This window comes from Somniosus microcephalus, chromosome 32 (genome assembly GCF_052327205.1).
Source record: "Somniosus microcephalus isolate GS21.2 chromosome 32, FLI_Smic_1.0, whole genome shotgun sequence".
Taxonomy (NCBI): domain Eukaryota; kingdom Metazoa; phylum Chordata; class Chondrichthyes; order Squaliformes; family Somniosidae; genus Somniosus; species Somniosus microcephalus.
Window position 1 is genome coordinate 39,303,399 of NC_141018.1, and position 142,529 is coordinate 39,445,927.

Here is a 142,529-nt window from a genome sequence, read left to right on the forward strand (position 1 = left end):
TCTTAGACACCTTTCTGGATAACATATACACTCACAATAAAGAAGGCGTAAACCGGGCAGTTAGTAAACTAAACAATATTTTTGATAATTTGGCAACAAATGCAAACTTGAAAGCTCGCAAGAACAAACCCAAAACAAAAAACTATGAAAAATGGTTTGACCGAGATTGCCATAACATGAGGAAAAAACTTAGAAAAATATCAAACCAAAAACACAGACATCCAGAAAACGAGGAACTACGCCTTACTTATTGTCAGACACTAACACAATACAGAAACACACTCAGAACCAAAAAAGAGCAATATATTAAGAATACACTCAGCTCCATGGAGGAATCCATAGATTCCAATTGTTTCTGGGAAAACTTGAAAACACTACACAAAAAACAACACGACGATTTGGCCATTCAAAATGGGGACACATGGGTAAACCACTTTGAAAAATTATACCAGAAAAACACACTAAGACCAGAGCAACACCAAATATGCAAAAAACTGGAAAAGCTAGAAATGGCCATAAAAGATAACCAAAACCCGCTGGACGCCATAATAACAGAAAAAGAACTTCTTGAAAAACTCAAGGACCTGCGACCAGGAAAAGCCTGCGGGACAGACGGCATACTAAACGAGATGATTAAACACACAGACAACAAAATGAAACTGGCTATCCTAAAACTCTTCAACTTGGTTCTGAGTGTCGGTTATTTCCCTGATATCTGGAACAAAGGACTCATAACGCCCATATACAAAAGTGGGGACAAAATCGACCCAAACAACTATCGAGGCATCTGTGTAAACAGTAACCTGGGGAAGGTATTCTGTAGCATCATAAACAAAAGACTTATAAACTTCCTTGAGGAGCACAATGTCTTGAGTAAAAGCCAAATTGGATTCCTGCCAAACTATAGAACATCCGATCATATCTTCACCCTACAGACCCTAATTGACAAACACGTTCACCATAACAAAAGCAAAATCTACGCATGCTTTGTAGATTTCCAGAAGGCTTTCGACTCCATCTGGCATGACGGTTTATTCCTGAAACTTATCGAAAGTGGGGTAGGAGGGAAAACATATGATGTAATTAAATCAATGTATACAAACAACAAATGTGCAGTTAAAATTGGAGACAAACAAACAAAATACTTCCCACAGGGGCGGGGGGTGACGCAGGGCTCGCCAATCTCACCGACACTCTTTAATATTTACATAAATGGATTGGCAAAACTACTTGAACAATCTACAGCACCCGGCCTCACCCTATATGAATCCAAGGTTAAATTCCTCCTCTATGCAGACGACCTGGTTCTGCTGTCACCTACTAAAGAGGGGCTACAGCAAAACCTGGACCTGCTGGAGTCGTACTGCCAGACTTGGGCCCTGACAATAAATCCCCAAAAAACCAAAGTCCTTGTGTTCCAGCAAAGATCCAAACATCAGGGACCCAAAATAAATTTCACAGTAGGAACAACCAAAATTGAACAAACCACTAACTACACATACTTGGGCTTAAAAATCAGTTCTACGGGAAACTTCAAACTGGCTGTGAATGAACTGAAAGAGAAAGCAAGAAGGGCTTTCTATGCCATCAAAAAATCAATCCAAATAGAAATCCCAATTAGCATTTGGCTCAAAATTTTCAAATCAGTAATTGAACCAATTGCACTCTATGGCAGTGAGGTATGGGGACCGCTAACTCAACAAGAATTTGCAAAATGGGACAAACACCCAATTGAGATCCTACATGCAGAATTCTGTAAAAGTATCCTCCGGACTCAAAGGAAAACAGTAAACAATGCATGCAGGGCGGAACTAGGCCAATATCCATTAATAATCACTATCCAAAAAAGAGCCACCAAATTTTGGAATCACCTACAAATGAGCAATCCCCAATGCTATCACTACGACGCCCTGAAATGCCAAGAGCTGACCATAAAGAAGAATACCCTCAGTCAACTAGTCCTGGGACTCAGTGAAGTAACTACTAACAATACTAACAATAACCAGCCCCAGGACAGTGACAGGGTAACACAAAGAATTCGACCCAACACAATCGTCGCTAAGCAAAAGGAAAAATATCTGACATATTGGGCAGAAACAACAAAAACCCAAAGCAAACTCAATTGCTACTTGGCCCTAAACAGACAATACAACATAGCTGATTACCTGACCATGGTAAAGGATAACAAACTGAGAAGAACCTTGACAAGGTACAGACTTAGCGAACATAGCCTAGCGATCGAAAAAGGCAGACACAGGCAGACCAGGCTGCCAAGAGAGGACAGGATATGCTCGCACTGCAGTCAGGGAGTGGTGGAGACAGAGATGCACTTCCTCACAGCTTGTGGAAAATATCAGGGCATCAGGGAGAATTTCTACCAAAAATTCTCACAAATATGCCCTGATTTCAGAAATCTGAATGACAACCAAAAACTCCCATTCCTACTGGGAGAGGAGAGAAGCTGTATAACACTGGCGGCACGCTATGTTACAGCTTGCCATGAACAGAAAGCCAACCAGTAAACTAAGAAAAGAATATATATAAACAATGCGAATGTATATTTATACACTCAGGGATATACCTGTTTATACACTGTATGAATAGAACTGCGTTTATGTGGTAAACCATAAATGTATTTTGATGCTTTGGCAACATTAGATGTAACTTATCATGCCAATAAAGCGATTTGAATTGTGAATTGTGAGACCAGACACTTCAGAACACATTTCTCAAGTTAAAAACTATAGAAATGATCCATAAAAGTACAGTCTTACTTAACACTACCCACCACACCGCTCCCCACCCTCAGCAAACCCCCTTTAACAGAGGCTGAGTTCCCACCCGCTTCGCGCCCATTCACAGCGGTCAGTGCGGAATCCACTATATATACAATATGCAAATCACCCTTTGTAAATATAATTATAATTGTGTGAAAAAGAAATACAGTTTCTGTCATTCTGCCATTACCCAGCAGGCAGGTGATTTGCATATATTAGCAGCCTGTCTCCAGCGACTGTCCTGCTCATTGATTCACTCAGTGGGTGGAAGCCCCGCTCTGAGAGATTTAAACAGCAACTCGCCCTCCCCCGCATGGATGGGTTCAGCGGGTTAGATAAAGAGAGAAAAAGATTTAAAATCAGCTTTGGAAACTGCAAACTAAGAATTATAGAGCCGGAGGAGCAGAGCAACATCTGACGGGAATGCTTTTAACTTCCTCCAGATGAACTTGGGAAGATTGAATCCGACATCTTCGGCCCTGACCACGAACTCCATTCCCTCATCACCAACCAGAACCATAGAAGGCTTTCGATAACGTCCTGCATAAGAGATTAGCATGTAAAGTTAAAGCACATGGGATTGGGGGCAAGGTACTGACTTGGATAGAGAACTGGTTGGCAGACAGGAAGCAAAGAGTTGGAATAAACGGGTCTTTTTCCGAGTGGCAGGCAGTGACTAATGGGGTACCGCAGGGATCGGTGCTAGGACCCCGGTTATTCACAATATATATTAATGATCTAGACGAGGGAACTAGATGTAATATCACCAAGTTTGCAGATGACACAAAGCTGGGTGGGCATGTGTGCTGTGTGGAGGATGCAGAGAAACTCCGGTATGATTTGGACAGGTTGGGTGATTGGGCAGATGCATGGCAGATGCAGTATAATGTGGATAAATGTGAGGTTATCCACTTTGGTGGCAAAAACAGGAAGGCAGATTATTATCTGAACGGCAATAGATTGGGAAAAGGGGAAGTGCAACGAGACCTGGGTGTCCTTGTGCACCAGTCGCTGAAGGTAAGCATGCAGATGCAGCAGGCGGTTAGGAAGGCAAATGGTATGTTGGCCTTCATAGCGAGAGGATTTGAGTACAGGAACAAGGATGTCTTGCTGCAGTTGTATAGGGCCATGGTGAGACCACACCTTGAGTATTGAGTTTTATGTCATCTTATCTGAGGAAGGATGTTCTTGCCATGGAGGGAGTGCAGCGAAGATTCACCAGACTGATACCTGGGATGGCAGGAATGATGTATGAAGAGAGATTGGGTCGATTGGGCTTCTATTCACTAGAGTTTAGAAGAATGAGAGGGGATCTCATCGAAACTTATAAAATTCTAACAGGACTAGACAGACTAGATGCTGGAAGGATGTTCCCGATGGCGGGGGAGTCCAAAACCAGAGGTCACAGTCTAAGGATAAGGGGTAAGCCATTTAGGACAGAGATGAGGAGGAATTTCTTCACCCAGAGAGTGGTGAACCAGTGGAATTCTCTACCACAGAAGGCAGTAGAGGCCAATTCATTAAATATATTCAAGAAGGAGTTGGATATATTTCTTAAGGCTAAAGGGATCAAGGGATATGGGGAGAAGGCAGGGACAGGGTACTGAATTTGGATGATCAGCCATGATCTCATTAAATGGCGGAACAGTCTCGAGGGGCCGAATGGCCTACTCCTGCTCCTATCTTCTATGTTTCTATGCTTGGAGAGGCAGAGCATTACATATTTCCAGCAGATCTGGTCCCACAGAACCGAGTATAACCCGATACTGGAGTGAAGCTGACAGAAAGGTCTTCCAGCCCTGTTATGTAAAAAGCAGAGACTTGCATTTCTATAGCGCCTTTCATAACCACAGGACGTCCCAAAGTGCTTTACAGCCAATTGAAGTTTTGAACTTTTCTTACTGATTTATTGTAGGAAATGTGGCAGCCAATGTGTGCACAGCAAGATCCCACAATGTGATAATGAGCAGATAATCTTATTTTAGTGATGCTAGTTGAGGGATAAATATGGACCAAGACACCGGGGAGCACTCCCCTGCTCTTCTTCAATTAGTGTCAGTGGAATCTTCTACATCCACCTAAGAAAGCAGACGGGGCCTCAGTTTAACATCTTATCTGAAAGAGGCCACCCTCCGACAGTGCAGCGCTCCCTCAGTACTGCCCCTCCGACAGTGCAGCGCTCCCTCAGTACTGCCCCTCCGACAGTGCAGCGCTCCCTCAGTACTGCCCCTCCGACAGTGCAGCGCTCCCTCAGTACTGCCCCACCGACAGTGCGGCGTTCCCTCAGTACTGCCCCTCCGACAGTGCGGCGCTCCCTCAGTACTGCCTCTCCGACAGTGTGGCGCTCCCTCAGTACTGCCCCTCCAACAGTGCAGCGCAAGCTGGGTGGGAGGGTAAGCTATGAGGAGGATGTCGTGAAACTCCAGTACGATTTGGACAGGTTGGGTGATTGGGCAGAAACATGGCAAATGCACTATAATGTGGATAAATGTGAGGTTATCCGCTTTGGTGGCAAAAACAGGAAGGCAGATTATTATTTGAATGGCAATAGATTGGGAGAAGGGGAAGTGCAAAGAGACCTGGGTGTTCTTGTGCACCAGTCGCTGAAGGTAAGCATGCAGGTGCAGCAGGCGGTTAAGAAGGCAAATGGTATTTTGGCCTTCGTAGGCAGAGGGTTCGAGTACAGGAACAAGGATGTCTTGCTACAGTTCTACAGGGCCTTGGTGAGACCGCACCTTGAGTATTGTGTGCAGTTTTGGTCGCCTTACCTGAGGAAGGACGTTCTTGTCATGGAAGGAGTGCAGCGAAGATTCACCAGGCTGATACCTGGGATGGCAGGAATGACGTATGAGGAGAGATTGTGTCGATTGGGCTTATACTCACTGGAGTTTAGAAGATTGAGAGGGGATCTCATCGAAACCTATAAATTCTGTCAGGCCTGGACAGACTAGATGCAGGAAGGATGTTTATGATGGCCGGGGAGTCCAGAACCAGGGGTCATAGTCTAAGGATAAGGGGTAAGCCATTTAGGACTGAAATGAGGAGGAATTTCTTTACCCAGAGAGTGGTGAACCTGTGGAATTCTCTGCCACAGAGGGCGGTGGAGGCCAGTTCATTAAATATATTCAACAAAGAGTTGGATATATTTCTTAAGGCTAAAGGGATCAAGGGATATGGGGAGAAGGCAGGGACAGGGTACTGAATTTGAATGATCAGCCATGATCTCATTGAATGGCGGAGCAGGCTCGAAGGGCCGAATGGCCTACTCCTGCTTCTATCTTCTATGTTTCTATGTTTCCCTCAGTACTGACCTCCTGACAGTGTGGCGCTCCCTCAGTACTGCCCCTCCGACAGTGCAGCGCTCCCTCAGTACTGCCCCTCCAACAGTGCAGCGCAAGCTGGGTGGGGGGGTAAGCTGTGAGGAGGATGTCGTGAAACTCCAGTACGATTTGGACAGGTTGGGTGATTGGGCAGAAACATGGCAAATGCACTATAATGTGGATAAATGTGAGGTTATCCACTTTGGTGGCAAAAACAGGAAGGCAGATTATTATTTGAATGGCAATAGATTGGGAGAAGGGGAAGTGCAAAGAGACCTGGGTGTTCTTGTGCACCAGTCGCTGGAGGTAAGCATGCAGGTGCAGCAGGCGGTTAAGAAGGCAAATGGTATGTTGGCCTTCGTAGCGAGAGGATTCGAGTACAGGAACAAGGATGTCTTGCTACAGTTGTACAGGGCCTTGGTGAGACCGCACCTTGAGTAATGGCCCAGAACTTGGTGTCGGGGGCTTGCCGCGCGTGCAAGCCCCCGATGTGCACTTACCCGACGCGCCGACATCTGAAACCTGGCCCGCAGTGGATTTCCTGTCAGTGGCCCAGTTCTGATGTCGGCGCGCTGTGCTAACCTGACCCAGCGGCGTAGTTAGTGCGATGTGCCGGCTGGGATCAGGTGAGCACTGTTCAGCCAATCAGGGGAGGGGAAACTTCATTCATAAGTTTGAGAGTAAGAACTGTCAAACTCATGAGAAGTACTGCACCCCAAAGCACTACTTAAACTTTAAATAAAATTTTTTAAAACATCCCAATCGTTAAATTAAGTATAAATAAGTTTTAAAAAATAATTTAAATAATAATTTTTTTTTTTGAAAAAATAAATTTTTAATAAAAAGGGTCTAAAACTAAACTTACCTTATTGTAGATGCTTTAAAACAATAAACCTGTGGGGAAAAGAATTCTAAATTGCACTAAAACACCACTTACCTGTAAAAATAAATACTTACGTGTGCTTTTTACAAGCGTAAAGACCGGAGGCCTTTACACATGCGCAAATCCCCCAAAACAAAGGAAATCCAAGACGCACGCGCTGCCCCCTACAGCGCACGCGCTAGCCTCTTCAATTCTTGGGTTAGAGGAGAGGAAATGCCGGTTTTCAGCGCATGCGCTGTGCATGCTGAAAACCGGCATTTCCTCCGGCCAGACGCGTGAGTACCCCTTCCGTACTCACGCGTTTGGGGAGGAATTACTGCCCCATTGTGTGCAGTTTTGGTCGCCTTACCTGAGGAAGGACGTTCTTGTCATGGAAGGAGTGCAGCGAAGATTCACCAGGCTGATACCTGGGATGGCAGGAATGACGTATGAGGAGAGATTGTGTCGATTGGGCTTATACTCACTGGAGTTTAGAAGATTGAGAGGGGATCTCATCGAAACCTATAAAATTCTGTCAGGCCTGGACAGACTAGATGCAGGAAGGATGTTTATGATGGCCGGGGAGTCCAGAACCAGGGGTCATAGTCTAAGGATAAGGGGTAAGCCATTTAGGACTGAAATGAGGAGGAATTTCTTCACCCAGAGAATGGTGAACCTGTGGAATTCTCTGCCACAGAGGGCGGTGGAGGCCAGTTCATTAAATATATTCAACAAAGAGTTGGATATATTTCTTAAGGCTAAAGGGATCAAGGGATATGGGGAGAAGGCAGGGACAGGGTACTGAATTTGAATGATCAGCCATGATCTCATTGAATGGCGGAGCAGGCTCGAAGGGCCGAATGGCCTACTCCTGCTTCTATCTTCTATGTTTCTATGTTTCCCTCAGTACTGACCCTCTGACAGTGTGGCGCTCCCTCAGTACTGCCCCTCCGACAGTGCAGCGCTCCCTCAATACTGCCCCTCCGACAGTGCAGCGCAAGCTGGGTGGGGGGGTAAGCTGTGAGGAGGATGTCATGAAACTCCAGTACGATTTGGACAGGTTGGGTGATTGGGCAGAAACATGGCAAATGCACTATAATGTGGATAAATGTGAGGTTATCCACTTTGGTGGCAAAAACAGGAAGGCAGATTATTATTTGAATGGCAATAGATTGGGAGAAGGGGAAGTGCAAAGAGACCTGGGTGTTCTTGCGCACCAGTCGCTGAAGGTAAGCATGCAGGTGCAGCAGGCGGTTAAGAAGGCAAATGGTATGTTGGCCTTCGTAGCAAGAGGGTTCGAGTACAGGAACAAGGATGTCTTGCTACAGTTGTACAGGGCCTTGGTGAGACCGCACCTTGAGTAATGGCCCAGAACTTGGTGTCGGGGGCTTGCCGCGCGTGCAAGCCCCCGATGTGCACTTACCCGGCGCGCCGACATCTGAAACCTGGCCCGCAGTGGATTTCCTGTCAGTGGCCCAGTTCTGATGTCGGCGCGCTGTGCTAACCTGACCCAGCGGCGTAGTTAGTGCGATGTGCCGGCTGGGATCAGGTGAGCACTGTTCAGCCAATCAGGGGAGGGGAAACTTCATTCATAAGTTTGAGAGTAAGAACTGTCAAACTCATGAGAAGTACTGCACCCCAAAGCACTACTTAAACTTTAAATAAAATTTTTAAAAACATCCCAATTGTTAAATTAAGTATAAATAAGTTTTTAAAAATAATTTAAACAATAATTTTTTTTTTTTAAAAATAAATTTTTAATAAAAAGGGTCTAAAACTAAACTTACCTTATTGTAGATTCTTTAAAATATTAAACCTGTGGGGAAAAAAATTCTAAATTGCACTAAAACACCACTTACCTGTAAAAATAAATACTTACGTGTGCTTTTTACAAGCGTAAAGACCGGAGGCCTTTACACATGCGCAAATCCCCCAAAACAGAGGAAATCCAAGACGCACGCGCTGCCCCCTACAGCGCACGCGCTAGCCTCTTCAACTCTTGGGTTAGAGGAGAGGAAATGCCGGTTTTCAGTGCATGCGCTGTGCATGCTGAAAACCGGCATTTCCTCCGGCCAGACGCGTGAGTACCCCTTCCGTACTCAAGCGTTTGGGGAGGAATTACTGCCCCATTGTGTGCAGTTTTGGTCGCCTTACCTGAGGAAGGACGTTCTTGTCATGGAAGGAGTGCAGCGAAGATTCACCAGGCTGATACCTGGGATGGCAGGAATGACGTATGAGGAGAGATTGTGTCGATTGGGCTTATACTCACTGGAGTTTAGAAGATTGAGAGGGGATCTCATCGAAACGTATAAAATTCTGTCAGGCCTGGACAGACTAGATGCATGAAGGATGTTTATGATGGCCGGGGAGTCCAGAACCAGGGGTCATAGTATAAGGATAAGGGGTAAGCCATTTAGGACTGAAATGAGGAGGAATTTCTTCACCCAGAGAATGGTGAACCTGTGGAATTCTCTGCCACAGAGGGCGGTGGAGGCCAGTTCATTAAATATATTCAAAAAAGAGTTGGATATATTTCTTAAGGCTAAAGGGATCAACGGATATGGGGAGAAGGCAGGGACAGGGTACTGAATTTGGATGATCAGCCATGATCTCATTGAATGGCAGAGCAGGCTCGAAGGGCCGAATGGCCTACTCCTGCTTCTATCTTCTATGTTTCCCTCAGTACTGCCCCTCCGACAGTGCAGCGCTCCCTCAGTACTGCCCCTCCGACAGTGCAGCGCTCCCTCAGTACTGCCCCTCCAACAGTGCGGCGCTCCCTCAGTACTGCCCCTCCGACAGTGCAGCGCTCCCTCAGTACTGCCCCTCCAACAGTGCGGCTCTCCCTCAGTACTGCCCCTCCGACAGTGCGGCGCTCCCTCAGTACTGCCCCTCCAACAGTGCAGCGCTCCCTCAGTACTACCCCTCCGACAGTGCAGCTCTCCCTCAGTACTGCCCCTCCAACAGTGCGGTGCTCCCTCAGTACTGCACTGGAGTGTGAACCTGGATTTTGTGCTCAAGTTTCACTGAGTGGGCTTTGACCCACAGCCTTCTGTCTCAGTGGCGAGAGTGCTACCCACTGAGCCACGGCTGACTTATAACACTTAAATAGCAACGGTACCTGATGAGGTAAACACAGAGAAAACCTGAGGCAGCGATGGAAGAGAGGAAGTGTCAGATCGGGGGATATTCAGGAAGATTTTCACTTTGCACTTCAAAATAACATGGGGAATAATAAAGGTGCAAGTTGATAAATGAATCGATACAGGAAGCGGAATACGTCAAACTATCACGTTACTGACATGAATACAAAAGCAAAATACTGCGGATGCTGCAATCTTAAATAAAAACAAAAAATGCAGGAAACACTCAGCAGGTCAGGCAGCATCTGTGGAGAGAGAAACAGAGTTAACGTTTTGATATACCTATCAATTCATTCCATGAAAAGCGACGAGTTAAGATAGTAACTATAGGTTTTTATTGGCTAAATAACAGAGCCCACCCTCGTGGGTGATCGGTTCCAACAAGGAAGAATACTAGCCAAGCGTTCACCTTTATACCTGGGCAAGCAGGCGGAGCCATGGGCGGAGTCAGCTGAGGTATGCCTAGGTATAACAGCGTGCGTGGCAAGAGGTAACCTTGTGTAGTGATAACAACAGTGTAAACAGTGATAACAACAGTGTAACAATAGTGAACGGTTGTGAACGATAACAGTGGTTTACCACACGTTTCAGGCCAGTGACCCTTCGGCAGAAGAAGAAGTCCTGGTTAGTTGCTGCCAATCACGGGTTTTCGACATTGATAGATTGTAAGAAGCCTGAGGGAAGGAATTTCTCAGTTGTGAGGTCCATTTGTGCTGCTGATGTACAGCAATAAATTTCGGACTTGTTGTAGTTTGTCTTTCTCTCAACATTTAGGTCTTGTACTCACAACAGCAGAGTGGCTTCCATAGCAGTCGCAGTTGCCTATGAACTGAAGCCCGCGCCTTGATAAATGCCGAGTATGAGTTAGCAAGCATATTAATCTCTTATTGCAGTATTTTACTGCCGGTGAGTATATGAGATGTCCACTGCAATCTCCTGTCACTCCTGATAGGCAGAATATGACAAACCATGAGACCGATGCCGACACTGAAGATGCTAAGGTAGCAGTATTTAAAATTGAGGCAAATAGGTGCAGTGCGTCCAGCTTAGCGTACCCTTTTTAGAACAGGAATCTTATGCAATAAATACTGAAAATGCTGGAAAGACTGAGAAGGTCAGGCAGCATCTGTGGAGAGAGAATCAGAGTCAACGTTTCAGGTCGGCAGATGACAATGTCAGGTGGGCAAAAATCAAAAACGAAAGTAAGACAATAAGAAAAAATTGTCTTATTTTTAGGCTTGAAAGATCCGGTGTTTGCGAACCGAGGCCTTTGCACAGCTTGATGCAGCCGGACACTGTCTTTACACGAGGGCCCTCTGTTGGAATAGAGCTCGAATTACAGCCACAGCAAACCAAGAGTTGGTTTTCACAAAAGAAATCTTGATCTTATTTTTCAGTTTGAAAAAAACTAACCACTCAGAATGCGTTTCCTCCTTCCACAACTCTCACACAGAGAGAAGGAAACGGTCATCAATGGCCACAAGCTCTTGCACAAAGCAACACTCGCAGCCCGCTTCACGCTCAGGAGGAAACACTTTAACTCCTCCTCGTGGTTAGTGAGACCAGACACTTCAGAACACATTTCTCAAGTTAAAAACTATAGAAATGATCCCTAAAAGTATAGCCTTACCTAGCATTGGCCGCCACACCGCTCTCCACACTCAGCACACCCCCTTTAACAGAGGCTGAGCTCCCACCCGCTTCGCGCCCATTCACAGCGGTCAGTGCGGAATCCACTATATATACAATATACAAATCACCCTTTGTAAATCTATATATATAAACGGATACTTCTGTCTGTCTATCTGTCTGTCTATCTGTCTGTCTGTCCTCATGTGTGCGTCTGTCCGGCTATGCGCTCGAAAGTTATAGAGCGTACCTACGCGTGCGTTACGTCGAAAGAAAGCTTACTGTTCCAAAACGGTCGTAAGCGTATTTACGTTTCGGCCGGACGAAATTCGCGCCCGCGGTATCCGAAAAACGTTCAACATTCCGCTCATTAGCATCTCATTATCCGCTCATTAGCGACAGAGTGACCTCGAGGTCGACCAATCGTACGCCGGGTTGCTGGCGCGTGCGGCCGGGCCCTCCTACGGTCGAGTGATGGGACGATTGACCAATCCTACGCTTCGGTCACCTGACGGTCGACCAATCGGTGCGTGTGTGGGCGGGCCTTATCGTTCTGAACCGAGGTGAGTCGTCGCCATCTTGATTCCAAACCTTTCCTTTCTTTTTCCCGCTTTCTGCGTCTTTAAAAAAAAAGTTGCTTTTAAAACACATATTCTTTTAAAAAAAAGTTAATTACTTTCTAAATCTTTTATCTAATCTCATTAATTTTCCTACCTTTCCCTGTTTTTCCAGGTAGGCCTCGAAGCCTGGGCATCTGTTGCCAGCCATGCTGGACCCTAGGCAATTGTTTTGTGGCAAGCTCCTCCCACCCCTCACCCCCCCGAACCAGCGGCCAGCCATCTTGGTAAAGGCTGGCTGGGCTCACTGCAAGCTCCTGGCGGTTCATTCGGGGGGGGGCGGGGCTCGGGAGGGGAGGGGGAGCGGAGATGGTTACCCCGGCAACCGGCCTCGCCAGCCGCAATCGGCCGCTCAGCCCAGGCCCGGAGATCGGGAGGCGGAGAGGGGAGGAGGGTTACCAAGGCAACCGGGCCCGGCCAGCCGCAATCGGCCGTCTCAGGCCCCCCTTCCCACTCCCCCCCCTCTCCCTCCCCCCCGTCCCCCTCTCCCTCCCCCTCCTCCCCCCTCCCCTGCCCCCTCCCTCCCACCCCCTCCCCTTCCCCTCTCCCTCCCCCTCCCTCCCACCCCACTCTCCCTCCCCCTCTCCCTCCCCCTCCCTCCCTCCCCCTCCCTCCCACCCCACTCTCCCTCCCCCTCTCCCTCCCCCTCCCTCCCCCCTCCTCCTCCCCCCCTCCCTCCCCTCCCTCCCTCACACCCCACTCTCCCTCCCCCCTCCCTCCCCCTCCCTCCCCCTCCTCCTCCCCCTCCCTCCCCCTCCCTCCCCTCCTCCTCCCCTCCTCCATCCCCCCTCCCCCTCCCCCCTCCCCCTCCCCCCTCCCTCCCCCCTCCCCCTCCACCCTCCCCCCTCCCCCTCCCCGCCCCCTCTCCTTCCCCTCCCCCTCCCTCCCCCCTCCCTCCCCCTCCCTCTCTCCCCCTCTTTCTCGCTCTCTCTCTTCCCCCCAGTCACTCTCTCTCTTCCCCCCCAGTCGCTCTCACTCTTCCCCCCCAGTCGCTCTCACTCTTCCCCCCCTGTCGCTCTATCTCTTCCCCCCAGTCGCTCTCTCTCTTCCCCCCCAGTCGCTCTCTCTCTTCCCCCAGTCGCTCTCTCTCTTCCCCCCAGTCGCTCTCTCTCTTCCCTCCAGTCGCTCTCTCTCTTCCCCCCCAGTTGCACGCTCTCTTCCCCCCCAGTCACGCATTCTCTTCACCCCCCCAGTCGCGCGCTCTCTTCCCCCCCGGTCACTCGCTCTCTTCCCCCCCAGTCGCTCGCTCTCTTCCCCCCCAGTCGTGCGCTCTCTTCCTCCCCAGTCGCTCTCTCTCTCTCTCTTCCAACAACAACATGCCCTCGAAAAAGCCTCGGCACCGCCGGGCACTCCAGCTAGTATAATTATAATTGTGTGAAAAATAAATACAGTTTCTGTCATTCTGCTATTACCCAGCAGGCAGGTGATTTGCATATATTAGCAGCCTGTCTCCAGCGACTGTCCTGCTCATTGATTCACTCAGTGGGTGGAAGCCCCCGCTCTGTGAGATTTAAACAGCAACTCACCCTCCCCCGCACGGATGGGTTCAGCGGGTTAGATAAAGGGAGAAAAAGATTAAAATCAACTTTGAAAACGGCAAATTAAGAATTATAGAGCCGGAGGAGCAGAGCAACATCTTACGAGGATAACAACAGAAAATGCTGGAAAAACTCAGCAGGCCAGGCAACATCCATGGAGAGAGAAATAGAGTCAGCGTTTCAGGTCGAAACCCTTCGTCAGGACTGAAAAAACACAGGAAATGAAACAGATTAAAAGGCTCACTGCCACACCTCCTCTAGGAATGCCTACCTTGAAGAAGTTCTGCTCTTCTCTTCGACGGGATCTCCGTTTGGCTCTTCAACCTTGTTCATCTTCATTGCTTTCAGTTTCCCTTCTCGTGTTTGATCAGACTCAGTTTCACAGCCACTCTTTACTAGTCCTATCACCATCTCGTCTGGTTTTGAATACCTCTTAATGTCTCTTCACTTCTCTTTTGTTCTCTCATCACCATTTCCCAGCCCCCAAACTGGCCTTTTAATCTGTTTCATTTCCTGTGTTTTTTCAGTCCTGACGAAGGGTTTCGATCTGAAACGTTGACTCTATTTCTCTCTCCACGGATGTTGCCTGGCCTGCTGAGTTTTTCCAGCATTTTCTGTTGTAATTTCGGATTTCCAGCATCTGTAGTATTTTTCTATCTGACGGGGATGCTTTAACCTCCTCCAGATGAACTTCGGAAGATTGAATCCGACATCTTCGGCCCTGACCACGAACTCCATTCCCTCATCACCAACCAGAATCATAGAATCATAGAATAGTGCAGCACAGAAGGAGGCCATTCAGCCATTCGGCCCATTGAGTCTATGCCGGCTCTTTCGAAGAGCAATCCAGTCAGTCCCACTCCCCCGCTCTTTCCCCATACCCCTGCAATTTTTTCTCCTTCAAGTATTTATCCAATTCCTTTTTGAAGGCTACAATTGAATCTGTATCCACCGCCCTATCAGGCAGTGCATTCCAAAGCCTAACCACTCATTATGTAAAAAAGTATTTCCTCATGTCACTTTTTTATGGTTGGTTGGGTTTTTTTTCGTTCCTGGGATGTGGGCGTTGCTGGCAAGGTTGGTATTTATTGCCCATCCCTAATTGCCCTTGAGAAGGTGGTGGTGAGCCGCCTTGAACCACAGAGGGCAGTTAAGAGTCAACCACGTTGCTGTGGGTCTGGAGTCACATATAGGCCAGACCGGGTAAGGACGACAGATTTCCTTTCCTAAAGGCCATTAGTGAACCAGATGGGTTTTTACGACATTCCAGTAGTTACATGGTCACCATTACTGACACTAGCTTTTTATTCCAGATTTATTTAATTAACTGAATTAAAATTCCCCAGCTGCCGTGGTGGGATTTGAACTCACGTCTCTTAAATGAATCCAGTAATATCACCTCCATCACTCTGTTCAGAGTCCATTCCAAGTGCTGATCACTGTATGTGTCAAGGAGAATGTCTCGATATCAGTCCTAAAATTACCGTTTAATAGTTTGAACTTGTGTCCTAATTCAGTTTAAAATAATACACCATTACTGACACTAGCTTTTAATTCCAGATTTATTTAATTAACTGAATTTAAATTCCCCAGCTGCCTGTGGTGGTGATTTGAACTCCCATCTGCCAGATCATGAGATCCCGGTCTCTGGAATACAAGTCCAGTATCATAACCACTGCGCTACCGTACCCGTGTCCAGCACGCTGGGCCTTGCCTATTCCCCTTTAGCTACCCTGCTAATTACATCCTCAAAATACTCTAATAAATTTGATAAACACGATTTCCCTTTCATAAAACCATGTTGACTCTGCCTAATCATTCTATGATTTTCTACAAGTTCAATATTCGTACAAGTTCCTTAATTATCTGAAACCCCTTTCCGGCCACTTCTCAAACTGAACCAGACTATTTGCAACCTTAACGTCCAGTTAATCCCCGAATTCAGTTCCCACATCCTCACCATCACAACGACCTCCTACTTCCACTTCTGTAACATTGCCCCTGCCTCTACCTCAGCTATGCCGAGACCAATTCCAGATTTGACTATTCCAATGCTCTCCAGGCCAGCCTCCCATCCTCCATAAACTTCAGTTAATCCAATCCTCTGCTATTCTCCATACAAAGGCACGTTCTATCTCTTTCTTTACCCATATCCTTTCCTGTAAAAAGTTCCACTCACGCATCTCTCTGACCTCACTGATCTATGTTGGCTCATAATCTACAAAAGCCTTAAATTTAAAATTCTCATCCCCTTATTTAAATCACTCCACGGTCGCAGCCTACCCTATCTGTAACCTCCTCCTTCCCTGTAACCTCCTCCTGCCCTACAACCTCCTTCATCCCAAACTCTGACTGGAAGCTTACTGGGAGATAAAAGTGGGAAAGGTGTCCCACTGACCTGTGCCACGTACACAGGCACCAAGAACACACCACAACTGACCATCAGGCTTTTCCAGAGAATGTGCTGCACCCGCATAGACAGCTGTTTCTTTACAATGTTGATTTGACCTCCCAGTTCCTGGTGTACACCCCAGCCCCTCCAAACCCGATCCCCAGGAGTGGAGCAATTTGATCAAATTGTGGGTTCTCTTCCGAGCCCCAATTTGGAGAACACATCCAATATGTAAATGTGCGATATCCTATCAAAGACCTTCCCCTGAGTTCCACCTGTCTGTCACCTACCAGGGTGCACATATCCCTCAGTAGCGTGATAACAGGCGCAGGTCTGTTCCAGTAGATCACCAGCTCCAGACCACACTTGACCTGGTTAGGATTTTTTAGTTGACATTAAGCAGTCATATAGGTTGCCAATTCCTGCTGTTGTCTCTCTCCCCCTGATGCTTGGAGAGGCAGAGAACTGCATATTTCCAGCAGATCTGGTCCCACAGAACCGAGTATAACCCGAATACTGGAGTGAAGCTGATAGAAAGGTCTTCCAGCCCTCAGATAGGTAAAAAGCAAAGAGACTTGCATTTCTATAGCGCCTTTCACAACCACAGGACGTTGTCCCAAAGTGCTTTACAACCAATTGAAGTTTTGAGGTGTAGTTACTGTTGTAATGTAGGAAACGTGGCAGATAATTTGCGCACAGCAAAATCCCACAAGCAGCGATGTGATAATGACCAGATAATCCTATTTTAGTGATGTTGGTTGAGGGATAAATATCGGCCAGGACACCGGGGAGAACTCCCCTGCTCTTCTTCGAATAGTGTCAGTGGAATCTTCTACATCCACCTGAGAAAGCAGACGGGGCCTCGGTTTAACATCTTATCCGAAAGAGGCCACCATCCGACAGTGCAGCGCTCACTCAGTACTGCCCCGCCAACAGTGCAGTGCTCCCTCAGTTCTGCCCCTCCAACAGTGCAGCGCTCCCTCAGTACTGCCCCTCCGACAGTGCGGTGCTCCCTCAGTACTGCCCCTCCGACAGTGCGGCGCTCCCTCAGTACCGCCCCTCCGACAGTGCAGCGTTCCCTCAGTACTGCCCCTCCGACAGTGCGGCCCTCCCTCAGTACAGCCCCTCCGACAGTGCAGCGCTCCCTCAGTACTGCCCCTCCGACAGTGCGGCCCTCCCTCAGTACTGCCCCTCCGACAGTGCAACACTCCCTCAGTACTGCCCCTCCGACAGTGCGGCGCTCCCTCAGTACTGCCCCTCCGACAGTGCAGCTCTCCCTCAGTACTGCACTGGAGTGTGACCCTGGATTTTATGCTCAACTTTCACTGAGTGGGCTTTGACCCACAGCCTTCTGTCTCAGTGGTGAGAGTGCTACCCGCTGAGCCATGGCTGACTTATAACACTTATAAATAGCAACGGTACCTGATGAGTTAAACACAGAGAAAACCTGAGGCAGTGATGGAAGAGAGGAAGTGTCAGATCGGGGGATATTGAGAAAGATTTTCACTTTGCACTTCGAAATAACATGGGGAATAATAATGGTGCAAGTTGATCAGTGAATCGATACAGGAAGCAGAATATGAGAAACTATCACGTTACTGACATGAATACAAAAGCAAAATACTGCGGATGCTGCAATCTTAAATAAAAACAAAAAGTGCTGGAAACACTCAGCAGGTCAGGCAGCATCTGTGGAGAGAGAAACAGAGTTAACGTTTCAGGTCGGTGACCCTTCGGCAGAATAAGAAGTCCTGGTGTAAGAGCCATAAAAGCTTAAGAAAATACTTTAAAATATTGGTTAAATAGCATAATACAGTTAATTTACCTGATTGACTTATTGTATTAAGAAACCCCCTATTTTCTTGCTCCAGTAGTATAGTCCGAGACACCCCCTTCATTCTTGCCACAATGGTACAGTCCCTAAGCCACACATGGTATGCAGCCATTTTACAGTTTAAACTCCACGTGGCTGAAGGAGGCAGAAGTTGTGAGGTTTGGAGCAATACAGTTTTTGACCGTGTTCGTTTATACGTGTTTGCTTTGTAATTCCGTTTGTGAAGTGTTATAGTAAACAGTTTAAAAGACAAAGCTACGTTTGGGAATGTTTTATTTCGACACGCGTCTACTCGTTGTTAACAGCCCCACAGCTCAGTGGCTGCCTGTTTGGAAACTAAGAAGCGCCACTACACCTGGTTAGTTGCTGCCAATCACGGGTTTTCGACATTGATAGATTGTAAGAAGCCTGAGGGAAGGAATTTCTCGGTTGTGAGGTCCATTTGTGCTGCTGATGTACAGCAATAAATTTCGGACTTGTTGTAGTTTGTCTTTCTCTCAACATTTAGGTCTTGTACTCACAACAGCAGAGTGGCTTCCATAGCAGTCGCAGTTGCCTATGAACTGAAGCCCGCGCCTTGATAAATGCCGAGTATGAGTTAGCAAGCACATTAATCTCTTTTTGCAGTATTTTACTACCGGTGAGTATATGGGATGTCCACTGCAATCTCCTGTCACTCCTGTTGGGAAAATATGACAAACCATGAGACCGATGCCTACAAGATGCTAAGTTAGCAGTATTTAAAACCAAGGCAAATAGGTGTAGTGCGTCCAGCTTAGCGTACCCTTTTTAGAACAGAAATCTTATGCAATAAATACTGAAAATGCTGGAAAGAATGAGAAGGTCAGGCAGCATCTGTGCTCTACTCGGAACTCCGACACGGCAAGAGAGCCCCAGGGCGCTTCAAGGACACCCTCAAAGCATCCTTGAAAAAGTGTAACATCCCCACCGACACCTGGGAATCCCTGGCCCAAGACCGCACAAAGTGGAGGAGAAGCATCCGGGAAGGCGCCGAACACCTTGATTCTCTTTGCCGGGAGCAAGCGGAAGCCAAGCGCAGGCAGCGCAATGAGCGCACGTCAACCCAAGCACCTCACCCACCCGCCCCTTTAACCACCGTCTGCCCCACCTGTGACAGAGACTGTAGGTCCCACATTGGACTCATCAGTCCCCCGAGAACTAATTTTTAATGTGGAAGCAAGTCATCCTCGGTCTCGAGGGACTGCCTAAGAAGATCTGTGGAGAGAGAAACAGAGTTATCGTTTCAGGTCGGCAGGTGACAATGTCAGGTGGGCAAAAATCAAAAACGAAAGTAAGACAATAATGAAAAATGGTCTTATTTTCAGGCTTTAAAGAGACTTCGGAACATTCGGTGCTTGCGAACCGAGGGCCTTTGCACAGCTTGATTCAGCCGCACACTGTCTTTACACAATAGCCCTCTGTTGGAGTAGAGCTAGAATTGCAACCAGAACAAACTCAGAAAAGGAAATTTGATCTTGTTTTTCAGCGTTAAAAAAACTAACCACTCAGAATGCGTTTCCTCCTTCCACAACTCCCACACAGAGAGAAGGGAACGGTCATCAATGGCCACAAGCTCTTGCACAAAGCAACACTCGTAACCCGCTTCACGCTCAGGAGGAAACGCTGTAACTCCTCCTCGTGGTTAGTGAGACCAGACACTTCAGAACACATTTCTCAAGTTAAAAACTATAGAAATGATCCATAAAAGTATAGTCTTACCTAACATTGGCCGCCACACCGCTCCCCACCCTCAGCAAACCCCCTTTAACAGAGGCTGAGCTCCCACCCGCTTCTCGCCCATTCACAGCGGTCAGTGCGGAATCCACTATATATACAATATATACAAGTCACCCTTTGTAAATATAATTATAATTGTGTGAAAAAGAAATACAGTTTCTGTCATTCTGCCATTACCCAGCAGGCAGGTGACTTGCATATATTAGCAGCCTGTCTCCAGCGACTGTCCTGCTCATTGATTCACTCAGTGGGTGGAAGCCCCGCTCTGTGATATTTAAACAGCAACTCGCCCTCCCCCGCACGGATGGGTTCAGCGGGTTAGATAAAGAGAGAAAAAGATTTAAAATCAGCTTTGGAAACTGCAAACTAAGAATTATAGAGCCGGAGGAGCAGAGCAACATCTGACGGGGATACTTTAACTTCCTCCAGATGAACTTGGGAAGATTGAATCCGACATCTTCGGCCCTGACCACGAACTCCATTCCCTCATCACCAACCAGAATCATAGAATCATAGAATAGTGCAGCACAGAAGGAGGCCATTCGGCCATTCGGCCCATCGAGTCTATGCCGGCTCTTTCGAAGAGCAATCCAGTTAGTCTCACTCCCCCGTTCTTTCCCATTTCCCTGCAATTTTTTCTCCTTTTGAAGGCTACAATTGAATCTGTATCCACCGCCCTATCAGGCAGTGCATTCCAAAGCCTAATCACTCATTATGTAAAAAAGTATTTCCTCATGTCACCTTTTTAAGGTTGGTTGGGTTTTTTTTCGTTCCTGGGATGTGGGCGTTGCTGGCAAGGTTGGTATTTATTACCCATCCCTAATTGCCCTTGAGAAGGTGGTGGTGAGCCGCCTTCTCGAACCACAGAGGGCAGTTAAGAGTCAACCACGTTGCTGTGGGTCTGGAGTCACTGAAGGCTTTCAATAAGGTCCTGCATAAGAGATTAGCATGCAAAGTTAAAGCACATGGGATTGGGGGCAAGGTACTGACTTGGATAGAAAACTGGTTGGCAGACAGGAAGCAAAGAGTTGGAATAAACGGGTCTTTTTCCGAGTGGCAGGCAGTGACTAATGGGGTACCGCAGGGATCGGTGCTAGGAACCCGGTTATTCACAATATATATTAATGATCTAGATGAGGGAACTAGATGTAATATCTCCAAGTTTGCAGACGACACAAAGCTGGGTGGGCATGTGTGCTGTGTGGAGGATGCAGAGAAACTCCGCTATGATTTGGACAGGTTGGGTGATTGGGCAGATGCATGGCAGATGCAGTATAATGTGGATAAATGCAAGGTTATCCACTTTGGTGGCAAAAACAGGAAGGCAGATTATTATCTGAACGGCAATAGATTGGGAAAAGGGGAAGTGCAACGAGACCTGGGTGTCCTTGTGCACCAGTCGCTGAAGGTAAGCATGCAGGTGCAGCAGGCGGTTAAGAAGGCAAATGGTATGTTGGCCTTCATAGCGAGAGGATTTGAGTACAGGAGCAAGGATGTCTTGCTGCAGTTGTACAGGGCCTTGGTGAGACCACACCTTGAGTATTGTGTGCAGTTTTGGTCACCTTATCTGAGGAAGGATGTTCTTGCCATGGAGGGAGTGCAGCGAAGATTCACCAGACTGATACCTGGGATGGCAGGAATGATGTATGAAGAGAGATTGGGTCGATTGGGCTTCTATTCACTAGAGTTTAGAAGAATGAGAGGGGATCTCATCAAAACTTATAAAATTCTAACAGGACTAGATGCTGGAAGGATGTTCCCGATGGTCGGGGAGTCCAAAACCAGAGGTCACAGTCTAAGGATAAGGGGTAAGCCATTTAGGACTGAGATGAGGAGGAATTTCTTCAACCAGAGAGTGGTGAACCTGTGGAATTCTCTACCACACAGGGCAGTTGAGGCCAATTCATTAAATATATTCAAGAAGGAGTTGGATATATTTCTGAAGGCTAAAGGGATCAAGGGATATGGGGAGAAGGCAGGGACAGGGTACTGAATTTGGATGATCAGCCATGATCTCATTAAATGGCGGAACAGGCTCGAGGGGCCGAATGGCCTACTCCTGCTCCTATCTTCTATGTTTCTATGCTTGGAGAGACAGAGCATTACATATTTCCAGCAGATCTGGTCCCACAGAACCGAGTATAACCCAACACTGGAGTGAAGCTGATAGAAAGGTCTTCCAGCCCTGTTATGTAAAAAGCAGAGACTTGCATTTCTATAGCGCCTTTCATAACCACAGGACGTCCCAAAGTGCTTTACAGCCAATTGAAGTTTTGAAGTTTTGTTACTGATTTAATGTAGGAAATGTGTCAGCCAATGTGTGCACAGCAAGATCCCACAATGTGATAATGAGCAGATAATCTTATTTTAGTGATGCTAGTTGAGGGATAAATATGGACCAAGACACCGGGGAGAACTCCCCTGCTCTTCTTCAATTAGTGTCAGTGGAATCTTCTACACCCACCTAAGAAAGCAGATGGGGCCTCAGTTTAACATCTTATCTGAAAGAGGCCACCCTCCGACAGTGCAGCGCTCCCTCAGTACTGCCCCTCCGACAGTGCGGCGCTCCCTCAGTACTGCCCCTCCGACAGTGCGGCGCTCCCTCAGTACTGCCCCTCCGACAGTGCGGCGCTCCCTCAGTACTGCCCCTCCGACAGTGCGGCGCTCCCTCAGTACTGCCCCTCCGACAGTGCGGCGCTCCCTCAGTACTGCCCCTCCGACAGTGCGGCGCTCCCTCAGTACTGCCCCTCCGACAGTGCGGCGCTCCCTCAGTACTGCACTGGAGTGTGACCCTGGATTTTGTGCTCAAGTTTCACTGAGTGGGCTTTGACCCACAGCCTTCTGTCTCAGTGGTGAGAGTGCTACCCGCTGAGCCACGGCTGACTTATAACACTTAAATAACAACGGTACCTGATGAGTTAAACACGGAGAAAACCTAAGGCAGCGATGGAAGAGAGGAAGTGTCAGATCGGGGATATTCAGGAAGATTTTCACTTTGCACTTTGAAATAACATGGGGAATAATAAGGTGCAAGTTGATAAATGAATCGATACAGGAAGCGGAATACGTCAAACTATCACGTTACTGACATGAATACAAAAGCAAAATACTGCGGATGCTGCAATCTTTAATAAAAACATAAAATGCTGGAAACACTCAGCAGGTCAGGCAGCACCTGTGGAGAGAGAAACAGAGTTAACGTTTCAGGCCGGTGACCCTTCGGCAGAACAAGAAGTCCTGGTTAGTTGCTGCCAATCACGGGTTTTCGACATTGATAGATTGTAAGAAGCCCGAGGGAAGGAATTTCTCAGTTGTGAGGTCCATTTGTGCTGCTGATGTACAGCAATAAATTTCGGACTTGTTGTAGTTTGTCTTTCTCTCAACATTTAGGTCTTGTATTCACAACAGCAGAGTGGCTTCCATAGCAGTCGCAGTTGCCTATGAACTGAAGCCCGCGCCTTGATAAATGCCGAGTATGAGTTAGCAAGCATATTAATCTCTTATTGCAGTATTTTACTGCCGGTGAGTATATGGGATGTCCACTGCAATCTCCTGTCACTCCTGATAGGCAGAATATGACAAACCCATAAGACCGATGCCTACACTGAAGATGCTAAGGTAGCAGTATTTAAAATTGAGGCAAATAGGTGCAGTGCGTCCAGCTTAGCGTACCCTTTTTAGAACAGGAATCTTATGCAATAAATACTGAAAATGCTGGAAAGACTGAGAAGGTCAGGCAGCATCTGTGGAGAGAGAATCAGAGTTAACGTTTCAGGTCGGCAGATGACAATGTCAGGTGGGCAAAAATCAAAAACGAAAGTAAGACAATAAGAAAAAATTGTCTTATTTTTAGGCTTTAAAGATCCGGTGTTTGCGAACCGAGGCCTTTGCACAGCTTGATGCAGCCGGACACTGTCTTTACACGAGGGCCCTCTGTTGGAATAGAGCTCGAATTACAGCCACAGCAAACCAAGAGTTGGTTTTCAGAAATCTTGATCTTATTTTTCAGTTTGAAAAAAACTAACCACTCAGAATGCGTTTCCTCCTTCCACAACTCTCACACAGAAAGAAGGGAACGGTCATCAATAGCCACAAGCTCTTGCACAAAGCAACACTCGCAGCTCGCTTCACGCTCAGGAGGAAACACTTTAACTCCTCCTCGTGGTTAGTGAGACCAGACACTTCAGAACACATTTCTCAAGTTAAAAACTATAGAAATGATCCCTAAAAGTATAATCTTACCTAGGATTGGCCGCCACACCGCTCTCCACACTCAGCATACCCCCTTTAACAGAGGCTGAGCTCCCACCCGCTTCGCGCCCATTCACAGCGGTCAGTGCGGAATCCACTATATATACAATATACAAATCACCCTTTGTAAATATAATTATAATTGTGTGAGAAAGAAATATAGTTGCTGTCATTCTGCCATTACCCAGCAGGCAGGTGATTTGCATATATTAGCAGCCTGTCTCCAGCGACTGTCCTGCGGGGTCGTCCGGCCGGATTGCCTCCCTCTCTTCCGCGGCCATGTTCGCGGCCGGGTGGCCCTGGAGATGGAGCACGCGGTGTCCGCCGGCGAGCTCGAGCTCTTTCGAGACCGGTGGGCGCCGCGGGGACTGGAGTGCGTAGTTGGTTTAAACAACCAAACTTTAATTTAAGCGGTTAAGTTTTGTTTCGGGGTTTATTGGACTGGGTGTATTTGTTTAATGTTTTTGTTTTATTGGTTTAAACAAAAGAGGAGCGACTGTCCTGCTCATTGATTCACTCAGTGGGTGGAAGCCCCGCTCTGAGAGATTTAAACAGCAACTCGCCCTCCACCGCACGGATGGGTTCAGCGGGTTAGATAAAGAGGGAAAAAGATTTAAAATCAGCTTTGGAAACTGCAAATGAAGAATTATAGAGCCGGAGGAGCAGAGCAACATCTTACGCGGATAACAACAGAAAATGCTGGAAAAACTCAGCAGGCCAGGCAACATCCGTGGAGAGAGAAACAGAGTCAACGTTTCAGGTCGAAACCCTTTGTCAGGACTGAGAAAAAAGCAGGAAATGAAACAGATTAAAAGGCTCACTGCCACACCCCCTCTAGGAATGCCTACCTTGAAGAAGTTCTGCTCTTCTCTTCGACGGGATCTCCGTTTGGCTCTTCAACCTTGTTCATCTTCATTGCTTTCAGTTTCCCTTCTCATGTTTGATCAGACTCAGTTTCACAGCCACTCTCCACCAGTCCTATCACCATCTCGTCTGGTTTTGAATACCTCTTAATGTCTCTTCACTTCTCTTTTGTTCTCTCATCACCATTTCCCGGCCCCCAAACTGGCCTTTTAATCTGTTTCATTTCCTGTGTTTTTTCAGTCCTGACGAAGGGTTTCGATCTGAAACGTTGACTCTATTTCTCTCTCCACGGATGTTGCCTGGCCTGCTGAGTTTTTCCAGCATTTTCTGTTGTAATTTCGGATTCCCAGCACCTGTAGTATTTTTCTATCTGACGGGGATGCTTTAACTTCCTCCAGATGAACTTGGGAAGATTGAATCTGACATCTTCGGCCCTGACCACGAACTCCATTCCCTCATCACCAACCAGAATCATAGAATCATAGAATAGTGCAGCACAGAAGGAGGCCATTCGGCCCATCGAGTCTATGCCGGCTCTTTCAAAGAGCAATCCAGTCAGTCCCACTCCCCCCGCTCTTTCCCCATATCCCTGCAATTTTTTCTCCTTCAAGTATTTATCCAATTCCTTTTTGAAGGCTGCAATTGAATCTGTATCCACCGCCCTATCAGGCAGTGCATTCCAAAGCCTAATCACTCATTATGTAAAAAAGTATTTCCTCATGTCACTTTTTTAAGGTTGGTTGGGTTTTTCTTCGTTCCTGGGATGTGGGCGTTGCTGGCAAGGTTGGTATTTATTGCCCATCCCTAATTGCCCTTGAGAAGGTGGTGGTGAGCCGCCTTGAACCACAGAGGGCAGTTAAGAGTCAACCACGTTGCGGTGGGTCTGGAGTCACATATAGGCCAGACCGGGTAAGGACGACAGATTTCCTTCCCTAAAGGACATTAGTGAACCAGATGGGTTTTTACGACATTCCAGTAGTTACATGGTCACCATTACTGACACTAGCTTTTTATTCCAGATTTATTTAATTAACTGAATTAAAATTCCCCAGCTGCCGTGGTGGGATTTGAACTCACGTCTCTTAAATGAATCCAGTAATATCACCTCCATCACTCTGTTCAGAGTCCATTCCAAGTGCTGATCACTGTATGTGTCAAGGAGAATGTCTCGATATCAGTCCTAAAATTACCGTTTAATAGTTTGAACTTGTGTCCTAATTCAGTTTAAAATAATACACCATTACTGACACTAGTTTTTAATTCCAGATTTATTTAATTAATTGAATTTAAATTCCCCAGCTGCCTGTGGTGGTGATTTACATAGATACATAGATACATAGAAGATAGGAGCAGGAGTAGGCCATTCGGCCCTTCGTGCCTGCTCCGCCATTTAATGAGATCATGGCTGATCCTTTAATTCAGTATCCCGTCCCCGCCTTCTCTCCGTAACCCTTAACCCCTTTTGCCCGTAGAAATATATCTAATTCCCTCTTAAATATATTTAATGAGCTGGCGTACACTGCCCTCTGTGGCAATGAGTTCCATAGGTTCACCACTCTCTGAGTGAAGAAATTCCCCCTCATCTCTGTCCTAAATGGTTTAGCCCTTATCCTTAAATTATGTCCTCTAGTTCTGTTCTCACCCGCCAAGGGAAACATTCCTTCTGCATCCAGTCTGTCTAGACCTGTCAGAATTTTATACACTTCTATGAGGTCCCCTCTCAAACTTCTAAACTCCAGTGTGTACATCCCTAAACTACATAGTCTCTCCTCATAGGTCATTCCCGCCATTCCTGGTATCAGCCTGGTGAATCGCCGCTGCACCCCCTCCATGGCAAGAACATCCTTCCTCAGATGAGGCGACCAAAACTGTACACAGTACTCGAGGTGTGGTCTCACCAGTGCCCTGTACAGCTGCAGCAAGGTATCCCTGTTCCTGTATTCTAACCCTTTTGCTATGAAGGCCAGCATACCGTTTGCCTTCTTGACCGCCTGTTGCACCTGCATGCTCGCCTTCAGTGACTGGTGTACAAGAACACCCAGGTCTCTCTGTACTTCCCCCTCTCCCAATCTATTGCCATTTAAATAATAATTTGCCCTCCCGTTCCTGCACCCAAGGTGGATAACTTCGCACTTGTCCACATTATAGTGCATCTGCCATTTATCCGCCCAATCGCCCAGTCTGTCCAAATCGCTCTGGAGCTTCCTGGTCTCTTCCTCTGAGCCCACCCCACCTCCTAGTTTAGTGTCGTCTGCAAATTTGGAAATGCTGCATCCGACTCCCTGATCCAGGTCATTAATGTAAATTGTGAACAGCTGGGGGCCCAGGACAGATCCCTGTGGTACCCCACTTGTTACTGCCTGCCATTCAGAAAATGAGCCGTTTATTCCAACTCTCTGTTTTCTATCTGACAGCCAGTTCCCTATCCACGCCAAAACTTTCCCCTTTATCCCATGAGCCTCAATTTTCCATGCTAATCTTTTATGTGGGACCTTATCGAAGGCCTTTTGGAAGTCCAGGTACACCACATCTACTGGCTCTCCCCCATCTATTCTACCAGTTACTCCCTCAAAAAATTCCAATAGATTAGTCAAGCACGATTTACCCTTTGTAAATCCATGTTGACTCTGTCCTATCCTGTCCCCATTTGCTAAGTGCTCCGCTATTTCATCCTTAATGATGGACTCCAGCATTTTGCCCACAACTGATGTAAGGCTTACAGGTCTGTAATTACCTGCTTTTTCCCTACCCCCCTTTTTGAATAGTGGGGTAACGTTAGCTACCCTCCAATCCATCGGCACTGTTCCCGAGTCTAATGAATTCTGAAAAATCATCCTTAGTGCATCCGCTATCTCTAGGGCCACCTCCTTCAGTACCCTAGGATGCATGTTATCAGGCCCTGGGGATTTGTCCACCTTCAATCCCTTTAGCTTCCTTAACACCATATCCTTAGAGATATTGATTTGCGTCAGTTCCTCCTTTGCCAATGTCCCTATTTTTCCCGATATCCCAGGGAGGTTTTTTGTGTCTTCCTTCGTAAAGACTGACCCAAAGTATGCATTTAGTTGATCTGCCATTTCCTTATTTCCCATTATATATTCCCCCATCTGCCAGATCATGAGATCCCGGTCTCTGGAATACAAGTCCAGTATCATAACCACTGCGCTACCGTACCCGTGTCCAGCACGCTGGGCCTTGCCTATTCCCCTTTAGCTACCCTGCTAATTACATCCTCAAAATACTCTAATAAATTTGATAAACACGATTTCCCTTTCATAAAACCATGTTGACTCTGCCTAATCATTCTATGATTTTCTACAAGTTCAATATTCGTACAAGTTCCTTAATTATCTGAAACCCCTTTCCGGCCACTTCTCAAACTGAACCAGACTATTTGCAACCTTAACGTCCAGTTAATCCCCGAATTCAGTTCCCACATCCTCACCATCACAACGACCTCCTACTTCCACTTCTGTAACATTGCCCCTGCCTCTACCTCAGCCATGCCGAGACCAATTCCAGATTTGACTATTCCAATGCTCTCCAGGCCAGCCTCCCATCCTCCATAAACTTCAGTTAATCCAATCCTCTGCTATTCTCCATACAAAGGCACGTTCTATCTCTTTCTTTACCCATATCCTATCCTGTAGAAAGTTCCACTCACGCACCTCTCTGACCTCACTGATCTATGTTGGCTCATAATCTACAAAAGCCTTAAATTTAAAATTCTCATCCCCTTATTTAAATCACTCCACGGTCGCAGCCTACCCTATCTGTAACCTCCTCCTTCCCTGTAACCTCCTCCTGCCCTACAACCTCCTTCATCCCAAACTCTGACTGGAAGCTTACTGGGAGATAAAAGTGGGAAAGGTGTCCCACTGACCTGTGCCACGTACACAGGCACCAAGAACACACCACAACTGACCATCAGGCTTTTCCAGAGAATGTGCTGCACCCGCATAGACAGCTGTTTCTTTACAATGTTGATTTGACCTCCCAGTTCCTGGTGTACACCCCAGCCCCTCCAAACCCGATCCCCAGGAGTGGAGCAATTTGATCAAATTGTGGATTCTCTTCCGAGCCCCAATTTGGAGAACACATCCAATATGTACATGTGCGATATCCTATCAAAGACCTTCCCCTGAGGTCCACCTGTCTGTCACCTACCAGGGTGCACATATCCCTCAGTAACGTGATAACAGGCGCAGGTCTGTTCCAGTAGATCACCAGCTCCAGACCACACTTGACCTGGTTAGGATTTTTTAGTTGACATTAAGCAGTCATATAGGTTGCCAATTCCTGCTGTTGTCTCTCTCCCCCTGATGCTTGGAGAGGCAGAGAACTGCATATTTCCAGCAGATCTGGTCCCACAGAACCGAGTATAACCCGAATACTGGAGTGAAGCTGATAGAAAGCTCTTCCAGCCCTCAGATAGGTAAAAAGCAAAGAGACTTGCATTTCTATAGCGCCTTTCACAACCACAGGACGTTGTCCCAAAGTGCTTTACAACCAATCGAAGTTTTGAGGTGTAGTTACTGTTGTAATGTAGGAAATGTGGCAGATAATTTGCGCACAGCAAAATCCCACAAGCAGCGATGTGATAATGACCAGATAATCTTATTTTAGTGATGTTGGTTGAGGGATAAATATCGGCCAGGACACCGGGGAGAACTCCCCTGCTCTTCTTCGAATAGTGTCAGTGGAATCTTCTACATCCACCTGAGAAAGCAGACGGGGCCTCGGTTTAACATCTTATCCGAAAGAGGCCACCATCCGACAGTGCAGCGCTCCCTCAGTACTGCCCCGCCAACAGCGCAGTGCTCCCTCAGTTCTGCCCCTCCAACAGTGCGGCGCTCCCTCAGTACTGCCCCTCCGACAGTGCGGCGCTCCCTCAGTACTGCCCCTACGACAGTGCAGCGCTCCCTCAGTACTGCCCCTACGACAGTGCAGCGCTCCCTCAGTACTGCCCCTCCGACAGTGCGGCGCTCCCTCAGTACTGCCCCTACGACAGTGCGGCGCTCCCTCAGTACTGCCCCTCCGACAGTGCAGTGCTCCCTCAGTACTGCCCCTCCGACAGTGCGGCGCTCCCTCAGTACTGCCCTTGCGAAAGTGCGGCGCTCCCTCAGTACTGCCCCTCCGACAGTGCGGCGCTCCCTCAGTACTGCACTGGAGTGTGACCCTGGATTTTGTGCTCAAGTTTCACTGAGTGGGCTTTGACCCACAGCCTTCTGTCTCAGTGGCGAGAGTGCTACCCGCTGAGCCACGGCTGACTTATAACACTTAAATAGCAACGGTACCTGATGAGTCAAACACGGAGAAAACCTGAGGCAGCGATGGAAGAGAGGAAGTGTCAGATCGGGGGATATTCAGGAAGATTTTCACTTTGCACTTTGAAATAACATGGGGAATAATAAGGTGCAAGTTGATAAATGAATCGATACAGGAAGCGGAATACGTCAAACTATCACGTTACTGACATGAATACAAAAGCAAAATACTGCGGATGCTGCAATCTTTAATAAAAACATAAAATGCTGGAAACACTCAGCAGGTCAGGCAGCATCTGTGGAGAGAGAAACAGAGTTAACGTTTCAGGCCGGTGACCCTTCGGCAGAACAAGAAGTCCTGGTTAGTTGCTGCCAATCACGGGTTTTCGACATTGATAGATTGTAAGAAGCCTGAGGGAAGGAATTTCTCAGTTGTGAGGTCCATTTGTGCTGCTGATGTACAGCAATAAATTTCGGACTTGTTGTAGTTTGTCTTTCTCTCAACATTTAGGTCTTGTATTCACAACAGCAGAGTGGCTTCCATAGCAGTCGCAGTTGCCTATGAACTGAAGCCCGCGCCTTGATAAATGCCGAGTATGAGTTAGCAAGCATATTAATCTCTTATTGCAGTATTTTACTGCCGGTGAGTATATGGGATGTCCACTGCAATCTCCTGTCACTCCTGATAGGCAGAATATGACAAACCCATAAGACCGATGCCTACACTGAAGATGCTAAGGTAGCAGTATTTAAAATTGAGGCAAATAGGTGCAGTGCGTCCAGCTTAGCGTACCGTTTTTAGAACAGGAATCTTATGCAATAAATACTGAAAATGCTGGAAAGACTGAGAAGGTCAGGCAGCATCTGTGGAGAGAGAATCAGAGTTAACGTTTCAGGTCGGCAGATGACAATGTCAGGTGGGCAAAAATCAAAAACGAAAGTAAGACAATAAGAAAAAATGGTCTTATTTTTAGGTTTTAAAGATCCGGTGTTTGCGAACCGAGGCCTCTGCACAGCTTGATGCAGCCGGACACTGTCTTTACACGAGGGCCCTCTGTTGGAATAGAGCTCGAATTACAGCCACAGCAAACCAAGAGTTGGTTTTCACAAAAGAAATCTTGATCTTATTTTTCAGTATGAAAAAAACTAACCACTCAGAATGCGTTTCCTCCTTCCACAACTCTCACACAGAAAGAAGGGAACGGTCATCAATGGCCACAAGCTCTTGCACAAAGTAACACTCGCAGCCCGCTTCACGCTCAGGAGGAAACGCTTTAACTCCTCCTCGTGGTTAGTGAGACCAGACACTTCAGAACACATTTCTCAAGTTAAAAACTATAGAAATGATCCCTAAAAGTATAGTCTTACCTAACATTGGCCGCCACACCGCTCTCCACACTCAGCACACCCCCTTTAACAGAGGCTGAGCTCCCACCCGCTTCGCGCCCATTCACAGCGGTCAGTGCGGATCCACTATATATACAATATACAAATCACCCTTTGTAAATATAATTATAATTGTGTGAGAAAGAAATATAGTTGCTGTCATTCTGCCATTACCCAGCAGGCAGGTGATTTGCATATATTAGCAGCCTGTCTCCAGCGACTGTCCTGCTCATTGATTCACTCAGTGGGTGGAAGCCCCGCTCTGAGAGATTTAAACAGCAACTCGCCCTCCACCGCACGGATGGGTTCAGCGGGTTAGATAAAGAGGGAAAAAGATTTAAAATCAGCTTTGGAAACTGCAAATGAAGAATTATAGAGCCGGAGGAGCAGAGCAACATCTTACGCGGATAACAACAGAAAATGCTGGAAAAACTCAGCAGGCCAGGCAACATCCGTGGAGAGAGAAACAGAGTCAACGTTTCAGGTCGAAACCCTTTGTCAGGACTGAGAAAAAAGCAGGAAATGAAACAGATTAAAAGGCTCACTGCCACACCCCCTCTAGGAATGCCTACCTTGAAGAAGTTCTGCTCTTCTCTTCGACGGGATCTCCGTTTGGCTCTTCAACCTTGTTCATCTTCATTGCTTTCAGTTTCCCTTCTCATGTTTGATCAGACTCAGTTTCACAGCCACTCTCCACCAGTCCTATCACCATCTCGTCTGGTTTTGAATACCTCTTAATGTCTCTTCACTTCTCTTTTGTTCTCTCATCACCATTTCCCGGCCCCCAAACTGGCCTTTTAATCTGTTTCATTTCCTGTGTTTTTTCAGTCCTGACGAAGGGTTTCGATCTGAAACGTTGACTCTATTTCTCTCTCCACGGATGTTGCCTGGCCTGCTGAGTTTTTCCAGCATTTTCTGTTGTAATTTCGGATTCCCAGCACCTGTAGTATTTTTCTATCTGACGGGGATGCTTTAACTTCCTCCAGATGAACTTGGGAAGATTGAATCTGACATCTTCGGCCCTGACCACGAACTCCATTCCCTCATCACCAACCAGAATCATAGAATCATAGAATAGTGCAGCACAGAAGGAGGCCATTCGGCCCATCGAGTCTATGCCGGCTCTTTCAAAGAGCAATCCAGTCAGTCCCACTCCCCCCGCTCTTTCCCCATATCCCTGCAATTTTTTCTCCTTCAAGTATTTATCCAATTCCTTTTTGAAGGCTGCAATTGAATCTGTATCCACCGCCCTATCAGGCAGTGCATTCCAAAGCCTAATCACTCATTATGTAAAAAAGTATTTCCTCATGTCACTTTTTTAAGGTTGGTTGGGTTTTTCTTCGTTCCTGGGATGTGGGCGTTGCTGGCAAGGTTGGTATTTATTGCCCATCCCTAATTGCCCTTGAGAAGGTGGTGGTGAGCCGCCTTGAACCACAGAGGGCAGTTAAGAGTCAACCACGTTGCTGTGGGTCTGGAGTCACATATAGGCCAGACCGGGTAAGGACGACAGATTTCCTTCCCTAAAGGACATTAGTGAACCAGATGGGTTTTTACGACATTCCAGTAGTTACATGGTCACCATTACTGACACTAGCTTTTTATTCCAGATTTATTTAATTAACTGAATTAAAATTCCCCAGCTGCCGTGGTGGGATTTGAACTCACGTCTCTTAAATGAATCCAGTAATATCACCTCCATCACTCTGTTCAGAGTCCATTCCAAGTGCTGATCACTGTATGTGTCAAGGAGAATGTCTCGATATCAGTCCTAAAATTACCGTTTAATAGTTTGAACTTGTGTCCTAATTCAGTTTAAAATAATACACCATTACTGACACTAGTTTTTAATTCCAGATTTATTTAATTAACTGAATTTAAATTCCCCAGCTGCCTGTGGTGGTGATTTGAACTCCCATCTGCCAGATCATGAGATCCCGGTCTCTGGAATACAAGTCCAGTATCATAACCACTGCGCTACCGTACCCGTGTCCAGCACGCTGGGCCTTGCCTATTCCCCTTTAGCTACCCTGCTAATTACATCCTCAAAATACTCTAATAAATTTGATAAACACGATTTCCCTTTCATAAAACCATGTTGACTCTGCCTAATCATTCTATGATTTTCTACAAGTTCAATATTCGTACAAGTTCCTTAATTATCTGAAACCCCTTTCCGGCCACTTCTCAAACTGAACCAGACTATTTGCAACCTTAACGTCCAGTTAATCCCCGAATTCAGTTCCCACATCCTCACCATCACAACGACCTCCTACTTCCACTTCTGTAACATTGCCCCTGCCTCTACCTCAGCCATGCCGAGACCAATTCCAGATTTGACTATTCCAATGCTCTCCAGGCCAGCCTCTCATCCTCCATAAACTTCAGTTTATCCAATCCTCTGCTATTCTCCATACAAAGGCACGTTCTATCTCTTTCTTTACCCATATCCTATCCTGTAGAATGTTCCACTCACGCACCTCTCTGACCTCACTGATCTATGTTGGCTCATAATCTACAAAAGCCTTAAATTTAAAATTCTCATCCCCTTATTTAAATCACTCCACGGTCGCAGCCTACCCTATCTGTAACCTCCTCCTTCCCTGTAACCTCCTCCTGCCCTACAACCTCCTTCATCCCAAACTCTGACTGGAAGCTTACTGGGAGATAAAAGTGGGAAAGGTGTCCCACTGACCTGTGCCACGTACACAGGCACCAAGAACACACCACAACTGACCATCAGGCTTTTCCAGAGAATGTGCTGCACCCGCATAGACAGCTGTTTCTTTACAATGTTGATTTGACCTCCCAGTTCCTGGTGTACACCCCAGCCCCTCCAAACCCGATCCCCAGGAGTGGAGCAATTTGATCAAATTGTGGATTCTCTTCCGAGCCCCAATTTGGAGAACACATCCAATATGTACATGTGCGATATCCTATCAAAGACCTTCCCCTGAGGTCCACCTGTCTGTCACCTACCAGGGTGCACATATCCCTCAGTAACGTGATAACAGGCGCAGGTCTGTTCCAGTAGATCACCAGCTCCAGACCACACTTGACCTGGTTAGGATTTTTTAGTTGACATTAAGCAGTCATATAGGTTGCCAATTCCTGCTGTTGTCTCTCTCCCCCTGATGCTTGGAGAGGCAGAGAACTGCATATTTCCAGCAGATCTGGTCCCACAGAACCGAGTATAACCCGAATACTGGAGTGAAGCTGATAGAAAGCTCTTCCAGCCCTCAGATAGGTAAAAAGCAAAGAGACTTGCATTTCTATAGCGCCTTTCACAACCACAGGACATTGTCCCAAAGTGCTTTACAGCCAATCGAAGTTTTGAGGTGTAGTTACTGTTGTAATGTAGGAAATGTGGCAGATAATTTGCGCACAGCAAAATCCCACAAGCAGCGATGTGATAATGACCAGATAATCTTATTTTAGTGATGTTGGTTGAGGGATAAATATCGGCCAGGACACCGGGGAGAACTCCCCTGCTCTTCTTCGAATAGTGTCAGTGGAATCTTCTACATCCACCTGAGAAAGCAGACGGGGCCTCGGTTTAACATCTTATCCGAAAGAGGCCACCATCCGACAGTGCAGCGCTCCCTCAGTACTGCCCCGCCAACAGCGCAGTGCTCCCTCAGTACTGCCCCTCCAACAGTGCGGCGCTCCCTCAGTACTGCCCCTCCGACAGTGCGGCGCTCCCTCAGTACTGCCCTTGCGAAAGTGCGGCGCTCCCTCAGTACTGCCCCTCCGACAGTGCGGCGCTCCCTCAGTACTGCACTGGAGTGTGACCCTGGATTTTGTGCTCAAGTTTCACTGAGTGGGCTTTGACCCACAGCCTTCTGTCTCAGTGGCGAGAGTGCTACCCGCTGAGCCACGGCTGACTTATAACACTTAAATAGCAACGGTACCTGATGAGTCAAACACGGAGAAAACCTGAGGCAGCGATGGAAGAGAGGAAGTGTCAGATCGGGGGATATTCAGGAAGATTTTCACTTTGCACTTTGAAATAACATGGGGAATAATAAGGTGCAAGTTGATAAATGAATCGATACAGGAAGTGGAATACGTCAAACTATCACGTTACTGACATGAATACAAAAGCAAAATACTGCGGATGCTGCAATCTTTAATAAAAACATAAAATGCTGGAAACACTCAGCAGGCCAGGCAGCATCTGTGGAGAGAGAAACAGAGTTAACGTTTCAGGCCGGTGACCCTTCGGCAGAACAAGAAGTCCTGGTTAGTTGCTGCCAATCACGGGTTTTCGACATTGATAGATTGTAAGAAGCCTGAGGGAAGGAATTTCTCAGTTGTGAGGTCCATTTGTGCTGCTGATGTACAGCAATAAATTTCGGACTTGTTGTAGTTTGTCTTTCTCTCAACATTTAGGTCTTGTACTCACAGCAGCAGAGTGGCTTCCATAGCAGTCGCAGTTGTCTATGAACTGAAGCCCGCGTCTTGATAAATGCCGAGTATGAGTTAGCAAGCACATTAATCTCTTATTGCAGTATTTTACTGCCGGTGAGTATATGGGATGTCCACTGCAATCTCCTGTCACTCCTGATAGGCAGAATATGACAAACCATGAGACCGATGCCGACACTGAAGATGCTAAGGTAGCAGTATTTAAAATTGAGGCAAATAGGTGAAGTGCGTCCAGCTTAGCGTACCCTTTTTAGAACAGGAATCTTATGCAATAAATACTGAAAATGCTGGAAAGACTGAGAAGGTCAGGCAGCATCTGTGGAGAGAGAATCAGAGTTAACGTTTCAGGTCGGCAGATGACAATGTCAGGTGGGCAAAAATCAAAAACGAAAGTAAGACAATAAGAAAAAATTGTCTTATTTTTAGGCTTTAAAGATCCGGTGTTTGCGAACCGAGGCCTTTGCACAGCTTGATGCAGCCGGACACTGTCTTTACACGAGGGCCCTCTGTTGGAATAGAGCTCGAATTACAGCCACAGCAAACCAAGAGTTGGTTTTCACAAAAGAAATCTTGATCTTATTTTTCAGTTTGAAAAAAACTAACCACTCAGAATGCGTTTCCTCCTTCCACAACTCTCACACAGAAAGAAGAGAACGGTCATCAATGGCCACAAGCTCTTGCACAAAGCAACACTCGCAGCCCGCTTCACGCTCAGAAGGAAACACTTTAACTCCTCCTCATGGTTAGTGAGACCAGACACTTCAGAACACATTTCTCAAGTTAAAAACTATAGAAATGATCCCTAAAAGTATAGTCTTACCTAACATTGGCCGCCACACCGCTCTCCACACTCAGCACACCCCCTTTAACAGAGGCTGAGCTCCCACCCGCTTCGCGCCCATTCACAGCGGTCAGTGCGGAATCCACTATATATACAATATACAAATCACCCTTTGTAAATCTATATATATAAACGGATACTTCTGTCTGTCTATCTGTCTGTCTATCTGTCTGTCTGTCCTCACGTGTGCGTCTGTCTGGCTATGCGCTCGAAAGTTATAGAGTGTACCTACGCGTGCATTACGTCGAAAGAAAGCTTACTGTTCCGAAACGGTCGTAAGCGTATTTACGTTACGGCCGGACGAAAATCGCGCCCGCGGTATCCGAAAAACGTTCAACATTCCGCTCATTAGCATCTCATTATCCACTCATTAGCGATAGAGTGACCTCGAGGTCGACCAATCGGTGCGTGTGTCGGCGGGCCTTATCGTTCTGAACCGAGGTGAGTCGCCGCCATCTTGATTCCAAACTTTTCCTTTCTTTTTCCCGCTTTCTGTGTCTTTAAAAAAAAAGTTGCTTTTAAAACACATATTCTTTCAAAAAAAATTAATTACTTTCTAAATCTTTTATCTAATCTCATTAATTTTCCTACCTTTCCCTGTTTTTCCAGGTAGGCCTCGAAGCCTGGGCATCTGTTGCCAGCCATGCTGGACCCTAGGCAATTGTTTTGTGGCAAGCTCCTCCCACCCCTCACCTCCCCCGAACCAGCGGCCAGCCATCTTGGTAAAGGCTGGCTGGGCTCACTGCAAGCTCCTGGCGGTTCATTCGGGGGGGGCGGGGCTCGGGAGGGGAGGGGGAGCGGAGATGGTTACCCCGGCAACCGGCCTCGCCAGCCGCAATCGGCCGCTCAGCCCAGGCCTGGAGATCGGGAGGCGGAGAGGGGAGGAGGGTTACCAAGGCAACCGGGCCCGGCCAGCCGCAATCGGCCATCTCAGGCCTCCCTTCCCCCTCCCCCCCTCTCCCTCCCCCCCGTCCCCCTCTCCCTCCCCCTCCTCCCCCTCCCCTGCCCCCTCCCTCCCACCCCCCTCCCTCTTCCCCTCTCCCTCCCCCTCCCTCCCACCCCACTCCCCCTCCCCCTCTCCCTCCCCCCTCCTCCTCCCCCCTTCCTCCCCTCCCTCCCTCCCCCTCCCTCCCACCCCACTCTCCCTACCCCTCCCTCCCCCTCCCTCCCCCCTCCTCCTCCCCCCTCCCTCCCCCTCCCTTCCCTCCTCCTCCCCTCCTCCAACCCCCCTCCCCCTCCCTCCCGCCCCTCTCCCCTCCCCCTCACCCCCTCCCCCTCCCCCCTCCCTCCCTCCCCCACCCCCCTCCCCCTCCCTCCCTCCCCCTCCCCGCCCCCTCCACCTCCCTCCCTCCCCCTCTCCCTCCCCCTCCCCCTCCCCCCTTTCTCACTCTCTCTCTTCCCCCCAGTCGCTCTCACTCTTCCCCCCCAGTCGCTCTCACTCTTCCCCCCCAGTCGCTCTCTCTCTTCCCCCAGTCGCTCTCTCTCTTCCCCCCAGTCGCTCTCTCTCTTCCCTCCAGTCGCACGTTCTCTTCACCCCCCCAGTCGCGCGCTCTCTTCCCCCCCAGTCACTCGCTCTCTTCCCCCCCAGTCGCTCGCTCCCTTCCCCCCCAGTCGTGCACTCTCTTCCCCCGCAGTCGCTCTCTCTCTCTAACTCTTCCAACAACAACATGCCCTCGAAAAAGCCTCGGCACCGCCAGGCACTCCAGCTAGTATAATTATAATTGTGTGAAAAATAAATACAGTTTCTGTCATTCTGCTATTACCCAGCAGGCAGGTGATTTGCATATATTAGCAGCCTGTCTCCAGCGACTGTCCTGCTCATTGATTCACTCAGTGGGTGGAAGCCCCCGCTCTGTGAGATTTAAACAGCAACTCGCCCTCCCCCGCACGGATGGGTTCAGCGGGTAAGATAAAGGGAGAAAAAGATTTAAAATCAACTTTGAAAATGGCAAATTAAGAATTATAGAGCTGGAGGAGCAGAGCAACATCTTACGAGGATAACAACAGAAAATGCTGGAAAAACTCAACAGGCCAGGCAGCATCCGTGGAGAGAGAAACAGAGTCAACGTTTCAGGCCGGTGACCCTTCGGCAGAACAAGAAGTCCTGGTTAGTTGCTGCCAATCACGGGTTTTCGACATTGATAGATTGTAAGAAGCCTGAGGGAAGGAATTTCTCAGTTGTGAGGTCCATTTGTGCTGCTGATGTACAGCAATAAATTTCGGACTTGTTGTAGTTTGTCTTTCTCTCAACATTTAGGTCTTGTACTCACAGCAGCAGAGTGGCTTCCATAGCAGTCGCAGTTGTCTATGAACTGAAGCCCGCGCCTTGATAAATGCCGAGTATGAGTTAGCAAGCACATTAATCTCTTATTGCAGTATTTTACTGCCGGTGAGTATATGGGATGTCCACTGCAATCTCCTGTCACTCCTGATAGGCAGAATATGACAAACCCATAAGACCGATGCCTACACTGAAGATGCGAAGATAGCAGTATTTAAAATTGAGGCAAATAGGTGCAGTGCGTCCAGCTTAGCGTACCCTTTTTAGAACAGGAATCTTATGCAATAAATACTGAAAATGCTGGAAAGACTGAGAAGGTCAGGCAGCATCTGTGGAGAGAGAATCAGAGTTAACGTTTCAGGTCGGCAGATGACAATGTCAGGTGGGCAAAAATCAAAAACGAAAGTAAGACAATAAGAAAAAATTGTCTTATTTTTAGGCTTTAAAGATCCGGTGTTTGCGAACCGAGGCCTTTGCACAGCTTGATGCAGCCGGACACTGTCTTTACACGAGGGCCCTCTGTTGGAATAGAGCTCGAATTACAGCCACAGCAAACCAAGAGTTGGTTTTCACAAAAGAAATCTTGATCTTATTTTTCAGTTTGAAAAAAACTAACCACTCAGAATGCGTTTCCTCCTTCCACAACTCTCACACAGAGAGAAGGGAACGGTCATCAATGACCACAAGCTCTTGCACAAAGCAACACTCGCAGCCCGCTTCACGCTCAGAAGGAAACGCTTTAACTCCTCCTCGTGGTTAGTGAGACCAGACACTTCAGAACACATTTCTCAAGTTAAAAACTATAGAAATGATCCCTAAAAGTATAGTCTTACCTAGCATTGGCCGCCACACCGCTCTCCACACTCAGCACACCCCCTTTAACAGAGGCTGAGCTCCCACCCGCTTCGCGCCCATTCACAGCGGTCAGTGCGGAATCCACTATATATACAATATACAAATCACCCTTTGTAAATCTATATATATAAATGGATACTTCTGTCTGTCTATCTGTCTGTCTATCTGTCTGTCTGTCCTCACGTGTGCGTCTGTCCGGCTATGCGCTCGAAAGTTATAGAGTGTACCTACGCGTGCGTTACGTCGAAAGAAAGCTTACTGTTCCGAAACGGTCGTAAGCGTATTTACGTTACGGCCGGACGAAAATCGCGCCCCGCGGTATCCGAAAAACGTTCAACATTCCGCTCATTAGCATCTCATTATCCACTCATTAGCGATAGAGTGACCTCGAGGTCAACCAATCGTACGCCGGGTTGCTGGCACATGCGGCCGGGCCCTCCTACGGTTGAGTGATGGGACGATTGACCAATCCTACGCTTCGGTCACCTGACGGTTGACCAATCGGTGCATGTGTCGGCGGGCCTTATCGTTCTGAACCGAGGTGAGTCGCCGCCATCTTGATTCCAAACTTTTCCTTTCTTTTTCCTGCTTTCTGCGTCTTTAAAAAAAAAGTTGCTTTTAAAACACATATTCTTTTAAAAAAAAGTTAATTACTTTCTAAATCTTTTATCTAATCTCATTAATTTTCCTACCTTTCCCTGTTTTTCCAGGTAGGCCTCGAAGCCTGGGCATCTGTTGCCAGCCATGCTGGACCCTAGGCAATTGTTTTGTGGCAAGCTCCTCCCACCCCTCACCCCCCCGAACCAGCGGCCAGCCATCTTGGTAAAGGCTGGCTGGGCTCACTGCAAGCTCCTGGCGGTTCATTCAGGGGGGGGCGGGGCTCGGGAGGGGAGGGGGAGCGGAGATGGTTACCCCGGCAACCGGCCTCGCCAGCCGCAATCGGCCGCTCAGCCCAGGCCCGGAGATCGGGAGGCGGAGAGGGGAGGAGGGTTACCAAGGCAACCGGGGCTCGGGAGGGGAGGGGGAGTGGAGAGGGTTAACCCGGCAACCGGGCTCGCCAGCCGCAATCGGCCGCTCAGGCCCAGGCCCGGAGATCGGGAGGCGGAGAGGGGAGGAGGGTTACCAAGGCAACCAGGGCTCAGGAGGGGCGGGGGAGCGGAGAGGGTTACCCCGGCAACCGGGCTCGCCAGCCGCAATCGGCCGCTCAGGCCCAGGCCTGGAGATCGGGAGGCGGAGAGGGGAGGAGGGTTACCAAGGCAACCGGGCCCGGCCAGCCGCAATCGGCCGTCTCAGGCCCCCCTTCCCCCTCCCCCCCTCTCCCTCCCCCCCGTCCCCCTCTCCCTCCCCCTCCTCCCCCTCCCATGCCCCCTCCCTCCCACCCCCCTCCCCCTTCCCCTCTCCCTCCCCCTCCCTCCCACCCCACTCCCCCTCCCCCTCTCCCTCCCCCTCCCTCCCCCCTCCTCCTCCCCCCTTCCTCCCCTCCCTCCCTCCCCCTCCCTCCCACCCCACTCTCCCTCCCCCTCCCTCCCCCTCCCTCCCCCCTCCTCCTCCCCCCCCTCCCCCCTCCTCCTCCCCCCCTCCCTCCCCCTCCCTTCCCTCCTCCTCCCCTCCTCCATCCCCCCTCTCCCCTCCCCCTCCCCCCTCCCTCCCTCCCCCTCCCCGCCCCCTCCACCTCCCTCCCTCCCCCTCCCCCTCCCTCCCCCTCCCCCCTCCCTCCCTCCCCCTCCCCCCTCTTTCTCGCTCTCTCTCTTCCCCCCCAGTCGCTCTCACTCTTCCCCCCCAGTCGCTCTCACTCTTCCCCCCCAGTCGCTCTCTCTCTTCCCCCCAGTCGCTCTCTCTCTTCCCCCCCAGTCGCTCTCTCTCTTCCCCCCCAGTCGCTCTCTCTCTTCCCCCCAGTCGCTCTCTCTCTTCCCCCAGTCGCTCTCTCTCTTCCCCCAGTCGCTCTCTCTCTTCCCTCCAGTCGCTCTCTCTCTTCCCCCCCAGTCGCGCGCTCTCTTCCCCCCCAGTCGCACGTTCTCTTCACCCCCCCAGTCGCGCGCTCTCTTCCCCCCCAGTCACTCGCTCTCTTCCCCCCCAGTCGCTCGCTCTCTTCCCCCCCAGTCGTGCACTCTCTTCCCCCCCAGTCGCTCTCTCTCTCTCTCTTCCAACAACAACATGCCCTCGAAAAAGCCTCGGCACCGCCAGGCACTCCAGCTAGTATAATTATAATTGTGTGAAAAATAAATACAGTTTCTGTCATTCTGCTATTACCCAGCAGGCAGGTGATTTGCATATATTAGCAGCCTGTCTCCAGCGACTGTCCTGCTCATTGATTCACTCAGTGGGTGGAAGCCCCCGCTCTGTGAGATTTAAACAGCAACTCGCCCTCCCCCACACGGATGGGTTCAGCGGGTAAGATAAAGGGAGAAAAAGATTTAAAATCAACTTTGAAAATGGCAAATTAAGAATTATAGAGCTGGAGGAGCAGAGCAACATCTTACGAGGATAACAACAGAAAATGCTGGAAAAACTCAGCAGGCCAGGCAACATCCGTGGAGAGAGAAATAGAGTCAATGTTTCAGGTCGAAACCCTTCGTCAGGACTGAAAAAACAGAGGAAATGAAACAGATTAAAAGGCTCACTGCCACACCCCCTCTAGGAATGCCTACCTTGAAGAAGTTCTGCTCTTCTCTTCGACGGGATCTCCGTTTGGCTCTTCAACCTTGTTCATCTCCATTGATTTCAGTTTCCCTTCTCGTGTTTGATCAGACTCAGTTTCACAGCCACTCTCCACCAGTCCTATCACCATCTCGTCTGGTTTTGAATACCTCTTAATGTCTCTTCACTTCTCTTTTGTTCTCTCATCACCATTTCCCAGCCCCCAAACTGGCCTTTTAATCTGTTTCATTTCCTGTGTTTTTTCAGTCCTGACGAAGGGTTTCGATCTGAAACGTTGACTCTATTTCTCTCTCCACGGATGTTGCCTGGCCTGCTGAATTTTTCCAGCATTTTCTGTTGTAATTTCGGATTTCCAGCATCTGTCGCATTTTTCTATCTGACGGGGATGCTTTAACCTCCTCCAGATGAACTTGGGAAGATTGAATCCGACATCTTCGGCCCTGACCACGAACTCCATTCCCTCATCACCAACCAGAATCATAGAATCACAGAATAGTGCAGCACAGAAGGAGGCCATTCGGCCATTCGGCCCATTGAGTCTATGCCGGCTCTTTCGAAGAGCAATCCAGTCAGTCCCACTCCCCCGCTCTTTCCCATTTCCCTGCAATTTTTTCTCCTTCAAGTATTTATCCAATTCCTTTTTGAAGGTTACAATTGAATCTGTATCCACCGCCCTATCAGGCAGTGCATTCCAAAGGCTAACCACTCATTATGTAAAAAAGTATTTCCTCATGTCACCTTTTTAAGGTTGGTTGGGTTTTTTTTCATTCCTGGGATGTGGGCATTGCTGGCAAGGTTGGCATTTATTGCCCATCCCTAATTGCCCTTGAGAAGGTGGTGGTGAGCCGCCTTCTTGAACCACAGAGGGCAGTTAAGAGTCAACCACGTTGCTGTGGGTCTGGAGTCACAGAAGGCTTTCGATAAGGTCCTGCATAAGAGATTAGCATGCAAAGTTAAAGCACATGGGATTGGGGGCAAGGTACTGACTTGGATAGAGAACTGGTTGGCAGACAGGAAGCAAAGAGTTGGAATAAACGGGTCTTTTTCCGAGTGGCAGGCAGTGACTAGTGGGGTACCGCAGGGATCGGTGCTAGGACCCCGGTTATTCACAATATATATTAATGATCTAGACGAGGGAACTAGATGTAATATCTCCAAGTTTGCAGACGACACAAAGCTGGGTGGGCATGTGTGCTGTGTGGAGGATGCAGAGAAACTCCGCTATGATTTGGACAGGTTGGGTGATTGGGCAGATGCATGGCAGATGCAGTATAATGTGGATAAATGCGAGGTTATCCACTTTGGTGGCAAAAACAGGAAGGCAGATTATTATCTGAACAGCAATAGATTGGGAAAAGGGGAAGTGCAACGAGACCTGGGTGTCCTTGTGCACCAGTCGCTGAAGGTAAGCATGCAGGTGCAGCAGGCGGTTAAGAAGGCAAATGGTATGTTGGCCTCCATAGCGAGAGGATTTGAGTACAGGAGCAAGGATGTCTTGCTGCAGTTGTACAGGGCCTTGGTGAGGCCACATCTGGAGTATTGTGTGCAGCTTTGGTCGCCTTACCTGAGGAAGGATGTTCTTGCCATGGAAGGAGTGCAGCGAAGATTCACCAGGCTGATACCTGGGATGGCAGGAATGACGTATGAGGAGAGATTGGGTCGATTGGGCTTGTACTCGCTGGCATTTAGAAGAATGAGAGTGGATCTCATCGAAACTTATAAAATTCGAACAGGACTAGACTGACTAGATGCTGGAAGGATGTTCCCGATGGTCGGGGAGTCCAAAACCAGAGGTCACAGTCTAAGGATAAGGGGTAAGCCATTTAGGACTGAGATGAGGAGGAATTTCTTCACCCAGAGAGTGGTGAACCTGTGGAATTCTCTACCACAGAAGGCAGTAGAGGCCAATTCATTAAATATATTCAAGAAGGAGTTGGATATATTTCTTAAGGCTAAAGGGATCAAGGGATATGGGGAGAAGGCAGGGACAGGGTACTGAATTTGGATGATCAGCCATGATCTCATTAAATGGCGGAACAGGCTCGAGGGGCCGAATGGCCTACTCCTGCTCCTATCTTCTATGTTTCTATGCTTGGAGAGGCAGAGCATTACATATTTCCAGCAGATCTGGTGCCACAGAACCGAGTATAACCCAACACTGGAGTGAAGCTGATAGAAAGGTCTTCCAGCCCTGTTATGTAAAAAGCAGAGACTTGCATTTCTATAGCGCCTTTCATAACCACAGGACGTCCCAAAGTGCTTTACAGCCAATTGAAGTTTTGAAGTTTTCTTACTGATTTATTGTAGGAAATGTGGCAGCCAATGTGTGCACAGCAAGATCCCACAATGTGATAATGAGCAGATAATCTTATTTTAGTGATGCTAGTTGAGGGATAAATATGGACCAAGACACCGGGGAGAACTCCCCTGCTCTTCTTCAATTAGTGTCAGTGGAATCTTCTACATCCACCTAAGAAAGCAGACGGGGCCTCAGTTTAACATCTTATCTGAAAGAGGCCACCCTCCGACAGTGCAGCGCTCCCTTAGTACTGCCCCTCCGACAGTGCAGCGCTCCCTCAGTACTGCCCCTCCGACAGTGCAGCGCTCCCTCAGTACTGCCCCTCCGACAGTGCAGCGCTCCCTCAGTACTGCCCCTCCGACAGTGCGGCGCTCCCTCAGTACTGCCCCTCCGACAGTGCGGCGCTCCCTCAGTACTGCCCCTCCGACAGTGCGGCGCTCCCTCAGTACTGCCCCTCCGACAGTGCGGCGCTCCCTCAGTACTGCCCCTCCGACAGTGCGGTGCTCCCTCAGTACTGCCCCTCCGACAGTGCAGCACAAGCTGGGTGGGAGGGTAAGCTGTGAGGAGGATGTCGTGAAACTCCAGTACGATTTGGACAGGTTGGGTGATTGGGCAGAAACATGGCAAATGCACTATAATGTGGATAAATGTGAGGTTATCCACTTTGGTGGCAAAAACAGGAAGGCCGATTATTATTTGAATGGCAATAGATTGGGAGAAGGGGAAGTGCAAAGAGACCTGGGTGTTCTTGTGCACCAGTCGCTGAAGGTAAGCATGCAGGTGCAGCAGGCAGTTAAGAAGGCAAATGGTATGTTGGCCTTCGTAGCAAGAGGGTTCGAGTACAGGAACAAGGATGGCTTGCTACAGTTGTACAGGGCCTTGGTGAGACCGCACCTTGAGTATTGTGTGCAGTTTTGATTGCCTTACCTGAGGAAGGACGTTCTTGTCATGGAAGGAGTGCAGCGAAGATTCACCAGGCTGATACCTGGGATGGCAGGAATGATGTATGAGGAGAGATTGTGTCGATTGGGCTTATACTCACTGGAGTTTAGAAGATTGAGAGGGGATCTCATCGAAACCTATAAAATTCTGTCAGGCATGGACAGACTAGATGCAGGAAGGATGTTTATGATGGCCGGGGAGTCCAGAACCAGGGGTCATAGTCTAAGGATAAGGGGTAAGCCATTTAGGACAGAAATGAGGAGGAATTTCTTCACCCAGAGAGTGGTGAACCTGTGGAATTCTCTGCCACAGAGGGCGGTGGAGGCCAGTTCATTAAATATATTCAAAAAAGAGTTGGATATATTTCTTAAGGCTAAAGGGATCAAGGGATATGGGGAGAAGGCAGGGACAGGGTACTGAATTTGAATGATCAGCCATGATCTCATTGAATGGCAGAGCAGGCTCGAAGGGCCGAATGGCCTACTCCTGCTTCTATGTTTCTATGTTTCCCTCAGTACTGACCCTCCGACAGTGCAGTGCTCCCTCAGTACTGAGCCTCCGACAGTGCAGTGCTCCCTCAGCACTGCCCCTCCGACAGTGCGGCGCTCCCTCAGTACTGAGCCTCCAACAGTGCGGCGCTCCCTCAGTACTGCCCCTCCGACATTGCGGCGCTCCCTCAGTACTGCCCCTCCGACAATGCAACGCTCCCTTAGTACTGCCCCTCTGACAGTGCAGCGCTCCCTCAGTACTGCCCCTCTGACAGTGCAGCGCAAGCTGGGTGGGAGGGTAAGCTGTGAGGAGGATGTCGTGAAACTCCAGTACGATTTGGGCAGGTTGGGTGATTGGGCAGAAACATGGCAAATGCACTATAATGTGGATAAATGTGAGGTTATCCACTTTGGTGGCAAAAACAGGAAGGTAGATTATTATTTGAATGGCAATAGATTGGGAGAAGGGGATGTGCAAAGAGACCTGGGTGTTCTTGTGCACCAGTCGCTGAAGGTAAGCATGCAGGTGCAACAGGCGGTTAAGAAGGCAAATGGTATGTTGGCCTTCGTAGCAAGAGGGTTCGAGTACAGGAACAAGGATGTCTTGCTACAGTTGTACAGGGCCTTGGTGAGACCGCACCTTGAGTAATGGCCCAGAACTTGGTGTCGGGGGCTTGCCGCGCGTGCAAGCCCCCGATGTGCACTTACCCGGCGCGCCGACATCTGAAATCTGGCCCACAGTGGATTTCCTGTCAGTGGCCCGGTTCAGATGTCGGCGCGCTTTGCTAACCTGACCCAGCGGCGTAGTTAGTGCGATGTGCCGGCTGGGATCAGGTGAGCAGTGTTCAGCCAATCAGGGAAGGGGAAACTTTGAGAGTAAGAACTGTCAAACTCATGAGAAGTACTGCACCCCAAAACACTACTTGAACTTTAAATAAAATTTAAAAAAAACATCCCAATCGTTAAATTAAGTAAAAATAAGTTAAAAAAAATAATTTAAACAATAATTTTTTTTTTTTGAAAAAATAAATATTTAATAAAAAGGGTCTAAAACTAAACTTACCTTATTGTAGATTCTTTAAAACAATAAACCTGTGGGGAATAGAATTCTAAATTGCACTAAAACATCACTTACCTGTAAAAATAAATACTTACGTGTGCTTTTTACAAGCGTAAAGACCGGAGGCCTTTACACATGCGCAAATCCCCCAAAACAGAGGAAATCCAAGACGCACACGCTGCCCCCTACAGCGCACGCGCTAGCCTCTTCACCTCTTGGGTTAGAGGAGAGGAAATGCCGGTTTTCAGCGCATGCGCTGTGCATGCTGAAAACCGGTATTTCCTCCGGCCAGACGCGTGAGTACCCCTTCCGTACTCACGCGTTTGGGGAGGAATTACTGCCCCATTGTGTGCAGTTTTGGTCACCTTACCTGAGGAAGGACGTTCTTGTCATGGAAGGAGTGCAGCGAAGATTCACCAGGCTGATACCTGGGATGGCAGGAATGACGTATGAGGAGAGATTGTGTCGATTGGGCTTATACTCACTGGAGTTTAGAAGATTGAGAGGGGATCTCATCGAAACCTGTAAAATTCTGTCAGGCCTGGACAGACTAGATGCAGGAAGGATGTTTATGATGGCCGGGGAGTCCAGAACCAGGGATCATAGTCTAAGGATAAGGGGTAAGCCATTTAGGACTGAAATGAGGAGGAATTTCTTCACCCAGAGAGTGGTGAACCTGTGGAATTCTCTGCCACAGAGGGCGGTGGAGGCCAGTTCATTAAATATATTCAAAAAAGAGTTGGATATATTTCTTAAGGCTAAAGGGATCAAGGGATATGGGGAGAAGGCAGGGACAGGGTACTGAATTTGGATGATCAGCCATGATCTCATTGAATGGCGGAGCAGGCTCGAAGGGCCGAATGGCCTACTCCTGCTTCTATCTTCTATGTTTCTATGTTTCCCTCAGTACTGACCCTCTGACAGTGCGGCGCTCCCTCAGTACTGCCCCTCCGACAGTGCGGCACTCCCTCAGTACTGCCCCTCCGACAGTGCGGCGCTCCCTCAGTACTGCCCCTCCGACAGTGCGGCGCTCCCTCAGTACTGCCCCTCCGACAGTGCGGCGCTCCCTCAGTACTGCCCCTCCGACAGTGCGGCGCTCCCTCAGTACTGCCCCTCCGACAGTGCGGCGCTCCCGCAGTACTGCCCCTCCGACAGTGCGGCGCTCCCTCAGTACTGCACTGGAGTGTGACCCTGGATTTTGTGCTCAAGTTTCACTGAGTGGGCTTTGACCCACAGCCTTCTGTCTCAGTGGTGAGAGTGCTACCCGCTGAGCCACGGCTGACTTATAACACTTAAATAGCAACGGTACCTGATGAGTTAAACACGGAGAAAACCTGAGGCAGCGATGGAAGAGAGGAAGTGTCAGATCGGGGGATATTCAGGAAGATTTTCACTTTGCACTTTGAAATAACATGGGGAATAATAAGGTGCAAGTTGATAAATGAATCGATACAGGAAGCGGAATACGTCAAACTATCACGTTACTGACATGAATACAAAAGCAAAATACTGCGGATGCTGCAATCTTTAATAAAAACATAAAATGCTGGAAACACTCAGCAGGTCAGGCAGCATCTGTGGAGAGAGAAACAGAGTTAACGTTTCAGGCCGGTGACCCTTCGGCAGAACAAGAAGTCCTGGTTAGTTGCTGCCAATCACGGGTTTTCGACATTGATAGATTGTAAGAAGCCTGAGGGAAGGAATTTCTCAGTTGTGAGGTCCATTTGTGCTGCTGATGTACAGCAATAAATTTCGGACTTGTTGTTGTTTGTCTTTCTCTCAACATTTAGGTCTTGTATTCACAACAGCAGAGTGGCTTCCATAGCTGTCGCAGTTGTCTATGAACTGAAGCCCGCGCCTTGATAAATGCCGAGTATGAGTTAGCAAGCACATTAATCTCTTATTGCAGTATTTTACTGCCGGTGAGTATATGGGATGTCCACTGCAATCTCCTGTCACTCCTGATAGGCAGAATATGACAAACCCATAAGACCGATGCCTACACTGAAGATGCGAAGATAGCAGTATTTAAAATTGAGGCAAATAGGTGCAGTGCGTCCAGCTTAGCGTACCCTTTTTAGAACAGGAATCTTATGCAATAAATACTGAAAATGCTGGAAAGACTGAGAAGGTCAGGCAGCATCTGTGGAGAGAGAATCAGAGTTAACGTTTCAGGTCGGCAGATGACAATGTCAGGTGGGCAAAAATCAAAAACGAAAGTAAGACAATAAGAAAAAATTGTCTTATTTTTAGGCTTTAAAGATCCGGTGTTTGCGAACCGAGGCCTTTGCACAGCTTGATGCAGCCGGACACTGTCTTTACACGAGGGCCCTCTGTTGGAATAGAGCTCGAATTACAGCCACAGCAAACCAAGAGTTGGTTTTCACAAAAGAAATCTTGATCTTATTTTTCAGTTTGAAAAAAACTAACCACTCAGAATGCGTTTCCTCCTTCCACAACTCTCACACAGAAAGAAGGGAACGGTCATCAATGGCCACAAGCTCTTGCACAAAGCAACACTCGCAGCCCGCTTCACGTTCAGAAAGAAACACTTTAACTCCTCCTCGTGGTTAGTGAGACCAGACACTTCAGAACACATTTCTCAAGTTAAAAACTATAGAAATGATCCCTAAAAGTATAGTCTTACCTAGCATTGGCCGCCAGACCGCTCTCCACACTCAGCACACCCCCTTTAACAGAGGCTGAGCTCCCACCCGCTTCGCGCCCATTCACAGCGGTCAGTGCGGAATCCACTATATATACAATATACAAATCACCCTTTGTAAATCTATATATATAAACGGATACTTCTGTCTGTCTATCTGTCTGTCTATCTGTCTGTCTGTCCTCACGTGTGCGTCTGTCCGGCTATGCGCTCGAAAGTTATAGAGTGTACCTACACGTGCGTTACGTCGAAAGAAAGCTTACTGTTCCGAAACGGTCGTAAGCGTATTTACGTTACGGCCGGACGAAAATCGCGCCCGCGGTATCCGAAAAACGTTCAACATTCCGCTCATTAGCATCTCATTATCCTCTCATTAGGGATAGAGTGACCTCGAGGTCGACCAATCGTACGCCGGGTTGCTGGCACATGCGGCCGGGCCCTCCTACGGTTGAGTGATGGGACGATTGACCAATCCTACGCTTCGGTCACCTGACGGTCGACCAATCGGTGCGTGTGTCGGCGGGCCTTATCGTTCTGAACCGAGGTGAGTCGCCGCCATCTTGATTCCAAACTTTTCCTTTCTTTTTCCTGCTTTCTGCGTCTTTAAAAAAAAAGTTGCTTTTAAAACACATATTCTTTTAAAAAAAAGTTAATTACTTTCTAAATCTTTTATCTAATCTCATTAATTTTCCTACCTTTCCCTGTTTTTCCAGGTAGGCCTCGAAGCCTGGGCATCTGTTGCCAGCCATGCTGGACCCTAGGCAATTGTTTTGTGGCAAGCTCCTCCCACCCCTCACCCCCCCGAACCAGCGGCCAGCCATCTTGGTAAAGGCTGGCTGGGCTCACTGCAAGCTCCTGGCGGTTCATTCGGGGGGGGCGGGGCTCGGGAGGGGAGGGGGAGCGGAGATGGTTACCCCGGCAACCGGCCTCGCCAGCCGCAATCGGCCGCTCAGCCCAGGCCCGGAGATCGGGAGGCGGAGAGGGGAGGAGGTTTACCAAGGCAACCGGGCCCGGCCAGCCGCAATCGGCCGTCTCAGGCCCCCCTTCCCCCTCCCCCCTCTCCCTCCCCCCCGTCCCCCTCTCCCTCCCCCTCCTCCCCCTCCCCTGCCCCCTCCCTCCCACCCCCCTCCCCCTTCCCCTCTCCCTCCCCCTCCCTCCCACCCCACTCCCCCTCCCCCTCTCCTCCCCCTCCCTCTCCCCTCCTCCTCCCCCCTTCCTCCCCTCCCTCCCTCCCACCCCACTCTCCCTACCCCTCCCTCCCCCCTCCTCCTGCCCCTCTCCCTCCCCCTCCCTTCCCTCCTCCTCCCCTCCTCCATCCCCCCTCCCCCTCCCTCCCCCCCCTCCCCTCCCCCTCACCCCCTCCCCCTCCCCCTCCCTCACTCCCCCTCCCCCTCCCTCCCCCCCTCCCCGCCCCCTCCACCTCCCTCCCTCCCCCTCCCCCTCCCTCCCCCTCCCCCCTCCCTCCCTCCCCCTCCCCCCTCTTTCTCGCTCTCTCTCTTCCCCCCCAGTCGCTCTCACTCTTCCCCCCCAGTCGCTCTCACTCTTCCCCGCCAGTCGCTCTCTCTCTTCCCCCCAGTCGCTCTCTCTCTTCCCCCCAGTCGCTCTCTCTCTTCCCCCCCAGTCGCTCTCTCTCTTCCCCCCAGTCGCTCTCTCTCTTCCCCCCAGTCGCTCTCTCTCTTCCCCCCAGTCGCTCTCTCTCTTCCCTCCAGTCGCCCTCTCTCCTCCCCCCCAGTCGCGCGCTCTCTTCCCCCCCAGTCGCACTTTCTCTTCACCCCCCCAGTCGCGCGCTCTCTTCCCCCCCAGTCACTCGCTCTCTTCCCCCCCAGTCGCTCGCTCTCTTCCCCCCCAGTCGTGCACTCTCTTCCCCCCCAGTCGCTCTCTCTCTCTCTCTTCCAACAACAACATGCCCTCGAAAAAGCCTCGGCACCGCCAGGCACTCCAGCTAGTATAATTATAATTGTGTGAAAAATAAATACAGTTTCTGTCATTCTGCTATTACCCAGCAGGCAGGTGATTTGCATATATTAGCAGCCTGTCTCCAGCGACTGTCCTGCTCATTGATTCACTCAGTGGGTGGAAGCCCCCGCTCTGTGAGATTTAAACAGCAACTCGCCCTCCCCCGCACGGATGGGTTCAGCGGGTAAGATAAAGGGAGAAAAAGATTTAAAATCAACTTTGAAAATGGCAAATGAAGAATTATAGAGCTGGAGGAGCAGAGCAACATCTTACGAGGATAACAACAGAAAATGCTGGAAACACTCAGCAGGTCAGGCAGCATCTGTGGAGAGAGAAACAGAGTTAACGTTTCAGGCCGGTGACCCTTCGGCAGAACAAGAAGTCCTGGTTAGTTGCTGCCAATCACGGGTTTTCGACATTGATAGATTGTAAGAAGCCTGAGGGAAGGAATTTCTCAGTTGTGAGGTCCATTTGTGCTGCTGATGTACAGCAATAAATTTCGGACTTGTTGTAGTTTGTCTTTCTCTCAACATTTAGGTCTTGTATTCACAACAGCAGAGTGGCTTCCATAGCAGTCGCAGTTGCCTATGAACTGAAGCCCGCGCCTTGATAAATGCCGAGTATCAGTTAGCAAGCATATTAATCTCTTATTGCAGTATTTTACTGCCGGTGAGTATATGGGATGTCCACTGCAATCTCCTGTCACTCCTGATAGGCAGAATATGACAAACCCATAAGACCGATGCCTACACTGAAGATGCTAAGATAGCAGTATTTAAAATTGAGGCAAATAGGTGCAGTGCGTCCAGCTTAGCGTACCGTTTTTAGAACAGGAATCTTATGCAATAAATACTGAAAATGCTGGAAAGACTGAGAAGGTCAGGCAGCATCTGTGGAGAGAGAATCAGAGTTAACGTTTCAGGTCGGCAGATGACAATGTCAGGTGGGCAAAAATCAAAAACGAAAGTAAGACAATAAGAAAAAATTGTCTTATTTTTAGGTTTTAAAGATCCGGTGTTTGCGAACCGAGGCCTCTGCACAGCTTGATGCAGCCGGACACTGTCTTTACACGAGGGCCCTCTGTTGGAATAGAGCTCGAATTACAGCCACAGCAAACCAAGAGTTGGTTTTCACAAAAGAAATCTTGATCTTATTTTTCAGTATGAAAAAAACTAACCACTCAGAATGCGTTTCCTCCTTCCACAACTCTCACACAGAAAGAAGGGAACGGTCATCAATGGCCACAAGCTCTTGCACAAAGCAACACTCGCAGCCCGCTTCACGCTCAGGAGGAAACGCTTTAACTCCTCCTCGTGGTTAGTGAGACCAGACACTTCAGAACACATTTCTCAAGTTAAAAACTATAGAAATGATCTCTAAAAGTATAGTCTTACCTAACATTGGCCGCCACACCGCTCTCCACACTCAGCACACCCCCTTTAACAGAGGCTGAGCTCCCACCCGCTTCGCGCCCATTCACAGCGGTTAGTGCGGAATCCACTATATATACAATATACAAATCACCCTTTGTAAATATAATTATAATTGTGTGAGAAAGAAATATAGTTGCTGTCATTCTGCCATTACCCAGCAGGCAGGTGATTTGCATATATTAGCAGCCTGTCTCCAGCGACTGTCCTGCTCATTGATTCACTCAGTGGGTGGAAGCCCCGCTCTGAGAGATTTAAACAGCAACTCGCCCTCCACCGCACGGATGGGTTCAGCGGGTTAGATAAAGAGGGAAAAAGATTTAAAATCAGCTTTGGAAACTGCAAATGAAGAATTATAGAGCCGGAGGAGCAGAGCAACATCTTACGCGGATAACAACAGAAAATGCTGGAAAAACTCAGCAGGCCAGGCAACATCCGTGGAGAGAGAAACAGAGTCAACGTTTCAGGTCGAAACCCTTTGTCAGGACTGAGAAAAAAGCAGGAAATGAAACAGATTAAAAGGCTCACTGCCACACCCCCTCTAGGAATGCCTACCTTGAAGAAGTTCTGCTCTTCTCTTCGACGGGATCTCCGTTTGGCTCTTCAACCTTGTTCATCTTCATTGCTTTCAGTTTCCCTTCTCATGTTTGATCAGACTCAGTTTCACAGCCACTCTCCACCAGTCCTATCACCATCTCGTCTGGTTTTGAATACCTCTTAATGTCTCTTCACTTCTCTTTTGTTCTCTCATCACCATTTCCCGGCCCCCAAACTGGCCTTTTAATCTGTTTCATTTCCTGTGTTTTTTCAGTCCTGACGAAGGGTTTCGATCTGAAACGTTGACTCTATTTCTCTCTCCACGGATGTTGCCTGGCCTGCTGAGTTTTTCCAGCATTTTCTGTTGTAATTTCGGATTCCCAGCACCTGTAGTATTTTTCTATCTGACGGGGGTGCTTTAACTTCCTCCAGATGAACTTGGGAAGATTGAATCTGACATCTTCGGCCCTGACCACGAACTCCATTCCCTCATCACCAACCAGAATCATAGAATCATAGAATAGTGCAGCACAGAAGGAGGCCATTCGGCCCATCGAGTCTATGCCGGCTCTTTCAAAGAGCAATCCAGTCAGTCCCACTCCCCCCGCTCTTTCCCCATATCCCTGCAATTTTTTCTCCTTCAAGTATTTATCCAATTCCTTTTTGAAGGCTGCAATTGAATCTGTATCCACCGCCCTATCAGGCAGTGCATTCCAAAGCCTAATCACTCATTATGTAAAAAAGTATTTCCTCATGTCACTTTTTTAAGGTTGGTTGGGTTTTTCTTCGTTCCTGGGATGTGGGCGTTGCTGGCAAGGTTGGTATTTATTGCCCATCCCTAATTGCCCTTGAGAAGGTGGTGGTGAGCCGCCTTGAACCACAGAGGGCAGTTAAGAGTCAACCACGTTGCGGTGGGTCTGGAGTCACATATAGGCCAGACCGGGTAAGGACGACAGATTTCCTTCCCTAAAGGACATTAGTGAACCAGATGGGTTTTTACGACATTCCAGTAGTTACATGGTCACCATTACTGACACTAGCTTTTTATTCCAGATTTATTTAATTAACTGAATTAAAATTCCCCAGCTGCCGTGGTGGGATTTGAACTCACGTCTCTTAAATGAATCCAGTAATATCACCTCCATCACTCTGTTCAGAGTCCATTCCAAGTGCTGATCACTGTATGTGTCAAGGAGAATGTCTCGATATCAGTCCTAAAATTACCGTTTAATAGTTTGAACTTGTGTCCTAATTCAGTTTAAAATAATACACCATTACTGACACTAGTTTTTAATTCCAGATTTATTTAATTAATTGAATTTAAATTCCCCAGCTGCCTGTGGTGGTGATTTGAACTCCCATCTGCCAGATCATGAGATCCCGGTCTCTGGAATACAAGTCCAGTATCATAACCACTGCGCTACCGTACCCGTGTCCAGCACGCTGGGCCTTGCCTATTCCCCTTTAGCTACCCTGCTAATTACATCCTCAAAATACTCTAATAAATTTGATAAACACGATTTCCCTTTCATAAAACCATGTTGACTCTGCCTAATCATTCTATGATTTTCTACAAGTTCAATATTCGTACAAGTTCCTTAATTATCTGAAACCCCTTTCCGGCCACTTCTCAAACTGAACCAGACTATTTGCAACCTTAACGTCCAGTTAATCCCCGAATTCAGTTCCCACATCCTCACCATCACAACGACCTCCTACTTCCACTTCTGTAACATTGCCCCTGCCTCTACCTCAGCCATGCCGAGACCAATTCCAGATTTGACTATTCCAATGCTCTCCAGGCCAGCCTCCCATCCTCCATAAACTTCAGTTAATCCAATCCTCTGCTATTCTCCATACAAAGGCACGTTCTATCTCTTTCTTTACCCATATCCTATCCTGTAAAAAGTTCCACTCACGCACCTCTCTGACCTCACTGATCTATGTTGGCTCATAATCTACAAAAGCCTTAAATTTAAAATTCTCATCCCCTTATTTAAATCACTCCACGGTCGCAGCCTACCCTATCTGTAACCTCCTCCTTCCCTGTAAGCTCCTCCTGCCCTACAACCTCCTTCATCCCAAACTCTGACTGGAAGCTTACTGGGAGATAAAAGTGGGAAAGGTGTCCCACTGACCTGTGCCACGTACACAGGCACCAAGAACACACCACAACTGACCATCAGGCTTTTCCAGAGAATGTGCTGCACCCGCATAGACAGCTGTTTCTTTACAATGTTGATTTGACCTCCCAGTTCCTGGTGTACACCCCAGCCCCTCCAAACCCGATCCCCAGGAGTGGAGCAATTTGATCAAATTGTGGATTCTCTTCCGAGCCCCAATTTGGAGAACACATCCAATATGTACATGTGCGATATCCTATCAAAGACCTTCCCCTGAGGTCCACCTGTCTGTCACCTACCAGGGTGCACATATCCCTCAGTAACGTGATAACAGGCGCAGGTCTGTTCCAGTAGATCACCAGCTCCAGACCACACTTGACCTGGTTAGGATTTTTTAGTTGACATTAAGCAGTCATATAGGTTGCCAATTCCTGCTGTTGTCTCTCTCCCCCTGATGCTTGGAGGGGCAGAGAACTGCATATTTCCAGCAGATCTGGTCCCACAGAACCGAGTATAACCCGAATACTGGAGTGAAGCTGATAGAAAGCTCTTCCAGCCCTCAGATAGGTAAAAAGCAAAGAGACTTGCATTTCTATAGCGCCTTTCACAACCACAGGACGTTGTCCCAAAGTGCTTTACAGCCAATCGAAGTTTTGAGGTGTAGTTACTGTTGTAATGTAGGAAATGTGGCAGATAATTTGCGCACAGCAAAATCCCACAAGCAGCGATGTGATAATGACCAGATAATCTTATTTTAGTGATGTTGGTTGAGGGATAAATATCGGCCAGGACACCGGGGAGAACTCCCCTGCTCTTCTTCGAATAGTGTCAGTGGAATCTTCTACATCCACCTGAGAAAGCAGACGGGGCCTCGGTTTAACATCTTATCCGAAAGAGGCCACCATCCGACAGTGCAGCGCTCCCTCAGTACTGCCCCGCCAACAGCGCAGTGCTCCCTCAGTTCTGCCCCTCCAACAGTGCGGCGCTCCCTCAGTACTGCCCCTCCGACAGTGCGGCGCTCCCTCAGTACTGCCCTACGACAGTGCAGCGCTCCCTCAGTACTGCCCCTCCGACAGTGCAGTGCTCCCTCAGTACTGCCCCTCCGACAGTGCGGCGCTCCCTCAGTACTGCCCTTGCGAAAGTGCGGCGCTCCCTCAGTACTGCCCCTCCGACAGTGCGGCGCTCCCTCAGTACTGCACTGGAGTGTGACCCTGGATTTTGTGCTCAAGTTTCACTGAGTGGGCTTTGACCCACAGCCTTCTGTCTCAGTGGCGAGAGTGCTACCCGCTGAGCCACGGCTGACTTATAACACTTAAATAGCAACGGTACCTGATGAGTCAAACACGGAGAAAACCTGAGGCAGCGATGGAAGAGAGGAAGTGTCAGATCGGGGGATATTCAGGAAGATTTTCACTTTGCACTTTGAAATAACATGGGGAATAATAAGGTGCAAGTTGATAAATGAATCGATACAGGAAGCGGAATACGTCAAACTATCACGTTACTGACATGAATACAAAAGCAAAATACTGCGGATGCTGCAATCTTTAATAAAAACATAAAATGCTGGAAACACTCAGCAGGTCAGGCAGCATCTGTGGAGAGAGAAACAGAGTTAACGTTTCAGGCCGGTGACCCTTCGGCAGAACAAGAAGTCCTGGTTAGTTGCTGCCAATCACGGGTTTTCGACATTGATAGATTGTAAGAAGCCTGAGGGAAGGAATTTCTCAGTTGTGAGGTCCATTTGTGCTGCTGATGTACAGCAATAAATTTCGGACTTGTTGTAGTTTGTCTTTCTCTCAACATTTAGGTCTTGTATTCACAACAGCAGAGTGGCTTCCATAGCAGTCGCAGTTGCCTATGAACTGAAGCCCGCGCCTTGATAAATGCCGAGTATGAGTTAGCAAGCATATTAATCTCTTATTGCAGTATTTTACTGCCGGTGAGTATATGGGATGTCCACTGCAATCTCCTGTCACTCCTGATAGGCAGAATATGACAAACCCATAAGACCGATGCCTACACTGAAGATGCTAAGGTAGCAGTATTTAAAATTGAGGCAAATAGGTGCAGTGCGTCCAGCTTAGCGTACCGTTTTTAGAACAGGAATCTTATGCAATAAATACTGAAAATGCTGGAAAGACTGAGAAGGTCAGGCAGCATCTGTGGAGAGAGAATCAGAGTTAACGTTTCAGGTCGGCAGATGACAATGTCAGGTGGGCAAAAATCAAAAACGAAAGTAAGACAATAAGAAAAAATTGTCTTATTTTTAGGTTTTAAAGATCCGGTGTTTGCGAACCGAGGCCTCTGCACAGCTTGATGCAGCCGGACACTGTCTTTACACGAGGGCCCTCTGTTGGAATAGAGCTCGAATTACAGCCACAGCAAACCAAGAGTTGGTTTTCACAAAAGAAATCTTGATCTTATTTTTCAGTATGAAAAAAACTAACCACTCAGAATGCGTTTCCTCCTTCCACAACTCTCACACAGAAAGAAGGGAACGGTCATCAATGGCCACAAGCTCTTGCACAAAGCAACACTCGCAGCCCGCTTCACGCTCAGGAGGAAACGCTTTAACTCCTCCTCGTGGTTAGTGAGACCAGACACTTCAGAACACATTTCTCAAGTTAAAAACTATAGAAATGATTCCTAAAAGTATAGTCTTACCTAACATTGGCCGCCACACCGCTCTCCACACTCAGCACACCCCCTTTAACAGAGGCTGAGCTCCCACCCGCTTCGCGCCCATTCACAGCGGTCAGTGCGGAATCCACTATATATACAATATACAAATCACCCTTTGTAAATATAATTATAATTGTGTGAGAAAGAAATATAGTTGCTGTCATTCTGCCATTACCCAGCAGGCAGGTGATTTGCATATATTAGCAGCCTGTCTCCAGCGACTGTCCTGCTCATTGATTCACTCAGTGGGTGGAAGCCCCGCTCTGAGAGATTTAAACAGCAACTCGCCCTCCACCGCACGGATGGGTTCAGCGGGTTAGATAAAGAGGGAAAAAGATTTAAAATCAGCTTTGGAAACTGCAAATGAAGAATTATAGAGCCGGAGGAGCAGAGCAACATCTTACGCGGATAACAACAGAAAATGCTGGAAAAACTCAGCAGGCCAGGCAACATCCGTGGAGAGAGAAACAGAGTCAACGTTTCAGGTCGAAACCCTTTGTCAGGACTGAGAAAAAAGCAGGAAATGAAACAGATTAAAAGGCTCACTGCCACACCCCCTCTAGGAATGCCTACCTTGAAGAAGTTCTGCTCTTCTCTTCGACGGGATCTCCGTTTGGCTCTTCAACCTTGTTCATCTTCATTGCTTTCAGTTTCCCTTCTCATGTTTGATCAGACTCAGTTTCACAGCCACTCTCCACCAGTCCTATCACCATCTCGTCTGGTTTTGAATACCTCTTAATGTCTCTTCACTTCTCTTTTGTTCTCTCATCACCATTTCCCGGCCCCCAAACTGGCCTTTTAATCTGTTTCATTTCCTGTGTTTTTTCAGTCCTGACGAAGGGTTTCGATCTGAAACGCTGACTCTATTTCTCTCTCCACGGATGTTGCCTGGCCTGCTGAGTTTTTCCAGCATTTTCTGTTGTAATTTCGGATTCCCAGCACCTGTAGTATTTTTCTATCTGACGGGGATGCTTTAACTTCCTCCAGATGAACTTGGGAAGATTGAATCTGACATCTTCGGCCCTGACCACGAACTCCATTCCCTCATCACCAACCAGAATCATAGAATCATAGAATAGTGCAGCACAGAAGGAGGCCATTCGGCCCATCGAGTCTATGCCGGCTCTTTCAAAGAGCAATCCAGTCAGTCCCACTCCCCCCGCTCTTTCCCCATATCCCTGCAATTTTTTCTCCTTCAATTATTTATCCAATTCCTTTTTGAAGGCTGCAATTGAATCTGTATCCACCGCCCTATCAGGCAGTGCATTCCAAAGCCTAATCACTCATTATGTAAAAAAGTATTTCCTCATGTCACTTTTTTAAGGTTGGTTGGGTTTTTCTTCGTTCCTGGGATGTGGGCGTTGCTGGCAAGGTTGGTATTTATTGCCCATCCCTAATTGCCCTTGAGAAGGTGGTGGTGAGCCGCCTTGAACCACAGAGGGCAGTTAAGAGTCAACCACGTTGCGGTGGGTCTGGAGTCACATATAGGCCAGACCGGGTAAGGACGACAGATTTCCTTCCCTAAAGGACATTAGTGAACCAGATGGGTTTTTACGACATTCCAGTAGTTACATGGTCACCATTACTGACACTAGCTTTTTATTCCAGATTTATTTAATTAACTGAATTAAAATTCCCCAGCTGCCGTGGTGGGATTTGAACTCACGTCTCTTAAATGAATCCAGTAATATCACCTCCATCACTCTGTTCAGAGTCCATTCCAAGTGCTGATCACTGTATGTGTCAAGGAGAATGTCTCGATATCAGTCCTAAAATTACCGTTTAATAGTTTGAACTTGTGTCCTAATTCAGTTTAAAATAATACACCATTACTGACACTAGTTTTTAATTCCAGATTTATTTAATTAATTGAATTTAAATTCCCCAGCTGCCTGTGGTGGTGATTTGAACTCCCATCTGCCAGATCATGAGATCCCGGTCTCTGGAATACAAGTCCAGTATCATAACCACTGCGCTACCGTACCCGTGTCCAGCATGCTGGGCCTTGCCTATTCCCCTTTAGCTACCCTGCTAATTACATCCTCAAAATACTCTAATAAATTTGATAAACACGATTTCCCTTTCATAAAACCATGTTGACTCTGCCTAATCATTCTATGATTTTCTACAAGTTCAATATTCGTACAAGTTCCTTAATTATCTGAAACCCCTTTCCGGCCACTTCTCAAACTGAACCAGACTATTTGCAACCTTAACGTCCAGTTAATCCCCGAATTCAGTTCCCACATCCTCACCATCACAACGACCTCCTACTTCCACTTCTGTAACATTGCCCCTGCCTCTACCTCAGCCATGCCGAGACCAATTCCAGATTTGACTATTCCAATGCTCTCCAGGCCAGCCTCCCATCCTCCATAAACTTCAGTTAATCCAATCCTCTGCTATTCTCCATACAAAGGCACGTTCTATCTCTTTCTTTACCCATATCCTATCCTGTAAAAAGTTCCACTCACGCACCTCTCTGACCTCACTGATCTATGTTGGCTCATAATCTACAAAAGCCTTAAATTTAAAATTCTCATCCCCTTATTTAAATCACTCCACGGTCGCAGCCTACCCTATCTGTAACCTCCTCCTTCCCTGTAACCTCCTCCTGCCCTACAACCTCCTTCATCCCAAACTCTGACTGGAAGCTTACTGGGAGATAAAAGTGGGAAAGGTGTCCCACTGACCTGTGCCACGTACACAGGCACCAAGAACACACCACAACTGACCATCAGGCTTTTCCAGAGAATGTGCTGCACCCGCATAGACAGCTGTTTCTTTACAATGTTGATTTGACCTCCCAGTTCCTGGTGTACACCCCAGCCCCTCCAAACCCGATCCCCAGGAGTGGAGCAATTTGATCAAATTGTGGATTCTCTTCCGAGCCCCAATTTGGAGAACACATCCAATATGTACATGTGCGATATCCTATCAAAGACCTTCCCCTGAGGTCCACCTGTCTGTCACCTACCAGGGTGCACATATCCCTCAGTAACGTGATAACAGGCGCAGGTCTGTTCCAGTAGATCACCAGCTCCAGACCACACTTGACCTGGTTAGGATTTTTTAGTTGACATTAAGCAGTCATATAGGTTGCCAATTCCTGCTGTTGTCTCTCTCCCCCTGATGCTTGGAGGGGCAGAGAACTGCATATTTCCAGCAGATCTGGTCCCACAGAACCGAGTATAACCCGAATACTGGAGTGAAGCTGATAGAAAGCTCTTCCAGCCCTCAGATAGGTAAAAAGCAAAGAGACTTGCATTTCTATAGCGCCTTTCACAACCACAGGACGTTGTCCCAAAGTGCTTTACAGCCAATCGAAGTTTTGAGGTGTAGTTACTGTTGTAATGTAGGAAATGTGGCAGATAATTTGCGCACAGCAAAATCCCACAAGCAGCGATGTGATAATGACCAGATAATCTTATTTTAGTGATGTTGGTTGAGGGATAAATATCGGCCAGGACACCGGGGAGAACTCCCCTGCTCTTCTTCGAATAGTGTCAGTGGAATCTTCTACATCCACCTGAGAAAGCAGACGGGGCCTCGGTTTAACATCTTATCCGAAAGAGGCCACCATCCGACAGTGCAGCGCTCCCTCAGTACTGCCCCGCCAACAGCGCAGTGCTCCCTCAGTTCTGCCCCTCCAACAGTGCGGCGCTCCCTCAGTACTGCCCCTCCGACAGTGCGGCGCTCCCTCAGTACTGCCCTACGACAGTGCAGCGCTCCCTCAGTACTGCCCCTCCGACAGTGCAGTGCTCCCTCAGTACTGCCCCTCCGACAGTGCGGCGCTCCCTCAGTACTGCCCTTGCGAAAGTGCGGCGCTCCCTCAGTACTGCCCCTCCGACAGTGCGGCGCTCCCTCAGTACTGCACTGGAGTGTGACCCTGGATTTTGTGCTCAAGTTTCACTGAGTGGGCTTTGACCCACAGCCTTCTGTCTCAGTGGCGAGAGTGCTACCCGCTGAGCCACGGCTGACTTATAACACTTAAATAGCAACGGTACCTGATGAGTCAAACACGGAGAAAACCTGAGGCAGCGATGGAAGAGAGGAAGTGTCAGATCGGGGGATATTCAGGAAGATTTTCACTTTGCACTTTGAAATAACATGGGGAATAATAAGGTGCAAGTTGATAAATGAATCGATACAGGAAGCGGAATACGTCAAACTATCACGTTACTGACATGAATACAAAAGCAAAATACTGCGGATGCTGCAATCTTTAATAAAAACATAAAATGCTGGAAACACTCAGCAGGTCAGGCAGCATCTGTGGAGAGAGAAACAGAGTTAACGTTTCAGGCCGGTGACCCTTCGGCAGAACAAGAAGTCCTGGTTAGTTGCTGCCAATCACGGGTTTTCGACATTGATAGATTGTAAGAAGCCTGAGGGAAGGAATTTCTCAGTTGTGAGGTCCATTTGTGCTGCTGATGTACAGCAATAAATTTCGGACTTGTTGTTGTTTGTCTTTCTCTCAACATTTAGGTCTTGTATTCACAACAGCAGAGTGGCTTCCATAGCAGTCGCAGTTGCCTATGAACTGAAGCCCGCGCCTTGATAAATGCCGAGTATGAGTTAGCAAGCATATTAATCTCTTATTGCAGTATTTTACTGCCGGTGAGTATATGGGATGTCCACTGCAATCTCCTGTCACTCCTGATAGGCAGAATATGACAAACCCATAAGACCGATGCCTACACTGAAGATGCTAAGGTAGCAGTATTTAAAATTGAGGCAAATAGGTGCAGTGCGTCCAGCTTAGCGTACCCTTTTTAGAACAGGAATCTTATGCAATAAATACTGAAAATGCTGGAAAGACTGAGAAGGTCAGGCAGCATCTGTGGAGAGAGAATCAGAGTTAACGTTTCAGGTCGGCAGATGACAATGTCAGGTGGGCAAAAATCAAAAACGAAAGTAAGACAATAAGAAAAAATTGTCTTATTTTTAGGTTTTAAAGATCCGGTGTTTGCGAACCGAGGCCTCTGCACAGCTTGATGCAGCCGGACACTGTCTTTACACGAGGGCCCTCTGTTGGAATAGAGCTCGAATTACAGCCACAGCAAACCAAGAGTTGGTTTTCACAAAAGAAATCTTGATCTTATTTTTCAGTATGAAAAAAACTAACCACTCAGAATGCGTTTCCTCCTTCCACAACTCTCACACAGAAAGAAGGGAACGGTCATCAATGGCCACAAGCTCTTGCACAAAGCAACACTCGCAGCCCGCTTCACGCTCAGGAGGAAACGCTTTAACTCCTCCTCGTGGTTAGTGAGACCAGACACTTCAGAACACATTTCTCAAGTTAAAAACTATAGAAATGATCCCTAAAAGTATAGTCTTACCTAACATTGGCCGCCACACCGCTCTCCACACTCAGCACACCCCCTTTAACAGAGGCTGAGCTCCCACCCGCTTCGCGCCCATTCACAGCGGTCAGTGCGGAATCCACTATATATACAATATACAAATCACCCTTTGTAAATATAATTATAATTGTGTGAGAAAGAAATATAGTTGCTGTCATTCTGCCATTACCCAGCAGGCAGGTGATTTGCATATATTAGCAGCCTGTCTCCAGCGACTGCCCTGCTCATTGATTCACTCAGTGGGTGGAAGCCCCGCTCTGAGAGATTTAAACAGCAACTCGCCCTCCACCGCACGGATGGGTTCAGCGGGTTAGATAAAGAGGGAAAAAGATTTAAAATCAGCTTTGGAAACTGCAAATGAAGAATTATAGAGCCGGAGGAGCAGAGCAACATCTTACGCGGATAACAACAGAAAATGCTGGAAAAACTCAGCAGGCCAGGCAACATCCGTGGAGAGAGAAACAGAGTCAACGTTTCAGGTCGAAACCCTTTGTCAGGACTGAGAAAAAAGCAGGAAATGAAACAGATTAAAAGGCTCACTGCCACACCCCCTCTAGGAATGCCTACCTTGAAGAAGTTCTGCTCTTCTCTTCGACGGGATCTCCGTTTGGCTCTTCAACCTTGTTCATCTTCATTGCTTTCAGTTTCCCTTCTCATGTTTGATCAGACTCAGTTTCACAGCCACTCTCCACCAGTCCTATCACCATCTCGTCTGGTTTTGAATACCTCTTAATGTCTCTTCACTTCTCTTTTGTTCTCTCATCACCATTTCCCGGCCCCCAAACTGGCCTTTTAATCTGTTTCATTTCCTGTGTTTTTTCAGTCCTGACGAAGGGTTTCGATCTGAAACGTTGACTCTATTTCTCTCTCCACGGATGTTGCCTGGCCTGCTGAGTTTTTCCAGCATTTTCTGTTGTAATTTCGGATTCCCAGCACCTGTAGTATTTTTCTATCTGACGGGGATGCTTTAACTTCCTCCAGATGAACTTGGGAAGATTGAATCTGACATCTTCGGCCCTGACCACGAACTCCATTCCCTCATCACCAACCAGAATCATAGAATCATAGAATAGTGCAGCACAGAAGGAGGCCATTCGGCCCATCGAGTCTATGCCGGCTCTTTCAAAGAGCAATCCAGTCAGTCCCACTCCCCCCGCTCTTTCCCCATATCCCTGCAATTTTTTCTCCTTCAAGTATTTATCCAATTCCTTTTTGAAGGCTGCAATTGAATCTGTATCCACCGCCCTATCAGGCAGTGCATTCCAAAGCCTAATCACTCATTATGTAAAAAAGTATTTCCTCATGTCACTTTTTTAAGGTTGGTTGGGTTTTTCTTCGTTCCTGGGATGTGGGCGTTGCTGGCAAGGTTGGTATTTATTGCCCATCCCTAATTGCCCTTGAGAAGGTGGTGGTGAGCCGCCTTGAACCACAGAGGGCAGTTAAGAGTCAACCACGTTGCGGTGGGTCTGGAGTCACATATAGGCCAGACCGGGTAAGGACGACAGATTTCCTTCCCTAAAGGACATTAGTGAACCAGATGGGTTTTTACGACATTCCAGTAGTTACATGGTCACCATTACTGACACTAGCTTTTTATTCCAGATTTATTTAATTAACTGAATTAAAATTCCCCAGCTGCCGTGGTGGGATTTGAACTCACGTCTCTTAAATGAATCCAGTAATATCACCTCCATCACTCTGTTCAGAGTCCATTCCAAGTGCTGATCACTGTATGTGTCAAGGAGAATGTCTCGATATCAGTCCTAAAATTACCGTTTAATAGTTTGAACTCTTGTCCTAATTCAGTTTAAAATAATACACCATTACTGACACTAGTTTTTAATTCCAGATTTATTTAATTAATTGAATTTAAATTCCCCAGCTGCCTGTGGTGGTGATTTGAACTCCCATCTGCCAGATCATGAGATCCCGGTCTCTGGAATACAAGTCCAGTATCATAACCACTGCGCTACCGTACCCGTGTCCAGCACGCTGGGCCTTGCCTATTCCCCTTTAGCTACCCTGCTAATTACATCCTCAAAATACTCTAATAAATTTGATAAACACGATTTCCCTTTCATAAAACCATGTTGACTCTGCCTAATCATTCTATGATTTTCTACAAGTTCAATATTCGTACAAGTTCCTTAATTATCTGAAACCCCTTTCCGGCCACTTCTCAAACTGAACCAGACTATTTGCAACCTTAACGTCCAGTTAATCCCCGAATTCAGTTCCCACATCCTCACCATCACAACGACCTCCTACTTCCACTTCTGTAACATTGCCCCTGCCTCTACCTCAGCCATGCCGAGACCAATTCCAGATTTGACTATTCCAATGCTCTCCAGGCCAGCCTCCCATCCTCCATAAACTTCAGTTAATCCAATCCTCTGCTATTCTCCATACAAAGGCACGTTCTATCTCTTTCTTTACCCATATCCTATCCTGTAAAAAGTTCCACTCACGCACCTCTCTGACCTCACTGATCTATGTTGGCTCATAATCTACAAAAGCCTTAAATTTAAAATTCTCATCCCCTTATTTAAATCACTCCACGGTCGCAGCCTACCCTATCTGTAACCTCCTCCTTCCCTGTAACCTCCTCCTGCCCTACAACCTCCTTCATCCCAAACTCTGACTGGAAGCTTACTGGGAGATAAAAGTGGGAAAGGTGTCCCACTGACCTGTGCCACGTACACAGGCACCAAGAACACACCACAACTGACCATCAGGCTTTTCCAGAGAATGTGCTGCACCCGCATAGACAGCTGTTTCTTTACAATGTTGATTTGACCTCCCAGTTCCTGGTGTACACCCCAGCCCCTCCAAACCCGATCCCCAGGAGTGGAGCAATTTGATCAAATTGTGGATTCTCTTCCGAGCCCCAATTTGGAGAACACATCCAATATGTACATGTGCGATATCCTATCAAAGACCTTCCCCTGAGGTCCACCTGTCTGTCACCTACCAGGGTGCACATATCCCTCAGTAACGTGATAACAGGCGCAGGTCTGTTCCAGTAGATCACCAGCTCCAGACCACACTTGACCTGGTTAGGATTTTTTAGTTGACATTAAGCAGTCATATAGGTTGCCAATTCCTGCTGTTGTCTCTCTCCCCCTGATGCTTGGAGAGGCAGAGAACTGCATATTTCCAGCAGATCTGGTCCCACAGAACCGAGTATAACCCGAATACTGGAGTGAAGCTGATAGAAAGCTCTTCCAGCCCTCAGATAGGTAAAAAGCAAAGAGACTTGCATTTCTATAGCGCCTTTCACAACCACAGGACGTTGTCCCAAAGTGCTTTACAGCCAATCGAAGTTTTGAGGTGTAGTTACTGTTGTAATGTAGGAAATGTGGCAGATAATTTGCGCACAGCAAAATCCCACAAGCAGCGATGTGATAATGACCAGATAATCTTATTTTAGTGATGTTGGTTGAGGGATAAATATCGGCCAGGACACCGGGGAGAACTCCCCTGCTCTTCTTCGAATAGTGTCAGTGGAATCTTCTACATCCACCTGAGAAAGCAGACGGGGCCTCGGTTTAACATCTTATCCGAAAGAGGCCACCATCCGACAGTGCAGCGCTCCCTCAGTACTGCCCCGCCAACAGCGCAGTGCTCCCTCAGTTCTGCCCCTCCAACAGTGCGGCGCTCCCTCAGTACTGCCCCTCCGACAGTGCGGCGCTCCCTCAGTACTGCCCCTACGACAGTGCAGCGCTCCCTCAGTACTGCCCCTCCGACAGTGCAGTGCTCCCTCAGTACTGCCCCTCCGACAGTGCGGCGCTCCCTCAGTACTGCCCCTACGACAGTGCAGCGCTCCCTCAGTACTGCCCCTCCGACAGTGCAGTGCTCCCTCAGTACTGCCCCTCCGACAGTGCGGCGCTCCCTCAGTACTGCCCCTACGACAGTGCAGCGCTCCCTCAGTACTGCCCCTACGACAGTGCAGCGCTCCCTCAGTACTGCCCCTACGACAGTGCAGCGCTCCCTCAGTACTGCCCCTCCGACAGTGCAGTGCTCCCTCAGTACTGCCCCTCCGACAGTGCGGCGCTCCCTCAGTACTGCCCTTGCGAAAGTGCGGCGCTCCCTCAGTACTGCCCCTCCGACAGTGCGGCGCTCCCTCAGTACTGCACTGGAGTGTGACCCTGGATTTTGTGCTCAAGTTTCACTGAGTGGGCTTTGACCCACAGCCTTCTGTCTCAGTGGCGAGAGTGCTACCCGCTGAGCCACGGCTGACTTATAACACTTAAATAGCAACGGTACCTGATGAGTCAAACACGGAGAAAACCTGAGGCAGCGATGGAAGAGAGGAAGTGTCAGATCGGGGGATATTCAGGAAGATTTTCACTTTGCACTTTGAAATAACATGGGGAATAATAAGGTGCAAGTTGATAAATGAATCGATACAGGAAGCGGAATACGTCAAACTATCACGTTACTGACATGAATACAAAAGCAAAATACTGCGGATGCTGCAATCTTTAATAAAAACATAAAATGCTGGAAACACTCAGCAGGTCAGGCAGCATCTGTGGAGAGAGAAACAGAGTTAACGTTTCAGGCCGGTGACCCTTCGGCAGAACAAGAAGTCCTGGTTAGTTGCTGCCAATCACGGGTTTTCGACATTGATAGATTGTAAGAAGCCCGAGGGAAGGAATTTCTCAGTTGTGAGGTCCATTTGTGCTGCTGATGTACAGCAATAAATTTCGGACTTGTTGTAGTTTGTCTTTCTCTCAACATTTAGGTCTTGTATTCACAACAGCAGAGTGGCTTCCATAGCAGTCGCAGTTGCCTATGAACTGAAGCCCGCGCCTTGATAAATGCCGAGTATGAGTTAGCAAGCATATTAATCTCTTATTGCAGTATTTTACTGCCGGTGAGTATATGGGATGTCCACTGCAATCTCCTGTCACTCCTGATAGGCAGAATATGACAAACCCATAAGACCGATGCCTACACTGAAGATGCTAAGATAGCAGTATTTAAAATTGAGGCAAATAGGTGCAGTGCGTCCAGCTTAGCGTACCGTTTTTAGAACAGGAATCTTATGCAATAAATACTGAAAATGCTGGAAAGACTGAGAAGGTCAGGCAGCATCTGTGGAGAGAGAATCAGAGTTAACGTTTCAGGTCGGCAGATGACAATGTCAGGTGGGCAAAAATCAAAAACGAAAGTAAGACAATAAGAAAAAATTGTCTTATTTTTAGGTTTTAAAGATCCGGTGTTTGCGAACCGAGGCCTTTGCACAGCTTGATGCAGCCGGACACTGTCTTTACACGAGGGCCCTCTGTTGGAAAAGAGCTCGAATTACAGCCACAGCAAACCAAGAGTTGGTTTTCACAAAAGAAATCTTGATCTTATTTTTCAGTATGAAAAAAACTAACCACTCAGAATGCGTTTCCTCCTTCCACAACTCTCACACAGAAAGAAGGAAACGGTCATCAATGGCCACAAGCTCTTGCACAAAGCAACACTCGCAGCCCGCTTCACGCTCAGGAGGAAACGCTTTAACTCCTCCTCGTGGTTAGTGAGACCAGACACTTCAGAACACATTTCTCAAGTTAAAAACTATAGAAATGATCCCTAAAAGTATAGTCTTACCTAACATTGGCCGCCACACCGCTCTCCACACTCAGCACACCCCCTTTAACAGAGGCTGAGCTCCCACCCGCTTCGCGCCCATTCACAGCGGTCAGTGCGGAATCCACTATATATACAATATACAAATCACCCTTTGTAAATATAATTATAATTGTGTGAGAAAGAAATATAGTTGCTGTCATTCTGCCATTACCCAGCAGGCAGGTGATTTGCATATATTAGCAGCCTGTCTCCAGCGACTGTCCTGCTCATTGATTCACTCAGTGGGTGGAAGCCCCGCTCTGAGAGATTTAAACAGCAACTCGCCCTCCACCGCACGGATGGGTTCAGCGGGTTAGATAAAGAGGGAAAAAGATTTAAAATCAGCTTTGGAAACTGCAAATGAAGAATTATAGAGCCGGAGGAGCAGAGCAACATCTTACGCGGATAACAACAGAAAATGCTGGAAAAACTCAGCAGGCCAGGCAACATCCGTGGAGAGAGAAACAGAGTCAACGTTTCAGGTCGAAACCCTTTGTCAGGACTGAGAAAAAAGCAGGAAATGAAACAGATTAAAAGGCTCACTGCCACACCCCCTCTAGGAATGCCTACCTTGAAGAAGTTCTGCTCTTCTCTTCGACGGGATCTCCGTTTGGCTCTTCAACCTTGTTCATCTTCATTGCTTTCAGTTTCCCTTCTCATGTTTGATCAGACTCAGTTTCACAGCCACTCTCCACCAGTCCTATCACCATCTCGTCTGGTTTTGAATACCTCTTAATGTCTCTTCACTTCTCTTTTGTTCTCTCATCACCATTTCCCGGCCCCCAAACTGGCCTTTTAATCTGTTTCATTTCCTGTGTTTTTTCAGTCCTGACGAAGGGTTTCGATCTGAAACGTTGACTCTATTTCTCTCTCCACGGATGTTGCCTGGCCTGCTGAGTTTTTCCAGCATTTTCTGTTGTAATTTCGGATTCCCAGCACCTGTAGTATTTTTCTATCTGACGGGGATGCTTTAACTTCCTCCAGATGAACTTGGGAAGATTGAATCTGACATCTTCGGCCCTGACCACGAACTCCATTCCCTCATCACCAACCAGAATCATAGAATCATAGAATAGTGCAGCACAGAAGGAGGCCATTCGGCCCATCGAGTCTATGCCGGCTCTTTCAAAGAGCAATCCAGTCAGTCCCACTCCCCCCGCTCTTTCCCCATATCCCTGCATTTTTTCTCCTTCAAGTATTTATCCAATTCCTTTTTGAAGGCTGCAATTGAATCTGTATCCACCGCCCTATCAGGCAGTGCATTCCAAAGCCTAATCACTCATTATGTAAAAAAGTATTTCCTCATGTCACTTTTTTAAGGTTGGTTGGGTTTTTCTTCGTTCCTGGGATGTGGGCGTTGCTGGCAAGGTTGGTATTTATTGCCCATCCCTAATTGCCCTTGAGAAGGTGGTGGTGAGCCGCCTTGAACCACAGAGGGCAGTTAAGAGTCAACCACGTTGCTGTGGGTCTGGAGTCACATATAGGCCAGACCGGGTAAGGACGACAGATTTCCTTCCCTAAAGGACATTAGTGAACCAGATGGGTTTTTACGACATTCTAGTAGTTACATGGTCACCATTACTGACACTAGCTTTTTATTCCAGATTTATTTAATTAACTGAATTAAAATTCCCCAGCTGCCGTGGTGGGATTTGAACTCACGTCTCTTAAATGAATCCAGTAATATCACCTCCATCACTCTGTTCAGAGTCCATTCCAAGTGCTGATCACTGTATGTGTCAAGGAGAATGTCTCGATATCAGTCCTAAAATTACCGTTTAATAGTTTGAACTTGTGTCCTAATTCAGTTTAAAATAATACACCATTACTGACACTAGTTTTTAATTCCAGATTTATTTAATTAACTGAATTTAAATTCCCCAGCTGCCTGTGGTGGTGATTTGAACTCCCATCTGCCAGATCATGAGATCCCGGTCTCTGGAATACAAGTCCAGTATCATAACCACTGCGCTACCGTACCCGTGTCCAGCACGCTGGGCCTTGCCTATTCCCCTTTAGCTACCCTGCTAATTACATCCTCAAAATACTCTAATAAATTTGATAAACACGATTTCCCTTTCATAAAACCATGTTGACTCTGCCTAATCATTCTATGATTTTCTACAAGTTCAATATTCGTACAAGTTCCTTAATTATCTGAAACCCCTTTCCGGCCACTTCTCAAACTGAACCAGACTATTTGCAACCTTAACGTCCAGTTAATCCCCGAATTCAGTTCCCACATCCTCACCATCACAACGACCTCCTACTTCCACTTCTGTAACATTGCCCCTGCCTCTACCTCAGCCATGCCGAGACCAATTCCAGATTTGACTATTCCAATGCTCTCCAGGCCAGCCTCCCATCCTCCATAAACTTCAGTTAATCCAATCCTCTGCTATTCTCCATACAAAGGCACGTTCTATCTCTTTCTTTACCCATATCCTATCCTGTAAAAAGTTCCACTCACGCACCTCTCTGACCTCACTGATCTATGTTGGCTCATAATCTACAAAAGCCTTAAATTTAAAATTCTCATCCCCTTATTTAAATCACTCCACGGTCGCAGCCTACCCTATCTGTAACCTCCTCCTTCCCTGTAACCTCCTCCTGCCCTACAACCTCCTTCATCCCAAACTCTGACTGGAAGCTTACTGGGAGATAAAAGTGGGAAAGGTGTCCCACTGACCTGTGCCACGTACACAGGCACCAAGAACACACCACAACTGACCATCAGGCTTTTCCAGAGAATGTGCTGCACCCGCATAGACAGCTGTTTCTTTACAATGTTGATTTGACCTCCCAGTTCCTGGTGTACACCCAAGCCCCTCCAAACCCGATCCCCAGGAGTGGAGCAATTTGATCAAATTGTGGATTCTCTTCCGAGCCCCAATTTGGAGAACACATCCAATATGTACATGTGCGATATCCTATCAAAGACCTTCCCCTGAGGTCCACCTGTCTGTCACCTACCAGGGTGCACATATCCCTCAGTAACGTGATAACAGGCGCAGGTCTGTTCCAGTAGATCACCAGCTCCAGACCACACTTGACCTGGTTAGGATTTTTTAGTTGACATTAAGCAGTCATATAGGTTGCCAATTCCTGCTGTTGTCTCTCTCCCCCTGATGCTTGGAGAGGCAGAGAACTGCATATTTCCAGCAGATCTGGTCCCACAGAACCGAGTATAACCCGAATACTGGAGTGAAGCTGATAGAAAGCTCTTCCAGCCCTCAGATAGGTAAAAAGCAAAGAGACTTGCATTTCTATAGCGCCTTTCACAACCACAGGACGTTGTCCCAAAGTGCTTTACAGCCAATCGAAGTTTTGAGGTGTAGTTACTGTTGTAATGTAGGAAATGTGGCAGATAATTTGCGCACAGCAAAATCCCACAAGCAGCGATGTGATAATGACCAGATAATCTTATTTTAGTGATGTTGGTTGAGGGAAAAATATCGGCCAGGACACCGGGGAGAACTCCCCTGCTCTTCTTCGAATAGTGTCAGTGGAATCTTCTACATCCACCTGAGAAAGCAGACGGGGCCTCGGTTTAACATCTTATCCGAAAGAGGCCACCATCCGACAGTGCAGCGCTCCCTCAGTACTGCCCCGCCAACAGCGCAGTGCTCCCTCAGTTCTGCCCCTCCAACAGTGCGGCGCTCCCTCAGTACTGCCCCTCCGACAGTGCGGCGCTCCCTCAGTACTGCCCCTACGACAGTGCAGCGCTCCCTCAGTACTGCCCCTCCGACAGTGCAGTGCTCCCTCAGTACTGCCCCTCCGACAGTGCGGCGCTCCCTCAGTACTGCCCTTGCGAAAGTGCGGCGCTCCCTCAGTACTGCCCCTCCGACAGTGCGGCGCTCCCTCAGTACTGCACTGGAGTGTGACCCTGGATTTTGTGCTCAAGTTTCACTGAGTGGGCTTTGACCCACAGCCTTCTGTCTCAGTGGCGAGAGTGCTACCCGCTGAGCCACGGCTGACTTATAACACTTAAATAGCAACGGTACCTGATGAGTCAAACACGGAGAAAACCTGAGGCAGCGATGGAAGAGAGGAAGTGTCAGATCGGGGGATATTCAGGAAGATTTTCACTTTGCACTTTGAAATAACATGGGGAATAATAAGGTGCAAGTTGATAAATGAATCGATACAGGAAGCGGAATACGTCAAACTATCACGTTACTGACATGAATACAAAAGCAAAATACTGCGGATGCTGCAATCTTTAATAAAAACATAAAATGCTGGAAACACTCAGCAGGTCAGGCAGCATCTGTGGAGAGAGAAACAGAGTCAACGTTTCAGGCCGGTGACCCTTCGGCAGAACAAGAAGTCCTGGTTAGTTGCTGCCAATCACGGGTTTTCGACATTGATAGATTGTAAGAAGCCCGAGGGAAGGAATTTCTCAGTTGTGAGGTCCATTTGTGCTGCTGATGTACAGCAATAAATTTCGGACTTGTTGTAGTTTGTCTTTCTCTCAACATTTAGGTCTTGTATTCACAACAGCAGAGTGGCTTCCATAGCAGTCGCAGTTGCCTATGAACTGAAGCCCGCGCCTTGATAAATGCCGAGTATGAGTTAGCAAGCATATTAATCTCTTATTGCAGTATTTTACTGCCGGTGAGTATATGGGATGTCCACTGCAATCTCCTGTCACTCCTGATAGGCAGAATATGACAAACCCATAAGACCGATGCCTACACTGAAGATGCTAAGGTAGCAGTATTTAAAATTGAGGCAAATAGGTGCAGTGCGTCCAGCTTAGCGTACCCTTTTTAGAACAGGAATCTTATGCAATAAATACTGAAAATGCTGGAAAGACTGAGAAGGTCAGGCAGCATCTGTGGAGAGAGAATCAGAGTTAACGTTTCAGGTCGGCAGATGACAATGTCAGGTGGGCAAAAATCAAAAACGAAAGTAAGACAATAAGAAAAAATTGTCTTATTTTTAGGTTTTAAAGATCCGGTGTTTGCGAACCGAGGCCTTTGCACAGCTTGATGCAGCCGGACACTGTCTTTACACGAGGGCCCTCTGTTGGAATAGAGCTCGAATTACAGCCACAGCAAACCAAGAGTTGGTTTTCACAAAAGAAATCTTGATCTTATTTTTCAGTATGAAAAAAACTAACCACTCAGAATGCGTTTCCTCCTTCCACAACTCTCACACAGAAAGAAGGGAACGGTCATCAATGGCCACAAGCTCTTGCACAAAGCAACACTCGCAGCCCGCTTCACGCTCAGGAGGAAACGCTTTAACTCCTCCTCGTGGTTAGTGAGACCAGACACTTCAGAACACATTTCTCAAGTTAAAAACTATAGAAATGATCCCTAAAAGTATAGTCTTACCTAACATTGGCCGCCACACCGCTCTCCACACTCAGCACACCCCCTTTAACAGAGGCTGAGCTCCCACCCGCTTCGCGCCCATTCACAGCGGTCAGTGCGGAATCCACTATATATACAATATACAAATCACCCTTTGTAAATATAATTATAATTGTGTGAGAAAGAAATATAGTTGCTGTCATTCTGCCATTACCCAGCAGGCAGGTGATTTGCATATATTAGCAGCCTGTCTCCAGCGACTGTCCTGCTCATTGATTCACTCAGTGGGTGGAAGCCCCGCTCTGAGAGATTTAAACAGCAACTCGCCCTCCACCGCACGGATGGGTTCAGCGGGTTAGATAAAGAGGGAAAAAGATTTAAAATCAGCTTTGGAAACTGCAAATGAAGAATTATAGAGCCGGAGGAGCAGAGCAACATCTTACGCGGATAACAACAGAAAATGCTGGAAAAACTCAGCAGGCCAGGCAACATCCGTGGAGAGAGAAACAGAGTCAACGTTTCAGGTCGAAACCCTTTGTCAGGACTGAGAAAAAAGCAGGAAATGAAACAGATTAAAAGGCTCACTGCCACACCCCCTCTAGGAATGCCTACCTTGAAGAAGTTCTGCTCTTCTCTTCGACGGGATCTCCGTTTGGCTCTTCAACCTTGTTCATCTTCATTGCTTTCAGTTTCCCTTCTCATGTTTGATCAGACTCAGTTTCACAGCCACTCTCCACCAGTCCTATCACCATCTCGTCTGGTTTTGAATACCTCTTAATGTCTCTTCACTTCTCTTTTGTTCTCTCATCACCATTTCCCGGCCCCCAAACTGGCCTTTTAATCTGTTTCATTTCCTGTGTTTTTTCAGTCCTGACGAAGGGTTTCGATCTGAAACGTTGACTCTATTTCTCTCTCCACGGATGTTGCCTGGCCTGCTGAGTTTTTCCAGCATTTTCTGTTGTAATTTCGGATTCCCAGCACCTGTAGTATTTTTCTATCTGACGGGGATGCTTTAACTTCCTCCAGATGAACTTGGGAAGATTGAATCTGACATCTTCGGCCCTGACCACGAACTCCATTCCCTCATCACCAACCAGAATCATAGAATCATAGAATAGTGCAGCACAGAAGGAGGCCATTCGGCCCATCGAGTCTATGCCGGCTCTTTCAAAGAGCAATCCAGTCAGTCCCACTCCCCCCGCTCTTTCCCCATATCCCTGCAATTTTTTCTCCTTCAAGTATTTATCCAATTCCTTTTTGAAGGCTGCAATTGAATCTGTATCCACCGCCCTATCAGGCAGTGCATTCCAAAGCCTAATCACTCATTATGTAAAAAAGTATTTCCTCATGTCACTTTTTTAAGGTTGGTTGGGTTTTTCTTCGTTCCTGGGATGTGGGCGTTGCTGGCAAGGTTGGTATTTATTGCCCATCCCTAATTGCCCTTGAGAAGGTGGTGGTGAGCCGCCTTGAACCACAGAGGGCAGTTAAGAGTCAACCACGTTGCGGTGGGTCTGGAGTCACATATAGGCCAGACCGGGTAAGGACGACAGATTTCCTTCCCTAAAGGACATTAGTGAACCAGATGGGTTTTTACGACATTCCAGTAGTTACATGGTCACCATTACTGACACTAGCTTTTTATTCCAGATTTATTTAATTAACTGAATTAAAATTCCCCAGCTGCCGTGGTGGGATTTGAACTCACGTCTCTTAAATGAATCCAGTAATATCACCTCCATCACTCTGTTCAGAGTCCATTCCAAGTGCTGATCACTGTATGTGTCAAGGAGAATGTCTCGATATCAGTCCTAAAATTACCGTTTAATAGTTTGAACTTGTGTCCTAATTCAGTTTAAAATAATACACCATTACTGACACTAGTTTTTAATTCCAGATTTATTTAATTAATTGAATTTAAATTCCCCAGCTGCCTGTGGTGGTGATTTGAACTCCCATCTGCCAGATCATGAGATCCCGGTCTCTGGAATACAAGTCCAGTATCATAACCACTGCGCTACCGTACCCGTGTCCAGCACGCTGGGCCTTGCCTATTCCCCTTTAGCTACCCTGCTAATTACATCCTCAAAATACTCTAATAAATTTGATAAACACGATTTCCCTTTCATAAAACCATGTTGACTCTGCCTAATCATTCTATGATTTTCTACAAGTTCAATATTCGTACAAGTTCCTTAATTATCTGAAACCCCTTTCCGGCCACTTCTCAAACTGAACCAGACTATTTGCAACCTTAACGTCCAGTTAATCCCCGAATTCAGTTCCCACATCCTCACCATCACAACGACCTCCTACTTCCACTTCTGTAACATTGCCCCTGCCTCTACCTCAGCCATGCCGAGACCAATTCCAGATTTGACTATTCCAATGCTCTCCAGGCCAGCCTCCCATCCTCCATAAACTTCAGTTAATCCAATCCTCTGCTATTCTCCATACAAAGGCACGTTCTATCTCTTTCTTTACCCATATCCTATCCTGTAAAAAGTTCCACTCACGCACCTCTCTGACCTCACTGATCTATGTTGGCTCATAATCTACAAAAGCCTTAAATTTAAAATTCTCATCCCCTTATTTAAATCACTCCACGGTCGCAGCCTACCCTATCTGTAACCTCCTCCTTCCCTGTAACCTCCTCCTGCCCTACAACCTCCTTCATCCCAAACTCTGACTGGAAGCTTACTGGGAGATAAAAGTGGGAAAGGTGTCCCACTGACCTGTGCCACGTACACAGGCACCAAGAACACACCACAACTGACCATCAGGCTTTTCCAGAGAATGTGCTGCACCCGCATAGACAGCTGTTTCTTTACAATGTTGATTTGACCTCCCAGTTCCTGGTGTACACCCCAGCCCCTCCAAACCCGATCCCCAGGAGTGGAGCAATTTGATCAAATTGTGGATTCTCTTCCGAGCCCCAATTTGGAGAACACATCCAATATGTACATGTGCGATATCCTATCAAAGACCTTCCCCTGAGGTCCACCTGTCTGTCACCTACCAGGGTGCACATATCCCTCAGTAACGTGATAACAGGCGCAGGTCTGTTCCAGTAGATCACCAGCTCCAGACCACACTTGACCTGGTTAGGATTTTTTAGTTGACATTAAGCAGTCATATAGGTTGCCAATTCCTGCTGTTGTCTCTCTCCCCCTGATGCTTGGAGGGGCAGAGAACTGCATATTTCCAGCAGATCTGGTCCCACAGAACCGAGTATAACCCGAATACTGGAGTGAAGCTGATAGAAAGCTCTTCCAGCCCTCAGATAGGTAAAAAGCAAAGAGACTTGCATTTCTATAGCGCCTTTCACAACCACAGGACGTTGTCCCAAAGTGCTTTACAGCCAATCGAAGTTTTGAGGTGTAGTTACTGTTGTAATGTAGGAAATGTGGCAGATAATTTGCGCACAGCAAAATCCCACAAGCAGCGATGTGATAATGACCAGATAATCTTATTTTAGTGATGTTGGTTGAGGGATAAATATCGGCCAGGACACCGGGGAGAACTCCCCTGCTCTTCTTCGAATAGTGTCAGTGGAATCTTCTACATCCACCTGAGAAAGCAGACGGGGCCTCGGTTTAACATCTTATCCGAAAGAGGCCACCATCCGACAGTGCAGCGCTCCCTCAGTACTGCCCCGCCAACAGCGCAGTGCTCCCTCAGTTCTGCCCCTCCAACAGTGCGGCGCTCCCTCAGTACTGCCCCTCCGACAGTGCGGCGCTCCCTCAGTACTGCCCTACGACAGTGCAGCGCTCCCTCAGTACTGCCCCTCCGACAGTGCAGTGCTCCCTCAGTACTGCCCCTCCGACAGTGCGGCGCTCCCTCAGTACTGCCCTTGCGAAAGTGCGGCGCTCCCTCAGTACTGCCCCTCCGACAGTGCGGCGCTCCCTCAGTACTGCACTGGAGTGTGACCCTGGATTTTGTGCTCAAGTTTCACTGAGTGGGCTTTGACCCACAGCCTTCTGTCTCAGTGGCGAGAGTGCTACCCGCTGAGCCACGGCTGACTTATAACACTTAAATAGCAACGGTACCTGATGAGTCAAACACGGAGAAAACCTGAGGCAGCGATGGAAGAGAGGAAGTGTCAGATCGGGGGATATTCAGGAAGATTTTCACTTTGCACTTTGAAATAACATGGGGAATAATAAGGTGCAAGTTGATAAATGAATCGATACAGGAAGCGGAATACGTCAAACTATCACGTTACTGACATGAATACAAAAGCAAAATACTGCGGATGCTGCAATCTTTAATAAAAACATAAAATGCTGGAAACACTCAGCAGGTCAGGCAGCATCTGTGGAGAGAGAAACAGAGTTAACGTTTCAGGCCGGTGACCCTTCGGCAGAACAAGAAGTCCTGGTTAGTTGCTGCCAATCACGGGTTTTCGACATTGATAGATTGTAAGAAGCCTGAGGGAAGGAATTTCTCAGTTGTGAGGTCCATTTGTGCTGCTGATGTACAGCAATAAATTTCGGACTTGTTGTTGTTTGTCTTTCTCTCAACATTTAGGTCTTGTATTCACAACAGCAGAGTGGCTTCCATAGCAGTCGCAGTTGCCTATGAACTGAAGCCCGCGCCTTGATAAATGCCGAGTATGAGTTAGCAAGCATATTAATCTCTTATTGCAGTATTTTACTGCCGGTGAGTATATGGGATGTCCACTGCAATCTCCTGTCACTCCTGATAGGCAGAATATGACAAACCCATAAGACCGATGCCTACACTGAAGATGCTAAGGTAGCAGTATTTAAAATTGAGGCAAATAGGTGCAGTGCGTCCAGCTTAGCGTACCCTTTTTAGAACAGGAATCTTATGCAATAAATACTGAAAATGCTGGAAAGACTGAGAAGGTCAGGCAGCATCTGTGGAGAGAGAATCAGAGTTAACGTTTCAGGTCGGCAGATGACAATGTCAGGTGGGCAAAAATCAAAAACGAAAGTAAGACAATAAGAAAAAATTGTCTTATTTTTAGGTTTTAAAGATCCGGTGTTTGCGAACCGAGGCCTCTGCACAGCTTGATGCAGCCGGACACTGTCTTTACACGAGGGCCCTCTGTTGGAATAGAGCTCGAATTACAGCCACAGCAAACCAAGAGTTGGTTTTCACAAAAGAAATCTTGATCTTATTTTTCAGTATGAAAAAAACTAACCACTCAGAATGCGTTTCCTCCTTCCACAACTCTCACACAGAAAGAAGGGAACGGTCATCAATGGCCACAAGCTCTTGCACAAAGCAACACTCGCAGCCCGCTTCACGCTCAGGAGGAAACGCTTTAACTCCTCCTCGTGGTTAGTGAGACCAGACACTTCAGAACACATTTCTCAAGTTAAAAACTATAGAAATGATCCCTAAAAGTATAGTCTTACCTAACATTGGCCGCCACACCGCTCTCCACACTCAGCACACCCCCTTTAACAGAGGCTGAGCTCCCACCCGCTTCGCGCCCATTCACAGCGGTCAGTGCGGAATCCACTATATATACAATATACAAATCACCCTTTGTAAATATAATTATAATTGTGTGAGAAAGAAATATAGTTGCTGTCATTCTGCCATTACCCAGCAGGCAGGTGATTTGCATATATTAGCAGCCTGTCTCCAGCGACTGTCCTGCTCATTGATTCACTCAGTGGGTGGAAGCCCCGCTCTGAGAGATTTAAACAGCAACTCGCCCTCCACCGCACGGATGGGTTCAGCGGGTTAGATAAAGAGGGAAAAAGATTTAAAATCAGCTTTGGAAACTGCAAATGAAGAATTATAGAGCCGGAGGAGCAGAGCAACATCTTACGCGGATAACAACAGAAAATGCTGGAAAAACTCAGCAGGCCAGGCAACATCCGTGGAGAGAGAAGCAGAGTCAACGTTTCAGGTCGAAACCCTTTGTCAGGACTGAGAAAAAAGCAGGAAATGAAACAGATTAAAAGGCTCACTGCCACACCCCCTCTAGGAATGCCTACCTTGAAGAAGTTCTGCTCTTCTCTTCGACGGGATCTCCGTTTGGCTCTTCAACCTTGTTCATCTTCATTGCTTTCAGTTTCCCTTCTCATGTTTGATCAGACTCAGTTTCACAGCCACTCTCCACCAGTCCTATCACCATCTCGTCTGGTTTTGAATACCTCTTAATGTCTCTTCACTTCTCTTTTGTTCTCTCATCACCATTTCCCGGCCCCCAAACTGGCCTTTTAATCTGTTTCATTTCCTGTGTTTTTTCAGTCCTGACGAAGGGTTTCGATCTGAAACGTTGACTCTATTTCTCTCTCCACGGATGTTGCCTGGCCTGCTGAGTTTTTCCAGCATTTTCTGTTGTAATTTCGGATTCCCAGCACCTGTAGTATTTTTCTATCTGACGGGGATGCTTTAACTTCCTCCAGATGAACTTGGGAAGATTGAATCTGACATCTTCGGCCCTGACCACGAACTCCATTCCCTCATCACCAACCAGAATCATAGAATCATAGAATAGTGCAGCACAGAAGGAGGCCATTCGGCCCATCGAGTCTATGCCGGCTCTTTCAAAGAGCAATCCAGTCAGTCCCACTCCCCCCGCTCTTTCCCCATATCCCTGCAATTTTTTCTCCTTCAAGTATTTATCCAATTCCTTTTTGAAGGCTGCAATTGAATCTGTATCCACCGCCCTATCAGGCAGTGCATTCCAAAGCCTAATCACTCATTATGTAAAAAAGTATTTCCTCATGTCACTTTTTTAAGGTTGGTTGGGTTTTTCTTCGTTCCTGGGATGTGGGCGTTGCTGGCAAGGTTGGTATTTATTGCCCATCCCTAATTGCCCTTGAGAAGGTGGTGGTGAGCCGCCTTGAACCACAGAGGGCAGTTAAGAGTCAACCACGTTGCGGTGGGTCTGGAGTCACATATAGGCCAGACCGGGTAAGGACGACAGATTTCCTTCCCTAAAGGACATTAGTGAACCAGATGGGTTTTTACGACATTCCAGTAGTTACATGGTCACCATTACTGACACTAGCTTTTTATTCCAGATTTATTTAATTAACTGAATTAAAATTCCCCAGCTGCCGTGGTGGGATTTGAACTCACGTCTCTTAAATGAATCCAGTAATATCACCTCCATCACTCTGTTCAGAGTCCATTCCAAGTGCTGATCACTGTATGTGTCAAGGAGAATGTCTCGATATCAGTCCTAAAATTACCGTTTAATAGTTTGAACTTGTGTCCTAATTCAGTTTAAAATAATACACCATTACTGACACTAGTTTTTAATTCCAGATTTATTTAATTAATTGAATTTAAATTCCCCAGCTGCCTGTGGTGGTGATTTGAACTCCCATCTGCCAGATCATGAGATCCCGGTCTCTGGAATACAAGTCCAGTATCATAACCACTGCGCTACCGTACCCGTGTCCAGCATGCTGGGCCTTGCCTATTCCCCTTTAGCTACCCTGCTAATTACATCCTCAAAATACTCTAATAAATTTGATAAACACGATTTCCCTTTCATAAAACCATGTTGACTCTGCCTAATCATTCTATGATTTTCTACAAGTTCAATATTCGTACAAGTTCCTTAATTATCTGAAACCCCTTTCCGGCCACTTCTCAAACTGAACCAGACTATTTGCAACCTTAACGTCCAGTTAATCCCCGAATTCAGTTCCCACATCCTCACCATCACAACGACCTCCTACTTCCACTTCTGTAACATTGCCCCTGCCTCTACCTCAGCCATGCCGAGACCAATTCCAGATTTGACTATTCCAATGCTCTCCAGGCCAGCCTCCCATCCTCCATAAACTTCAGTTAATCCAATCCTCTGCTATTCTCCATACAAAGGCACGTTCTATCTCTTTCTTTACCCATATCCTATCCTGTAAAAAGTTCCACTCACGCACCTCTCTGACCTCACTGATCTATGTTGGCTCATAATCTACAAAAGCCTTAAATTTAAAATTCTCATCCCCTTATTTAAATCACTCCACGGTCGCAGCCTACCCTATCTGTAACCTCCTCCTTCCCTGTAACCTCCTCCTGCCCTACAACCTCCTTCATCCCAAACTCTGACTGGAAGCTTACTGGGAGATAAAAGTGGGAAAGGTGTCCCACTGACCTGTGCCACGTACACAGGCACCAAGAACACACCACAACTGACCATCAGGTTTTTCCAGAGAATGTGCTGCACCCGCATAGACAGCTGTTTCTTTACAATGTTGATTTGACCTCCCAGTTCCTGGTGTACACCCCAGCCCCTCCAAACCCGATCCCCAGGAGTGGAGCAATTTGATCAAATTGTGGATTCTCTTCCGAGCCCCAATTTGGAGAACACATCCAATATGTACATGTGCGATATCCTATCAAAGACCTTCCCCTGAGGTCCACCTGTCTGTCACCTACCAGGGTGCACATATCCCTCAGTAACGTGATAACAGGCGCAGGTCTGTTCCAGTAGATCACCAGCTCCAGACCACACTTGACCTGGTTAGGATTTTTTAGTTGACATTAAGCAGTCATATAGGTTGCCAATTCCTGCTGTTGTCTCTCTCCCCCTGATGCTTGGAGGGGCAGAGAACTGCATATTTCCAGCAGATCTGGTCCCACAGAACCGAGTATAACCCGAATACTGGAGTGAAGCTGATAGAAAGCTCTTCCAGCCCTCAGATAGGTAAAAAGCAAAGAGACTTGCATTTCTATAGCGCCTTTCACAACCACAGGACGTTGTCCCAAAGTGCTTTACAGCCAATCGAAGTTTTGAGGTGTAGTTACTGTTGTAATGTAGGAAATGTGGCAGATAATTTGCGCACAGCAAAATCCCACAAGCAGCGATGTGATAATGACCAGATAATCTTATTTTAGTGATGTTGGTTGAGGGATAAATATCGGCCAGGACACCGGGGAGAACTCCCCTGCTCTTCTTCGAATAGTGTCAGTGGAATCTTCTACATCCACCTGAGAAAGCAGACGGGGCCTCGGTTTAACATCTTATCCGAAAGAGGCCACCATCCGACAGTGCAGCGCTCCCTCAGTACTGCCCCGCCAACAGCGCAGTGCTCCCTCAGTTCTGCCCCTCCAACAGTGCGGCGCTCCCTCAGTACTGCCCCTCCGACAGTGCGGCGCTCCCTCAGTACTGCCCTACGACAGTGCAGCGCTCCCTCAGTACTGCCCCTCCGACAGTGCAGTGCTCCCTCAGTACTGCCCTTGCGAAAGTGCGGCGCTCCCTCAGTACTGCCCCTCCGACAGTGCGGCGCTCCCTCAGTACTGCACTGGAGTGTGACCCTGGATTTTGTGCTCAAGTTTCACTGAGTGGGCTTTGACCCACAGCCTTCTGTCTCAGTGGCGAGAGTGCTACCCGCTGAGCCACGGCTGACTTATAACACTTAAATAGCAACGGTACCTGATGAGTCAAACACGGAGAAAACCTGAGGCAGCGATGGAAGAGAGGAAGTGTCAGATCGGGGGATATTCAGGAAGATTTTCACTTTGCACTTTGAAATAACATGGGGAATAATAAGGTGCAAGTTGATAAATGAATCGATACAGGAAGCGGAATACGTCAAACTATCACGTTACTGACATGAATACAAAAGCAAAATACTGCGGATGCTGCAATCTTTAATAAAAACATAAAATGCTGGAAACACTCAGCAGGTCAGGCAGCATCTGTGGAGAGAGAAACAGAGTTAACGTTTCAGGCCGGTGACCCTTCGGCAGAACAAGAAGTCCTGGTTAGTTGCTGCCAATCACGGGTTTTCGACATTGATAGATTGTAAGAAGCCTGAGGGAAGGAATTTCTCAGTTGTGAGGTCCATTTGTGCTGCTGATGTACAGCAATAAATTTCGGACTTGTTGTTGTTTGTCTTTCTCTCAACATTTAGGTCTTGTATTCACAACAGCAGAGTGGCTTCCATAGCAGTCGCAGTTGCCTATGAACTGAAGCCCGCGCCTTGATAAATGCCGAGTATGAGTTAGCAAGCATATTAATCTCTTATTGCAGTATTTTACTGCCGGTGAGTATATGGGATGTCCACTGCAATCTCCTGTCACTCCTGATAGGCAGAATATGACAAACCCATAAGACCGATGCCTACACTGAAGATGCTAAGGTAGCAGTATTTAAAATTGAGGCAAATAGGTGCAGTGCGTCCAGCTTAGCGTACCCTTTTTAGAACAGGAATCTTATGCAATAAATACTGAAAATGCTGGAAAGACTGAGAAGGTCAGGCAGCATCTGTGGAGAGAGAATCAGAGTTAACGTTTCAGGTCGGCAGATGACAATGTCAGGTGGGCAAAAATCAAAAACGAAAGTAAGACAATAAGAAAAAATTGTCTTATTTTTAGGTTTTAAAGATCCGGTGTTTGCGAACCGAGGCCTCTGCACAGCTTGATGCAGCCGGACACTGTCTTTACACGAGGGCCCTCTGTTGGAATAGAGCTCGAATTACAGCCACAGCAAACCAAGAGTTGGTTTTCACAAAAGAAATCTTGATCTTATTTTTCAGTATGAAAAAAACTAACCACTCAGAATGCGTTTCCTCCTTCCACAACTCTCACACAGAAAGAAGGGAACGGTCATCAATGGCCACAAGCTCTTGCACAAAGCAACACTCGCAGCCCGCTTCACGCTCAGGAGGAAACGCTTTAACTCCTCCTCGTGGTTAGTGAGACCAGACACTTCAGAACACATTTCTCAAGTTAAAAACTATAGAAATGATCCCTAAAAGTATAGTCTTACCTAACATTGGCCGCCACACCGCTCTCCACACTCAGCACACCCCCTTTAACAGAGGCTGAGCTCCCACCCGCTTCGCGCCCATTCACAGCGGTCAGTGCGGAATCCACTATATATACAATATACAAATCACCCTTTGTAAATATAATTATAATTGTGTGAGAAAGAAATATAGTTGCTGTCATTCTGCCATTACCCAGCAGGCAGGTGATTTGCATATATTAGCAGCCTGTCTCCAGCGACTGTCCTGCTCATTGATTCACTCAGTGGGTGGAAGCCCCGCTCTGAGAGATTTAAACAGCAACTCGCCCTCCACCGCACGGATGGGTTCAGCGGGTTAGATAAAGAGGGAAAAAGATTTAAAATCAGCGTTGGAAACTGCAAATGAAGAATTATAGAGCCGGAGGAGCAGAGCAACATCTTACGCGGATAACAACAGAAAATGCTGGAAAAACTCAGCAGGCCAGGCAACATCCGTGGAGAGAGAAACAGAGTCAACGTTTCAGGTCGAAACCCTTTGTCAGGACTGAGAAAAAAGCAGGAAATGAAACAGATTAAAAGGCTCACTGCCACACCCCCTCTAGGAATGCCTACCTTGAAGAAGTTCTGCTCTTCTCTTCGACGGGATCTCCGTTTGGCTCTTCAACCTTGTTCATCTTCATTGCTTTCAGTTTCCCTTCTCATGTTTGATCAGACTCAGTTTCACAGCCACTCTCCACCAGTCCTATCACCATCTCGTCTGGTTTTGAATACCTCTTAATGTCTCTTCACTTCTCTTTTGTTCTCTCATCACCATTTCCCGGCCCCCAAACTGGCCTTTTAATCTGTTTCATTTCCTGTGTTTTTTCAGTCCTGACGAAGGGTTTCGATCTGAAACGTTGACTCTATTTCTCTCTCCACGGATGTTGCCTGGCCTGCTGAGTTTTTCCAGCATTTTCTGTTGTAATTTCGGATTCCCAGCACCTGTAGTATTTTTCTATCTGACGGGGATGCTTTAACTTCCTCCAGATGAACTTGGGAAGATTGAATCTGACATCTTCGGCCCTGACCACGAACTCCATTCCCTCATCACCAACCAGAATCATAGAATCATAGAATAGTGCAGCACAGAAGGAGGCCATTCGGCCCATCGAGTCTATGCCGGCTCTTTCAAAGAGCAATCCAGTCAGTCCCACTCCCCCCGCTCTTTCCCCATATCCCTGCAATTTTTTCTCCTTCAAGTATTTATCCAATTCCTTTTTGAAGGCTGCAATTGAATCTGTATCCACCGCCCTATCAGGCAGTGCATTCCAAAGCCTAATCACTCATTATGTAAAAAAGTATTTCCTCATGTCACTTTTTTAAGGTTGGTTGGGTTTTTCTTCGTTCCTGGGATGTGGGCGTTGCTGGCAAGGTTGGTATTTATTGCCCATCCCTAATTGCCCTTGAGAAGGTGGTGGTGAGCCGCCTTGAACCACAGAGGGCAGTTAAGAGTCAACCACGTTGCGGTGGGTCTGGAGTCACATATAGGCCAGACCGGGTAAGGACGACAGATTTCCTTCCCTAAAGGACATTAGTGAACCAGATGGGTTTTTACGACATTCCAGTAGTTACATGGTCACCATTACTGACACTAGCTTTTTATTCCAGATTTATTTAATTAACTGAATTAAAATTCCCCAGCTGCCGTGGTGGGATTTGAACTCACGTCTCTTAAATGAATCCAGTAATATCACCTCCATCACTCTGTTCAGAGTCCATTCCAAGTGCTGATCACTGTATGTGTCAAGGAGAATGTCTCGATATCAGTCCTAAAATTACCGTTTAATAGTTTGAACTTGTGTCCTAATTCAGTTTAAAATAATACACCATTACTGACACTAGTTTTTAATTCCAGATTTATTTAATTAATTGAATTTAAATTCCCCAGCTGCCTGTGGTGGTGATTTGAACTCCCATCTGCCAGATCATGAGATCCCGGTCTCTGGAATACAAGTCCAGTATCATAACCACTGCGCTACCGTACCCGTGTCCAGCACGCTGGGCCTTGCCTATTCCCCTTTAGCTACCCTGCTAATTACATCCTCAAAATACTCTAATAAATTTGATAAACACGATTTCCCTTTCATAAAACCATGTTGACTCTGCCTAATCATTCTATGATTTTCTACAAGTTCAATATTCGTACAAGTTCCTTAATTATCTGAAACCCCTTTCCGGCCACTTCTCAAACTGAACCAGACTATTTGCAACCTTAACGTCCAGTTAATCCCCGAATTCAGTTCCCACATCCTCACCATCACAACGACCTCCTACTTCCACTTCTGTAACATTGCCCCTGCCTCTACCTCAGCCATGCCGAGACCAATTCCAGATTTGACTATTCCAATGCTCTCCAGGCCAGCCTCCCATCCTCCATAAACTTCAGTTAATCCAATCCTCTGCTATTCTCCATACAAAGGCACGTTCTATCTCTTTCTTTACCCATATCCTATCCTGTAAAACGTTCCACTCACGCACCTCTCTGACCTCACTGATCTATGTTGGCTCATAATCTACAAAAGCCTTAAATTTAAAATTCTCATCCCCTTATTTAAATCACTCCACGGTCGCAGCCTACCCTATCTGTAACCTCCTCCTTCCCTGTAACCTCCTCCTGCCCTACAACCTCCTTCATCCCAAACTCTGACTGGAAGCTTACTGGGAGATAAAAGTGGGAAAGGTGTCCCACTGACCTGTGCCACGTACACAGGCACCAAGAACACACCACAACTGACCATCAGGCTTTTCCAGAGAATGTGCTGCACCCGCATAGACAGCTGTTTCTTTACAATGTTGATTTGACCTCCCAGTTCCTGGTGTACACCCCAGCCCCTCCAAACCCGATCCCCAGGAGTGGAGCAATTTGATCAAATTGTGGATTCTCTTCCGAGCCCCAATTTGGAGAACACATCCAATATGTACATGTGCGATATCCTATCAAAGACCTTCCCCTGAGGTCCACCTGTCTGTCACCTACCAGGGTGCACATATCCCTCAGTAACGTGATAACAGGCGCAGGTCTGTTCCAGTAGATCACCAGCTCCAGACCACACTTGACCTGGTTAGGATTTTTTAGTTGACATTAAGCAGTCATATAGGTTGCCAATTCCTGCTGTTGTCTCTCTCCCCCTGATGCTTGGAGGGGCAGAGAACTGCATATTTCCAGCAGATCTGGTCCCACAGAACCGAGTATAACCCGAATACTGGAGTGAAGCTGATAGAAAGCTCTTCCAGCCCTCAGATAGGTAAAAAGCAAAGAGACTTGCATTTCTATAGCGCCTTTCACAACCACAGGACGTTGTCCCAAAGTGCTTTACAGCCAATCGAAGTTTTGAGGTGTAGTTACTGTTGTAATGTAGGAAATGTGGCAGATAATTTGCGCACAGCAAAATCCCACAAGCAGCGATGTGATAATGACCAGATAATCTTATTTTAGTGATGTTGGTTGAGGGATAAATATCGGCCAGGACACCGGGGAGAACTCCCCTGCTCTTCTTCGAATAGTGTCAGTGGAATCTTCTACATCCACCTGAGAAAGCAGACGGGGCCTCGGTTTAACATCTTATCCGAAAGAGGCCACCATCCGACAGTGCAGCGCTCCCTCAGTACTGCCCCGCCAACAGTGCAGTGCTCCCTCAGTTCTGCCCCTCCAACAGTGCGGCGCTCCCTCAGTACTGCCCCTCCGACAGTGCGGCGCTCCCTCAGTACTGCCCCTACGACAGTGCAGCGCTCCCTCAGTACTGCCCCTCCGACAGTGCAGTGCTCCCTCAGTACTGCCCCTCCGACAGTGCGGCGCTCCCTCAGTACTGCCCTTGCGAAAGTGCGGCGCTCCCTCAGTACTGCCCCTCCGACAGTGCGGCGCTCCCTCAGTACTGCACTGGAGTGTGACCCTGGATTTTGTGCTCAAGTTTCACTGAGTGGGCTTTGACCCACAGCCTTCTGTCTCAGTGGCGAGAGTGCTACCCGCTGAGCCACGGCTGACTTATAACACTTAAATAGCAACGGTACCTGATGAGTCAAACACGGAGAAAACCTGAGGCAGCGATGGAAGAGAGGAAGTGTCAGATCGGGGGATATTCAGGAAGATTTTCACTTTGCACTTTGAAATAACATGGGGAATAATAAGGTGCAAGTTGATAAATGAATCGATACAGGAAGCGGAATACGTCAAACTATCACGTTACTGACATGAATACAAAAGCAAAATACTGCGGATGCTGCAATCTTTAATAAAAACATAAAATGCTGGAAACACTCAGCAGGTCAGGCAGCATCTGTGGAGAGAGAAACAGAGTTAACGTTTCAGGCCGGTGACCCTTCGGCAGAACAAGAAGTCCTGGTTAGTTGCTGCCAATCACGGGTTTTCGACATTGATAGATTGTAAGAAGCCCGAGGGAAGGAATTTCTCAGTTGTGAGGTCCATTTGTGCTGCTGATGTACAGCAATAAATTTCGGACTTGTTGTAGTTTGTCTTTCTCTCAACATTTAGGTCTTGTATTCACAACAGCAGAGTGGCTTCCATAGCAGTCGCAGTTGCCTATGAACTGAAGCCCGCGCCTTGATAAATGCCGAGTATGAGTTAGCAAGCATATTAATCTCTTATTGCAGTATTTTACTGCCGGTGAGTATATGGGATGTCCACTGCAATCTCCTGTCACTCCTGATAGGCAGAATATGACAAACCCATAAGACCGATGCCTACACTGAAGATGCTAAGATAGCAGTATTTAAAATTGAGGCAAATAGGTGCAGTGCGTCCAGCTTAGCGTACCCTTTTTAGAACAGGAATCTTATGCAATAAATACTGAAAATGCTGGAAAGACTGAGAAGGTCAGGCAGCATCTGTGGAGAGAGAATCAGAGTTAACGTTTCAAGTCGGCAGATGACAATGTCAGGTGGGCAAAAATCAAAAACGAAAGTAAGACAATAAGAAAAAATTGTCTTATTTTTAGGTTTTAAAGATCCGGTGTTTGCGAACCGAGGCCTTTGCACAGCTTGATGCAGCCGGACACTGTCTTTACACGAGGGCCCTCTGTTGGAATAGAGCTCGAATTACAGCCACAGCAAACCAAGAGTTGGTTTTCACAAAAGAAATCTTGATCTTATTTTTCAGTATGAAAAAAACTAACCACTCAGAATGCGTTTCCCCCTTCCACAACTCTCACACAGAAAGAAGGGAACGGTCATCAATGGCCACAAGCTCTTGCACAAAGCAACACTCGCAGCCCGCTTCACGCTCAGGAGGAAACGCTTTAACTCCTCCTCGTGGTTAGTGAGACCAGACACTTCAGAACACATTTCTCAAGTTAAAAACTATAGAAATGATCCCTAAAAGTATAGTCTTACCTAATATTAGCCGCCACACCGCTCTCCACACTCAGCACACCCCCTTTAACAGAGGCTGAGCTCCCACCCGCTTCGCGCCCATTCACAGCGGTCAGTGCGGAATCCACTATATATACAATATACAAATCACCCTTTGTAAATATAATTATAATTGTGTGAGAAAGAAATATAGTTGCTGTCATTCTGCCATTACCCAGCAGGCAGGTGATTTGCATATATTAGCAGCCTGTCTCCAGCGACTGTCCTGCTCATTGATTCACTCAGTGGGTGGAAGCCCCGCTCTGAGAGATTTAAACAGCAACTCGCCCTCCACCGCACGGATGGGTTCAGCGGGTTAGATAAAGAGGGAAAAAGATTTAAAATCAGCTTTGGAAACTGCAAATGAAGAATTATAGAGCCGGAGGAGCAGAGCAACATCTTACGCGGATAACAACAGAAAATGCTGGAAAAACTCAGCAGGCCAGGCAACATCCGTGGAGAGAGAAACAGAGTCAACGTTTCAGGTCGAAACCCTTTGTCAGGACTGAGAAAAAAGCAGGAAATGAAACAGATTAAAAGGCTCACTGCCACACCCCCTCTAGGAATGCCTACCTTGAAGAAGTTCTGCTCTTCTCTTCGACGGGATCTCCGTTTGGCTCTTCAACCTTGTTCATCTTCATTGCTTTCAGTTTCCCTTCTCATGTTTGATCAGACTCAGTTTCACAGCCACTCTCCACCAGTCCTATCACCATCTCGTCTGGTTTTGAATACCTCTTAATGTCTCTTCACTTCTCTTTTGTTCTCTCATCACCATTTCCCGGCCCCCAAACTGGCCTTTTAACCTGTTTCATTTCCTGTGTTTTTTCAGTCCTGACGAAGGGTTTCGATCTGAAACGTTGACTCTATTTCTCTCTCCACGGATGTTGCCTGGCCTGCTGAGTTTTTCCAGCATTTTCTGTTGTAATTTCGGATTCCCAGCACCTGTAGTATTTTTCTATCTGACGGGGATGCTTTAACTTCCTCCAGATGAACTTGGGAAGATTGAATCTGACATCTTCGGCCCTGACCACGAACTCCATTCCCTCATCACCAACCAGAATCATAGAATCATAGAATAGTGCAGCACAGAAGGAGGCCATTCGGCCCATCGAGTCTATGCCGGCTCTTTCAAAGAGCAATCCAGTCAGTCCCACTCCCCCCGCTCTTTCCCCATATCCCTGCAATTTTTTCTCCTTCAAGTATTTATCCAATTCCTTTTTGAAGGCTGCAATTGAATCTGTATCCACCGCCCTATCAGGCAGTGCATTCCAAAGCCTAATCACTCATTATGTAAAAAAGTATTTCCTCATGTCACTTTTTTAAGGTTGGTTGGGTTTTTCTTCGTTCCTGGGATGTGGGCGTTGCTGGCAAGGTTGGTATTTATTGCCCATCCCTAATTGCCCTTGAGAAGGTGGTGGTGAGCCGCCTTGAACCACAGAGGGCAGTTAAGAGTCAACCACGTTGCGGTGGGTCTGGAGTCACATATAGGCCAGACCGGGTAAGGACGACAGATTTCCTTCCCTAAAGGACATTAGTGAACCAGATGGGTTTTTACGACATTCCAGTAGTTACATGGTCACCATTACTGACACTAGCTTTTTATTCCAGATTTATTTAATTAACTGAATTAAAATTCCCCAGCTGCCGTGGTGGGATTTGAACTCACGTCTCTTAAATGAATCCAGTAATATCACCTCCATCACTCTGTTCAGAGTCCATTCCAAGTGCTGATCACTGTATGTGTCAAGGAGAATGTCTCGATATCAGTCCTAAAATTACCGTTTAATAGTTTGAACTTGTGTCCTAATTCAGTTTAAAATAATACACCATTACTGACACTAGTTTTTAATTCCAGATTTATTTAATTAACTGAATTTAAATTCCCCAGCTGCCTGTGGTGGTGATTTGAACTCCCATCTGCCAGATCATGAGATCCCGGTCTCTGGAATACAAGTCCAGTATCATAACCACTGCGCTACCGTACCCGTGTCCAGCACGCTGGGCCTTGCCTATTCCCCTTTAGCTACCCTGCTAATTACATCCTCAAAATACTCTAATAAATTTGATAAACACGATTTTCCTTTCATAAAACCATGTTGACTCTGCCTAATCATTCTATGATTTTCTACAAGTTCAATATTCGTACAAGTTCCTTAATTATCTGAAACCCCTTTCCGGCCACTTCTCAAACTGAACCAGACTATTTGCAACCTTAACGTCCAGTTAATCCCCGAATTCAGTTCCCACATCCTCACCATCACAACGACCTCCTACTTCCACTTCTGTAACATTGCCCCTGCCTCTACCTCAGCCATGCCGAGACGAATTCCAGATTTGACTATTCCAATGCTCTCCAGGCCAGCCTCCCATCCTCCATAAACTTCAGTTAATCCAATCCTCTGCTATTCTCCATACAAAGGCACGTTCTATCTCTTTCTTTACTCATACCCTATCCTGTAAAAAGTTCCACTCACGCACCTCTCTGACCTCACTGATCTATGTTGGCTCATAATCTACAAAAGCCTTAAATTTAAAATTCTCATCCCCTTATTTAAATCACTCCACGGTCGCAGCCTACCCTATCTGTAACCTCCTCCTTCCCTGTAACCTCCTCCTGCCCTACAACCTCCTTCATCCCAAACTCTGACTGGAAGCTTACTGGGAGATAAAAGTGGGAAAGGTGTCCCACTGACCTGTGCCACGTACACAGGCACCAAGAACACACCACAACTGACCATCAGGCTTTTCCAGAGAATGTGCTGCACCCGCATAGACAGCTGTTTCTTTACAATGTTGATTTGACCTCCCAGTTCCTGGTGTACACCCCAGCCCCTCCAAACCCGATCCCCAGGAGTGGAGCAATTTGATCAAATTGTGGATTCTCTTCCGAGCCCCAATTTGGAGAACACATCCAATATGTACATGTGCGATATCCTATCAAAGACCTTCCCCTGAGGTCCACCTGTCTGTCACCTACCAGGGTGCACATATCCCTCAGTAACGTGATAACAGGCGCAGGTCTGTTCCAGTAGATCACCAGCTCCAGACCACACTTGACCTGGTTAGGATTTTTTAGTTGACATTAAGCAGTCATATAGGTTGCCAATTCCTGCTGTTGTCTCTCTCCCCCTGATGCTTGGAGAGGCAGAGAACTGCATATTTCCAGCAGATCTGGTCCCACAGAACCGAGTATAACCCGAATACTGGAGTGAAGCTGATAGAAAGCTCTTCCAGCCCTCAGATAGGTAAAAAGCAAAGAGACTTGCATTTCTATAGCGCCTTTCACAACCACAGGACGTTGTCCCAAAGTGCTTTACAGCCAATCGAAGTTTTGAGGTGTAGTTACTGTTGTAATGTAGGAAATGTGGCAGATAATTTGCGCACAGCAAAATCCCACAAGCAGCGATGTGATAATGACCAGATAATCTTATTTTAGTGATGTTGGTTGAGGGATAAATATCGGCCAGGACACCGGGGAGAACTCCCCTGCTCTTCTTCGAATAGTGTCAGTGGAATCTTCTACATCCACCTGAGAAAGCAGACGGGGCCTCAGTTTAACATCTTATCCGAAAGAGGCCACCATCCGACAGTGCGGCGCTCCCTCAGTACTGCCCCTCCGACAGTGCGGCGCTCCCTCAGTACTGCCCCTACGACAGTGCAGCGCTCCCTCAGTACTGCCCCTCCGACAGTGCAGTGCTCCCTCAGTACTGCCCCTCCGACAGTGCGGCGCTCCCTCAGTACTGCCCTTGCGAAAGTGCGGCGCTCCCTCAGTACTGCCCCTCCGACAGTGCGGCGCTCCCTCAGTACTGCACTGGAGTGTGACCCTGGATTTTGTGCTCAAGTTTCACTGAGTGGGCTTTGACCCACAGCCTTCTGTCTCAGTGGCGAGAGTGCTACCCGCTGAGCCACGGCTGACTTATAACACTTAAATAGCAACGGTACCTGATGAGTCAAACACGGAGAAAACCTGAGGCAGCGATGGAAGAGAGGAAGTGTCAGATCGGGGGATATTCAGGAAGATTTTCACTTTGCACTTTGAAATAACATGGGGAATAATAAGGTGCAAGTTGATAAATGAATCGATACAGGAAGCGGAATACGTCAAACTATCACGTTACTGACATGAATACAAAAGCAAAATACTGCGGATGCTGCAATCTTTAATAAAAACATAAAATGCTGGAAACACTCAGCAGGTCAGGCAGCATCTGTGGAGAGAGAAACAGAGTTAACGTTTCAGGCCGGTGACCCTTCGGCAGAACAAGAAGTCCTGGTTAGTTGCTGCCAATCACGGGTTTTCGACATTGATAGATTGTAAGAAGCCCGAGGGAAGGAATTTCTCAGTTGTGAGGTCCATTTGTGCTGCTGATGTACAGCAATAAATTTCGGACTTGTTGTAGTTTGTCTTTCTCTCAACATTTAGGTCTTGTATTCACAACAGCAGAGTGGCTTCCATAGCAGTCGCAGTTGCCTATGAACTGAAGCCCGCGCCTTGATAAATGCCGAGTATGAGTTAGCAAGCATATTAATCTCTTACTGCAGTATTTTACTGCCGGTGAGTATATGGGATGTCCACTGCAATCTCCTGTCACTCCTGATAGGCAGAATATGACAAACCCATAAGACCGATGCCTACACTGAAGATGCTAAGATAGCAGTATTTAAAATTGAGGCAAATAGGTGCAGTGCGTCCAGCTTAGCGTACCCTTTTTAGAACAGGAATCTTATGCAATAAATACTGAAAATGCTGGAAAGACTGAGAAGGTCAGGCAGCATCTGTGGAGAGAGAATCAGAGTTAACGTTTCAGGTCGGCAGATGACAATGTCAGGTGGGCAAAAATCAAAAACGAAAGTAAGACAATAAGAAAAAATTGTCTTATTTTTAGGTTTTAAAGATCCGGTGTTTGCGAACCGAGGCCTTTGCACAGCTTGATGCAGCCGGACACTGTCTTTACACGAGGGCCCTCTGTTGGAATAGAGCTCGAATTACAGCCACAGCAAACCAAGAGTTGGTTTTCACAAAAGAAATCTTGATCTTATTTTTCAGTATGAAAAAAACTAACCACTCAGAATGCGTTTCCTCCTTCCACAACTCTCACACAGAAAGAAGGGAACGGTCATCAATGGCCACAAGCTCTTGCACAAAGCAACACTCGCAGCCCGCTTCACGCTCAGGAGGAAACGCTTTAACTCCTCCTCGTGGTTAGTGAGACCAGACACTTCAGAACACATTTCTCAAGTTAAAAACTATAGAAATGATCCCTAAAAATATAGTCTTACCTAACATTGGCCGCCACACCGCTCTCCACACTCAGCACACCCCCTTTAACAGAGGCTGAGCTCCCACCCGCTTCGCGCCCATTCACAGCGGTCAGTGCGGAATCCACTATATATACAATATACAAATCACCCTTTGTAAATATAATTATAATTGTGTGAGAAAGAAATATAGTTGCTGTCATTCTGCCATTACCCAGCAGGCAGGTGATTTGCATATATTAGCAGCCTGTCTCCAGCGACTGTCCTGCTCATTGATTCACTCAGTGGGTGGAAGCCCCGCTCTGAGAGATTTAAACAGCAACTCGCCCTCCACCGCACGGATGGGTTCAGCGGGTTAGATAAAGAGGGAAAAAGATTTAAAATCAGCTTTGGAAACTGCAAATGAAGAATTATAGAGCCGGAGGAGCAGAGCAACATCTTACGCGGATAACAACAGAAAATGCTGGAAAAACTCAGCAGGCCAGGCAACATCCGTGGAGAGAGAAACAGAGTCAACGTTTCAGGTCGAAACCCTTTGTCAGGACTGAGAAAAAAGCAGGAAATGAAACAGATTAAAAGGCTCACTGCCACACCCCCTCTAGGAATGCCTACCTTGAAGTAGTTCTGCTCTTCTCTTCGACGGGATCTCCGTTTGGCTCTTCAACCTTGTTCATCTTCATTGCTTTCAGTTTCCCTTCTCATGTTTGATCAGACTCAGTTTCACAGCCACTCTCCACCAGTCCTATCACCATCTCGTCTGGTTTTGAATACCTCTTAATGTCTCTTCACTTCTCTTTTGTTCTCTCATCACCATTTCCCGGCCCCCAAACTGGCCTTTTAATCTGTTTCATTTCCTGTGTTTTTTCAGTCCTGACGAAGGGTTTCGATCTGAAACGTTGACTCTATTTCTCTCTCCACGGATGTTGCCTGGCCTGCTGAGTTTTTCCAGCATTTTCTGTTGTAATTTCGGATTCCCAGCACCTGTAGTATTTTTCTATCTGACGGGGATGCTTTAACTTCCTCCAGATGAACTTGGGAAGATTGAATCTGACATCTTCGGCCCTGACCACGAACTCCATTCCCTCATCACCAACCAGAATCATAGAATCATAGAATAGTGCAGCACAGAAGGAGGCCATTCGGCCCATCGAGTCTATGCCGGCTCTTTCAAAGAGCAATCCAGTCAGTCCCACTCCCCCCGCTCTTTCCCCATATCCCTGCAATTTTTTCTCCTTCAAGTATTTATCCAATTCCTTTTTGAAGGCTGCAATTGAATCTGTATCCACCGCCCTATCAGGCAGTGCATTCCAAAGCCTAATCACTCATTATGTAAAAAAGTATTTCCTCATGTCACTTTTTTAAGGTTGGTTGGGTTTTTCTTCGTTCCTGGGATGTGGGCGTTGCTGGCAAGGTTGGTATTTATTGCCCATCCCTAATTGCCCTTGAGAAGGTGGTGGTGAGCCGCCTTGAACCACAGAGGGCAGTTAAGAGTCAACCACGTTGCTGTGGGTCTGGAGTCACATATAGGCCAGACCGGGTAAGGACGACAGATTTCCTTCCCTAAAGGACATTAGTGAACCAGATGGGTTTTTACGACATTCCAGTAGTTACATGGTCACCATTACTGACACTAGCTTTTTATTCCAGATTTATTTAATTAACTGAATTAAAATTCCCCAGCTGCCGTGGTGGGATTTGAACTCACGTCTCTTAAATGAATCCAGTAATATCACCTCCATCACTCTGTTCAGAGTCCATTCCAAGTGCTGATCACTGTATGTGTCAAGGAGAATGTCTCGATATCAGTCCTAAAATTACCGTTTAATAGTTTGAACTTGTGTCCTAATTCAGTTTAAAATAATACACCATTACTGACACTAGTTTTTAATTCCAGATTTATTTAATTAACTGAATTTAAATTCCCCAGCTGCCTGTGGTGGTGATTTGAACTCCCATCTGCCAGATCATGAGATCCCGGTCTCTGGAATACAAGTCCAGTATCATAACCACTGCGCTACCGTACCCGTGTCCAGCACGCTGGGCCTTGCCTATTCCCCTTTAGCTACCCTGCTAATTACATCCTCAAAATACTCTAATAAATTTGATAAACACGATTTCCCTTTCATAAAACCATGTTGACTCTGCCTAATCATTCTATGATTTTCTACAAGTTCAATATTCGTACAAGTTCCTTAATTATCTGAAACCCCTTTCCGGCCACTTCTCAAACTGAACCAGACTATTTGCAACCTTAACGTCCAGTTAATCCCCAAATTCAGTTCCCACATCCTCACCATCACAACGACCTCCTACTTCCACTTCTGTAACATTGCCCCTGCCTCTACCTCAGCCATGCCGAGACCAATTCCAGATTTGACTATTCCAATGCTCTCCAGGCCAGCCTCCCATCCTCCATAAACTTCAGTTAATCCAATCCTCTGCTATTCTCCATACAAAGGCACGTTCTATCTCTTTCTTTACTCATACCCTATCCTGTAAAAAGTTCCACTCACGCACCTCTCTGACCTCACTGATCTATGTTGGCTCATAATCTACAAAAGCCTTAAATTTAAAATTCTCATCCCCTTATTTAAATCACTCCACGGTCGCAGCCTACCCTATCTGTAACCTCCTCCTTCCCTGTAACCTCCTCCTGCCCTACAACCTCCTTCATCCCAAACTCTGACTGGAAGCTTACTGGGAGATAAAAGTGGGAAAGGTGTCCCACTGACCTGTGCCACGTACACAGGCACCAAGAACACACCACAACTGACCATCAGGCTTTTCCAGAGAATGTGCTGCACCCGCATAGACAGCTGTTTCTTTACAATGTTGATTTGACCTCCCAGTTCCTGGTGTACACCCCAGCCCCTCCAAACCCGATCCCCAGGAGTGGAGCAATTTGATCAAATTGTGGATTCTCTTCCGAGCCCCAATTTGGAGAACACATCCAATATGTACATGTGCGATATCCTATCAAAGACCTTCCCCTGAGGTCCACCTGTCTGTCACCTACCAGGGTGCACATATCCCTCAGTAACGTGATAACAGGCGCAGGTCTGTTCCAGTAGATCACCAGCTCCAGACCACACTTGACCTGGTTAGGATTTTTTAGTTGACATTAAGCAGTCATATAGGTTGCCAATTCCTGCTGTTGTCTCTCTCCCCCTGATGCTTGGAGAGGCAGAGAACTGCATATTTCCAGCAGATCTGGTCCCACAGAACCGAGTATAACCCGAATACTGGAGTGAAGCTGATAGAAAGCTCTTCCAGCCCTCAGATAGGTAAAAAGCAAAGAGACTTGCATTTCTATAGCGCCTTTCACAACCACAGGACGTTGTCCCAAAGTGCTTTACAGCCAATCGAAGTTTTGAGGTGTAGTTACTGTTGTAATGTAGGAAATGTGGCAGATAATTTGCGCACAGCAAAATCCCACAAGCAGCGATGTGATAATGACCAGATAATCTTATTTTAGTGATGTTGGTTGAGGGATAAATATCGGCCAGGACACCGGGGAGAACTCCCCTGCTCTTCTTCGAATAGTGTCAGTGGAATCTTCTACATCCACCTGAGAAAGCAGACGGGGCCTCGGTTTAACATCTTATCCGAAAGAGGCCACCATCCGACAGTGCAGCGCTCCCTCAGTACTGCCCCGCCAACAGCGCAGTGCTCCCTCAGTTCTGCCCCTCCAACAGTGCGGCGCTCCCTCAGTACTGCCCCTCCGACAGTGCGGCGCTCCCTCAGTACTGCACTGGAGTGTGACCCTGGATTTTGTGCTCAAGTTTCACTGAGTGGGCTTTGACCCACAGCCTTCTGTCTCAGTGGCGAGAGTGCTACCCGCTGAGCCACGGCTGACTTATAACACTTAAATAGCAACGGTACCTGATGAGTCAAACACGGAGAAAACCTGAGGCAGCGATGGAAGAGAGGAAGTGTCAGATCGGGGGATATTCAGGAAGATTTTCACTTCGCACTTTGAAATAACATGGGGAATAATAAGGTGCAAGTTGATAAATGAATCGATACAGGAAGCGGAATACGTCAAACTATCACGTTACTGACATGAATACAAAAGCAAAATACTGCGGATGCTGCAATCTTTAATAAAAACATAAAATGCTGGAAACACTCAGCAGGTCAGGCAGCATCTGTGGAGAGAGAAACAGAGTTAACGTTTCAGGCCGGTGACCCTTCGGCAGAACAAGAAGTCCTGGTTAGTTGCTGCCAATCACGGGTTTTCGACATTGATAGATTGTAAGAAGCCTGAGGGAAGGAATTTCTCAGTTGTGAGGTCCATTTGTGCTGCTGATGTACAGCAATAAATTTCGGACTTGTTGTAGTTTGTCTTTCTCTCAACATTTAGGTCTTGTATTCACAACAGCAGAGTGGCTTCCATAGCAGTCGCAGTTGCCTATGAACTGAAGCCCGCGCCTTGATAAATGCCGAGTATGAGTTAGCAAGCATATTAATCTCTTATTGCAGTATTTTACTGCCGGTGAGTATATGGGATGTCCACTGCAATCTCCTGTCACTCCTGATAGGCAGAATATGACAAACCCATAAGACCGATGCCTACACTGAAGATGCTAAGATAGCAGTATTTAAAATTGAGGCAAATAGGTGCAGTGCGTCCAGCTTAGCGTACCCTTTTTAGAACAGGAATCTTATGCAATAAATACTGAAAATGCTGGAAAGACTGAGAAGGTCAGGCAGCATCTGTGGAGAGAGAATCAGAGTTAACGTTTCAGGTCGGCAGATGACAATGTCAGGTGGGCAAAAATCAAAAACGAAAGTAAGACAATAAGAAAAAATTGTCTTATTTTTAGGTTTTAAAGATCCGGTGTTTGCGAACCGAGGCCTCTGCACAGCTTGATGCAGCCGGACACTGTCTTTACACGAGGGCCCTCTGTTGGAATAGAGCTCGAATTACAGCCACAGCAAACCAAGAGTTGGTTTTCACAAAAGAAATCTTGATCTTATTTTTCAGTATGAAAAAAACTAACCACTCAGAATGCGTTTCCTCCTTCCACAACTCTCACACAGAAAGAAGGGAACGGTCATCAATGGCCACAAGCTCTTGCACAAAGCAACACTCGCAGCCGGCTTCACGCTCAGGAGGAAACGCTTTAACTCCTCCTCGTGGTTAGTGAGACCAGACACTTCAGAACACATTTCTCAAGTTAAAAACTATAGAAATGATCCCTAAAAGTATAGTCTTACCTAACATTGGCCGCCACACCGCTCTCCACACTCAGCACACCCCCTTTAACAGAGGCTGAGCTCCCACCCGCTTCGCGCCCATTCACAGCGGTCAGTGCGGAATCCACTATATATACAATATACAAATCACCCTTTGTAAATATAATTATAATTGTGTGAGAAAGAAATATAGTTGCTGTCATTCTGCCATTACCCAGCAGGCAGGTGATTTGCATATATTAGCAGCCTGTCTCCAGCGACTGTCCTGCTCATTGATTCACTCAGTGGGTGGAAGCCCCGCTCTGAGAGATTTAAACAGCAACTCGCCCTCCACCGCACGGATGGGTTCAGCGGGTTAGATAAAGAGGGAAAAAGATTTAAAATCAGCTTTGGAAACTGCAAATGAAGAATTATAGAGCCGGAGGAGCAGAGCAACATCTTACGCGGATAACAACAGAAAATGCTGGAAAAACTCAGCAGGCCAGGCAACATCCGTGGAGAGAGAAACAGAGTCAACGTTTCAGGTCGAAACCCTTTGTCAGGACTGAGAAAAAAGCAGGAAATGAAACAGATTAAAAGGCTCACTGCCACACCCCCTCTAGGAATGCCTACCTTGAAGAAGTTCTGCTCTTCTCTTCGACGGGATCTCCGTTTGGCTCTTCAACCTTGTTCATCTTCATTGCTTTCAGTTTCCCTTCTAATGTTTGATCAGACTCAGTTTCACAGCCACTCTCCACCAGTCCTATCACCATCTCGTCTGGTTTTGAATACCTCTTAATGTCTCTTCACTTCTCTTTTGTTCTCTCATCACCATTTCCCGGCCCCCAAACTGGCCTTTTAATCTGTTTCATTTCCTGTGTTTTTTCAGTCCTGACGAAGGGTTTCGATCTGAAACGTTGACTCTATTTCTCTCTCCACGGATGTTGCCTGGCCTGCTGAGTTTTTCCAGCATTTTCTGTTGTAATTTCGGATTCCCAGCACCTGTAGTATTTTTCTATCTGACGGGGATGCTTTAACTTCCTCCAGATGAACTTGGGAAGATTGAATCTGACATCTTCGGCCCTGACCACGAACTCCATTCCCTCATCACCAACCAGAATCATAGAATCATAGAATAGTGCAGCACAGAAGGAGGCCATTCGGCCCATCGAGTCTATGCCGGCTCTTTCAAAGAGCAATCCAGTCAGTCCCACTCCCCCCGCTCTTTCCCCATATCCCTGCAATTTTTTCTCCTTCAAGTATTTATCCAATTCCTTTTTGAAGGCTGCAATTGAATCTGTATCCACCGCCCTATCAGGCAGTGCATTCCAAAGCCTAATCACTCATTATGTAAAAAAGTATTTCCTCATGTCACTTTTTTAAGGTTGGTTGGGTTTTTCTTCGTTCCTGGGATGTGGGCGTTGCTGGCAAGGTTGGTATTTATTGCCCATCCCTAATTGCCCTTGAGAAGGTGGTGGTGAGCCGCCTTGAACCACAGAGGGCAGTTAAGAGTCAACCACGTTGCGGTGGGTCTGGAGTCACATATAGGCCAGACCGGGTAAGGACGACAGATTTCCTTCCCTAAAGGACATTAGTGAACCAGATGGGTTTTTACGACATTCCAGTAGTTACATGGTCACCATTACTGACACTAGCTTTTTATTCCAGATTTATTTAATTAACTGAATTAAAATTCCCCAGCTGCCGTGGTGGGATTTGAACTCACGTCTCTTAAATGAATCCAGTAATATCACCTCCATCACTCTGTTCAGAGTCCATTCCAAGTGCTGATCACTGTATGTGTCAAGGAGAATGTCTCGATATCAGTCCTAAAATTACCGTTTAATAGTTTGAACTTGTGTCCTAATTCAGTTTAAAATAATACACCATTACTGACACTAGTTTTTAATTCCAGATTTATTTAATTAATTGAATTTAAATTCCCCAGCTGCCTGTGGTGGTGATTTGAACTCCCATCTGCCAGATCATGAGATCCCGGTCTCTGGAATACAAGTCCAGTATCATAACCACTGCGCTACCGTACCCGTGTCCAGCACGCTGGGCCTTGCCTATTCCCCTTTAGCTACCCTGCTAATTACATCCTCAAAATACTCTAATAAATTTGATAAACACGATTTCCCTTTCATAAAACCATGTTGACTCTGCCTAATCATTCTATGATTTTCTACAAGTTCAATATTCGTACAAGTTCCTTAATTATCTGAAACCCCTTTCCGGCCACTTCTCAAACTGAACCAGACTATTTGCAACCTTAACGTCCAGTTAATCCCCGAATTCAGTTCCCACATCCTCACCATCACAACGACCTCCTACTTCCACTTCTGTAACATTGCCCCTGCCTCTACCTCAGCCATGCCGAGACCAATTCCAGATTTGACTATTCCAATGCTCTCCAGGCCAGCCTCCCATCCTCCATAAACTTCAGTTAATCCAATCCTCTGCTATTCTCCATACAAAGGCACGTTCTATCTCTTTCTTTACCCATATCCTATCCTGTAAAAAGTTCCACTCACGCACCTCTCTGACCTCACTGATCTATGTTGGCTCATAATCTACAAAAGCCTTAAATTTAAAATTCTCATCCCCTTATTTAAATCACTCCACGGTCGCAGCCTACCCTATCTGTAACCTCCTCCTTCCCTGTAACCTCCTCCTGCCCTACAACCTCCTTCATCCCAAACTCTGACTGGAAGCTTACTGGGAGATAAAAGTGGGAAAGGTGTCCCACTGACCTGTGCCACGTACACAGGCACCAAGAACACACCACAACTGACCATCAGGCTTTTCCAGAGAATGTGCTGCACCCGCATAGACAGCTGTTTCTTTACAATGTTGATTTGACCTCCCAGTTCCTGGTGTACACCCCAGCCCCTCCAAACCCGATCCCCAGGAGTGGAGCAATTTGATCAAATTGTGGATTCTCTTCCGAGCCCCAATTTGGAGAACACATCCAATATGTACATGTGCGATATCCTATCAAAGACCTTCCCCTGAGGTCCACCTGTCTGTCACCTACCAGGGTGCACATATCCCTCAGTAACGTGATAACAGGCGCAGGTCTGTTCCAGTAGATCACCAGCTCCAGACCACACTTGACCTGGTTAGGATTTTTTAGTTGACATTAAGCAGTCATATAGGTTGCCAATTCCTGCTGTTGTCTCTCTCCCCCTGATGCTTGGAGGGGCAGAGAACTGCATATTTCCAGCAGATCTGGTCCCACAGAACCGAGTATAACCCGAATACTGGAGTGAAGCTGATAGAAAGCTCTTCCAGCCCTCAGATAGGTAAAAAGCAAAGAGACTTGCATTTCTATAGCGCCTTTCACAACCACAGGACGTTGTCCCAAAGTGCTTTACAGCCAATCGAAGTTTTGAGGTGTAGTTACTGTTGTAATGTAGGAAATGTGGCAGATAATTTGCGCACAGCAAAATCCCACAAGCAGCGATGTGATAATGACCAGATAATCTTATTTTAGTGATGTTGGTTGAGGGATAAATATCGGCCAGGACACCGGGGAGAACTCCCCTGCTCTTCTTCGAATAGTGTCAGTGGAATCTTCTACATCCACCTGAGAAAGCAGACGGGGCCTCGGTTTAACATCTTATCCGAAAGAGGCCACCATCCGACAGTGCAGCGCTCCCTCAGTACTGCCCCGCCAACAGCGCAGTGCTCCCTCAGTTCTGCCCCTCCAACAGTGCGGCGCTCCCTCAGTACTGCCCCTCCGACAGTGCGGCGCTCCCTCAGTACTGCCCTACGACAGTGCAGCGCTCCCTCAGTACTGCCCCTCCGACAGTGCAGTGCTCCCTCAGTACTGCCCCTCCGACAGTGCGGCGCTCCCTCAGTACTGCCCTTGCGAAAGTGCGGCGCTCCCTCAGTACTGCCCCTCCGACAGTGCGGCGCTCCCTCAGTACTGCACTGGAGTGTGACCCTGGATTTTGTGCTCAAGTTTCACTGAGTGGGCTTTGACCCACAGCCTTCTGTCTCAGTGGCGAGAGTGCTACCCGCTGAGCCACGGCTGACTTATAACACTTAAATAGCAACGGTACCTGATGAGTCAAACACGGAGAAAACCTGAGGCAGCGATGGAAGAGAGGAAGTGTCAGATCGGGGGATATTCAGGAAGATTTTCACTTTGCACTTTGAAATAACATGGGGAATAATAAGGTGCAAGTTGATAAATGAATCGATACAGGAAGCGGAATACGTCAAACTATCACGTTACTGACATGAATACAAAAGCAAAATACTGCGGATGCTGCAATCTTTAATAAAAACATAAAATGCTGGAAACACTCAGCAGGTCAGGCAGCATCTGTGGAGAGAGAAACAGAGTTAACGTTTCAGGCCGGTGACCCTTCGGCAGAACAAGAAGTCCTGGTTAGTTGCTGCCAATCACGGGTTTTCGACATTGATAGATTGTAAGAAGCCTGAGGGAAGGAATTTCTCAGTTGTGAGGTCCATTTGTGCTGCTGATGTACAGCAATAAATTTCGGACTTGTTGTAGTTTGTCTTTCTCTCAACATTTAGGTCTTGTATTCACAACAGCAGAGTGGCTTCCATAGCAGTCGCAGTTGCCTATGAACTGAAGCCCGCGCCTTGATAAATGCCGAGTATGAGTTAGCAAGCATATTAATCTCTTATTGCAGTATTTTACTGCCGGTGAGTATATGGGATGTCCACTGCAATCTCCTGTCACTCCTGATAGGCAGAATATGACAAACCCATAAGACCGATGCCTACACTGAAGATGCTAAGGTAGCAGTATTTAAAATTGAGGCAAATAGGTGCAGTGCGTCCAGCTTAGCGTACCCTTTTTAGAACAGGAATCTTATGCAATAAATACTGAAAATGCTGGAAAGACTGAGAAGGCCAGGCAGCATCTGTGGAGAGAGAATCAGAGTTAACGTTTCAGGTCGGCAGATGACAATGTCAGGTGGGCAAAAATCAAAAACGAAAGTAAGACAATAAGAAAAAATTGTCTTATTTTTAGGTTTTAAAGATCCGGTGTTTGCGAACCGAGGCCTCTGCACAGCTTGATGCAGCCGGACACTGTCTTTACACGAGGGCCCTCTGTTGGAATAGAGCTCGAATTACAGCCACAGCAAACCAAGAGTTGGTTTTCACAAAAGAAATCTTGATCTTATTTTTCAGTATGAAAAAAACTAACCACTCAGAATGCGTTTCCTCCTTCCACAACTCTCACACAGAAAGAAGGGAACGGTCATCAATGGCCACAAGCTCTTGCACAAAGCAACACTCGCAGCCCGCTTCACGCTCAGGAGGAAACGCTTTAACTCCTCCTCGTGGTTAGTGAGACCAGACACTTCAGAACACATTTCTCAAGTTAAAAACTATAGAAATGATCCCTAAAAGTATAGTCTTACCTAACATTGGCCGCCACACCGCTCTCCACACTCAGCACACCCCCTTTAACAGAGGCTGAGCTCCCACCCGCTTCGCGCCCATTCACAGCGGTCAGTGCGGAATCCACTATATATACAATATACAAATCACCCTTTGTAAATATAATTATAATTGTGTGAGAAAGAAATATAGTTGCTGTCATTCTGCCATTACCCAGCAGGCAGGTGATTTGCATATATTAGCAGCCTGTCTCCAGCGACTGTCCTGCTCATTGATTCACTCAGTGGGTGGAAGCCCCGCTCTGAGAGATTTAAACAGCAACTCGCCCTCCACCGCACGGATGGGTTCAGCGGGTTAGATAAAGAGGGAAAAAGATTTAAAATCAGCTTTGGAAACTGCAAATGAAGAATTATAGAGCCGGAGGAGCAGAGCAACATCTTACGCGGATAACAACAGAAAATGCTGGAAAAACTCAGCAGGCCAGGCAACATCCGTGGAGAGAGAAACAGAGTCAACGTTTCAGGTCGAAACCCTTTGTCAGGACTGAGAAAAAAGCAGGAAATGAAACAGATTAAAAGGCTCACTGCCACACCCCCTCTAGGAATGCCTACCTTGAAGAAGTTCTGCTCTTCTCTTCGACGGGATCTCCGTTTGGCTCTTCAACCTTGTTCATCTTCATTGCTTTCAGTTTCCCTTCTCATGTTTGATCAGACTCAGTTTCACAGCCACTCTCCACCAGTCCTATCACCATCTCGTCTGGTTTTGAATACCTCTTAATGTCTCTTCACTTCTCTTTTGTTCTCTCATCACCATTTCCCGGCCCCCAAACTGGCCTTTTAATCTGTTTCATTTCCTGTGTTTTTTCAGTCCTGACGAAGGGTTTCGATCTGAAACGTTGACTCTATTTCTCTCTCCACGGATGTTGCCTGGCCTGCTGAGTTTTTCCAGCATTTTCTGTTGTAATTTCGGATTCCCAGCATCTGTAGTATTTTTCTATCTGACGGGGGTGCTTTAACTTCCTCCAGATGAACTTGGGAAGATTGAATCTGACATCTTCGGCCCTGACCACGAACTCCATTCCCTCATCACCAACCAGAATCACAGAATCATAGAATAGTGCAGCACAGAAGGAGGCCATTCGGCCCATTGAGTCTATGCCGGCTCTTTCAAAGAGCAATCCAGTCAGTCCCACTCCCCCCGCTCTTTCCCCATATCCCTGCAATTTTTTCTCCTTCAAGTATTTATCCAATTCCTTTTTGAAGGCTGCAATTGAATCTGTATCCACCGCCCTATCAGGCAGTGCATTCCAAAGCCTAATCACTCATTATGTAAAAAAGTATTTCCTCATGTCACTTTTTCAAGGTTGGTTGGGTTTTTCTTCGTTCCTGGGATGTGGGCGTTGCTGGCAAGGTTGGTATTTATTGCCCATCCCTAATTGCCCTTGAGAAGGTGGTGGTGAGCCGCCTTGAACCACAGAGGGCAGTTAAGAGTCAACCACGTTGCTGTGGGTCTGGAGTCACATATAGGCCAGACCGGGTAAGGACGACAGATTTCCTTCCCTAAAGGACATTAGTGAACCAGATGGGTTTTTACGACATTCCAGTAGTTACATGGTCACCATTACTGACACTAGCTTTTTATTCCAGATTTATTTAATTAACTGAATTAAAATTTCCCAGCTGCCGTGGTGGGATTTGAACTCACGTCTCTTAAATGAATCCAGTAATATCACCTCCATCACTCTGTTCAGAGTCCATTCCAAGTGCTGATCACTGTATGTGTCAAGGAGAATGTCTCGATATCAGTCCTAAAATTACCGTTTAATAGTTTGAACTTGTGTCCTAATTCAGTTTAAAATAATACACCATTACTGACACTAGTTTTTAATTCCAGATTTATTTAATTAACTGAATTTAAATTCCCCAGCTGCCTGTGGTGGTGATTTGAACTCCCATCTGCCAGATCATGAGATCCCGGTCTCTGGAATACAAGTCCAGTATCATAACCACTGCGCTACCGTACCCGTGTCCAGCACGCTGGGCCTTGCCTATTCCCCTTTAGCTACCCTGCTAATTACATCCTCAAAATACTCTAATAAATTTGATAAACACGATTTCCCTTTCATAAAACCATGTTGACTCTGCCTAATCATTCTATGATTTTCTACAAGTTCAATATTCGTACAAGTTCCTTAATTATCTGAAACCCCTTTCCGGCCACTTCTCAAACTGAACCAGACTATTTGCAACCTTAACGTCCAGTTAATCCCCGAATTCAGTTCCCACATCCTCACCATCACAACGACCTCCTACTTCCACTTCTGTAACATTGCCCCTGCCTCTACCTCAGCCATGCCGAGACCAATTCCAGATTTGACTATTCCAATGCTCTCCAGGCCAGCCTCCCATCCTCCATAAACTTCAGTTAATCCAATCCTCTGCTATTCTCCATACAAAGGCACGTTCTATCTCTTTCTTTACCCATATCCTATCCTGTAAAAAGTTCCACTCACGCACCTCTCTGACCTCACTGATCTATGTTGGCTCATAATCTACAAAAGCCTTAAATTTAAAATTCTCATCCCCTTATTTAAATCACTCCACGGTCGCAGCCTACCCTATCTGTAACCTCCTCCTTCCCTGTAACCTCCTCCTGCCCTACAACCTCCTTCATCCCAAACTCTGACTGGAAGCTTACTGGGAGATAAAAGTGGGAAAGGTGTCCCACTGACCTGTGCCACGTACACAGGCACCAAGAACACACCACAACTGACCATCAGGCTTTTCCAGAGAATGTGCTGCACCCGCATAGACAGCTGTTTCTTTACAATGTTGATTTGACCTCCCAGTTCCTGGTGTACACCCCAGCCCCTCCAAACCCGATCCCCAGGAGTGGAGCAATTTGATCAAATTGTGGATTCTCTTCCGAGCCCCAATTTGGAGAACACATCCAATATGTACATGTGCGATATCCTATCAAAGACCTTCCCCTGAGGTCCACCTGTCTGTCACCTACCAGGGTGCACATATCCCTCAGTAACGTGATAACAGGCGCAGGTCTGTTCCAGTAGATCACCAGCTCCAGACCACACTTGACCTGGTTAGGATTTTTTAGTTGACATTAAGCAGTCATATAGGTTGCCAATTCCTGCTGTTGTCTCTCTCCCCCTGATGCTTGGAGAGGCAGAGAACTGCATATTTCCAGCAGATCTGGTCCCACAGAACCGAGTATAACCCGAATACTGGAGTGAAGCTGATAGAAAGCTCTTCCAGCCCTCAGATAGGTAAAAAGCAAAGAGACTTGCATTTCTATAGCGCCTTTCACAACCACAGGACATTGTCCCAAAGTGCTTTACAGCCAATCGAAGTTTTGAGGTGTAGTTACTGTTGTAATGTAGGAAATGTGGCAGATAATTTGCGCACAGCAAAATCCCACAAGCATCGATGTGATAATGACCAGATAATCTTATTTTAGTGATGTTGGTTGAGGGATAAATATCGGCCAGGACACCGGGGAGAACTCCCCTGCTCTTCTTCGAATAGTGTCAGTGGAATCTTCTACATCCACCTGAGAAAGCAGACGGGGCCTCGGTTTAACATCTTATCCGAAAGAGGCCACCATCCGACAGTGCAGCGCTCCCTCAGTACTGCCCCGCCAACAGCGCAGTGCTCCCTCAGTTCTGCCCCTCCAACAGTGCGGCGCTCCCTCAGTACTGCCCCTCCGACAGTGCGGCGCTCCCTCAGTACTGCCCCTACGACAGTGCGGCGCTCCCTCAGTACTGCCCCTCCGACAGTGCAGTGCTCCCTCAGTACTGCCCCTCCGACAGTGCGGCGCTCCCTCAGTACTGCCCTTGCGAAAGTGCGGCGCTCCCTCAGTACTGCCCCTCCGACAGTGCGGCGCTCCCTCAGTACTGCACTGGAGTGTGACCCTGGATTTTGTGCTCAAGTTTCACTGAGTGGGCTTTGACCCACAGCCTTCTGTCTCAGTGGCGAGAGTGCTACCCGCTGAGCCACGGCTGACTTATAACACTTAAATAGCAACGGTACCTGATGAGTCAAACACGGAGAAAACCTGAGGCAGCGATGGAAGAGAGGAAGTGTCAGATCGGGGGATATTCAGGAAGATTTTCACTTTGCACTTTGAAATAACATGGGGAATAATAAGGTGCAAGTTGATAAATGAATCGATACAGGAAGCGGAATACGTCAAACTATCACGTTACTGACATGAATACAAAAGCAAAATACTGCGGATGCTGCAATCTTTAATAAAAACATAAAATGCTGGAAACACTCAGCAGGTCAGGCAGCATCTGTGGAGAGAGAAACAGAGTTAACGTTTCAGGCCGGTGACCCTTCGGCAGAACAAGAAGTCCTGGTTAGTTGCTGCCAATCACGGGTTTTCGACATTGATAGATTGTAAGAAGCCTGAGGGAAGGAATTTCTCAGTTGTGAGGTCCATTTGTGCTGCTGATGTACAGCAATAAATTTCGGACTTGTTGTAGTTTGTCTTTCTCTCAACATTTAGGTCTTGTACTCACAACAGCAGAGTGGCTTCCATAGCAGTCGCAGTTGCCTATGAACTGAAGCCCGCGCCTTGATAAATGCCGAGTATGAGTTAGCAAGCATATTAATCTCTTATTGCAGTATTTTACTGCCGGTGAGTATATGGGATGTCCACTGCAATCTCCTGTCACTCCTGATAGGCAGAATATGACAAACCCATAAGACCGATGCCTACACTGAAGATGCTAAGGTAGCAGTATTTAAAATTGAGGCAAATAGGTGCAGTGCGTCCAGCTTAGCGTACCCTTTTTAGAACAGGAATCTTATGCAATAAATACTGAAAATGCTGGAAAGACTGAGAAGGTCAGGCAGCATCTGTGGAGAGAGAATCAGAGTTAACGTTTCAGGTCGGCAGATGACAATGTCAGGTGGGCAAAAATCAAAAACGAAAGTAAGACAATAAGAAAAAATTGTCTTATTTTTAGGTTTTAAAGATCCGGTGTTTGCGAACCGAGGCCTCTGCACAGCTTGATGCAGCCGGACACTGTCTTTACACGAGGGCCCTCTGTTGGAATAGAGCTCGAATTACAGCCACAGCAAACCAAGAGTTGGTTTTCACAAAAGAAATCTTGATCTTATTTTTCAGTATGAAAAAAACTAACCACTCAGAATGCGTTTCCTCCTTCCACAACTCTCACACAGAAAGAAGGGAACGGTCATCAATGGCCACAAGCTCTTGCACAAAGCAACACTCGCAGCCCGCTTCACGCTCAGGAGGAAACGCTTTAACTCCTCCTCGTGGTTAGTGAGACCAGACACTTCAGAACACATTTCTCAAGTTAAAAACTATAGAAATGATCCCTAAAAGTATAGTCTTACCTAACATTGGCCGCCACACCGCTCTCCACACTCAGCACACCCCCTTTAACAGAGGCTGAGCTCCCACCCGCTTCGCGCCCATTCACAGCGGTCAGTGCGGAATCCACTATATATACAATATACAAATCACCCTTTGTAAATATAATTATAATTGTGTGAGAAAGAAATATAGTTGCTGTCATTCTGCCATTACCCAGCAGGCAGGTGATTTGCATATATTAGCAGCCTGTCTCCAGCGACTGTCCTGCTCATTGATTCACTCAGTGGGTGGAAGCCCCGCTCTGAGAGATTTAAACAGCAACTCGCCCTCCACCGCACGGATGGGTTCAGCGGGTTAGATAAAGAGGGAAAAAGATTTAAAATCAGCTTTGGAAACTGCAAATGAAGAATTATAGAGCCGGAGGAGCAGAGCAACATCTTACGCGGATAACAACAGAAAATGCTGGAAAAACTCAGCAGGCCAGGCAACATCCGTGGAGAGAGAAACAGAGTCAACGTTTCAGGTCGAAACCCTTTGTCAGGACTGAGAAAAAAGCAGGAAATGAAACAGATTAAAAGGCTCACTGCCACACCCCCTCTAGGAATGCCTACCTTGAAGAAGTTCTGCTCTTCTCTTCGACGGGATCTCCGTTTGGCTCTTCAACCTTGTTCATCTTCATTGCTTTCAGTTTCCCTTCTCATGTTTGATCAGACTCAGTTTCACAGCCACTCTCCACCAGTCCTATCACCATCTCGTCTGGTTTTGAATACCTCTTAATGTCTCTTCACTTCTCTTTTGTTCTCTCATCACCATTTCCCGGCCCCCAAACTGGCCTTTTAATCTGTTTCATTTCCTGTGTTTTTTCAGTCCTGACGAAGGGTTTCGATCTGAAACGTTGACTCTATTTCTCTCTCCACGGATGTTGCCTGGCCTGCTGAGTTTTTCCAGCATTTTCTGTTGTAATTTCGGATTCCCAGCATCTGTAGTATTTTTCTATCTGACGGGGGTGCTTTAACTTCCTCCAGATGAACTTGGGAAGATTGAATCTGACATCTTCGGCCCTGACCACGAACTCCATTCCCTCATCACCAACCAGAATCATAGAATCATAGAATAGTGCAGCACAGAAGGAGGCCATTCGGCCCATCGAGTCTATGCCGGCTCTTTCAAAGAGCAATCCAGTCAGTCCCACTCCCCCCGCTCTTTCCCCATATCCCTGCAATTTTTTCTCCTTCAAGTATTTATCCAATTCCTTTTTGAAGGCTGCAATTGAATCTGTATCCACCGCCCTATCAGGCAGTGCATTCCAAAGCCTAATCACTCATTATGTAAAAAAGTATTTCCTCATGTCACTTTTTCAAGGTTGGTTGGGTTTTTCTTCGTTCCTGGGATGTGGGCGTTGCTGGCAAGGTTGGTATTTATTGCCCATCCCTAATTGCCCTTGAGAAGGTGGTGGTGAGCCGCCTTGAACCACAGAGGGCAGTTAAGAGTCAACCACGTTGCTGTGGGTCTGGAGTCACATATAGGCCAGACCGGGTAAGGACGACAGATTTCCTTCCCTAAAGGACATTAGTGAACCAGATGGGTTTTTACGACATTCCAGTAGTTACATGGTCACCATTACTGACACTAGCTTTTTATTCCAGATTTATTTAATTAACTGAATTAAAATTTCCCAGCTGCCGTGGTGGGATTTGAACTCACGTCTCTTAAATGAATCCAGTAATATCACCTCCATCACTCTGTTCAGAGTCCATTCCAAGTGCTGATCACTGTATGTGTCAAGGAGAATGTCTCGATATCAGTCCTAAAATTACCGTTTAATAGTTTGAACTTGTGTCCTAATTCAGTTTAAAATAATACACCATTACTGACACTAGTTTTTAATTCCAGATTTATTTAATTAACTGAATTTAAATTCCCCAGCTGCCTGTGGTGGTGATTTGAACTCCCATCTGCCAGATCATGAGATCCCGGTCTCTGGAATACAAGTCCAGTATCATAACCACTGCGCTACCGTACCCGTGTCCAGCACGCTGGGCCTTGCCTATTCCCCTTTAGCTACCCTGCTAATTACATCCTCAAAATACTCTAATAAATTTGATAAACACGATTTCCCTTTCATAAAACCATGTTGACTCTGCCTAATCATTCTATGATTTTCTACAAGTTCAATATTCGTACAAGTTCCTTAATTATCTGAAACCCCTTTCCGGCCACTTCTCAAACTGAACCAGACTATTTGCAACCTTAACGTCCAGTTAATCCCCGAATTCAGTTCCCACATCCTCACCATCACAACGACCTCCTACTTCCACTTCTGTAACATTGCCCCTGCCTCTACCTCAGCCATGCCGAGACCAATTCCAGATTTGACTATTCCAATGCTCTCCAGGCCAGCCTCCCATCCTCCATAAACTTCAGTTAATCCAATCCTCTGCTATTCTCCATACAAAGGCACGTTCTATCTCTTTCTTTACCCATATCCTATCCTGTAAAAAGTTCCACTCACGCACCTCTCTGACCTCACTGATCTATGTTGGCTCATAATCTACAAAAGCCTTAAATTTAAAATTCTCATCCCCTTATTTAAATCACTCCACGGTCGCAGCCTACCCTATCTGTAACCTCCTCCTTCCCTGTAACCTCCTCCTGCCCTACAACCTCCTTCATCCCAAACTCTGACTGGAAGCTTACTGGGAGATAAAAGTGGGAAAGGTGTCCCACTGACCTGTGCCACGTACACAGGCACCAAGAACACACCACAACTGACCATCAGGCTTTTCCAGAGAATGTGCTGCACCCGCATAGACAGCTGTTTCTTTACAATGTTGATTTGACCTCCCAGTTCCTGGTGTACACCCCAGCCCCTCCAAACCCGATCCCCAGGAGTGGAGCAATTTGATCAAATTGTGGATTCTCTTCCGAGCCCCAATTTGGAGAACACATCCAATATGTACATGTGCGATATCCTATCAAAGACCTTCCCCTGAGGTCCACCTGTCTGTCACCTACCAGGGTGCACATATCCCTCAGTAACGTGATAACAGGCGCAGGTCTGTTCCAGTAGATCACCATCTCCAGACCACACTTGACCTGGTTAGGATTTTTTAGTTGACATTAAGCAGTCATATAGGTTGCCAATTCCTGCTGTTGTCTCTCTCCCCCTGATGCTTGGAGAGGCAGAGAACTGCATATTTCCAGCAGATCTGGTCCCACAGAACCGAGTATAACCCGAATACTGGAGTGAAGCTGATAGAAAGCTCTTCCAGCCCTCAGATAGGTAAAAAGCAAAGAGACTTGCATTTCTATAGCGCCTTTCACAACCACAGGACATTGTCCCAAAGTGCTTTACAGCCAATCGAAGTTTTGAGGTGTAGTTACTGTTGTAATGTAGGAAATGTGGCAGATAATTTGCGCACAGCAAAATCCCACAAGCAGCGATGTGATAATGACCAGATAATCTTATTTTAGTGATGTTGGTTGAGGGATAAATATCGGCCAGGACACCGGGGAGAACTCCCCTGCTCTTCTTCGAATAGTGTCAGTGGAATCTTCTACATCCACCTGAGAAAGCAGACGGGGCCTCGGTTTAACATCTTATCCGAAAGAGGCCACCATCCGACAGTGCAGCGCTCCCTCAGTACTGCCCCGCCAACAGCGCAATGCTCCCTCAGTTCTGCCCCTCCAACAGTGCGGCGCTCCCTCAGTACTGCCCCTACGACAGTGCGGCGCTCCCTCAGTACTGCCCCTCCGACAGTGCAGTGCTCCCTCAGTACTGCCCCTCCGACAGTGCGGCGCTCCCTCAGTACTGCCCTTGCGAAAGTGCGGCGCTCCCTCAGTACTGCCCCTCCGACAGTGCGGCGCTCCCTCAGTACTGCACTGGAGTGTGACCCTGGATTTTGTGCTCAAGTTTCACTGAGTGGGCTTTGACCCACAGCCTTCTGTCTCAGTGGCGAGAGTGCTACCCGCTGAGCCACGGCTGACTTATAACACTTAAATAGCAACGGTACCTGATGAGTCAAACACGGAGAAAACCTGAGGCAGCGATGGAAGAGAGGAAGTGTCAGATCGGGGGATATTCAGGAAGATTTTCACTTTGCACTTTGAAATAACATGGGGAATAATAAGGTGCAAGTTGATAAATGAATCGATACAGGAAGCGGAATACGTCAAACTATCACGTTACTGACATGAATACAAAAGCAAAATACTGCGGATGCTGCAATCTTTAATAAAAACATAAAATGCTGGAAACACTCAGCAGGTCAGGCAGCATCTGTGGAGAGAGAAACAGAGTTAACGTTTCAGGCCGGTGACCCTTCGGCAGAACAAGAAGTCCTGGTTAGTTGCTGCCAATCACGGGTTTTCGACATTGATAGATTGTAAGAAGCCTGAGGGAAGGAATTTCTCAGTTGTGAGGTCCATTTGTGCTGCTGATGTACAGCAATAAATTTCGGACTTGTTGTAGTTTGTCTTTCTCTCAACATTTAGGTCTTGTACTCACAACAGCAGAGTGGCTTCCATAGCAGTCGCAGTTGCCTATGAACTGAAGCCCGCGCCTTGATAAATGCCGAGTATGAGTTAGCAAGCATATTAATCTCTTATTGCAGTATTTTACTGCCGGTGAGTATATGGGATGTCCACTGCAATCTCCTGTCACTCCTGATAGGCAGAATATGACAAACCCATAAGACCGATGCCTACACTGAAGATGCTAAGGTAGCAGTATTTAAAATTGAGGCAAATAGGTGCAGTGCGTCCAGCTTAGCGTACCCTTTTTAGAACAGGAATCTTATGCAATAAATACTGAAAATGCTGGAAAGACTGAGAAGGTCAGGCAGCATCTGTGGAGAGAGAATCAGAGTTAACGTTTCAGGTCGGCAGATGACAATGTCAGGTGGGCAAAAATCAAAAACGAAAGTAAGACAATAAGAAAAAATTGTCTTATTTTTAGGTTTTAAAGATCCGGTGTTTGCGAACCGAGGCCTCTGCACAGCTTGATGCAGCCGGACACTGTCTTTACACGAGGGCCCTCTGTTGGAATAGAGCTCGAATTACAGCCACAGCAAACCAAGAGTTGGTTTTCACAAAAGAAATCTTGATCTTATTTTTCAGTATGAAAAAACTAACCACTCAGAATGCGTTTCCTCCTTCCACAACTCTCACACAGAAAGAAGGGAACGGTCATCAATGGCCACAAGCTCTTGCACAAAGCAACACTCGCAGCCCGCTTCACGCTCAGGAGGAAACGCTTTAACTCCTCCTCGTGGTTAGTGAGACCAGACACTTCAGAACACATTTCTCAAGTTAAAAACTATAGAAATGATCCCTAAAAGTATAGTCTTACCTAACATTGGCCGCCACACCGCTCTCCACACTCAGCACACCCCCTTTAACAGAGGCTGAGCTCCCACCCGCTTCGCGCCCATTCACAGCGGTCAGTGCGGAATCCACTATATATACAATATACAAATCACCCTTTGTAAATATAATTATAATTGTGTGAGAAAGAAATATAGTTGCTGTCATTCTGCCATTACCCAGCAGGCAGGTGATTTGCATATATTAGCAGCCTGTCTCCAGCGACTGTCCTGCTCATTGATTCACTCAGTGGGTGGAAGCCCCGCTCTGAGAGATTTAAACAGCAACTCGCCCTCCACCGCACGGATGGGTTCAGCGGGTTAGATAAAGAGGGAAAAAGATTTAAAATCAGCTTTGGAAACTGCAAATGAAGAATTATAGAGCCGGAGGAGCAGAGCAACATCTTACGCGGATAACAACAGAAAATGCTGGAAAAACTCAGCAGGCCAGGCAACATCCGTGGAGAGAGAAACAGAGTCAACGTTTCAGGTCGAAACCCTTTGTCAGGACTGAGAAAAAAGCAGGAAATGAAACAGATTAAAAGGCTCACTGCCACACCCCCTCTAGGAATGCCTACCTTGAAGAAGTTCTGCTCTTCTCTTCGACGGGATCTCCGTTTGGCTCTTCAACCTTGTTCATCTTCATTGCTTTCAGTTTCCCTTCTCATGTTTGATCAGACTCAGTTTCACAGCCACTCTCCACCAGTCCTATCACCATCTCGTCTGGTTTTGAATACCTCTTAATGTCTCTTCACTTCTCTTTTGTTCTCTCATCACCATTTCCCGGCCCCCAAACTGGCCTTTTAATCTGTTTCATTTCCTGTGTTTTTTCAGTCCTGACGAAGGGTTTCGATCTGAAACGTTGACTCTATTTCTCTCTCCACGGATGTTGCCTGGCCTGCTGAGTTTTTCCAGCATTTTCTGTTGTAATTTCGGATTCCCAGCATCTGTAGTATTTTTCTATCTGACGGGGGTGCTTTAACTTCCTCCAGATGAACTTGGGAAGATTGAATCTGACATCTTCGGCCCTGACCACGAACTCCATTCCCTCATCACCAACCAGAATCACAGAATCATAGAATAGTGCAGCACAGAAGGAGGCCATTCGGCCCATTGAGTCTATGCCGGCTCTTTCAAAGAGCAATCCAGTCAGTCCCACTCCCCCCGCTCTTTCCCCATATCCCTGCAATTTTTTCTCCTTCAAGTATTTATCCAATTCCTTTTTGAAGGCTGCAATTGAATCTGTATCCACCGCCCTATCAGGCAGTGCATTCCAAAGCCTAATCACTCATTATGTAAAAAAGTATTTCCTCATGTCACTTTTTCAAGGTTGGTTGGGTTTTTCTTCGTTCCTGGGATGTGGGCGTTGCTGGCAAGGTTGGTATTTATTGCCCATCCCTAATTGCCCTTGAGAAGGTGGTGGTGAGCCGCCTTGAACCACAGAGGGCAGTTAAGAGTCAACCACGTTGCTGTGGGTCTGGAGTCACATATAGGCCAGACCGGGTAAGGACGACAGATTTCCTTCCCTAAAGGACATTAGTGAACCAGATGGGTTTTTACGACATTCCAGTAGTTACATGGTCACCATTACTGACACTAGCTTTTTATTCCAGATTTATTTAATTAACTGAATTAAAATTTCCCAGCTGCCGTGGTGGGATTTGAACTCACGTCTCTTAAATGAATCCAGTAATATCACCTCCATCACTCTGTTCAGAGTCCATTCCAAGTGCTGATCACTGTATGTGTCAAGGAGAATGTCTCGATATCAGTCCTAAAATTACCGTTTAATAGTTTGAACTTGTGTCCTAATTCAGTTTAAAATAATACACCATTACTGACACTAGTTTTTAATTCCAGATTTATTTAATTAACTGAATTTAAATTCCCCAGCTGCCTGTGGTGGTGATTTGAACTCCCATCTGCCAGATCATGAGATCCCGGTCTCTGGAATACAAGTCCAGTATCATAACCACTGCGCTACCGTACCCGTGTCCAGCACGCTGGGCCTTGCCTATTCCCCTTTAGCTACCCTGCTAATTACATCCTCAAAATACTCTAATAAATTTGATAAACACGATTTCCCTTTCATAAAACCATGTTGACTCTGCCTAATCATTCTATGATTTTCTACAAGTTCAATATTCGTACAAGTTCCTTAATTATCTGAAACCCCTTTCCGGCCACTTCTCAAACTGAACCAGACTATTTGCAACCTTAACGTCCAGTTAATCCCCGAATTCAGTTCCCACATCCTCACCATCACAACGACCTCCTACTTCCACTTCTGTAACATTGCCCCTGCCTCTACCTCAGCCATGCCGAGACCAATTCCAGATTTGACTATTCCAATGCTCTCCAGGCCAGCCTCCCATCCTCCATAAACTTCAGTTAATCCAATCCTCTGCTATTCTCCATACAAAGGCACGTTCTATCTCTTTCTTTACCCATATCCTATCCTGTAAAAAGTTCCACTCACGCACCTCTCTGACCTCACTGATCTATGTTGGCTCATAATCTACAAAAGCCTTAAATTTAAAATTCTCATCCCCTTATTTAAATCACTCCACGGTCGCAGCCTACCCTATCTGTAACCTCCTCCTTCCCTGTAACCTCCTCCTGCCCTACAACCTCCTTCATCCCAAACTCTGACTGGAAGCTTACTGGGAGATAAAAGTGGGAAAGGTGTCCCACTGACCTGTGCCACGTACACAGGCACCAAGAACACACCACAACTGACCATCAGGCTTTTCCAGAGAATGTGCTGCACCCGCATAGACAGCTGTTTCTTTACAATGTTGATTTGACCTCCCAGTTCCTGGTGTACACCCCAGCCCCTCCAAACCCGATCCCCAGGAGTGGAGCAATTTGATCAAATTGTGGATTCTCTTCCGAGCCCCAATTTGGAGAACACATCCAATATGTACATGTGCGATATCCTATCAAAGACCTTCCCCTGAGGTCCACCTGTCTGTCACCTACCAGGGTGCACATATCCCTCAGTAACGTGATAACAGGCGCAGGTCTGTTCCAGTAGATCACCAGCTCCAGACCACACTTGACCTGGTTAGGATTTTTTAGTTGACATTAAGCAGTCATATAGGTTGCCAATTCCTGCTGTTGTCTCTCTCCCCCTGATGCTTGGAGAGGCAGAGAACTGCATATTTCCAGCAGATCTGGTCCCACAGAACCGAGTATAACCCGAATACTGGAGTGAAGCTGATAGAAAGCTCTTCCAGCCCTCAGATAGGTAAAAAGCAAAGAGACTTGCATTTCTATAGCGCCTTTCACAACCACAGGACATTGTCCCAAAGTGCTTTACAGCCAATCGAAGTTTTGAGGTGTAGTTACTGTTGTAATGTAGGAAATGTGGCAGATAATTTGCGCACAGCAAAATCCCACAAGCATCGATGTGATAATGACCAGATAATCTTATTTTAGTGATGTTGGTTGAGGGATAAATATCGGCCAGGACACCGGGGAGAACTCCCCTGCTCTTCTTCGAATAGTGTCAGTGGAATCTTCTACATCCACCTGAGAAAGCAGACGGGGCCTCGGTTTAACATCTTATCCGAAAGAGGCCACCATCCGACAGTGCAGCGCTCCCTCAGTACTGCCCCGCCAACAGCGCAGTGCTCCCTCAGTTCTGCCCCTCCAACAGTGCGGCGCTCCCTCAGTACTGCCCCTCCGACAGTGCGGCGCTCCCTCAGTACTGCCCCTACGACAGTGCGGCGCTCCCTCAGTACTGCCCCTCCGACAGTGCAGTGCTCCCTCAGTACTGCCCCTCCGACAGTGCGGCGCTCCCTCAGTACTGCCCTTGCGAAAGTGCGGCGCTCCCTCAGTACTGCCCCTCCGACAGTGCGGCGCTCCCTCAGTACTGCACTGGAGTGTGACCCTGGATTTTGTGCTCAAGTTTCACTGAGTGGGCTTTGACCCACAGCCTTCTGTCTCAGTGGCGAGAGTGCTACCCGCTGAGCCACGGCTGACTTATAACACTTAAATAGCAACGGTACCTGATGAGTCAAACACGGAGAAAACCTGAGGCAGCGATGGAAGAGAGGAAGTGTCAGATCGGGGGATATTCAGGAAGATTTTCACTTTGCACTTTGAAATAACATGGGGAATAATAAGGTGCAAGTTGATAAATGAATCGATACAGGAAGCGGAATACGTCAAACTATCACGTTACTGACATGAATACAAAAGCAAAATACTGCGGATGCTGCAATCTTTAATAAAAACATAAAATGCTGGAAACACTCAGCAGGTCAGGCAGCATCTGTGGAGAGAGAAACAGAGTTAACGTTTCAGGCCGGTGACCCTTCGGCAGAACAAGAAGTCCTGGTTAGTTGCTGCCAATCACGGGTTTTCGACATTGATAGATTGTAAGAAGCCTGAGGGAAGGAATTTCTCAGTTGTGAGGTCCATTTGTGCTGCTGATGTACAGCAATAAATTTCGGACTTGTTGTAGTTTGTCTTTCTCTCAACATTTAGGTCTTGTACTCACAACAGCAGAGTGGCTTCCATAGCAGTCGCAGTTGCCTATGAACTGAAGCCCGCGCCTTGATAAATGCCGAGTATGAGTTAGCAAGCATATTAATCTCTTATTGCAGTATTTTACTGCCGGTGAGTATATGGGATGTCCACTGCAATCTCCTGTCACTCCTGATAGGCAGAATATGACAAACCCATAAGACCGATGCCTACACTGAAGATGCTAAGGTAGCAGTATTTAAAATTGAGGCAAATAGGTGCAGTGCGTCCAGCTTAGCGTACCCTTTTTAGAACAGGAATCTTATGCAATAAATACTGAAAATGCTGGAAAGACTGAGAAGGTCAGGCAGCATCTGTGGAGAGAGAATCAGAGTTAACGTTTCAGGTCGGCAGATGACAATGTCAGGTGGGCAAAAATCAAAAACGAAAGTAAGACAATAAGAAAAAATTGTCTTATTTTTAGGTTTTAAAGATCCGGTGTTTGCGAACCGAGGCCTCTGCACAGCTTGATGCAGCCGGACACTGTCTTTACACGAGGGCCCTCTGTTGGAATAGAGCTCGAATTACAGCCACAGCAAACCAAGAGTTGGTTTTCACAAAAGAAATCTTGATCTTATTTTTCAGTATGAAAAAAACTAACCACTCAGAATGCGTTTCCTCCTTCCACAACTCTCACACAGAAAGAAGGGAACGGTCATCAATGGCCACAAGCTCTTGCACAAAGCAACACTCGCAGCCCGCTTCACGCTCAGGAGGAAACGCTTTAACTCCTCCTCGTGGTTAGTGAGACCAGACACTTCAGAACACATTTCTCAAGTTAAAAACTATAGAAATGATCCCTAAAAGTATAGTCTTACCTAACATTGGCCGCCACACCGCTCTCCACACTCAGCACACCCCCTTTAACAGAGGCTGAGCTCCCACCCGCTTCGCGCCCATTCACAGCGGTCAGTGCGGAATCCACTATATATACAATATACAAATCACCCTTTGTAAATATAATTATAATTGTGTGAGAAAGAAATATAGTTGCTGTCATTCTGCCATTACCCAGCAGGCAGGTGATTTGCATATATTAGCAGCCTGTCTCCAGCGACTGTCCTGCTCATTGATTCACTCAGTGGGTGGAAGCCCCGCTCTGAGAGATTTAAACAGCAACTCGCCCTCCACCGCACGGATGGGTTCAGCGGGTTAGATAAAGAGGGAAAAAGATTTAAAATCAGCTTTGGAAACTGCAAATGAAGAATTATAGAGCCGGAGGAGCAGAGCAACATCTTACGCGGATAACAACAGAAAATGCTGGAAAAACTCAGCAGGCCAGGCAACATCCGTGGAGAGAGAAACAGAGTCAACGTTTCAGGTCGAAACCCTTTGTCAGGACTGAGAAAAAAGCAGGAAATGAAACAGATTAAAAGGCTCACTGCCACACCCCCTCTAGGAATGCCTACCTTGAAGAAGTTCTGCTCTTCTCTTCGACGGGATCTCCGTTTGGCTCTTCAACCTTGTTCATCTTCATTGCTTTCAGTTTCCCTTCTCATGTTTGATCAGACTCAGTTTCACAGCCACTCTCCACCAGTCCTATCACCATCTCGTCTGGTTTTGAATACCTCTTAATGTCTCTTCACTTCTCTTTTGTTCTCTCATCACCATTTCCCGGCCCCCAAACTGGCCTTTTAATCTGTTTCATTTCCTGTGTTTTTTCAGTCCTGACGAAGGGTTTCGATCTGAAACGTTGACTCTATTTCTCTCTCCACGGATGTTGCCTGGCCTGCTGAGTTTTTCCAGCATTTTCTGTTGTAATTTCGGATTCCCAGCATCTGTAGTATTTTTCTATCTGACGGGGGTGCTTTAACTTCCTCCAGATGAACTTGGGAAGATTGAATCTGACATCTTCGGCCCTGACCACGAACTCCATTCCCTCATCACCAACCAGAATCATAGAATCATAGAATAGTGCAGCACAGAAGGAGGCCATTCGGCCCATCGAGTCTATGCCGGCTCTTTCAAAGAGCAATCCAGTCAGTCCCACTCCCCCCGCTCTTTCCCCATATCCCTGCAATTTTTTCTCCTTCAAGTATTTATCCAATTCCTTTTTGAAGGCTGCAATTGAATCTGTATCCACCGCCCTATCAGGCAGTGCATTCCAAAGCCTAATCACTCATTATGTAAAAAAGTATTTCCTCATGTCACTTTTTCAAGGTTGGTTGGGTTTTTCTTCGTTCCTGGGATGTGGGCGTTGCTGGCAAGGTTGGTATTTATTGCCCATCCCTAATTGCCCTTGAGAAGGTGGTGGTGAGCCGCCTTGAACCACAGAGGGCAGTTAAGAGTCAACCACGTTGCTGTGGGTCTGGAGTCACATATAGGCCAGACCGGGTAAGGACGACAGATTTCCTTCCCTAAAGGACATTAGTGAACCAGATGGGTTTTTACGACATTCCAGTAGTTACATGGTCACCATTACTGACACTAGCTTTTTATTCCAGATTTATTTAATTAACTGAATTAAAATTTCCCAGCTGCCGTGGTGGGATTTGAACTCACGTCTCTTAAATGAATCCAGTAATATCACCTCCATCACTCTGTTCAGAGTCCATTCCAAGTGCTGATCACTGTATGTGTCAAGGAGAATGTCTCGATATCAGTCCTAAAATTACCGTTTAATAGTTTGAACTTGTGTCCTAATTCAGTTTAAAATAATACACCATTACTGACACTAGTTTTTAATTCCAGATTTATTTAATTAACTGAATTTAAATTCCCCAGCTGCCTGTGGTGGTGATTTGAACTCCCATCTGCCAGATCATGAGATCCCGGTCTCTGGAATACAAGTCCAGTATCATAACCACTGCGCTACCGTACCCGTGTCCAGCACGCTGGGCCTTGCCTATTCCCCTTTAGCTACCCTGCTAATTACATCCTCAAAATACTCTAATAAATTTGATAAACACGATTTCCCTTTCATAAAACCATGTTGACTCTGCCTAATCATTCTATGATTTTCTACAAGTTCAATATTCGTACAAGTTCCTTAATTATCTGAAACCCCTTTCCGGCCACTTCTCAAACTGAACCAGACTATTTGCAACCTTAACGTCCAGTTAATCCCCGAATTCAGTTCCCACATCCTCACCATCACAACGACCTCCTACTTCCACTTCTGTAACATTGCCCCTGCCTCTACCTCAGCCATGCCGAGACCAATTCCAGATTTGACTATTCCAATGCTCTCCAGGCCAGCCTCCCATCCTCCATAAACTTCAGTTAATCCAATCCTCTGCTATTCTCCATACAAAGGCACGTTCTATCTCTTTCTTTACCCATATCCTATCCTGTAAAAAGTTCCACTCACGCACCTCTCTGACCTCACTGATCTATGTTGGCTCATAATCTACAAAAGCCTTAAATTTAAAATTCTCATCCCCTTATTTAAATCACTCCACGGTCGCAGCCTACCCTATCTGTAACCTCCTCCTTCCCTGTAACCTCCTCCTGCCCTACAACCTCCTTCATCCCAAACTCTGACTGGAAGCTTACTGGGAGATAAAAGTGGGAAAGGTGTCCCACTGACCTGTGCCACGTACACAGGCACCAAGAACACACCACAACTGACCATCAGGCTTTTCCAGAGAATGTGCTGCACCCGCATAGACAGCTGTTTCTTTACAATGTTGATTTGACCTCCCAGTTCCTGGTGTACACCCCAGCCCCTCCAAACCCGATCCCCAGGAGTGGAGCAATTTGATCAAATTGTGGATTCTCTTCCGAGCCCCAATTTGGAGAACACATCCAATATGTACATGTGCGATATCCTATCAAAGACCTTCCCCTGAGGTCCACCTGTCTGTCACCTACCAGGGTGCACATATCCCTCAGTAACGTGATAACAGGCGCAGGTCTGTTCCAGTAGATCACCAGCTCCAGACCACACTTGACCTGGTTAGGATTTTTTAGTTGACATTAAGCAGTCATATAGGTTGCCAATTCCTGCTGTTGTCTCTCTCCCCCTGATGCTTGGAGAGGCAGAGAACTGCATATTTCCAGCAGATCTGGTCCCACAGAACCGAGTATAACCCGAATACTGGAGTGAAGCTGATAGAAAGCTCTTCCAGCCCTCAGATAGGTAAAAAGCAAAGAGACTTGCATTTCTATAGCGCCTTTCACAACCACAGGACATTGTCCCAAAGTGCTTTACAGCCAATCGAAGTTTTGAGGTGTAGTTACTGTTGTAATGTAGGAAATGTGGCAGATAATTTGCGCACAGCAAAATCCCACAAGCATCGATGTGATAATGACCAGATAATCTTATTTTAGTGATGTTGGTTGAGGGATAAATATCGGCCAGGACACCGGGGAGAACTCCCCTGCTCTTCTTCGAATAGTGTCAGTGGAATCTTCTACATCCACCTGAGAAAGCAGACGGGGCCTCGGTTTAACATCTTATCCGAAAGAGGCCACCATCCGACAGTGCAGCGCTCCCTCAGTACTGCCCCGCCAACAGCGCAGTGCTCCCTCAGTTCTGCCCCTCCAACAGTGCGGCGCTCCCTCAGTACTGCCCCTCCGACAGTGCGGCGCTCCCTCAGTACTGCCCCTACGACAGTGCGGCGCTCCCTCAGTACTGCCCCTCCGACAGTGCAGTGCTCCCTCAGTACTGCCCCTCCGACAGTGCGGCGCTCCCTCAGTACTGCCCTTGCGAAAGTGCGGCGCTCCCTCAGTACTGCCCCTCCGACAGTGCGGCGCTCCCTCAGTACTGCACTGGAGTGTGACCCTGGATTTTGTGCTCAAGTTTCACTGAGTGGGCTTTGACCCACAGCCTTCTGTCTCAGTGGCGAGAGTGCTACCCGCTGAGCCACGGCTGACTTATAACACTTAAATAGCAACGGTACCTGATGAGTCAAACACGGAGAAAACCTGAGGCAGCGATGGAAGAGAGGAAGTGTCAGATCGGGGGATATTCAGGAAGATTTTCACTTTGCACTTTGAAATAACATGGGGAATAATAAGGTGCAAGTTGATAAATGAATCGATACAGGAAGCGGAATACGTCAAACTATCACGTTACTGACATGAATACAAAAGCAAAATACTGCGGATGCTGCAATCTTTAATAAAAACATAAAATGCTGGAAACACTCAGCAGGTCAGGCAGCATCTGTGGAGAGAGAAACAGAGTTAACGTTTCAGGCCGGTGACCCTTCGGCAGAACAAGAAGTCCTGGTTAGTTGCTGCCAATCACGGGTTTTCGACATTGATAGATTGTAAGAAGCCTGAGGGAAGGAATTTCTCAGTTGTGAGGTCCATTTGTGCTGCTGATGTACAGCAATAAATTTCGGACTTGTTGTAGTTTGTCTTTCTCTCAACATTTAGGTCTTGTACTCACAACAGCAGAGTGGCTTCCATAGCAGTCGCAGTTGCCTATGAACTGAAGCCCGCGCCTTGATAAATGCCGAGTATGAGTTAGCAAGCATATTAATCTCTTATTGCAGTATTTTACTGCCGGTGAGTATATGGGATGTCCACTGCAATCTCCTGTCACTCCTGATAGGCAGAATATGACAAACCCATAAGACCGATGCCTACACTGAAGATGCTAAGGTAGCAGTATTTAAAATTGAGGCAAATAGGTGCAGTGCGTCCAGCTTAGCGTACCCTTTTTAGAACAGGAATCTTATGCAATAAATACTGAAAATGCTGGAAAGACTGAGAAGGTCAGGCAGCATCTGTGGAGAGAGAATCAGAGTTAACGTTTCAGGTCGGCAGATGACAATGTCAGGTGGGCAAAAATCAAAAACGAAAGTAAGACAATAAGAAAAAATTGTCTTATTTTTAGGTTTTAAAGATCCGGTGTTTGCGAACCGAGGCCTCTGCACAGCTTGATGCAGCCGGACACTGTCTTTACACGAGGGCCCTCTGTTGGAATAGAGCTCGAATTACAGCCACAGCAAACCAAGAGTTGGTTTTCACAAAAGAAATCTTGATCTTATTTTTCAGTATGAAAAAAACTAACCACTCAGAATGCGTTTCCTCCTTCCACAACTCTCACACAGAAAGAAGGGAACGGTCATCAATGGCCACAAGCTCTTGCACAAAGCAACACTCGCAGCCCGCTTCACGCTCAGGAGGAAACGCTTTAACTCCTCCTCGTGGTTAGTGAGACCAGACACTTCAGAACACATTTCTCAAGTTAAAAACTATAGAAATGATCCCTAAAAGTATAGTCTTACCTAACATTGGCCGCCACACCGCTCTCCACACTCAGCACACCCCCTTTAACAGAGGCTGAGCTCCCACCCGCTTCGCGCCCATTCACAGCGGTCAGTGCGGAATCCACTATATATACAATATACAAATCACCCTTTGTAAATATAATTATAATTGTGTGAGAAAGAAATATAGTTGCTGTCATTCTGCCATTACCCAGCAGGCAGGTGATTTGCATATATTAGCAGCCTGTCTCCAGCGACTGTCCTGCTCATTGATTCACTCAGTGGGTGGAAGCCCCGCTCTGAGAGATTTAAACAGCAACTCGCCCTCCACCGCACGGATGGGTTCAGCGGGTTAGATAAAGAGGGAAAAAGATTTAAAATCAGCTTTGGAAACTGCAAATGAAGAATTATAGAGCCGGAGGAGCAGAGCAACATCTTACGCGGATAACAACAGAAAATGCTGGAAAAACTCAGCAGGCCAGGCAACATCCGTGGAGAGAGAAACAGAGTCAACGTTTCAGGTCGAAACCCTTTGTCAGGACTGAGAAAAAAGCAGGAAATGAAACAGATTAAAAGGCTCACTGCCACACCCCCTCTAGGAATGCCTACCTTGAAGAAGTTCTGCTCTTCTCTTCGACGGGATCTCCGTTTGGCTCTTCAACCTTGTTCATCTTCATTGCTTTCAGTTTCCCTTCTCATGTTTGATCAGACTCAGTTTCACAGCCACTCTCCACCAGTCCTATCACCATCTCGTCTGGTTTTGAATACCTCTTAATGTCTCTTCACTTCTCTTTTGTTCTCTCATCACCATTTCCCGGCCCCCAAACTGGCCTTTTAATCTGTTTCATTTCCTGTGTTTTTTCAGTCCTGACGAAGGGTTTCGATCTGAAACGTTGACTCTATTTCTCTCTCCACGGATGTTGCCTGGCCTGCTGAGTTTTTCCAGCATTTTCTGTTGTAATTTCGGATTCCCAGCATCTGTAGTATTTTTCTATCTGACGGGGGTGCTTTAACTTCCTCCAGATGAACTTGGGAAGATTGAATCTGACATCTTCGGCCCTGACCACGAACTCCATTCCCTCATCACCAACCAGAATCATAGAATCATAGAATAGTGCAGCACAGAAGGAGGCCATTCGGCCCATCGAGTCTATGCCGGCTCTTTCAAAGAGCAATCCAGTCAGTCCCACTCCCCCCGCTCTTTCCCCATATCCCTGCAATTTTTTCTCCTTCAAGTATTTATCCAATTCCTTTTTGAAGGCTGCAATTGAATCTGTATCCACCGCCCTATCAGGCAGTGCATTCCAAAGCCTAATCACTCATTATGTAAAAAAGTATTTCCTCATGTCACTTTTTCAAGGTTGGTTGGGTTTTTCTTCGTTCCTGGGATGTGGGCGTTGCTGGCAAGGTTGGTATTTATTGCCCATCCCTAATTGCCCTTGAGAAGGTGGTGGTGAGCCGCCTTGAACCACAGAGGGCAGTTAAGAGTCAACCACGTTGCTGTGGGTCTGGAGTCACATATAGGCCAGACCGGGTAAGGACGACAGATTTCCTTCCCTAAAGGACATTAGTGAACCAGATGGGTTTTTACGACATTCCAGTAGTTACATGGTCACCATTACTGACACTAGCTTTTTATTCCAGATTTATTTAATTAACTGAATTAAAATTTCCCAGCTGCCGTGGTGGGATTTGAACTCACGTCTCTTAAATGAATCCAGTAATATCACCTCCATCACTCTGTTCAGAGTCCATTCCAAGTGCTGATCACTGTATGTGTCAAGGAGAATGTCTCGATATCAGTCCTAAAATTACCGTTTAATAGTTTGAACTTGTGTCCTAATTCAGTTTAAAATAATACACCATTACTGACACTAGTTTTTAATTCCAGATTTATTTAATTAACTGAATTTAAATTCCCCAGCTGCCTGTGGTGGTGATTTGAACTCCCATCTGCCAGATCATGAGATCCCGGTCTCTGGAATACAAGTCCAGTATCATAACCACTGCGCTACCGTACCCGTGTCCAGCACGCTGGGCCTTGCCTATTCCCCTTTAGCTACCCTGCTAATTACATCCTCAAAATACTCTAATAAATTTGATAAACACGATTTCCCTTTCATAAAACCATGTTGACTCTGCCTAATCATTCTATGATTTTCTACAAGTTCAATATTCGTACAAGTTCCTTAATTATCTGAAACCCCTTTCCGGCCACTTCTCAAACTGAACCAGACTATTTGCAACCTTAACGTCCAGTTAATCCCCGAATTCAGTTCCCACATCCTCACCATCACAACGACCTCCTACTTCCACTTCTGTAACATTGCCCCTGCCTCTACCTCAGCCATGCCGAGACCAATTCCAGATTTGACTATTCCAATGCTCTCCAGGCCAGCCTCCCATCCTCCATAAACTTCAGTTAATCCAATCCTCTGCTATTCTCCATACAAAGGCACGTTCTATCTCTTTCTTTACCCATATCCTATCCTGTAAAAAGTTCCACTCACGCACCTCTCTGACCTCACTGATCTATGTTGGCTCATAATCTACAAAAGCCTTAAATTTAAAATTCTCATCCCCTTATTTAAATCACTCCACGGTCGCAGCCTACCCTATCTGTAACCTCCTCCTTCCCTGTAACCTCCTCCTGCCCTACAACCTCCTTCATCCCAAACTCTGACTGGAAGCTTACTGGGAGATAAAAGTGGGAAAGGTGTCCCACTGACCTGTGCCACGTACACAGGCACCAAGAACACACCACAACTGACCATCAGGCTTTTCCAGAGAATGTGCTGCACCCGCATAGACAGCTGTTTCTTTACAATGTTGATTTGACCTCCCAGTTCCTGGTGTACACCCCAGCCCCTCCAAACCCGATCCCCAGGAGTGGAGCAATTTGATCAAATTGTGGATTCTCTTCCGAGCCCCAATTTGGAGAACACATCCAATATGTACATGTGCGATATCCTATCAAAGACCTTCCCCTGAGGTCCACCTGTCTGTCACCTACCAGGGTGCACATATCCCTCAGTAACGTGATAACAGGCGCAGGTCTGTTCCAGTAGATCACCATCTCCAGACCACACTTGACCTGGTTAGGATTTTTTAGTTGACATTAAGCAGTCATATAGGTTGCCAATTCCTGCTGTTGTCTCTCTCCCCCTGATGCTTGGAGAGGCAGAGAACTGCATATTTCCAGCAGATCTGGTCCCACAGAACCGAGTATAACCCGAATACTGGAGTGAAGCTGATAGAAAGCTCTTCCAGCCCTCAGATAGGTAAAAAGCAAAGAGACTTGCATTTCTATAGCGCCTTTCACAACCACAGGACATTGTCCCAAAGTGCTTTACAGCCAATCGAAGTTTTGAGGTGTAGTTACTGTTGTAATGTAGGAAATGTGGCAGATAATTTGCGCACAGCAAAATCCCACAAGCAGCGATGTGATAATGACCAGATAATCTTATTTTAGTGATGTTGGTTGAGGGATAAATATCGGCCAGGACACCGGGGAGAACTCCCCTGCTCTTCTTCGAATAGTGTCAGTGGAATCTTCTACATCCACCTGAGAAAGCAGACGGGGCCTCGGTTTAACATCTTATCCGAAAGAGGCCACCATCCGACAGTGCAGCGCTCCCTCAGTACTGCCCCACCAACAGCGCAATGCTCCCTCAGTTCTGCCCCTCCAACAGTGCGGCGCTCCCTCAGTACTGCCCCTACGACAGTGCGGCGCTCCCTCAGTACTGCCCCTCCGACAGTGCAGTGCTCCCTCAGTACTGCCCCTCCGACAGTGCGGCGCTCCCTCAGTACTGCCCTTGCGAAAGTGCGGCGCTCCCTCAGTACTGCCCCTCCGACAGTGCGGCGCTCCCTCAGTACTGCACTGGAGTGTGACCCTGGATTTTGTGCTCAAGTTTCACTGAGTGGGCTTTGACCCACAGCCTTCTGTCTCAGTGGCGAGAGTGCTACCCGCTGAGCCACGGCTGACTTATAACACTTAAATAGCAACGGTACCTGATGAGTCAAACACGGAGAAAACCTGAGGCAGCGATGGAAGAGAGGAAGTGTCAGATCGGGGGATATTCAGGAAGATTTTCACTTTGCACTTTGAAATAACATGGGGAATAATAAGGTGCAAGTTGATAAATGAATCGATACAGGAAGCGGAATACGTCAAACTATCACGTTACTGACATGAATACAAAAGCAAAATACTGCGGATGCTGCAATCTTTAATAAAAACATAAAATGCTGGAAACACTCAGCAGGTCAGGCAGCATCTGTGGAGAGAGAAACAGAGTTAACGTTTCAGGCCGGTGACCCTTCGGCAGAACAAGAAGTCCTGGTTAGTTGCTGCCAATCACGGGTTTTCGACATTGATAGATTGTAAGAAGCCTGAGGGAAGGAATTTCTCAGTTGTGAGGTCCATTTGTGCTGCTGATGTACAGCAATAAATTTCGGACTTGTTGTAGTTTGTCTTTCTCTCAACATTTAGGTCTTGTACTCACAACAGCAGAGTGGCTTCCATAGCAGTCGCAGTTGCCTATGAACTGAAGCCCGCGCCTTGATAAATGCCGAGTATGAGTTAGCAAGCATATTAATCTCTTATTGCAGTATTTTACTGCCGGTGAGTATATGGGATGTCCACTGCAATCTCCTATCACTCCTGATAGGCAGAATATGACAAACCCATAAGACCGATGCCTACACTGAAGATGCTAAGGTAGCAGTATTTAAAATTGAGGCAAATAGGTGCAGTGCGTCCAGCTTAGCGTACCCTTTTTAGAACAGGAATCTTATGCAATAAATACTGAAAATGCTGGAAAGACTGAGAAGGTCAGGCAGCATCTGTGGAGAGAGAATCAGAGTTAACGTTTCAGGTCGGCAGATGACAATGTCAGGTGGGCAAAAATCAAAAACGAAAGTAAGACAATAAGAAAAAATTGTCTTATTTTTAGGTTTTAAAGATCCGGTGTTTGCGAACCGAGGCCTCTGCACAGCTTGATGCAGCCGGACACTGTCTTTACACGAGGGCCCTCTGTTGGAATAGAGCTCGAATTACAGCCACAGCAAACCAAGAGTTGGTTTTCACAAAAGAAATCTTGATCTTATTTTTCAGTATGAAAAAACTAACCACTCAGAATGCGTTTCCTCCTTCCACAACTCTCACACAGAAAGAAGGGAACGGTCATCAATGGCCACAAGCTCTTGCACAAAGCAACACTCGCAGCCCGCTTCACGCTCAGGAGGAAACGCTTTAACTCCTCCTCGTGGTTAGTGAGACCAGACACTTCAGAACACATTTCTCAAGTTAAAAACTATAGAAATGATCCCTAAAAGTATAGTCTTACCTAACATTGGCCGCCACACCGCTCTCCACACTCAGCACACCCCCTTTAACAGAGGCTGAGCTCCCACCCGCTTCGCGCCCATTCACAGCGGTCAGTGCGGAATCCACTATATATACAATATACAAATCACCCTTTGTAAATATAATTATAATTGTGTGAGAAAGAAATATAGTTGCTGTCATTCTGCCATTACCCAGCAGGCAGGTGATTTGCATATATTAGCAGCCTGTCTCCAGCGACTGTCCTGCTCATTGATTCACTCAGTGGGTGGAAGCCCCGCTCTGAGAGATTTAAACAGCAACTCGCCCTCCACCGCACGGATGGGTTCAGCGGGTTAGATAAAGAGGGAAAAAGATTTAAAATCAGCTTTGGAAACTGCAAATGAAGAATTATAGAGCCGGAGGAGCAGAGCAACATCTTACGCGGATAACAACAGAAAATGCTGGAAAAACTCAGCAGGCCAGGCAACATCCGTGGAGAGAGAAACAGAGTCAACGTTTCAGGTCGAAACCCTTTGTCAGGACTGAGAAAAAAGCAGGAAATGAAACAGATTAAAAGGCTCACTGCCACACCCCCTCTAGGAATGCCTACCTTGAAGAAGTTCTGCTCTTCTCTTCGACGGGATCTCCGTTTGGCTCTTCAACCTTGTTCATCTTCATTGCTTTCAGTTTCCCTTCTCATGTTTGATCAGACTCAGTTTCACAGCCACTCTCCACCAGTCCTATCACCATCTCGTCTGGTTTTGAATACCTCTTAATGTCTCTTCACTTCTCTTTTGTTCTCTCATCACCATTTCCCGGCCCCCAAACTGGCCTTTTAATCTGTTTCATTTCCTGTGTTTTTTCAGTCCTGACGAAGGGTTTCGATCTGAAACGTTGACTCTATTTCTCTCTCCACGGATGTTGCCTGGCCTGCTGAGTTTTTCCAGCATTTTCTGTTGTAATTTCGGATTCCCAGCATCTGTAGTATTTTTCTATCTGACGGGGGTGCTTTAACTTCCTCCAGATGAACTTGGGAAGATTGAATCTGACATCTTCGGCCCTGACCACGAACTCCATTCCCTCATCACCAACCAGAATCATAGAATCATAGAATAGTGCAGCACAGAAGGAGGCCATTCGGCCCATCGAGTCTATGCCGGCTCTTTCAAAGAGCAATCCAGTCAGTCCCACTCCCCCCGCTCTTTCCTCATATCCCTGCAATTTTTTCTCCTTCAAGTATTTATCCAATTCCTTTTTGAAGGCTGCAATTGAATCTGTATCCACCGCCCTATCAGGCAGTGCATTCCAAAGCCTAATCACTCATTATGTAAAAAAGTATTTCCTCATTTCACTTTTTCAAGGTTGGTTGGGTTTTTCTTCGTTCCTGGGATGTGGGCGTTGCTGGCAAGGTTGGTATTTATTGCCCATCCCTAATTGCCCTTGAGAAGGTGGTGGTGAGCCGCCTTGAACCACAGAGGGCAGTTAAGAGTCAACCACGTTGCTGTGGGTCTGGAGTCACATATAGGCCAGACCGGGTAAGGACGACAGATTTCCTTCCCTAAAGGACATTAGTGAACCAGATGGGTTTTTACGACATTCCAGTAGTTACATGGTCACCATTACTGACACTAGCTTTTTATTCCAGATTTATTTAATTAACTGAATTAAAATTCCCCAGCTGCCGTGGTGGGATTTGAACTCACGTCTCTTAAATGAATCCAGTAATATCACCTCCATCACTCTGTTCAGAGTCCATTCCAAGTGCTGATCACTGTATGTGTCAAGGAGAATGTCTCGATATCAGTCCTAAAATTACCGTTTAATAGTTTGAACTTGTGTCCTAATTCAGTTTAAAATAATACACCATTACTGACACTAGTTTTTAATTCCAGATTTATTTAATTAACTGAATTTAAATTCCCCAGCTGCCTGTGGTGGTGATTTGAACTCCCATCTGCCAGATCATGAGATCCCGGTCTCTGGAATACAAGTCCAGTATCATAACCACTGCGCTACCGTACCCGTGTCCAGCACGCTGGGCCTTGCCTATTCCCCTTTAGCTACCCTGCTAATTACATCCTCAAAATACTCTAATAAATTTGATAAACACGATTTCCCTTTCATAAAACCATGTTGACTCTGCCTAATCATTCTATGATTTTCTACAAGTTCAATATTCGTACAAGTTCCTTAATTATCTGAAACCCCTTTCCGGCCACTTCTCAAACTGAACCAGACTATTTGCAACCTTAACGTCCAGTTAATCCCCGAATTCAGTTCCCACATCCTCACCATCACAACGACCTCCTACTTCCACTTCTGTAACATTGCCCCTGCCTCTACCTCAGCCATGCCGAGACCAATTCCAGATTTGACTATTCCAATGCTCTCCAGGCCAGCCTCCCATCCTCCATAAACTTCAGTTAATCCAATCCTCTGCTATTCTCCATACAAAGGCACGTTCTATCTCTTTCTTTACCCATATCCTATCCTGTAAAAAGTTCCACTCACGCACCTCTCTGACCTCACTGATCTATGTTGGCTCATAATCTACAAAAGCCTTAAATTTAAAATTCTCATCCCCTTATTTAAATCACTCCACGGTCGCAGCCTACCCTATCTGTAACCTCCTCCTTCCCTGTAACCTCCTCCTGCCCTACAACCTCCTTCATCCCAAACTCTGACTGGAAGCTTACTGGGAGATAAAAGTGGGAAAGGTGTCCCACTGACCTGTGCCACGTACACAGGCACCAAGAACACACCACAACTGACCATCAGGCTTTTCCAGAGAATGTGCTGCACCCGCATAGACAGCTGTTTCTTTACAATGTTGATTTGACCTCCCAGTTCCTGGTGTACACCCCAGCCCCTCCAAACCCGATCCCCAGGAGTGGAGCAATTTGATCAAATTGTGGATTCTCTTCCGAGCCCCAATTTGGAGAACACATCCAATATGTACATGTGCGATATCCTATCAAAGACCTTCCCCTGAGGTCCACCTGTCTGTCACCTACCAGGGTGCACATATCCCTCAGTAACGTGATAACAGGCGCAGGTCTGTTCCAGTAGATCACCAGCTCCAGACCACACTTGACCTGGTTAGGATTTTTTAGTTGACATTAAGCAGTCATATAGGTTGCCAATTCCTGCTGTTGTCTCTCTCCCCCTGATGCTTGGAGAGGCAGAGAACTGCATATTTCCAGCAGATCTGGTCCCACAGAACCGAGTATAACCCGAATACTGGAGTGAAGCTGATAGAAAGCTCTTCCAGCCCTCAGATAGGTAAAAAGCAAAGAGACTTGCATTTCTATAGCGCCTTTCACAACCACAGGACGTTGTCCCAAAGTGCTTTACAGCCAATCGAAGTTTTGAGGTGTAGTTACTGTTGTAATGTAGGAAATGTGGCAGATAATTTGCGCACAGCAAAATCCCACAAGCAGCGATGTGATAATGACCAGATAATCTTATTTTAGTGATGTTGGTTGAGGGATAAATATCGGCCAGGACACCGGGGAGAACTCCCCTGCTCTTCTTCGAATAGTGTCAGTGGAATCTTCTACATCCACCTGAGAAAGCAGACGGGGCCTCGGTTTAACATCTTATCCGAAAGAGGCCACCATCCGACAGTGCAGCGCTCCCTCAGTACTGCCCCGCCAACAGCGCAGTGCTCCCTCAGTTCTGCCCCTCCAACAGTGCGGCGCTCCCTCAGTACTGCCCCTCCGACAGTGCGGCGCTCCCTCAGTACTGCCCCTACGACAGTGCAGCGCTCCCTCAGTACTGCCCCTCCGACAGTGCAGTGCTCCCTCAGTACTGCCCCTCCGACAGTGCGGCGCTCCCTCAGTACTGCCCTTGCGAAAGTGCGGCGCTCCCTCAGTACTGCCCCTCCGACAGTGCGGCGCTCCCTCAGTACTGCACTGGAGTGTGACCCTGGATTTTGTGCTCAAGTTTCACTGAGTGGGCTTTGACCCACAGCCTTCTGTCTCAGTGGCGAGAGTGCTACCCGCTGAGCCACGGCTGACTTATAACACTTAAATAGCAACGGTACCTGATGAGTCAAACACGGAGAAAACCTGAGGCAGCGATGGAAGAGAGGAAGTGTCAGATCGGGGGATATTCAGGAAGATTTTCACTTTGCACTTTGAAATAACATGGGGAATAATAAGGTGCAAGTTGATAAATGAATCGATACAGGAAGCGGAATACGTCAAACTATCACGTTACTGACATGAATACAAAAGCAAAATACTGCGGATGCTGCAATCTTTAATAAAAACATAAAATGCTGGAAACACTCAGCAGGTCAGGCAGCATCTGTGGAGAGAGAAACAGAGTTAACGTTTCAGGCCGGTGACCCTTCGGCAGAACAAGAAGTCCTGGTTAGTTGCTGCCAATCACGGGTTTTCGACATTGATAGATTGTAAGAAGCCTGAGGGAAGGAATTTCTCAGTTGTGAGGTCCATTTGTGCTGCTGATGTACAGCAATAAATTTCGGACTTGTTGTAGTTTGTCTTTCTCTCAACATTTAGGTCTTGTATTCACAACAGCAGAGTGGCTTCCATAGCAGTCGCAGTTGCCTATGAACTGAAGCCCGCGCCTTGATAAATGCCGAGTATGAGTTAGCAAGCATATTAATCTCTTACTGCAGTATTTTACTGCCGGTGAGTATATGGGATGTCCACTGCAATCTCCTGTCACTCCTGATAGGCAGAATATGACAAACCCATAAGACCGATGCCTACACTGAAGATGCTAAGATAGCAGTATTTAAAATTGAGGCAAATAGGTGCAGTGCGTCCAGCTTAGCGTACCCTTTTTAGAACAGGAATCTTATGCAATAAATACTGAAAATGCTGGAAAGACTGAGAAGGTCAGGCAGCATCTGTGGAGAGAGAATCAGAGTTAACGTTTCAGGTCGGCAGATGACAATGTCAGGTGGGCAAAAATCAAAAACGAAAGTAAGACAATAAGAAAAAATTGTCTTATTTTTAGGTTTTAAAGATCCGGTGTTTGCGAACCGAGGCCTTTGCACAGCTTGATGCAGCCGGACACTGTCTTTACACGAGGGCCCTCTGTTGGAATAGAGCTCGAATTACAGCCACAGCAAACCAAGAGTTGGTTTTCACAAAAGAAATCTTGATCTTATTTTTCAGTTTGAAAAAAACTAACCACTCAGAATGCGTTTCCTCCTTCCACAACTCTCACACAGAAAGAAGGGAACGGTCATCAATAGCCACAAGCTCTTGCACAAAGCAACACTCGCAGCTCGCTTCACGCTCAGGAGGAAACGCTTTAACTCCTCCTCGTGGTTAGTGAGACCAGACACTTCAGAACACATTTCTCAAGTTAAAAACTATAGAAATGATCCCTAAAAGTATAGTCTTACCTAACATTGGCCGCCACACCGCTCTCCACACTCAGCACACCCCCTTTAACAGAGGCTGAGCTCCCACCCGCTCCGCAATCGGCCGCTCAGCCCAGGCCCGGAGATCGGGAGGCGGAGAGGGGAGGAGGGTTACCAAGGCAACCGGGGCTCGGGAGGGGAGGGGGAGTGGAGAGGGTTAACCCGGCAACCGGGCTCGCCAGCCGCAATCGGCCGCTCAGGCCCAGGCCCGGAGATCGGGAGGCGGAGAGGGGAGGAGGGTTACCAAGGCAACCAGGGCTCAGGAGGGGCGGGGGAGCGGAGAGGGTTACCCCGGCAACCGGGCTCGCCAGCCGCAATCGGCCGCTCAGGCCCAGGCCTGGAGATCGGGAGGCGGAGAGGGGAGGAGGGTTACCAAGGCAACCGGGCCCGGCCAGCCGCAATCGGCCGTCTCAGGCCCCCCTTCCCCCTCCCCCCCTCTCCCTCCCCCCCGTCCCCCTCTCCCTCCCCCTCCTCCCCCTCCCCTGCCCCCTCCCTCCCACCCCCCTCCCCCTTCCCCTCTCCCTCCCCCTCCCTCCCACCCCACTCCCCCTCCCCCTCTCCCTCCCCCTCCCTCCCCCCTCCTCCTCCCCCCTTCCTCCCCTCCCTCCCTCCCCCTCCCTCCCACCCCACTCTCCCTCCCCCTCCCTCCCCCTCCCTCCCCCCCTCCCCTCCTCCCCCCCTCCCCCTCCCTCCCCCCCTCCCTCCCCCTCCTTCCCTCCTCCTCCCCTCCTCCTCCCCCCTCTCCCCTCCTCCTCTCCCCCCTCCCCCTCCCCCCCTCCCTCCCTCCCCCTCCCCCCCCTCCACCTCCCTCCCTCCCCTCCCCCTCCCTCCCCCCCCCCTCCCTCCCTCCCCCTCCCCCCTCTTTCTCGCTCTCTCTCTTCCCCCCCAGTCGCTCTCACTCTTCCCCCCAGTCGCTCTCACTCTTCCCCCCCAGTCGCTCTCTCTCTTCCCCCCAGTCGCTCTCTCTCTTCCCCCCCCAGTCGCTCTCTCTCTTCCCCCCCAGTCGCTCTCTCTCTTCCCCCCAGTCGCTCTCTCTCTTCCCCCCAGTCGCTCTCTCTCTTCCCCCCAGTCGCTCTCTCTCTTCCCTCCAGTCGCTCTCTCTCTTCCCCCCCAGTCGCGCGCTCTCTTCCCCCCCAGTCGCACGTTCTCTTCACCCCCCCAGTCGCGCGCTCTCTTCCCCCCCAGTCACTCGCTCTCTTCCCCCCCAGTCGCTCGCTCTCTTCCCCCCCAGTCGTGCACTCTCTTCCCCCCCAGTCGCTCTCTCTCTCTCTCTTCCAACAACAACATGCCCTCGAAAAAGCCTCGGCACCGCCAGGCACTCCAGCTAGTATAATTATAATTGTGTGAAAAATAAATACAGTTTCTGTCATTCTGCTATTACCCAGCAGGCAGGTGATTTGCATATATTAGCAGCCTGTCTCCAGCGACTGTCCTGCTCATTGATTCACTCAGTGGGTGGAAGCCCCCGCTCTGTGAGATTTAAACAGCAACTCGCCCTCCCCCACACGGATGGGTTCAGCGGGTAAGATAAAGGGAGAAAAAGATTTAAAATCAACTTTGAAAATGGCAAATTAAGAATTATAGAGCTGGAGGAGCAGAGCAACATCTTACGAGGATAACAACAGAAAATGCTGGAAAAACTCAGCAGGCCAGGCAACATCCGTGGAGAGAGAAATAGAGTCAATGTTTCAGGTCGAAACCCTTCGTCAGGACTGAAAAAACACAGGAAATGAAACAGATTAAAAGGCTCACTGCCACACCCCCTCTAGGAATGCCTACCTTGAAGAAGTTCTGCTCTTCTCTTCGACGGGATCTCCGTTTGGCTCTTCAACCTTGTTCATCTCCATTGATTTCAGTTTCCCTTCTCGTGTTTGATCAGACTCAGTTTCACAGCCACTCTCCACCAGTCCTATCACCATCTCGTCTGGTTTTGAATACCTCTTAATGTCTCTTCACTTCTCTTTTGTTCTCTCATCACCATTTCCCAGCCCCCAAACTGGCCTTTTAATCTGTTTCATTTCCTGTGTTTTTTCAGTCCTGACGAAGGGTTTCGATCTGAAACGTTGACTCTATTTCTCTCTCCACGGATGTTGCCTGGCCTGCTGAATTTTTCCAGCATTTTCTGTTGTAATTTCGGATTTCCAGCATCTGTCGCATTTTTCTATCTGACGGGGATGCTTTAACCTCCTCCAGATGAACTTGGGAAGATTGAATCCGACATCTTCGGCCCTGACCACGAACTCCATTCCCTCATCACCAACCAGAATCATAGAATCACAGAATAGTGCAGCACAGAAGGAGGCCATTCGGCCATTCGGCCCATCGAGTCTATGCCGGCTCTTTCGAAGAGCAATCCAGTCAGTCCCACTCCCCCGCTCTTTCCCATTTCCCTGCAATTTTTTCTCCTTCAAGTATTTATCCAATTCCTTTTTGAAGGTTACAATTGAATCTGTATCCACCGCCCTATCAGGCAGTGCATTCCAAAGGCTAACCACTCATTATGTAAAAAAGTATTTCCTCATGTCACCTTTTTAAGGTTGGTTGGGTTTTTTTTTCATTCCTGGGATGTGGGCATTGCTGGCAAGGTTGGCATTTATTGCCCATCCCTAATTGCCCTTGAGAAGGTGGTGGTGAGCCGCCTTCTTGAACCACAGAGGGCAGTTAAGAGTCAACCACGTTGCTGTGGGTCTGGAGTCACAGAAGGCTTTCGATAAGGTCCTGCATAAGAGATTAGCATGCAAAGTTAAAGCACATGGGATTGGGGGCAAGGTACTGACTTGGATAGAGAACTGGTTGGCAGACAGGAAGCAAAGAGTTGGAATAAACGGGTCTTTTTCCGAGTGGCAGGCAGTGACTAGTGGGGTACCGCAGGGATCGGTGCTAGGACCCCGGTTATTCACAATATATATTAATGATCTAGACGAGGGAACTAGATGTAATATCTCCAAGTTTGCAGACGACACAAAGCTGGGTGGGCATGTGTGCTGTGTGGAGGATGCAGAGAAACTCCGCTATGATTTGGACAGGTTGGGTGATTGGGCAGATGCATGGCAGATGCAGTATAATGTGGATAAATGCGAGGTTATCCACTTTGGTGGCAAAAACAGGAAGGCAGATTATTATCTGAACGGCAATAGATTGGGAAAAGGGGAAGTGCAACGAGACCTGGGTGTCCTTGTGCACCAGTCGCTGAAGGTAAGCATGCAGGTGCAGCAGGCGGTTAAGAAGGCAAATGGTATGTTGGCCTCCATAGCGAGAGGAT

The 142,529-nt window shown here is 47.2% G+C and overlaps 24 non-coding genes and 1 pseudogene across 24 annotated transcripts; all 25 read right to left on the reverse strand.

Moving 5' to 3' along the window:
• Positions 1-2,691: 2,691 nt before the first annotated feature.
• On the reverse strand, positions 2,692-2,772 carry LOC147097465 (small nucleolar RNA U3; annotated as a pseudogene).
• Positions 2,773-11,510: 8,738 nt separating this feature from the next.
• Positions 11,511-11,727, reverse strand: LOC147097466 (small nucleolar RNA U3). Its single transcript, XR_015074423.1, has one exon. It is a non-coding gene; the product is annotated as a small nucleolar RNA U3 (small nucleolar RNA).
• Positions 11,728-19,630: 7,903 nt separating this feature from the next.
• Positions 19,631-19,847, reverse strand: LOC147097467 (small nucleolar RNA U3). The gene has a single exon (XR_015074432.1). It is a non-coding gene; the product is annotated as a small nucleolar RNA U3 (small nucleolar RNA).
• A 4,043-nt stretch (positions 19,848-23,890) lies between these two features.
• Positions 23,891-24,107, reverse strand: LOC147097468 (small nucleolar RNA U3). The gene has a single exon (XR_015074416.1). It is a non-coding gene; the product is annotated as a small nucleolar RNA U3 (small nucleolar RNA).
• A 7,291-nt stretch (positions 24,108-31,398) lies between these two features.
• On the reverse strand, positions 31,399-31,615 carry LOC147097469 (small nucleolar RNA U3). The gene has a single exon (XR_015074422.1). It is a non-coding gene; the product is annotated as a small nucleolar RNA U3 (small nucleolar RNA).
• Positions 31,616-36,661: 5,046 nt separating this feature from the next.
• LOC147097470 (small nucleolar RNA U3) lies at positions 36,662-36,878 on the reverse strand. Its single transcript, XR_015074428.1, has one exon. It is a non-coding gene; the product is annotated as a small nucleolar RNA U3 (small nucleolar RNA).
• Positions 36,879-39,796: 2,918 nt separating this feature from the next.
• Positions 39,797-40,013, reverse strand: LOC147097471 (small nucleolar RNA U3). Its single transcript, XR_015074420.1, has one exon. It is a non-coding gene; the product is annotated as a small nucleolar RNA U3 (small nucleolar RNA).
• Positions 40,014-49,912: 9,899 nt separating this feature from the next.
• Positions 49,913-50,129, reverse strand: LOC147097472 (small nucleolar RNA U3). The gene has a single exon (XR_015074426.1). It is a non-coding gene; the product is annotated as a small nucleolar RNA U3 (small nucleolar RNA).
• A 3,151-nt stretch (positions 50,130-53,280) lies between these two features.
• Positions 53,281-53,497, reverse strand: LOC147097473 (small nucleolar RNA U3). Its single transcript, XR_015074418.1, has one exon. It is a non-coding gene; the product is annotated as a small nucleolar RNA U3 (small nucleolar RNA).
• Positions 53,498-58,643: 5,146 nt separating this feature from the next.
• Positions 58,644-58,860, reverse strand: LOC147097474 (small nucleolar RNA U3). Its single transcript, XR_015074390.1, has one exon. It is a non-coding gene; the product is annotated as a small nucleolar RNA U3 (small nucleolar RNA).
• Positions 58,861-64,006: 5,146 nt separating this feature from the next.
• Positions 64,007-64,223, reverse strand: LOC147097475 (small nucleolar RNA U3). Its single transcript, XR_015074391.1, has one exon. It is a non-coding gene; the product is annotated as a small nucleolar RNA U3 (small nucleolar RNA).
• A 5,411-nt stretch (positions 64,224-69,634) lies between these two features.
• Positions 69,635-69,851, reverse strand: LOC147097476 (small nucleolar RNA U3). The gene has a single exon (XR_015074415.1). It is a non-coding gene; the product is annotated as a small nucleolar RNA U3 (small nucleolar RNA).
• Positions 69,852-74,997: 5,146 nt separating this feature from the next.
• LOC147097477 (small nucleolar RNA U3) lies at positions 74,998-75,214 on the reverse strand. Its single transcript, XR_015074392.1, has one exon. It is a non-coding gene; the product is annotated as a small nucleolar RNA U3 (small nucleolar RNA).
• A 5,146-nt stretch (positions 75,215-80,360) lies between these two features.
• Positions 80,361-80,577, reverse strand: LOC147097478 (small nucleolar RNA U3). The gene has a single exon (XR_015074393.1). It is a non-coding gene; the product is annotated as a small nucleolar RNA U3 (small nucleolar RNA).
• Positions 80,578-85,690: 5,113 nt separating this feature from the next.
• Positions 85,691-85,907, reverse strand: LOC147097479 (small nucleolar RNA U3). The gene has a single exon (XR_015074396.1). It is a non-coding gene; the product is annotated as a small nucleolar RNA U3 (small nucleolar RNA).
• A 5,147-nt stretch (positions 85,908-91,054) lies between these two features.
• On the reverse strand, positions 91,055-91,271 carry LOC147097480 (small nucleolar RNA U3). Its single transcript, XR_015074419.1, has one exon. It is a non-coding gene; the product is annotated as a small nucleolar RNA U3 (small nucleolar RNA).
• A 5,081-nt stretch (positions 91,272-96,352) lies between these two features.
• Positions 96,353-96,569, reverse strand: LOC147097481 (small nucleolar RNA U3). Its single transcript, XR_015074424.1, has one exon. It is a non-coding gene; the product is annotated as a small nucleolar RNA U3 (small nucleolar RNA).
• A 4,982-nt stretch (positions 96,570-101,551) lies between these two features.
• On the reverse strand, positions 101,552-101,768 carry LOC147097482 (small nucleolar RNA U3). The gene has a single exon (XR_015074389.1). It is a non-coding gene; the product is annotated as a small nucleolar RNA U3 (small nucleolar RNA).
• Positions 101,769-106,914: 5,146 nt separating this feature from the next.
• LOC147097483 (small nucleolar RNA U3) lies at positions 106,915-107,131 on the reverse strand. The gene has a single exon (XR_015074397.1). It is a non-coding gene; the product is annotated as a small nucleolar RNA U3 (small nucleolar RNA).
• Positions 107,132-112,278: 5,147 nt separating this feature from the next.
• On the reverse strand, positions 112,279-112,495 carry LOC147097484 (small nucleolar RNA U3). Its single transcript, XR_015074398.1, has one exon. It is a non-coding gene; the product is annotated as a small nucleolar RNA U3 (small nucleolar RNA).
• A 5,113-nt stretch (positions 112,496-117,608) lies between these two features.
• Positions 117,609-117,825, reverse strand: LOC147097485 (small nucleolar RNA U3). The gene has a single exon (XR_015074399.1). It is a non-coding gene; the product is annotated as a small nucleolar RNA U3 (small nucleolar RNA).
• A 5,147-nt stretch (positions 117,826-122,972) lies between these two features.
• LOC147097486 (small nucleolar RNA U3) lies at positions 122,973-123,189 on the reverse strand. The gene has a single exon (XR_015074400.1). It is a non-coding gene; the product is annotated as a small nucleolar RNA U3 (small nucleolar RNA).
• A 5,147-nt stretch (positions 123,190-128,336) lies between these two features.
• LOC147097487 (small nucleolar RNA U3) lies at positions 128,337-128,553 on the reverse strand. Its single transcript, XR_015074401.1, has one exon. It is a non-coding gene; the product is annotated as a small nucleolar RNA U3 (small nucleolar RNA).
• A 5,113-nt stretch (positions 128,554-133,666) lies between these two features.
• On the reverse strand, positions 133,667-133,883 carry LOC147097488 (small nucleolar RNA U3). Its single transcript, XR_015074402.1, has one exon. It is a non-coding gene; the product is annotated as a small nucleolar RNA U3 (small nucleolar RNA).
• Positions 133,884-139,030: 5,147 nt separating this feature from the next.
• LOC147097489 (small nucleolar RNA U3) lies at positions 139,031-139,247 on the reverse strand. Its single transcript, XR_015074414.1, has one exon. It is a non-coding gene; the product is annotated as a small nucleolar RNA U3 (small nucleolar RNA).
• Positions 139,248-142,529: the final 3,282 nt, after the last annotated feature.